General features: G+C 42.6%; 2 protein-coding genes and 1 pseudogene across 2 annotated transcripts; all 3 read right to left on the bottom strand.

The window, feature by feature from the left end:
- Nucleotides 1–28,511: 28,511 nt before the first annotated feature.
- HSD17B2 (hydroxysteroid 17-beta dehydrogenase 2) lies at nt 28,512–88,905 on the bottom strand. The gene is made up of 5 exons (XM_059667277.1): nt 88,563–88,905; nt 51,772–51,984; nt 44,868–45,053; nt 36,031–36,168; nt 28,512–28,955 (listed from the first exon to the last, which is right to left on the bottom strand). The coding sequence occupies exons 1-5, from the start codon at nt 88,825–88,827 to the stop codon at nt 28,594–28,596; spliced, it is 1,164 nt and encodes a 387-aa protein (XP_059523260.1). The 5' UTR covers nt 88,828–88,905; the 3' UTR covers nt 28,512–28,593.
- Nucleotides 88,906–95,349: 6,444 nt separating this feature from the next.
- Nucleotides 95,350–97,180, bottom strand: LOC132217203 (p53 apoptosis effector related to PMP-22-like; annotated as a pseudogene).
- Nucleotides 97,181–98,714: 1,534 nt separating this feature from the next.
- LOC132216383 (TCF3 fusion partner-like) lies at nt 98,715–99,750 on the bottom strand. Its single transcript, XM_059665538.1, has one exon. The coding sequence runs from the start codon at nt 99,501–99,503 to the stop codon at nt 98,805–98,807; it is 699 nt and encodes a 232-aa protein (XP_059521521.1). The 5' UTR covers nt 99,504–99,750; the 3' UTR covers nt 98,715–98,804.
- Between the last annotated feature and the right edge of the window lie 17,567 nt (nt 99,751–117,317).

Below are 117,317 nucleotides of genomic sequence, written 5' to 3' on the forward strand. Positions count from 1 at the left end.
TAGCTCTGTTTGGACAAAGAAATCATTTGCACAGAAAGGATACCACTTTCCAAACCAATTTTATATCCTAGAGTTTCCTCAACATATTTTGCTTGTTTTCTGTCTGAAGCTGTATTTTCACTTGCCCCAAGAAAAAAATACGTCCTGGGTTTCAGATATTCGTTTTACAGCAGGAGCTCTGGACTTGTTTGTACAGTCACGCTGTTCTCTGTACAGTATATTTATTCTGGACGGTATCGCTTGCTAAAATCTCTTCCATCAGCATTGGGTGTGAGAAAACCCTGCCTTCTCATGATTAGCAGGGGCAATCCTATGCTATTGCAAAATTGCAACAGGATCAAACAAGACCATCAGATAACGAAGATGACAATCTGACAAATATTGGCAGGCCATGATTTCCAGTGACTTCTCTCCCACTCACAGCAGGCTCTCACACCCACGTCCCTTTCTCTGACCTCTGCCCTGATCATTGTCCCAGAGTCTCCTCCCTCATACAACACCCGTGTCAAATGGATTCCATCCTTGACCCTGACACTTCTCTGTTCCCATCTTGGATTCTCATTTGACTTCAAGGGGATGTCACAGTCGAAAAGGAGGATAACATAGGATCAAGTCTGCAGTTCAAATCAGAGACCAGATTCTGGAGTCAAAGTAACTGAAAACCTAGATCAGGAGTGTGCAGCACAAACCTACACTTAACCCTCAGAGATTCCATCAGGTATTTATTCAAGAAGGGGGCTGATAAAGATGGGACTAAGATGTTAGCTGGAGGAAAATAAAGCAAGGTGGAAGCAGCTGCTCTGCTAGATAATTCCCCAAAAGAGTAACAACTGTGATATGTGAAGGACATCTGTCTTTTTGTTTTGTTTTTGTTTTCGTTTAGGAGAGAGAGAGAGAGAAACATTGATTTGTTGTTCCACTTATTTATGTATTCATTGGTCGATTCTTATATGTACACTGATGGGGGATTGAACCCACAACCTTGGTATATTGAGAGGATGCTCTAACCAACTGAGCTACCAGGCCAGGGCCAAGGAGATCTATCATTAAATGTCAGCCATGTACTGGGAAGATTGCTGACATTATTCATTTGACTCGGCCAGGCACTGAATTATGGGCTGGAGGTGTAAAGTATTCTATTTACCCACGAAGAAACTGAGACACAGAGTCATTCAATAACTTGCCTAATGTCACACAGCTGTTAAGTGATGGAGCTAGGATCTGAACCCAGATTCACTGACCTCAAGTCACATGCCCTTTCTCTTATATCACACTGTAGAGAGAAGCAAAAGAATAGAATTGGGAAACAGGAATAAAATAGCCTAGGTCCATAAGATCCTAATATGTTCCAAACAGAATCTTTCAAAATCATATTGTATTGCCTGACATTTTTTAATATGCCTTTTTTATAGATTGGCTTCTTACAGATGAAATGAATTAAATTCACATTAGCAATCACTTTTTGACAAATGGTTAACATTATAAATAGGATATTCTCAATATTAATGATCCCATATTAAGAAAGATTATACACGCAAATCTATGGTAACAAAAAACTTTGGGAAAACAATTATTTGATGAGTGCTCACTCATTACAAATTTTTAGGTCATATTCTATAAAATATCCAATATGAAAGCGAGGATTATGCCTCAGTCTTTTTTTTTTTTGTCTGGTTCCAACCCAAGTTCCTCATTTAGAGCACTATAAAAAGATGCTTAAAATAATAATGAATAGAATGAAAATTATTTTCCTATTTACCCAACCTCACATAAATGTTTTTTGTGACTCTCTTCTGTGAATTTGTTTAATAAATATTGGATTCCTTAAAGAGTTGGCATACTTCACTATTTCCCAAGATAATTCTATCTGTGAGCATGTATTCACAAACTCAAAATCTTCAGTTGTTCAAAGCTCAAGAGTAAGGAGTACAATATTAGTATTTTCTCCAGGAAGTCAGAAATATGAAATTCTTAGTCTGGGGTGTACTTCTTCCTTCTGATTTTATCCAGGCGCCCAATTCTACTCTCTTTTGTCAAGTGGAAGATGCAAAGCATTTAAGGCTAGTTCTTCCAGGAAATTACCTCAGGACCTGCTGTATCTGGTAAAACTGTCTGGAAACTATCCAAGCAGAACATTAAAAGAGACAAATGACTTCTTCTGGCTGTCTATGGTAAAATACAAACCAGATATAGAGACATACTACTGAAAGAACAACTTTGTTTTGTAGCAGAATTATGAGGGCCCAGCATGGTCTTTATGGCAAGCAAAGAGTTCTCAAAGTAAAAACAAAATGCAAAGATCGAGTCTGAAAAGTTACCAATAAAATTTGGTCTAAGATTTCGAGGTAAATCCTCCAAGTCTGGGATGCAGCTCTAAAATCATTTTCCTATTTTGAGATGTCAGAAAGACATCTTTGTTATAAGAGATCCTCTATACCCTCTTTGTAATATAAGAGTCCAAGAATCTTAAGGACACTGTCGTTGAGTTTGGGGATGTTTATTATGCAGCAAGCACCAACTTGAAACATTTGTCAATCCTACGCATACAAATTTGTGGCATCTCCATGTTTCTTTCATTTGCATTTTTCTGGCTAATAGTGAGTTTGAGAAGCTCTTTTTGAGCCCCTGTGAGTCCCCTGTAAATTGGATGACACAGTTTGGAAGGGGAAAAGGTTTCTCTGAATTAGCCAGAGAAATCAATCGGCTATATGAGATAAACTACAGTGCAGATATTGCTGGGGAGAAATTTCCAGGGTAGAAAATAATCCCAGAATGCTCGTTTGGTGGTTAGCCCATCCTTACACTGAACTAGTAATGGGGTACAATATTAGTACCCCATTCAGGAGATTTATTCAACAGATTATGGCCTCTATCCCCTTGAATTCAGGAATATTGGCATCTGGATTTTTAGAAATTACGATCCAAATGGCCAAATGTACAATTGGGGTTGCTTCTACCATCTGTAGCAAAAGTGGCGAAGCCGTTACAGCCTTCAGCAGGAATTGAGCAGGAAACCACTGGGTCAGAAGTCTCGCTGGTTAAAAGAAAGTGAAGCTGAAACTGCTCATGTTGCGGCAGAGACAGCTGGATGATGAGAGAGGGTTTCAAAACACCCTCCAGCTCCCATGGATTGGCAGTTAGCAATTTTCAAATCAGGAATTGGATGTTTCCAATGTTTACTAGTATACCTGGGAGAGAAGAACAAAACAAAGAAATACCTGAAGACTCTCTAAGTTTACTTCTCAAAAATGGAGAGAACAAAAAAAAACAAGGCCACTAAATACATGCCACTGAGTTCAAAAGTGTGAGGAAGCTAAGAAAAGCGCTCTCAGGAATGTGAATTATGCACATTGCAAGCTGACTGGCTTTAAATACATAAAGTGTTAGAATTAGTACCATCTTGTTCCAAAATTTATAATTCATATTAAATCAACTCAATATAAAAATTCTAATATAAGCTCACTCTTCACTTCCGTGATGAAGAATAAATACTTACATTTTTAAAAAGAGAAAGGCATAGGGGAGGAAAAATGGAAAACTCTTTTTTCATTTAACTTCCCTGAAAAGGGGCCAAGGAAGAGATTAGCTTCAAATTGAAGGTTTAAAAAGTAACCCCTTTAAAAGGTCAGGACCGCCCTGGCCAGTGTGGTTTGGTTAGTTGGAACATCACCCTCGTGCAATAAAGGGTCAGGGGTTCGATTCCTTCAGGGCACTTGCCCAGGTTGTGGGTTTGAGCCTTGACCAATTTCTATAATAATAAAAGCATAATATGCTAATTAGACTGGATGTCCTTCCAGACAACCTTCTGGACAAAGCCACAGAAGCAGCAGGGGGGGGGGGGGGGTGTTGTAATAGGAGAGGGGTGGGTACCAAGCCCCTTGCACGAATTTCATGCATCCAGCCTCTAGTAAATAAATAAGTAAATAAAAGGTTGGGACCAAATCTCCCCCACATAGGCTTCTTTTATTTTAACACTGTCAACTGAAAAATGAATTGTTGTTAGTCAGTATTGAGGTATAATTTACATGTGATAAAATGTACCCATTTGAAGTCTACAGTTTGAATTTTGACAAATGTATTCATCTGGGTAACCATTACTACAATCCAGACCTGGAATCCATCTATCCTAGAAATTCCCTCCTACCTCTCTACACTCAATTCCTACCCGTCTAAGGCAATCGCATTACACTAGTTTGGCCTGTTCTACAATTTAATATAAATGGCATCTTACAGTGTTATATTTTGTCCCCAGGTTCTTTTGCACAATATAATGTTTTGAATATACCAAATTTTGTTTTAATTCATTCATCTGTTGGTAGTCTGTGGCTATCTCCAAATTTATTCTATTATAAATAAAGGTGTTGTGAATATTTGTGTGTGTTTGTGAAAATACATTTTCACTTATCTTGGATTAATACCCAGAAGTGCAATTGCTGGATCCTATGGTGTGTGCTTCTTTTTATAAGAAACAAACTGTTTTTCCAAAGGGAGAGACCATTTTACACTCCCATCTTCAACATATGAGTAAATCAGTGAGTGAGATACATACAGGACGCCTTAATAAGCCAATTAATTAGGAGTCGTTTATTGCTCGAGGCCCAGAGGGAGGTGTCTCTTCCAAATCTCTGAGCCCCACATACAGGAAGTTTTTCGTATTTATACCTTTCAAGCTTCTTTGTCTGCAGATTTTACAAAGGACCCTGTGTGAGTTATTGTTACAGACAGTTTGTAATCTTTGATACATAAGGAACAAACATTTGGCATAAGAATATGGGAATTATTATCAGCATTAGTCCTTTATGTTAGATGGCTAGCTTGCAAGGTCAGACAGTTAAGTTTTTATCTTTTTCTATTATTCAAACTAAAATAGTTATTTCATAGAATAAGAGACTGTCTAAAAATGACAGCATTTACAGAACAAGGGACTATCTAACAATAGCAAAGAATTCAAACAGCAGTTTTATACAAGATGGAGGCTACTATGCTTCAAGAGTTCTGTTAGCTCCTCATCCTTATCAGCACCTGGTATTGTCCATCATTCTGATGTCAGCTATTTTTTTGTTGTTGTTGTGTTTTTTCCCATATGATGCAAATGGAAGATGTGTGTTTTTATGTAACTTGTTCTGTGGTGCTCTTTGATTTTTTTAAAAATTAAATCTTGAATCTAATTTTAAAATTAAGAGAGGCTGGACAGCCCACCAGGGAACAAGTACAAAGCATTATGCACAATGATAACCTTGGTCAGCAGAGGTGATGGCGAAGGATTTCAACGGGAGCTTCTCAGGGAGTCAAAATGCATGTTTGTGCTTGAATTTGAAGATCCATAACTAGATGAGAGGTAAGAGGGAAAGTCGCCTTGGAAGGGTGGCTAGGAAGGAGGAGCAGGTGGCTCTAGGGTGAAAGGCTTTGGCTTTTTCAGGGAAGCAGAAACCAAACTACATGAAGGCTGCCCTGAAACTGGGACAAGGGAGTGGTAGGGAGCGTGAAAGCAGAGAGAAGCAACCTGTATGTAGCTTCACCAGGGGGCAGAACAGACTCAGGTGAGTTTTTGAAAGAAACTGCAAATCTAAAAAAGTGCAATTTTCCGCTGTTTTAAATGTTGGCAAATAATTCTAGATGTCTCAAACACTAGATAGAGCCAAGCCTGCAGACCTCTGTTTGCAAATTTTGCCCTAAACAGACCTGGTTTGGCAAAACAGTCACAGGACATGTTCCCCTTTCCCTGAGGGCACCCAGAATCACCCTCCCCACCTTGTCAGGGCCAGACCTGCCCTGCTTTGCAACCCATGTCCCCTTCTGACAAACAAAAATCCCTTATAAGCTCCTGCACATCTACGCCCCTGAGTTAAGAATCATTGTATCTTATGAATGTTGCCAAAGCCAAGATTTGTTGAACTTTGCTTCCTGAAGTCTGTCTGATAAAAATGTTTGTTTTGTCAAACAGGAAATGGTCATTTTAAAATCTGCATGCATCTCAGATGGCTTTACTCTTGGCCTTGTGTTTGAGGTGTGCTCCGTCCCCGCCCACATGGGGATCAGGACTGAGATTCCAACCAAATCCAGGCATCCTGGCTGACAACGCCTGCACCCCCATCGCAGCCCCCTCCAGGGGTCCCTGCACTCATTCCCTGGGGAGGTCAAAACAAAGCACCCACATATCCATTTCCAATCAATCTGTCTTTCCTTCTCTTGCCATATTAACACTTGTTAGGACTTCCAGTTCACGGTTAAATGCGAGTGGTGAGTGAACATCCTTGCTTTATATTCAGTCTTACAGACATTTCTTCTGAAATAGCCAGGACACATCAGCAATGAGGAATAAACCAGAGAACAAGTCTTTTCAGAAAGAAATTTCAAGGGGGGAAAAAATCATCCCAGAATCTTGGGTTGGTTGCTACACCATTCCTGCCCAGGATTGTGTTTGCGTTGTGGAGGATCTCCAAAGAGGAGTTCACCAATAGAGTACGGCCTTTTCCCCTTGATTCTGGGGAAGTTGATTCTAGGGTTTTTAGAAATTATCAAAGTTGCCAGATTTACAAGTCAGGTTGCTTCTAGTGTGACCTGAGCACCAACAGTCTCCAGCACAGAAATCAGAAACCTATTTGGTTAAAAGTAAGACTGAAAACTTCTGTCCTGGTGGTAGAGGCAGAAACACCTGGGTGTTAACAGTGGCGATAACAGAGGGCTTGAAAAACACCCTCCAGCCATCCACTGACTGGCAGACAGCAATTTGGAAATCAGAAATTGAATAATTTCCAAGTTTTATACATCACAGCTGGAGAGCAAAATTGAGGAAAACATGAAGTCTTTTTTTTTTTTTCCCCGTAATCCTTACTGGAAGATATTTTTTCCATTGATTTTTAGCAAGGGAGGCAGGGAGGAAAAAGGGGATGGAGAGAGAGAGAAGAGAGAGAAGAGAGACACATTGATCATTTGCCTCTCACACATGACCTGACTGGAGCAAGGGATTGAACCTGCAACCCAGGTATGTGCCCTTGATCGGGATTTGAACCCTGACACTTCAGTGTGTGGGCCAACTTTCTAACCACTGAGTCACACTGGCCAAAGCTGAAATTTCTTTTTTCATTTTTATTTTTTGAATATATTTTTATTGATTTCAGAGAGGAAGAGAGAGGAGAGAGAGATAAAAACATCAATGATGAGAGAGAATCATTGATCGGCTGCCTCCTGCACACCCCATACTGGGGATTGAGCCCACAATCTGGGCATGTGCCCTGACCACGGATTAAACTGTGACCTCCTGGTTCATAGATTGACGCTCAACCACTGAGCTGCACCAGCTGAGCTGGTCTCGTTTTTTTTAGTCATAAGATCTTTACTAATTGAAATATTTTTATCAAAGCTGCATGATATTTTGGTATATAGTTTACCAAAATATTATAATTTCATTAGATATGATAAAAACAGACATAGATGAGGATAGATACATTTCAGACATAACCTAACATTGATTTATTTAGTGACCCAGGAACTCTTTTAGAATTAAAAGTATATCTTTGAAGCCAATAAGGTAAATACAATTCACTCAGTCACAGATATTTCAATATATAATATTTCTGGGTACAAGTATATAATATTTCAGGGTCAAGAAGTTTCCCAAACATTGCCTTTTAATAAGTTTGAAAATGAAAGAAAATAAAAGGAAAGGAAAAGAAAGATTTGTTGGATATTTCCCAGACCATTCAGGGCAGAAAACATTGCCACATAATTCTCTAGGAACTTCTAGACTGAGGATGGGATGATGGAGAGAATGTGGGTGGCTTGTAACACGAGTGCCTTCAAGTGTATCACACAAAGAGGCCTGCCGAATGTGACAGCTCAGCAGAAAGCTATGGCCCTAGAACATATATACGAAGTTTTTCAATAGCATCCTTGTACAAACATATCACGTTTGTCAGTGGAATTCCTAGAACAGGAATGTGCTTATTTTTATAAAGCTTTTGAATGATGTTACCAAATTGACATCCATAATGTTTTTATCAGTAGACTTCAAGTCTACTGTATGAATGTTTGATTTTGCTTACAAAAAAAGAATCACTATTGCCTTCTATTTTTTTTTTTTTAAGTTTCAAAGGGCATTGTTACTTTGTTTGCTGTAGGAATTGTGAATGGCCCTGCAATCACCCATGAAATGGTTACTTGTTGAGCCCATGTGTAAAACTTTCACATTAAACAAAGTATAGAAGTCTTTTTAACTTCTCATAAATAATCAGAGATCCAGAGGTCTGTTGTTTTAAAAAACATTAAATAGATTCCAGTGGTTTCAAATACAAAAGGAAGCAATAATCAGAAAGAAGAAAAAAAAAAACTTTCTTTGAATTATCTAGGTTGGAACATATTGATTTAAAATTTAAAGAGTGAGAATTTGTACTGTATTAAAAAATTCTAATTTATTCTAAATTATTCTCAGTTCAAAGAATCTAATGTAGTCTAGTTTACTCTATTTTATTGCTGAAAAATAAACAAAAAATGAAGAAACGAAAATGTAGGGAGGAAAGCAGGAAGAAAGGTAAAGGAAGACAGAGAGAGAATAAGGGAGGGAAAGAAGTGGAGGGGAGGGAAGGAGTAAATAAGGGGAGAAAAAGGAGGAAAGGGAAGAGGGAGCCATCAAGAGAAACAAAGAGGTCTCATTCCTTCTATTCTCTCTCTGACCCACAGAATCACAAGAACTACTATGAGGTTGTACGCTCTAAGGTTTGGGGCAGTTTGTTGTCTGGGAGAGTGGCAGAACTGAGAAATGAGCTCACAGGGTCTCTATGCTCCTAACTACTCCAACTAGGCTGCTTCAAGATCCTATGGATTTTGTCTTGAAAAGAACATCAGGTTGTTCGGGAAACTGGACCCAGGACCTGAAATAACATAGATAAGCTTGACTCACCACCTCAGTAAATCTCCTATAACAAAGTTGGGCCCTGATCAGGAGGGAGTGGAAAGGGGACACCTGGGTGTGCAACCGGACAGCTAAGGGATCTGGGCTGCCTGTCACGTCAGCCAATTAAGCAGAGACAGGGTTGAATCATATATGAGAGTTTATTCCAATAATGCCAGTATTATGAGGGAGCAGCAGGTCATCCACAAAAATCTGCTCTGCAGCTCACCATAAGCCAGCTGCTTGTACTGGGTACCAGGGGTGGGCAAACTTTTTGACTTGAGGGCCACAATGGGTTCTTAAACTGGACCGGAGGGCCAGAACAAAAGCATGGATGGAGTGTTTGTGTGAACTAATATAAATTCAAAGTAAACATCATTACATAAAAGGGTACAGTCTTTTTTTTTTTTTAGTTTTATTCATTACAAACGGGCCAGATCCGGCCAGTGGGCCGTAGTTTGCCCACGGCTGTAAGACGGACAAGATGACGTGGGAAAGTAGGAATTCCAGGTATGGGAAAGTGGGCATGGGATAATCATTACCGGTTACAAGTCATGCGGGCTGTGGGTGAGTGCCCTGGGCGCCAGAATACAGGTAAGATAGGGGCTGAGGGTGTAAAGAGCAGGTGCCTCCAGGACTAGATGCCACAAGGTTGTAAATCTTTCTGTAATGATAGGCAGTTCTCAGAAGGAGGATGGGGTGCATTCCAATGTTAGCTCCCATGTCCCAGGGCCTACAACTCTCAGGCAGGTTAGAATGTGCTTTTTCTAATCAGAACAGGACCATCATGGTTAACAGAACATAATTAATATGTCTTCAAATTGTAGCTGGTCCCCAATAGTATATTTCTGCCCCTAACAGATGTACTTGAGAACATGCTGATTTTCGACTTAAAATGTTAGAATTTATGCTGTCTTTATTTAGACTTGATTTATGCTAAATCACTCTTAGTTCAAAGAAACTAATGTAGCCTAGCTCACTCTTTATTTTCTTGGTAAAGAATAAACTGAGCCCTAACTGGTTTGGCTCTATGGATAGAGTGTCAGCCTGTGGACTAAAGGATCCTGGGTTTGATTCTGGTCAAGGGCATGTACCTTGGTTGCTGGCCCAATCCCCAATAGGGGTTGTGCAAGAGTCAGCTGATTGATGTTTCTCTCTCATTGATGTTTCGAACTCTCTATCCCTCTCCCTTCCTCTCTGTAAAAAACAATAAAAATATATATTTTTTAAAAAGAATAAACTGAATAATAAAGAAAGGAGGACATGCAGTGGTGCCCCTGGCCCCTTTGAACCTGAAGAATTTATTCATGTTTACGAAAAACCATCTTTGTCTAGACCAGCCGTGGGCAAACTACGGCCCGCCGGCCGAATCCGGCCCGTTTGAAATGAATAAAACTAAAAAAAAAAAAAAGACCGTACCCTTTTATGTAATGACTAGGGGCCCGGTGCACGAAATTCGTGCACTGGGTGTGTGTGCAGGGGGGAGTGTCCCTCAGCCCAGCCTGCCCCCTCTCACATACTGGGAGCCCTCAGGTGTTGACCACCATCACCCTCCAATTGCAGGATCGGCCCCTTGCCCAGGCCTGACGTCTCTGACAGAGGTGTCAGGCTTGGACAGGGGACCCCCATCTCCCCCCAATCACTGGCTCTGGCCCACACCCAGGCCTGAGGCCTCTGGCCCAGGAATCATGCCTGGGCAGGGGACCCCCATCTCCCTCTGATCGCTGGCTCCACCCCCCGCCCAAGCCTGACGCCTCTGACCCAGGCTTCAGGCCTGGGCAAGGGGACCATCATATCCCCCCAATCCCCGGCTCCGCCCCCCACCCAGGCCTGATGCCTCGGCCAGAGGAGTTGACCCTCATCACCCTCCGATCACCAATCACCGGATCGGCCCCTTGACCAGGCCTAACGCCTCTGGCCTAGGCGTCCGGCCCGGGCAGCGGGGACCCGCAGTGGCAGCGGCCCCGTGATCGTGGGCTCCGCTTTAGGCCCAGGCAAGGGACCCCTAGCTCCCGGGACTGCCAGCTTCGACCATGCCCAGCTCCCATCGCTGGCTCCACCCCTACTTCCTGCTATCACTGGCCAGGGCGGAAAAGGCGCCTGATTCTCCGATCATGGCCCCAGGGCCGCCTTTGCCCTGCCCCCCAGCTCTTAGCTCCCCCCTGGGTTTCCGATCACTGTCAGTGGCAGAGGGCTTCTTCCTGCTTTCCCTTTCACCTCCCTGCATTGTGCCTACATATGCAAATTAACCGCCATCTTGTTGGCAGTTAACTGCCAATCTTAGTTGGCAGTTAACTGCCAATCATAGTTGGCAGTTAACTGCCAATCATAGTTGGCAGTTAACTGCCAATCATAGTTGGCAGTTAATTTGCATATAGCCCTGATTAGCCAATGAAAAGGGTATCGTCGTACGCCAATTACCATTTTTCTCTTTTATTAGATAGGATGTTTACTTTGAATTTATATTAGTTCACACAAACACTCCATCCATGCTTTTGTTCCGGCCCTCCGGTCCAGTTTAAGAACCCATTGTGGCCCTCGAGTCAAAAAGTTTGCCCACCCCTCTAGACTCTTTCCCTGCCCTATCCTTATTTCTTCACTCTCCTACAGGCTTCTCTTGCGAGCATCCCTAAATAAATCACTTGCACAGGAATCCCATCTCAGACTTGCGCTTACAGAAATTAATGCTCACGGATTCAGGAATGAAGAGGTCAAAGAAGGAAAGGGGAGCACCCTCACTTCTAAAGACCCACTTGGAGAATGTGTGCTTCCTGTCCTTCAACTTTCGGCTTTCTTGGTCTAGAAGCTCTGGTTCCCAGGTAGAAGACTTCTACTAGGGATCACAGTAAGTTTCCACTAAACCTAGAGTTACAGCTGCTGATCTTTTCAAGCTCATCCTGCCTCTGGAGCAGAAGGCAAAGGGAAGAGTTACTGTACCAGCATGAGAAATCCACAGGGATAATGCCATGAGAAGATAAGGCTGCTGCTACATAACAAGAGCAGGGAGGAGTGTGTATGGTACTCTGGGAATTCGCTGGGGCTCCTCCTGATACCTCCATGTCCAGGGAAAATAATAAATGGTATCTTGCATGAACCACTGCCTAACAAGGGCTTGGTAACAAGAGTCTCACAATGTTCAGAGATGAAGCTCTGCGTTACTTCACTGGATAATCAACCTAGACAACCAGAAGTGCTGCCAAGTAAAGGGGAATCTAGAATTGGTGTGAGAAAAGAGAAATAATGTATATTCATTGAATAATCAGACCCCAGTGCAGCAGCAGGGTCTCTAACTTGTCTCACTAATCCTCCTATTATAAGTTTTCATTTTTGACATTGTGACTGGCCGCCACCTTGAAGAAGTACTGACAGGTAGTCTAAGTAGTGTAAAGGGCAGATTATAGTACATGCTATTGGTGCCCTGCCCATTTCCCTGAAGTCTTACCAGTCAGTAAGGCCAACTCCCAACTACATCTCTAGGCCAAAGCATCTTTCCAAATTTGTGGGTGAGCATTCTGACTGGGCACACCACACTAGAAGTGCCAGGGACTTAACTTCTTCTGGAAGCAGCAGCCCTCAACCAATCAGTGATCAGAATGGATATCAAAACACCCCATCACCACTCAGGAGTGACTATTTGGAGTTGTGTGACACTATTTTGCAGAATTTTGCAGAAATTTAGCTCCAGTTGCCCTCAGTGCTGACTTGCTGGATAAGGCAGCTTCTTGGTGGCTTTCCTTTCTCTTTATTATTCTCCAAGTTTTTCCTGCACCTCCAAAATAATCTGCTTGCACATGGATCCTCAAATCATTCTTCTGGGGAACTCAAATTAGATAGCAACTTGGATCCACGCATTTAAACAATGTTTATTGATAATGTAAGAATAGATAGGCAGACAGATAAAAGGTAGATGATAGATAGATAGATAGATAGATAGATAGATAGATAGATAGATAGATAGATAGATAGATAGAATCATGGATGGATGGATGGATAGATGGATAGTTAATACATAAAATCAAGAAAAGACTTATTGGAAAGAAGAAGAATGACAGACATTTTATCTGGAAAGTTTGTATTTATTAAATTTTCTTTCTGAATGTTTAAAACTTACAAATTGCTTTAATTTTTTTAAAAGATTTTTAATGTGAAAAATTTTAAACTTATGCAAAAGTAGATAGAATAGTATCAGAAATTCCTATGTAGCCATTTTCCATCCTCCATCAATTATTTATTTATAGCCATATTGTTACATTTGTACTTTCACCCATTTGCCTCACTTTATATTATTTTTAATCAAATCCCATATATCATATCACTTGATCTGGAATATTTTAGTGTATATGTCTAAAAGATAGGGTTTTTAAATAACTATTATCACATAAAATTTCTTAAATCATGAAATATTCAATCAGTGTTAAATTTTCCAATTATCTAACAAATTTCGTATTTATTTTACAGTTTGTGGATTTAATTGAGATCCACATAAGGTCTCTACATTGTGATTGGTTGATATTTAAATCCCTTTTAATCTATAGGTTTCCTACTCCATCTCCCTCTTTTTCTTGCAATGCATTTGTTTAATAATTACTTAATATATTTTAATTTAACAAAACATAGCTAAATCTAAAGAAAATTATATTTTTGTTTTCTATGAGTCATGCAATTTATAACCCATGGTTAAGCCAGTGCATTGACAAGATTTCTTCTTTTCTTCAGACTACTGTTGGAAACTTTTATTTATAACTAGAGGCCCGGTGCACGGATTCGTGCACAAGTGGGGTCCTTTGGCCTGGCCTGTGGGGATTGGGCCAAAACCGGCTTTTTGACATCCCCTGAGGGGTCCTGGATTACGAGAGGGCAGTTCTTGGGTGACGCATCCCGGAATCAGGCTTCCTCCTCTTTGGTTCTGGGTATGTCACCTGAAAACCGCAGCTGCCAAGTCACCAAAGCTTGGCAGCTTCTGCATTGAGCATCTGCCCCCTGGTGGTCAGTGCTCATCATAGCCACTGGCCAGTCAGCCAGTCAGCCAATCACTTAGGCTTTTATATATAGAGATGTGGGAAGCATTCTCAAAATGTAAATGCTTGAGGCTGTGGAAACAGACATATGTATATGAAAGTAAAATCAGGGGCTCTCAGAAGCCAGATAAGTACAGAGAATGAGAAAGCCAGCATTAAATGCCAAACTACTTTGCAAATCTGGAAATTGATCATGTCACTTCATTTAAAATGTTTGTATGGTTTTCCCTTTTACTGAGAATAAACTCCAAATTCTTATCCTGGTCCCATGTGATTTGGACTTGACTTTGCATCTTACCTTATGAGCTCACCCAATTCCTTAAGACACTACAATCACAGGGCCTTCTCTCCAAACCTTTCACCACAGTAGGTTTATACATGTGTTGTTTTTGCAACCTGGGTAATGCTGTTCCTGACTCTAAATGTGTCTGCTCAAGATGGAGGACTAACACAGATGCAGACTACTCCCCAAGTTTAAAAACATATAGCCAAAGCTAAAAACAAGAAACAAAATGTCCCAGCAGCCACCAGGGGAACTTAGTCACCGTAATACACAGAAATCAAAACTGTGGCCTGGAAACTTAAATGGTACAGCCACTTTGGCAGTTTCTTATGAAATTAAACATACTTTTATCATGTGATCCACCAACCACACTCCTTAATATTTACCCAAAGGAGTTGAAAACTTATGTTCACATAAAATCCTGCACATGGATGTTTATAGCAGCTTTATTCATAATTGCCAAAACTTGGAAGCAAGCAAGATGTTCTTCAGTAGGTGAATGGATAAACTGTGGTACATTCAGACAGTGGAATATTATTCAGCACTAAATCAAATGAGCTATCACGCTTTGAAAAGACATGGAAGAAACCTAAATGCATATTACTAAGTGAAAGAAGCCAATCTGAAAAGGCTACATATTATGTGAGTCCAATTATATGACATTCTGGAAAAGATAACACTATGGAGACAGTAAATAGATCAGTGGTTTCCAGGGGTTGTGGGGCAGAGGGTTGGGGAAGAAGGAAGACTAGATGGAACACAGGGGATTTTTAGGGCAGTGAAAATACTCTGTATGACCTGCAATGATGGCATTATACATTTGTCCAAACCCATAGAATATATAAAACCGAGAGTGAACACTAAAGTAACCTATGGCTTTGGGTGATGTGCCAATGTAAGTTCATCAACTGTACCAAACCTATTGCCATGGTGTGGGATGTTAATAGCTGGGTAGGTTGTGTACTTATGGGGACACAGGGTATATGGGAAATCTCTATACTTTCCTCTCAATTTTGCTGTGAACCTAAAGCTTCTATTAAAAAAAAAAAAGTCTTAAAAAAATCCAAAACCTGTGTGGTGCATGTGTGACTCTAGACAAGATAAATCTTTTGAAAACTAGATCTTGAACCATGTTTAGAAATGGAATCACACTTGATGATAAATAGTTCATTTGAGTATAGGATTTTAGATTGAAATTTGTTTGCACAAACCCAGAGATCAAGAGTTATTGCTCCTAGAAAGAAGTACTAATGAATGAACTTAGAAAAACAAAGACAATATTGTGTCATAAGATGAGAATTAGTGAGGTCAGAAATCAGCAAAAATTGGTTGGAAAATCTAAACATGAATTGATTATACATTGTGTAGTTATTTAGAAATTTTAAATATTCATTTATTATAAATAGTCTGTCAGGTTTTAAAATAATACAAGAAAAAAGAACATGGAAGATGGGAAGGGAGCATTTTGTGGGAAGTTAAATTATGCTAAGGTCCTCATCTTATTCAAGAGGAGACTAGAAATACAAATTTATGTAGATAATATTACTTAAAATATAACATTAAGTGCACATATTAAAAATTTGAGTAACCATCAAAGGAATTGAAATAGAATATGGTCAAGTTAAAACTAGGAAGTAAAACAAACAAATAAACTTAAGTAATCCAATAAGAGACAGAAAAAGAGAAATAAACAAGAAGCATATGGCATTGACATAGCATAGACAGACAGATACATGGAATACAAGACTGTCCAAAAATAGACCCATACCTATATAGTCAATAATTTTTTAAATACATTTTTATTGACTTCAGACAGGAAGGGAGAGGGAGAGAGAGATAAAAACATCAATGATGAGAGAGAATCATTGATCACTGCCTCCTGCATGCCCCACACTAGGGACTGAGCCCACAACCCAGGTATGTGCCCAGACCAGGAATCAAACTGTGACCTCCTGGTTCATAGATTGATGCTCAACCACTGAGCTACACCAGCCAGCAGGGGAAAAAACTTAGCCTGGGGAAGACAACTTAGCCTGGGGAAGACAGGAAGGGATAGTGGCTTTGGGTGGATTCACAATTCCTACAGCATTCAGGACTTTGAGATCCTGGAAAGCAAAGGCAAAGTGGCCTTGTTTTACAGGTTTCTCTGAGTAGGTCTGAAAAAAAGGCAGCTTAAAGACATGAGCCAATTTTCAATGAGGCCAATTATCAATGATCAGTGAGCTAAATGTTTTTTGAAAATCATCCATAGCCCTACCCGGCAAGTTGCATCCATTCATTCAGCTTGGACCAGAGATGCCCTCACTCCCTCTCAGGTCTATGCCACCTGGCCTGTGCCCAGGTGTTTCAAAACTAATGACCAGCTCTAGTCAGTTTGGCTCAGTGGATAGAGCAGCGGCCCGCAGACTGAAGGGTCCTGGGTTCGATTCTGGTTAAGGGCACATACCTCAGTTGCAGGCTCAATCTCTGGCCCTGGTTGGGACATGTCCAGGAGGCAAGCAATTGATGTTTCTCTCTATGTGTATCTCCTTTTCCCTTCTACTCTCTTTAAAAATCAATGGAAAGCCCTAGCTGGTTTTGCTCAGTGGATAGAGCATCACCCTGCAGGCTGAAGGAGCCTGGGTTCAATTCCGGTCAAGGGCACATGCCTGGGTTGCAGACTCGATCCCCAGTAGCATGAAGTAGCTGATCAATGATTCTCTCTCATCATTGATGTTTCTATCTCTCTCTCCCTCACCCTTCCTCTCTGAAATCAATAAAAATCTATTTTAAAAATAAAATAAAAATAAAAATCAATGAAAAAATATCCTCAGGTGAAGATTAACAAAAACAGATTTAAAAAGAAGAAAAAAAAAAACACCCAATGACCAGATCAAACAAATTCTGCAGTTTGTCAGCTCAGACCAAAACACAAGCTCCTCTTGTGATCCAGGGCCTGTGGACCTGCGTGCTGCGCCCCTACATTGGGGCTGACTTTCTGATCAGGCCAGGGAGAACCATGCATTCCTATACATATTAGATGGGGATTGAAGTTGCTTCTGAATAGTCTAGGAAGAGTTAGAGTCCGTTGAACACCCTGGAATGTCAAGCAGTTATTCACCTTCTTACACCGCCAGGTCATAAGGGTTTCTTCCCTGAACAGTGGTTCTCAACCTTCTGTCCCTTTAAATACAGTTCCTCATGTTGTGACCCAACCATAAAATTATTTTCGTTGCTACTTCATAACTTTAATGTTGCTACTATTATGAATCATAATGTAAATATCTGATATGCAGGATGGTCTTAGGCAACCTCTGTGAAAGGGTTGTTTGACCGCCAAAGGGGTCACGACCCACAGGTTGAGAACCGCTGTTTTAGAAGAACCAGTGCTGGTTGGCTTAGTAGTTGGAGCCCTAATGAAACAGCTAACATCAGGAACCCCTTGGATAGGTGTACTAATATAAAGAGCTCTCTGTACACTCAAACTTAATAGCACTGATCATGTTTATATCAAACAACTTTATTTAGTTAGTTGATGCATGTTAATCTTCCCCATTATGCTGTCAATTCCCAGGAGAGCAGTGATCCATTGGTTTTGTCCCCCTTATGTACCCCTAATATCTAGCACCATGTCTGGTGCAAAAACCTGTTGAGTGGGAGAGAGTTGGAGAAATGAAAGAGAAAACCTGAGGTTTAGTGTTGAAATATGGCTCCTTTGAACAGTGTGGCTGGGCGGGCAAAGTGGCCAGCCATGACCTGGCTTAGCATTTATACCTTCAGAGCAGATCAGAGAAGGCACAGTGGCCAGGAATCATAGGGCAGAAACATCCGGGCTCCAGTCCAGGTGTGCAGGATATGTAATATATGAATTGCTTCCTCTCTTAAACTCTAGTTTGTTGCTATACCAACTTATGTTTGGCTTGTACTTGCATGGTATATCTTTTTTGTCTTGTTTCCTTCAATCTTGGGGTGTTTCCCTTGTTGACACTCTCTCGTAATGTCTTCGTAGAGACTGAGCCTCAGAAGTCTGAGGTAAGGCTTGGAATATTCCCGCCACTACACAGTAACTCATTTCACTCTTATGTAGCAATGAAGCAGAAGTCACAGGACACCAAGACACAGAGATGTCACATATCCTACTTTCCTTCTGCTGCATACAAATTGCAATGCCAGGTGTTACCTGCTCAGTTGATAGCCTCTGCCTTCTTGTGCTTCCCTTATGCTTTTCCTCAATTGTCTATTCACAGCTGTCCTGACGGGGAAAATGTTCTGTCCCTTCTTATCATTTCACATAGGACAGAAATGAAGACCCGTGATGACAATGAATTAGCGTTCTTTTACCTTATATGAAATATTGGTGAGCTATCTTTTCCCCAATTTTGCATAGAAATATAAATGTCTAGTGTAATTTTCAAGGAGGAAATTCTGTTGACAATCTGAAAGCTGTGTAATTATGAGAAATAACATTCAACAAAGTGCCGGGGTCCAGCCCCAGCGGGTCCAGGGGTTCCCCAAAGGTGTGGACGGAGTCGGCGAAGAAGGAACGATACAGAGATAGAGTTCAGTTGATCAGCAGCCTAGCCAGGATCTCCAGCCAAGTTCTGGTCTGGATCTCCAGAGAGGTTCTGCTTCGGATCTCCAGCGAGGTTCTGTAGCCATGTTCCCTCGCTAGGTTCTCCAGCCAGGTTCTGTCCAGGCTCTCCAGTCAGGTTCAGTGTCCAGGTTCCAGTCAGGTTCTCCTGCCAATCTCTGTAGTCAGGTTCAGTCCAGGATCCCTTGCCATGTTTTCCCGCTAGGCTCTGTCTCTAGGCTCTGAGGCCAGTCCCTCTCCAGGATCCTCCAGCATGCTCTCGCCAGCGAAGTTCTTCTGTCTCTAGAGAACGTTCTGTGTAGGTTCTGTGCCTAGGCTCTGTCTCTCTTGGTCCTGTCTTCCAAGCCCTGTGTCCTTAGTTCTGTGTTCTGAGTTCTGTGTTCTGAATTCTGTCTCATGAGTTCTGTCTTGTTGATTCTGTTCTAAGTTCTGTGTTCTGAATTCTGTCTCATGAGTTCTGTGTTCTGAGTTCTGTGTCTTTCTGTCTTGTTACAACTGTATTTATACCAGTTGATTCAATCCTATCAATCTCTATTACAAAGGTTAGGGCGTTTCTTATCTCCATTCCAGGGAGTAAAGATTATGTAGCTTAAGCATGATTGTTCATAGTTAAAGTGATTAATTACCCGCCTGGCACTTAGTTAAGAGGTTTTATTCCCTCCCTAACTTCAGGGGAAAATCCCTACCTGGGGAAACCACCTTTCTCAGAGACCTTGGTTAAAACACATAGTGCCAAGAACAGTATGCCATATATGCCAGGTCCCTTGAAACAGCAAGCATGGACCGGCTCCCGGCAAATTCCCCCTTTTTTATTTTTTAAAAGCAGGCATCAAAAAGAAAAACCTCAAATGCTCTCTTATATCCATTTTAAGAGTAGGATTGGCGCTTTCCGCTATTACCTGAGTCCTGATCTATCATCCCAGGGAGAGCTTGCCAATCCTGCACTTTCCCAGGGTGGAAAGGCTGCAGTGGGGTTAAGGATAAGGCTCCTTGGGCCTACCTTCTCCCATGCCATTACATTTACCTTTCCTTCCTCAGAAAAGCATGGACATACTTCTTGTATAAAACGTTCTGTCTGACTGGGAGTAACCTTAATTCCTCTGCTAGCAAGCATATATGTTAAAAGATCAATACGGAGTCTTTTTTCTTTAGACTCAGTATGGCACATCTTCTTAATCTAAAGATCAATACAGAGTCTTCTTTCTTTGGACACAGTATGGCACATCTTCTCAATCTAAGAATCAATACGGAGTCTTCTTTTCTTTGGACTCAGTATGGCACATCTTCTCAATCTAAGTTCTGTACTATCCACCTTCTTACCCTACTTATCCTCTATAGGGGGGTCTGTAGCACCCTGGTGGAGTCCTATCCGTCCCGAGTGTGGGGGTTTTCAAGGGGGGGGGGCTTACCTAAGGGAATCCTGTTCCAGGGGTTCCCAAAGGTGTGGACGGATTCGGCAAAGACTATCCACCCTCTTCCTACGGTGGAGTCTGATCCGTCCCGAGTGTGGGGGTTCTCAATGGGGGAGGGGGGCTTACCTAGGGGAATCCTGTTCGGGCGCCAGATGCCGGGGTCCAACCCCAGCGGGTCCAGGGGTCCCCTAAGGTGTGGACGGAGTCGGCGAAGAAGGAACGATACAGAGATAGAGTTCAGTTGATCAGCAGCCTAGCCAGGATCTCCAGCCAAGTTCTGGTCTGGATCTCCAGAGAGGTTCTGCTTCGGATCTCCAGCGAGGTTCTGTAGCCATGTTCCCTCGCTAGGTTCTCCAGCCAGGTTCTGTCCAGGCTCTCCAGTCAGGTTCAGTGTCCAGGTTCCAGTCAGGTTCTCCTGCCAATCTCTGTAGTCAGGTTCAGTCCAGGATCCCTTGCCATGTTTTCCCGCTAGGCTCTGTCTCTAGGCTCTGAGGCCAGTCCCTCTCCAGGATCCTCCAGCATGCTCTCGCCAGCGAAGTTCTTCTGTCTCTAGAGAACGTTCTGTGTAGGTTCTGTGCCTAGGCTCTGTCTCTCTTGGTCCTGTCTTCCAAGCCCTGTGTCCTTAGTTCTGTGTTCTGAGTTCTGTGTTCTGAATTCTGTCTCATGAGTTCTGTCTTGTTGATTCTGTTCTAAGTTCTGTGTTCTGAATTCTGTCTCATGAGTTCTGTGTTCTGAGTTCTGTGTCTTTCTGTCTTGTTACAACTGTATTTATACCAGTTGATTCAATCCTATCAATCTCTATTACAAAGGTTAGGGCGTTTCTTATCTCCATTCCAGGGAGTAAAGATTATGTAGCTTAAGCATGATTGTTCATAGTTAAAGTGATTAATTACCCGCCTGGCACTTAGTTAAGAGGTTTTATTCCCTCCCTAACTTCAGGGGAAAATCCCTACCTGGGGAAACCACCTTTCTCAGAGACCTTGGTTAAAACACATAGTGCCAAGAACAGTATGCCATATATGCCAGGTCCCTTGAAACAGCAAGCATGGACCGGCTCCCGGCAGAGGAAATTCTGTTGACAATCTGAAAGCTGTGTAATTATGAGAAATAACATTCAACAAAGGACATTGGCACACTGCCTAAGTCTTCTCTCTCACTACAGATAGACATGCCTTTATGTGAAGAGGCACATAGGGCTTAGTATAGTTCACTTAAGAAACTTGTATGGAGTAGTATACCACAAGGCCAGGCCCCATGATCCTTCTAAGGGAGAGATCCTCTGATGGTTTCCAAAAGACTTTGATAAAGCTTGGCACATAATGGGTGCCTGGAAATGAATGGAAGATGATTGCTTCTACTCCTGGGTTCTAATCTTCCAGTTTCTCTTGATTACAACAGGTCCATGTACTGGATGGAGGGACCATACACTCTATAAGGTCACTAAAAGCACCCAACATAACTAAGAACAAATCTCTCATCCCCTTGCAAGCTCCTCACCCATTTAACATACAACTCTCTACATCCAATACCATCAAAACAACCCACTGGAGTAAGCTAAAGGGCTCTGTCCAATCCTGACTTGGGAAAAACAAGAGAACATCCACCTAGAATGAAAAATAGAGCTTTTCTTCCCACTTTCTTTGGCCTTTTACTTTCCTTCCATGAGAGATGTCTTTCCTCATGGCTAAGCCAAAGCTTTGGCTGAGTCATTGCAATAGCCTCAGCCAGTCATGGGAGAAGCTGTCTAGAACAGCAGTTCTCAACCTGTGGGTCATGACCCCTTTGGGGGTCGAACGACCCTTTCACAGGGGTCGCCTAAGACCATCGGAAAACACATATATAATTACATATTGTTTCTGTGATTAATCACTATGCTTTAATTATGTTCAATTTGTAACAATGAAAATATATCCTGCATATCAGATATTTACATTACGATTCATAACAGTAGCAAAATTACAGTTATGAAGTAGCAACGAAAATAATTTTATGGTTGGGGGTCACCACAACATGAGGAACTGTATTAAAGGGTCGCGGCATTAGAAAGGTTGAGAACCACTGGTCTAGAACTTCTAAACCAAGCCATGGTCATCATCGAGGGCTGGATGACTAATCACTTTTCACCCTTGCATCAGTTCTCATTAATTGGCATTGGCTATGTGGAGCACAGTGCAGAAAAATCATCTGAGGCCTTTTCTAGGTTTGATAGAAAAAGATTTCTGATTGCTTAGAAATTTGTACCTTGGTTTTTGTTATGAAAACATCATCTAAAACTTGGAAATAAGGCAAAAAATACCTGTAGTCTTTTTAGTATCAATCCAGAGCACTGTCTAAAAGACTACCTCAGGACTACTTAACTCTAAGGAAATGGGACTTTGTTCAACTTACAACTTATATATTAATTAGGGACCCAGTAGATATTAATTTGGAGAAAATGTATAGGGTTCAAATGATTTTTATCAATTCTGATCAGTAGAAAATATAGACCCAAAGAATATAGAGTATTGCTTTGTAGAACCTTGACCAGTTCTGTACCTAATCTTAGCATTCTTTTATTATAAGAGCATTGTATTTTCCATATCAGTTTCTATATCCTCTCTGAAGCCAGCTTTGCCATCTCAATGAGTTAAAGAAAACTTTGGTGCATGCTCACTGTGTATTTGCATGCGATTTCAATATCTTCTGAAAATTATTCCTTGACATGTGAAAGGAGAGGTAAGTGAAGTGAAAGTCATGTGTTTTAGGTTCCTGTCCTGGAGTCCAGAGGACGAGCGGGGTTTGAGGATGTTGTCTACACAGGCTTACATTCTGCACCTCATCCCAGGCTCTTCATCTACCAGGAGCCAGCTCTGTCAGTAGAGATGTTCATATGTGTTATTAGTAGCCTGCAGGGGCCACCCAGTTCTCTAGTGATGAGAGAGGTCATGTTGCCTTTCAACACCAGAGGAAATTGTAGTGATCTAATGAAATCCCACCAACATTATGTAAAGAAGAGATATATCGCTTCAAGTCCAACTCAAAGAAGTCAGCTTGAATAAAACGTTATGTAGTCCCAAACCCGCTCCACATCCCAATATCTTCCCTAATGCCCTGTTCTAGCTCCTGTCCCATTATTTCCACAGCACCCTATAATTACCAGTATGGAACAATAATAACCAATGCTTATTGTGTGCCTACTACTTACCAGGTGAGTTCTAAGTACTTAATATAGCGTAAGTTATTTAATATGATAACCACTCTAGGAAAGAGGCACCATTAATTACCATCTTCTCCATTTACAGACAAAGGTGCTGAGGCACTAGGATTAGTAACTTCCCCAGCTCTCATAGCTCATCAATGGCAGAACTGAGATTTGAACTCTGGAAGAATTCATGCTCTTAACCACTGCACAATTGCTCCTTTCATGAATTAGAAGTTAAACTCAGCCTAAAAAGCTCAATTCTTGGGATGATGGAAAAGTTCTGGAAATGGAGAGTGGTGATGGTTGTACAACTTTGTGAATGTACTTAATGCTACTGACTTGTACCCTTAAAAATGGGCAAAATAGTATTTGATGTTATGTATATTTGAACCCAATAAAAAAAATAACTTTGTTCTACTACCTACTAGCTATGCAACTTTGGGTAAGTCAACTGCTAAGCCTGATTTCTAATCTAAAAATGGAGATGATGAGCCCTGACCAGGCAGCTCAGTTGGTTAGAGCATTGTCCCCGATACGCCAAGATTGCAGGTTTGATCCCTTGGTCAGGGCACATAAAAGAATCAACCAATGAATGCACAAACAAGTAGAACAACAAATTGATGTTACTCTTTCTCTCTCTCCCTAAAATGAATTTTAAAAATATTTTTAATAAAACAAAAATTAAAATGAAGATGATGATAGTACTATGCAGGAGGTTGCTGTAAGGCTTGAATTGGTTAATCCAAGTAAATTGCTCAGCAGAGTTTCTGGCAGCACATAGGAAGCCATAAATTATTGTTAGATTAAATAAAAGGCAATAGAAATCATTATCAGGAAAAGTAAGAGGTACAAACTTTATTGTTTGCCCGTGAAAGACTCCCTGTGCTCTCATAGGAGGGAGGGCATTAGGCAATCAGCAGTGGTAGTCCTCATTTGGGTCAGAGTGTTCTGTAAGTCCTGGCTACAAAGATTTAGGGCCATGTTGGCCTTCCCACCATTGGACCTCAACCTAGAAAGGACATACCAAAGTGACCTCGTTTCCACAGAAAATGTGCTCAGATACAAAGAAAAAGAAAGCAATGATCATTCCTACATATATGGGCCCCTGGTTCAATGCCAGGCATTATTACTAAACTCTTTGTATTACTATCCCACCTAATCCCCACAACTTTATGAGATTAGCATGACCACTGCCCGTGTTTTTAGAGTAGGAAGGAAAAAAAACCCTTAAGATGCAGAGAAGTTAAAAATCTTGCTTATGGGTCACCCAATTGTTGAACAGCAGATTCAGGATTTGAACCCAAGGCTACACATCTTAGTCAGTTCTAGCTGGAATAACAAAATGCTTTAGACTGGGTGGTTTAAACAACAAACATTTATTTCTCACAGAGCTTGAGTTTTGGAAGTCCAAGGTCAAGGTCCTGGCAGATCTGGTGTCTGGTGAGGGGCTGTTTCCTGGTTTGCAGGTGGCCATCTTCTTGTATCCTCACATGGCAGAGAGAAAAGCATTCTCTCTCTCCTTTTGCTCCTTGTAGGGGCTCTAATCTCATCACAAGGGCTCCACTCTCATGACCTAATCACTTCCTGAAGGCGCCACCTCCTAATACCATCACACTGAGGTTAAAATTTCAACATGAATTTTGGGGGACACATTCAGTTCATAACACTGTGTAATTCCAAAATGCCCGTATTATACCACCTTGCTGCTCTGCCACCAGGAGTGTGACATTTTTGGAGCAGTATTAGCCAGAATTCCAAACACAAAACAAAACACTATGCAGGGGGAGGGGAGAGCAATCCTTTGGTCTTAAAGCAGGAAGAGACTAGTAGAGTCCACCCAGTTCTTTTTATAGGCCTCTCTGAAAAGTGTTTCCTTACATGACTTTTTCTCTTTCATTTCTCTTAATCTGTCCAGGTCAAATCTTAGTCTCATCCCTTGGAGGATAGCCCACAGCCTTCACTCTGGGGGAGGCCACTTCAGGATCTGGGATTATGAAGAAGTTTTTCAGTAGAAACCAAAAAGAAGAGATGGACATCCAGGGCCTGCCTGGGACCCCATTCTACTGTGTCCCTATAGGTGGGGCAGAGTCTTAGACAGAGCAAAGAGGAGGAGAGAGCTACTGGGATGGTGCACAGGGGAAATGTACACAGCATCCCTCTCTGTAGAGGGTGCATCCTTCTTAGAGCCATTTACACTAAGGACCCATGAATATGTGGGGATGTGTTTCGGGAGTGGGTTTGTGTGTTGTGGTAATGATGATGATATAAATTAGAATGTTGTGGTTGCAAGTAACAGAAACTGAGTTCTGGCTGTCTTTGAACAAAATGTGAGTTATTTTAATATATATATATATATATATATATAATATATATATTAGAGGCCCGATGCACGAAATTCATGCAAGGGGCTTGGCCTTCGCAGCCCCTGCTGCCTCATGGCCCAGGCCCTGCCCCGCCCCCCTCCACTGATTGTTCCAGAAAGTCGTTCCAGAAGGTCTGATCTGGTGTGATTAGCATATTAACTCTTTATTATATAGGATATATGATTCACATAATCAAGGCAAGGCTACAAGATCAGGCTTGAAAAATTGGGTTGTTGGGACCAAGTGTCTCCAAGAAAGAGGAAATACAACAACTACTATTCTATTCATGGGAGACTGCCACCAGTACTCTTCATATCCTTTAGTTGACATTCCATATCCTAGGAAGGTCATACATTTGTTTGTGATGCCCAAATTCTAGAGGCTAAGATACTGAAACAGGCAGGATTTAGACCTCTGGCTTCTGTAGTTAGAGGAAAAGCACTGCTTTCCAGCAAGATCTCTCACACTCTGGGGAATGACTTCCACATAGGAAGGTAAGTGGATACTGAACACAGCCCCCCAAACCTGCCTACCAAATCCAGCATTACCAATGCCAGTGCCAAGTATTGGCCTGCTCCTCTTCTGATTTTTCATTTCTGTTTTGCTATTCACCATGGGTACTTGAGATAAAAGTGTGAGTTTTGTGTTCCTCCATGACAATTTCTTGCACAAATATTTGTCTTGCCTAAAAATCATACCCAAATAAAAAAATGGCACGTTTTGAGTTAATACCTTCTCTATGTAGAGTCAGTTCAACTTGGATGGTCAGGAGAGAGAGCACAGGGCAATGCCAAAGACAGAGGTTCCATTAAATCCAGCAGTGAATAATTACCTATTGTCAAAATAGGAGGAAGAACAGAAAGTGAAGCTAAACAAAAATATCTCTGTGGTAAAATCCCCTGGGCAATTACCTGCTGACCAGAACACCCTCATACAGATAGAATAACCTGAGAAGAACAAATAGCTTAGGATAAAAGCCTTCAATTTGCTTGTTGATCTTCCTGTTTTTCATGGCTGGGATTTTTCTCTTTAGTCATTTCCATGTTTTGCAATACGGTAGAAGTTTTTTGATGATTCAAGACTAAGTATTCTATCATGCTAGATGCAGTGTACTATACACTGTTATTCTCGCCAAGCATGATTCCAAGAATCTAGAATTGCTAGAGATCAGCTGAAATATTTGGTTTCCACCCTGAGCTCATTAAGGATTTTGTTTCACCTTGTTTCAGAAGAGCCATGCTTACAGGCTTTGGAGATAAAGTCCCCAAAGAAATTGCAATTGAAAAAAAAATGCTTTTCTATAAAAGAGGGTTAATGAATAATAATATCACCCACCTTCCCACCTTAATATCCCTTTTTCCTTTGGTCTTTTACTTTCTCCCCTAGGACATTGCTATCTTGCCAATTTTTTTTTTCTGTCAAGCATTTATTATATTCTTTATTCTTCATTGAACCCTTCCCTAGAGTGTGTATTTGTCAGGAATTAATTCTATTGCAAAAGATTGAAGCCCAATTTAAAATAGTTTAAAGAAAAGGTATTGGCTCACACAGTAAAAGGGATTTTGCTGATGCAATTAAAGATTTTAAGATGGGGAAATTATTCTGGATTACCTGGATAATTTAAATAAACCCCAAATGCTCTCTTATATCCATTTTAAGAGTAGGATTGGCGCTTTCCGCTATTACCTGAGTCCTGATCTATCACCTCAGGGAGAGCTTGCCAGTCTTGCACTTTCCCGGGGTGGAAAGGCTGCAGTGAGGTTAAGGATAAGGCTCCTTGGGCCTACCTTCTCCCATGCCTCTACATTTACCTTTCCGGCACCTTTCCTTCCTCAGAAAAGCATGGACATACTTCTTGTATAAAACATTCCGTCTGACTGGGAGTAACCTTAACTCCTCTGCTAGCAAGCATATGTGTTAAAAGATCAATACAGAGTCTTTTTCCTTTAGACTCAGTATGGCACATCTTCTCAATCTAAGTTCTGTACTATCCACCTTCTTACCCTACTTATCCTCTATAGGGGGGTCTGCAGCACCCTGGTGGAGTCCTATCCGTCTTGAGTGTGGAGGTTCTCAATGTGGAGGGGGGCTTACCTAGGGGAATCGTGTTTGGCCTGTTTGGGCGTCAGATGCCTGGCTGAGGCCACAGAGCAAGATCCAGAGGCAAGCTGAGCCTTTATTTTATAGTCAGAGGTAAACAAGGTAGTGGTTACCATAGTTACACTGTTCTTGTGAGTTTCACTTGTTTTGACCATAGTTACACTGTTCTTGTGAGCTTCACTTGTTTGGGTCACTTCCTGCATCTCCCTCAGCCAATTAGCTTCCCAGATAAGATCTAGCGAGCATCATAAGGTCAAGCCTAATTATGCTAAGAGGACTGTGACCTCTAAGCTGGGACTTGTTTGTGACTTTGCCAACAGGTCAGTCTGAGGCTTAACCCTATAGCCGCGCCTCACACCGCCCCCTTTTTAAAAAAAATCATCATCTGTCTTCACTTCCTTCTCTCCTGGCAGACAGTGTAGTCCAATCTGGATTTCAATTCTAGCTCTGCCTTTTGATAGCTGTGTGACAATGAACTAGGAACTTAACCTTCCTGATCCTTAATTTTCTTACCCATTACATAGGGGTGAAGATACCTACCTCGGTTCTCTGATGAGAACTAGATGAGAGAATACCTGGAATGTATCTGGTGCAGAGTTGGCACTCAATCAGTACTCTTCATGGTGGTCATTTCTACCCTCCAGCCTTCTCACCAGTACATTGGTCCCATTCACCCAACAGAGTTCACAGGAAATGCAAGATAGGAAACCACAACTTTAATGGGAAACTCTGGCTTCTCATTCACTCCAAGATGACAACATTTTTCACGTATTTGCCTACATGGCCTTATTCTTCCAGGTAGGCACGCTTAGTATTCTAGGTGTACCATTATTAAAGTAATTCAATTTTTTGTTAAAATAATCAAATACGCCAGTGGGGCTAAAAGAAACAAAGCATAACCACAAGTAAGCCCCTGACCCCGGCGTGTAGAGGGTGAAGGGGCTCTTAGCAGAGATGGCGTGCTGGATGTCCCGGAGCACAGGGGACAGGTCAGAGCTGACGTAAGTAGAGACTGCGTTGAAAGCATTCTTTTGCGCAAGGATATAGTCCTGGCCGTACTCCTCCTGCACGTCAGGGGTGAGGTGGTCCAGGAGGTCTTTCTCCAGCTTGTCCCGCATTTCACTCGTGCCTGTGATATCTGAGATGCCAGAGGAAAGGGAGGCTCAGATGCTGTAGGGCCAGAACAGGTATGGCCGACCCCTAACGGGAAGCGGGCCCTTGTGAATTGGCTTCTGTTGAGAATGACCAGCATTTCCAAACACCTTTCAAATATGTACTTTATAATATTTATTATATATATTTTTTACAGAAAACTGCACAGATGACAGGTTTTTCACAAACTGAATAGCCTGTATAACCAGCAACCAGATCAAGTAAAGGACAAACCACCCAATCTTGTTTGGCTCAATGGATAGAGCGTCAGCGTGCAGACTGAAGAGTCCCATGTCCAATTCCAGTCAAGGGCACATGCCTGGGTTTCGGGCTCGATCCCCAGTAGGAGGCATGTAGGAGGCAGCCAATCAATGATTCTCTCTCATCATTGATGTTTCAATCTCTCTCTCCCTCTCTCTTTCTCTCTCTGAAATAAAAATATATTAAAATAAAAAAGAGAAAAGGACAAACCATCCTCAAGCCCCCACTCTCAGCCCTCTTCCCAGGAGCCACTGTCCCAATGAACAGAATAGAGTGCCTGGCTTTGGACATTATATAAGTGGAATCAATTACATAAGGAGAGGTTCATCCATGATACTATGTGGTCATTCTCATAGCTGCATAATTTTCCATTGTATATACATGCCAAAAATTGCTTATATCCATTATATTGTGATGGATATCTGAGCTGTTTTCAATTTGAAGCGCTTAGAAATTGTGCTGTCACAAATAGTTCAGTACATACCTTTTCATGACTATTATATACAACATATACTATAATGTACAGACCTGGCCAGTTAGCTAAGTGGTTAGAGCATCAGCCTGTACATCAAACGGTCTCAGGTTCGATTCTCAGGCAAGGGCAATTACCTCTATTGCAGGTTCCCCAGTCCTGGCAGGGACCCATTGGGGAGGCAACCAATCAATTTGTTTCTCTCTCCTCCCCCCCCTCCCTCTCTTTTATCCTCTCTTCCATTATCTCTAGAAATCAAAGGAAAAAATATCCTCAGGTGAGGATTTTTTAAAAAAAATAAAAAATATATAATGTACACACTATAATATGTATTACATATAAAATATGTATATAGCTCTGGCCAGTTTGACTCAGTGGTTGGAGCATTGGCCCGTGGACTTAAGGGTTGCAGGTTCAATTCCTGGCCAAGGGCAGGTACCTCAGTAGCAGGTTTGATCCCTGGCCCCTGTGGGGGGTCATGTGGGAGGCAACCAATTGATGTGTCTCTCTCATGGTGATGTTTCTCTTTCTCTCCCTAAGGATCAATGGAAAAAATAGCCTTGGGTAAGGAGGTTGATATATATGCTTGTAAAGTTAATCTCCTGAGGCAACCTATAGTTTTTGTGTATCTTTCTACATTTCCCCCTTGTTCATACAAACATCTTCTTCTATACTAATAAAAGGGTAGTATGCTAATTAGACCGGACGTATTCCGGGTGACCGTCCGGACGTCCTTCCTGACAACACCGGGCCCTAGTGCCTGCGGCTGTGGCCGGCCCAGGAGAAGCTGCCTTCGGTCCAGGCAAAGAAGCTGCCTGGCGGCCCTGGGCGAAGCCTCCACCATGGACCTGTCCCGGGACCTGCGGGAGCAGAGCGCTCGCTGGCTGCTGTGCGTGAGGGGCCGGCCTGCCAGCCAGGAGAAGGGGCAGGCGGGCGAGCTGGTGGCGGCCTGGAGGTCGCTGCACCTGAGGTTCGGCGGGAGGAGAGGGCAGGCAAGCGCGCTTGCCTCGCGCCCGGGCGGCCTGGGCACTGCAGCCCCGGAGCCCTGGAGCGCTCCGCCATGTTCGCTGCTTAGGAAGAAAGGGCTCTGCTCCAGGTGCTGCCCGGACCGCCGGCGAAGAAGCCACTCGGCTGACCAGCCTCCGCCATGGTCCTGTTCGGGGACCTGCAGGAGCCGCGCCCTCGCCGGCTGCCGGTAAGTGCGGGGCCGCCCTGCCAGCGAGGAGAAGGGGGCAGGCGGGCGGCCTGGAGGGAGGCCGCGGGCCTGCGGTGGTCGGCGGGAGGAGAGGGCGGCCAAGGGCGCTGGCCTCGGGCCGGCCCCGGCGTGCGCACTGCAGCCCCGGAGCCCTGGAGCGCTCCGCCATGTTCGCTGCGTAGGAAGAAAGGGCCCTGCTGGAGGCACGGCCCGGAGCAGCGCAGTCCCCGCGGCCGCCCAGCGCAGAACCTGAGCAGGTGGTGCGGCCTCGGGCCTCTACCCGCAGCCCTCGGGCCTGAGTCTGAGCCGCTTTTCCCTGGAGCGACGTTTCCCCCCCCCCCCCCCCTCCCGTGTGTGTACAATCAGGGTTTTGTTTTGGTTTGTTTTTACCCCAGAGATGGAAGGAATCGCCAGAGTTATCTTTCGTGTTTTTGAATCATCCTCTGTGCTTCTCTGACTTTTTGGTTGATAGTAGTTTCCCGAGTCCCCAGAAGTCTCCCTCTCCCCAGAGTCAGGAGCACCACCCCAGGTCCACCCATGAGCCGGGCGGGTGGGGGGGCGGGGGGGTGAGTTCCTGCAGGCTGGGGTTTGACCCCCACACATTACCCATTCGCCTAGGAGACCAGTGCCTTTGTTATTGCTGTGTGTCCGGGTTTTAATTGGACAGATACCCAGTGGTCCCGGGCGCCAGCTTAGCAAAATCTTGCAGGAGGAGAATTCTGTCTGGGTTTCCCCAGATTCCCTCAGCCCCTACTCACCCCTCTGTAAAGGCACAGAACGAGTGAGGGTCCTTAAATAAAAATCAGAGTCTCCAGCAACGGATCCAGTGGGCCTCTCTCATCACAGTCATTTGGACTGGATGGCGTTTGAGTATTTATCTAGGCACCATGACAGAGAAACACAAGCTCCCGTCATGATCTCTGCCCTTAAGTAATTCACAATCTTATTGGAGCCAGTGGATGATGAAAGCGCAGTAATGACATCAGAATGTAAGGCAACAATACAGAGAGGGACAGAGGCAATTGCTAGGGTGATTTTCCAACAATTAGTACAAAGAGTATGTGCTATGAATTAAATTAAAAAACATGTGTGGAAGTAGCTGCTTCATGAGTATGGCATCCTTTCCTATTTTAAAGGAAGCTGAGTTCCATGTGAACTGTGTACTATGCTATGATATTTGAGGCACAGAGCACGGGAGGCCCTAAGTGTACTATGCTTTGATATTTGAGGCATTCTTTATTGTTCAATGTGATTTATTTCTGTATGCCCAGTTTTGTAATAGTTAAATTATTAGAATAATACATCTTGCTATAAAATATTACTAGAAGATCAAATGATCAGGTGACATTTATTGTTATTTTCTATAAATGAACACCATCTCTGCTATGCTAAAGTGATAGGTATTATAGAAATATTCAGATATGGAGACCTACAGGCTTGATTACAAGTGAGGTTTACTATCACAACCCAAATTTATTGCTTTAAAAAAAAGTAGGGAGCCAACTAGAAACTGAACGAAATATAAGCCCTTGAAGGGCAAATGTAAATTGGATAAGCTTCGCTATTACAAGAGCGAATTCAGAGGCAAGAAAGAATTCAGAGGCAAGAATGAGAGGCAGATTGCATCCACTCTAAATTGCTGCTAAAGAAAATGAATGGTATACTATGAAAATACTTAATACAGATTGTAAAAAGATTTGTTCAAAGAGGATTTCCTAGAGTAGGTGGTATTTCAGTTAATTTTTTTAAATGTGAAGAGGTTAGCTAGATAACAAAAAGGTGTAGGGGTCCCGGATTGGAGAGGGTGCAGGCGGAGCTGAGGGACCGCCCCCCCTTGTGCATGAATTTCGTGCATCGGGCCTCTAGTATAAATGTAAAAGGCTTTGAGTGAATTCTGTTTTACCAGGAATAAACAAAAAACAAAAAGGAATTTGTTTTTATGTTTGTTTGCTTGCTTTTGCTTAGCAATAAATCACAAATCTGCCTTCTGATCAATGGCTATAGATTGAAACCAGAGCAGCAAAATTTTCCACATCTCTATCAAAGTCCTTCCTAGGTTTCACCATTTTAGGCTGCTCTGCCATAAATTGCCTTGCATATTATATCCTTTTGTATTTCAGCATTTACTTCTGTAGATTACAGTCCCCAAAGTGTGGTCCCCGGTCAGAAGGCACATGCATTTTGAATTTTAATTGCTACTGCTAGATATTTTTCCAGAAAGATTGCAGCAATTCATGCTCCCTCCTGCAAAGTATGTGATTGCCCGGGGATTGCTGTGGGGATGAGCCTTTGTTTTCAAGCTTGGTTGACTCCCCAGTATCAGGACTGTGTGGGGAGCCTCACTCTGAAATGTAAGCCAGTGAAATCCAATTACACTCATGGGAATGTAAATGGAGTTTCAATTGCTCATTTCTTTTTATGAAGGCACACACAGTATTTAAAGAAATGATTACCCTGACAATTATTCTGGAGGTTTCTGAGTCATGAAAAACATGTTTGTGTGAACTATTGTTCCTCCAACTACCTCCCCCCAGTCTCTGCTTTCACAGGCTAGGGCAGCGGTTCTCAACCTGTGGGTCGCGACCCCTTTGGGGGTCGAACGACCCTTTCACAGGGATCACCTAAGACCATCCTGCATATCAGATAGTTACATTACAATTCATAACAGTAGCAACATTACAGTTATGAAGTAGCCACGAAAATAATTTTATGGTTGGGTCACAACATGAGGAACCGTATTTAAAGGGCCAGAAGGTTGAGAACCACTGGTAGGGGATTCCTTTCCCTTTCTACTTTCTTTTTAAATACATCATGGGCTTTCTAACCACTCTTGTGGGTACTCTATTTTGATTCCCCAAAGCTCTCTTTATTGGTGTCAAAGCCACCAGCCCTTTATCAATCTTCATCTGCCACTTTTGACACCCACTCACCCATCCCCTGCCACTTGGGGCTACACACAATGAAATGGTTAAAACTATCTGGATCCAAAACCCATCTCTGCCTCATATCGCCTCATATCAGCTCTGTGGCTTGGGAAATTCCTTAAATTCTCTGAGTCTCAGTTTTCTCCCTATAAAATGTGATCATTACAATGCTTGCTTCATAGAATTAAGTGAAACTGTGCATGCCAACTGCTTAAAACCGGCTAAGCATGCAATATGTTTTAGCTGTTTTTATTGCAGGACACTAAAAAAAAAAATTGGTGTGTCTCCTTGAATGTCTTCAGAAGCTCCTTGTGTCCCTAAGATTTTTATTCTTGCCCTGTCCCCTCCTTCAAGCATTATTCTTCACCTTGAGTCCTCAGCCCTCCATTGTCTAGCCTCCTGCCTTCAGAGAACCCATCAAATATCAGCTTTAAACTGAGGGCAGTCCAGTAGGAAAGAAAGATTCCAGCACTACACCTACGGATCTGGTTTCAAGTTCCCCACCTTCATGGTGTGCCATACACCCATACTGGGTGTATATTACCCACCTCACTTCAGTGTCCTCACCTGGAGAATTAGGTCAATTAAACCTGTCCCTCAGAACTGTGATGCAGACCAAGACATACAAGACTTATATGGGAAGGGTGAGGCTATAAATTGAAACAATATTTTAGAAAACAGTTTGGTATTAGCCAGTAAAGATGGAGATAATTAAACTCTGTGATCTGGTCATTCCACTCCTGGGCATGTGTCGTAGGAAAAAATCATGTACACATACACCACAGTACATGTGACAGAAGGTTCATGGAAGAATTCTTCATAATTGTCCAAAGTGACCCAAATATCCCATCAACTATAGAAAAATTGTGGCATATTCACAGGATACTATATAGCAATGAAAATGAATGAACCACAGCTACACACAACTTAGATGAATTGTGGAAACAACATTGAGTGAAAGAAGCCAGACACAACAGAATATAAACATGCTGATTCCTTTCAAAGTTCCGGAATGAGTATAGCCACACGTTGTTGTTTGGGGATGCATGTATGGATATTTCATTGTAAAGAAAAACAACAAAAAAAATTACACAAAGTAAGAGAGTGGGCCTGTTTTGGGAATGGGAGAAGGCTATGACCGGAGAGGATCATATAGGGGCTTCTGGGGGCTGGGAATGTTTTATTTTTTTATCTGGATGTTTAAGGACATGAGTTTTTATAATAAATTGTTAAACTATGTGTGTATGATATATGTATCAATTAAAAAATGAGTAAGATCAACAACATCAGGAAAGAATATGTAGAACGTGCCTACTTTCTGAGAACAGCTCCCCCAAAATGTTAGCCATAACAATTTCGGGGAATCCTTGAAACTGTAGCTTAACTGGAGGCTTTCTCTCTGTGTTGGAAGTTTCCTTTGTCTGTGTCACCAAACCCTCATCCCTCCTGTCAGGTTCAAAGTCAAATTTCATCATTTACCCCTTACACTTGCTGTCAGTCAACTTTCTTCTCTTGGTGTCATGTCTTCTATACCAGTCTCTCAGTCTGTCACATTTGGCATTAGCTTTGACCCATTCATTTCTCCTCTCCACCCAGGGAGTCCCCAGCGTGGAAAATCCTTTCAATCCTTATCTTTCCTACATTCATACAGCCCTGATCTACTCTTTCACCGTGTGTGGCCCAGGCTTCTTTCTCTCCCATCTCCCTCCCAAAAGAGGCCTTTCACTCAGTCATGATCCTCCTGGTTAACATTAAAACCTCTGGGTTTGTTCTTTAGTAAGTTAGCAATCCTTCCCATTTTATGGTCTTTTGTTAGACGGGCTTTTTAAAGATTAAATGTTTGATGCCTCAGAACTAAGCACTGAGCCACGGGTGTGGTCTGCATCTGCCCAGAGTTCAGAAATTCTGGAAGGAGAGAGGGGAGGATGGCCATCTCCTCCCAGGGTAGAAAACAAGTGGGTCAGAGGGGAGGAGGTGGTGTTTATAAAATACATGACATCAAAACGTAATTCCTTCGTGGAAGAATGCAGGGGAGCAGCCATAGATTGGAAAAAAGAACCTAGCACTTGCCCCTCTATTCTTAAAAGAGGCCCATCCATCCCAGCCTCTCTTTAGGTGACTTCTGAGGCATTCAGTCTGAGCAGAACAGAGGACCTTTAGCATCCTTCCCAGGATGAACATTGTAGGTCTCTTAGGCTCAGATACCTACCTGTTTTAAAGCCTCCAGGCTGGATGTTGGAGACTTTCACTTCCCATTTGGAAAGCTCTTGTCTCATGACTGCCGAAAACATGGTCAGAGCTGCCTTGGATGAGCCATAGGCCGCCATATTGAACAGTGGAACCCCTCCTATGGAAATAATGGAAGAAAAAAATAATCAAGGCTGATGTTTTCATTTTATGATCCACTAAGTATTATCTGCCATGGGACCGGGGAGGGAGTAGAAAGGGGAAGAAGGAAGTTTTGGGGGATGATGGATGTGCTCACTATCTTGATTGTGTGGTGATGGTTTCCTGAGTACATACATATGTCTAAATTTATCAAATTGTGTACTTTAAATATGAGCAGTTTATTGTATATCAATTATATCTCAATTTTAATTTTTTTTTTAAAACAACCACCTTGCTTCAAGAGACCATAGACATTTTCAGCAAATGCCAGAGATGATTTCATGGGTATTTTGCTCTGCCTGTAATCCTTAGGACATTTACACAACTAGCTAGGGTTGGGAGGAGGATCTTACCTTTCCATGCTTCCCAGTTTCACCAGTTTTCCCAGCCTTGGTGATTCTCACCAAACCAAACAAGACTAGTTTTGCACATGTGCTTGTCTTTGTTCTCTTAGCTTTAGAATTTTGCAAGTGATTTCTTTCAGTTGGACATACTTTATCCATGGAAGAACATCTTCCTATCCCTGAGCTGTCTTGCCTGAATCCTACCTCTATCCAAAAGTTAGTTTTCAGCAGGAGCATTTGAGACTACAAAATATGTCGCATGCCCATATCTAACATTTATTAAGGATCATTTATTAAGGGATACTTAAGTCATTCCCTTAAGTCTGTAGTTGGTAGAACAAACTCTTGTTTCTAAATAGTCTTTCAGCTCCTTCCTGGGCCCCCACAAAACACTGAACTCATTTCTTCATATAGGGAAAGCATGACTGCAATGACTGTGACCTGGTTTCTTAAATGGCAGTCTTAGTAAAGACATTGGCCATTCCCAGTCACTTAATGAAACCATACTTCAAAATAAACTATCTAGCCTTAATCTGAAAAAAAATAATGTGAGATGGTAAAATGTATGAAACCAAATATACACATGAGTATAAGTAAAACTAGGAAAAAAATGAATAAAATTGGCGGATATGCTGGTTATAATATTATACTACTAGAGGCCCAGTGCATGAAATTCGTGCACTGGAGGTGGGGCGGGGGGGCGGTTCCTCAACCTGGCCTGCGCCCTCTCGCAGTCTGGGATGGGGAGCAGACCTAAGCCAGCAGTCAGACATCCCTCTCATAGTCCGGGACCCCTCACTCCTTACCGCCCACCTGCTCACTGCTCCTTCCCACTCAGCTCGCTGCTCCTTAGTGCTGCTGTGGAGGCGGGAGAGGCTCCTTCCACTACCGCTGTACTTGCCAGCTGTGAGCCCGGCTTCTGGCTGAGCGCACTGACCACCAGGGGGCAGCTCCTGCATTGAGCGTCTGCCCCTGGTGGTCAGTGTGCATCACAGTAACCAGTTGTCTGGTTGTTCCGCCATAGTGGTCACTTAGGCTTTTATTATATAGATAATTTTGCAAAATGTTACCATTAGAGCAGTGGTTCTCAACCTTCTGGCCCTTTAAATACAGTTCCTCATGTTGTGACCCAACCATAAAATTATTTTCGTTGCTACTTCATAACTGTAATGTTGCTACTGTTATGAATCGTAATGTAAATATCTGATATGCAGGATGGTCTTAGGCGACCCCTGTGAAAGGGTCATTCAACTGCCAAAGGGGTCGCGACCCACAAGTTGAGAACCACTGCATTAGAGGAACCTGGGTAAATGGTACGTGAGATCTCTTATACTCTTCCTTTCAACTTCAGTAAATGTACAATGATCTCAATAAAAAAAAAAAAAAAAGAGCATAGTGTCTGCATCCCCATCTTCATTGCAGCATTATTTACAATAGCCAAGACATGGAAACAACCAAAGTATTCATCAACAGATAAGTGGATAAAGAAAATGTGGCTTAATATATGCAAAGGAATATTATGTAGTCATTAAACAAAAAGGAAATCCTGTCATTTGCAACAACATGAATGAACCTTGAGGGTTTTGAGTACATTATACTAAGTTACGTAAGTCAGACAGAGAAAGACAAATACTATATGACCTCACTCATATGTGGAATCTAAAAAAAACAAACTCATAGATACAGAGAACAAATTGATGGTTTCCAGAGGTGGGTAGTGGGAGGTGGGCAAAACGGGTGAAGGTGGTCAAGTGGTATAAACTTCCAGTTATAACATACATAAAATTTGGGGATGTAATATACAGTATGTACTTACTAACATCATTGAAAGGTCTGCAACTTTAAGGAAAAGAGGTATAATAAAACAAATTTTACTATAGGCTAATTGACATGAACATGAGTTAAGTCCCTACAGCATCTTATCACCATTATAATGAAACTAGTTGAATGGAACAACATTATTCAAGGGCCTGCTGTACTGCATGGTAACCATAGTTAATACTGTATTGTATACTTAAAGGGTGCTGAAAATAAAGCTTTAAAATGTTCTCATCACAAGAAAAAAATTTATAATTGTGTGAGGTGATGGTTGCTAGCTAATCTAATTGTGGTAATCATTTTATAATATATACATATATCAAATAATTATGTTGTACACTTTAATACAATGTTACATGTGAATAATACCTCAATAAAATGTGGGGTTGGGGTGGGGAAGAGCATAGGCATTGAAGTAGAAAAACTTAGAATAATGAATGTTAGTTATCTTTATTTTTCTTACATTATTATTAAAACTTTGGTCTGGCTCATATAATTTCCTTTTGGGAAAAATACAGGCATATCTCAGCGATATTGTGGGTTTGATTCCAGAACCCCACAATAAAGCAAGTATTTCAGTAAAATGGGTCATATTTTTTGCTGGCAGAGAGTCTTGCTTTAAATTTGTAAAAAACACATCTGGCCCTGCTGGTGTGGCTCAGTTGGTTGGGCCTCATTCCACACACCAGAAGATTGCTAGTTCAATTCCTGGTTAGGGCACATACCTGGGTTTTGGGTTTAATCCCCAGCTGGCTCGCTCTCTCTCTCCCTCCCTCTCTCCCTTCCTCCATTCCTCTCTCTATGCATGTCCTCAGGTGAGGATTAAAAAATAAATTTGTTTGCAGCCTTGGCAGATGTTTCCAAAGCTCTAGCATTGTTACCAGACCCCATTACCAGATGGGCCTAGGCCAGGAGCAGGTCTGCCTAGGGCCTACAGTAGTGTGTGGGTTATTGACTATGCAGGAAAGAATACCATTCCAGGTGATTTTTGAAAGTATATTTATTAAAGCTGGAGACAGTGAAACAGAGGCAGGGCTTAATGTAGAAGAAGCAACACGAGAGAGAAAGTCAGAGAAGAGGTTCAGAGGTAAGCCTGGGTTGAGCTGCTACTGCCAACTGCTCCCCTGGTTGCAAGTCTTGTGGGGTTCCTTAGAGTTTAGGAGAAAATAAGCAAAGATACAAGGCATGGGCATGTTCTAGCAAGAGCACACTGTGGATCCTTTGTCTTGAGGCTTTGTTATCTTTCCTTGGTGACTGGAATCCTAGGGGAGGTCTCATGAGAGGGTCTTTTTTTCTTCTTAATTTTCTTTCCCATCACCATTTATCCCCTCTATTCCCTCTTCCGCTTCCACCCACCCCTCAGGAGAGGGTCTTAACCGAATATTCATTAGCTTTTCTGATGTGTCCTTCAATATGTTGATTCATCGAGACAAGTGTATAAAGGAACGAGGGTTATTTTCTGGTTACTTTTGTTTGTAAAGAACATTATTGAAGAGGACTGGGACCGTGGCCGGTCTGCCTTGGGTAGTCTGGAAAATGTAAACCATTTGCTCCTAAGTGTCCTTGGTTAGGGAAGATAAAACCTTGTGATTGATTAGCTGGCTGTAAATTGCTCAAATTGTTTGGCCTTGTCTAATTATTTTGGCTCAGTTTCCCTTATTCCACTTGTCAAGGAATTTCCCTAGCTTCTTACTCTCAGCTTGTCCAAGGAGGCTTATCTTATCTTTTAAAATTTCAAATAAGCCAGGTCTTCATTTTTTGGCCTCCCATGCCAAACTTCAATGCAAATTTTTAGTTTTATTTACCAAAATGTTAGGAGACCTCATGACCTTTGTACATCCAAAGATCTACCTGGGAGCTAGGTAATTCTCCCTCCTCAAGCATGTCTGAAAGGGAGTATTTTTTAAACTTTTTGTTTGGAAATAATTATAGATTCACAGGAAGTTGCAAAGAAAATGTACCTGATAGTCCTGTTTACCCCTAACCCAGCTTCCTCTAATGATAGTGTCTTGCATAACTATAGTATGATATCAAAACCATGTAACTGACATTGGTACAATGCACAGAGCTTACTCAGTTTTCACCATTTATCTCTGTGCTCATTTATGTTTATAGTTCTGTGCAATTTGTTGTTGTTAATCCTCACTCGAGGATATTTTTTTAAAATATATTTTTATTGATTTTTTACAGAGAGGAAGGGAGAGGGATAGAGAGCTAGAAACATCGATGAGAGAGAGACATTGATCAGCTGCCTCCTGCACACCTCCCACTGGGGATGTGCTCGCAAGCAAGGTACATGCCCTTGACTGGAATCGAACCTGGGACCCTTCAGTCCGCAGGCTGACGCTCTATCCACTGAGCCAAACCAGTTAGGGCAAGGATATTTTTTCCATTGATTTTTTTAGTTTTTAGAAAGGGAGGGAAGGGAAGAGAGAGAGAGACAGAAACATCGATCAGTTACCTCCCATATGGGCCCTGACCAGGAATTGAACCTCCAACCTTTTGATGCACTGGACAGTGCTCCAACCAACTGAGCCATCCCTCCAGGGCAATGTTCTGTTTTTTTAATTATAGCCATTCTAGTGGGTGTGAAATGTGACCTCATTGTAGTTTTGATTTCCTGTTTTTAAGTAACCCTCCTGATGATTCTAATGCAAAAGCTGCCTACGGACAGTAGCATTTACTTAGGAACTATTATACAGAGTGTCCCCAAAAATGTATACACACTTGAACAGCTGATAGCTCAATTTTGAAAATGAAATGTTATTTTAATAAACGCTGCCTTTATAATTATTCAAAAGTGTGCGTATACATTTTTGGGGGACGCTCCATAGAAATGTAGAATCTTAGCCCTACCCTCTTCAGACCTACCAGTCAAAATCTTCATTTTAACAAAGATCCCCAGGTGATCACTACACACATTCGTATTTGAGAAGCTTTGATGTAAGAGACAGGCAACCCTATATTGCTAACACCTCCTAATCATTCTTTTAGCACTAAAAGTTAGGGTCTGTGATTTTTTTGCCCCGTTTACCTGGTATGTCCTTGTTTGATAGTCTGGAAAAGTGAGAGGAACACAGAACTTACAGTAAAACAAATAGACCAGGTTCCAATCCTGACTCCAGCATTTACCCGCTGGATAATCCCAGACTAGAGTGTACTTGAAATAGAAAAGGAATTAATACCTGCATCCTGCAAACCTTGGGATTAAGTGACTTTGGGATCGCAAGTGTCTAGTACAATTTAGCGCAGAGGTAGTTTACTCAATTTTGTTCTCTCTTCCTCTTGCCCTACACTAGCCCTGGCTTTTGTATGAGAGTTTCAGCAAAGCAACTCTCAGCTTTGGCTTCCTCTCACATCACCGAGCAGCTGAGGGACTGGCTGAATGATTTGCCAGATCAGTGATTTCCTTAAAGCAGCCAGCTCAGCAAGAAAACATCCACGAATGACCCCACAATCAACTTCTCTGCACTAAGACCAGGCTCAAAGCTGGAACCATGAACTCTGCCAGATACCTATAATACACAGACGTGTAACAATCTCTAAGGCTATTTATTTTGGTGTAATTTTCATACATTTTAACCAGTAAATGTGCTAAGTAAGCACTCAGAATCCATAATGCATTTATATCTACAGCCAAGATCAGAGGTTCTCAACTGGGGGTGATTTTTCGTGATCCCTTCCTACCAGTGTGGCAATCTCTGAAGATTTGTCAGTGCTCAGGGTGGGTGCTACTTACATCTAGTGCAGTGGTTCTCAACCTTCTTAATGCCACAACCCTTTAATGCAGTTCCTCATGTTGTGGTGACCCCCAATTTCATTGTTACAAATTGAACATAATTAAAGCATAGTGATTAATCACAAAAACAATATGTAATTATATATGTTTTCCGATGGTCTTAAGCTACCCCTGTAAAAGTGTCGATTGACCCCCAAAGGGGTCGTGACTCACAAGTTGAGAACCGCTGATCTAGTGGGTTACCACATCCTACAATGCATCTTATGGCCTTTCCCCGGGGAAAATTAGCCTCTCCCAAAATCAATAATGCTGAGGTTGTGAAACACTGCCCTAGACTCCTAAACTCAGGCGCTGGGTCACACTCATTAATAGGTAATAAAATGGGTACATAAACAAATGAGGTGACCTACCCTAGATCATCCAGCTAATAATAGAGGAGCAGGATTCAAACCACAACTGGCTCAAAAGCCCTGAGGCCCGAATTGTTTTATAAGGCTTGTTTTCAAACATTCTTGTTCAAGTCCAGCTTACAACTGCATGTACATACACAAGTTTTACTCTGCAACTTCTTAAGAAGCAAACAGGCCAGAAAAAGCTTTTATTTTATTTATTTTATTTTATTTATTTATTTATTTATTTATTTATTTATTTATTTATTTATTATTTTTCTTTTTAAATCCTTACCCGATGATATTTTTCCATTGATTTCAGAGACAGTGTAAGAGAGAGGGAAAGACAGAGAGAAACATCCATGTGAGAGAAACTCATTGATTGGTTGCCTCCTGCATGTGCCCTGATTATGGCCCCGCCGGGGAGGAGTCTGCAATTGAGGTGCATGCCCTTGATCAGAATCAAACCCTGGACCCTTCAGTCCACAGGCTGACACTCTATCCACCAAGCCAAACTGGCTGGGGCCAGAAAAAGCTTTTAGACCTCTCAAACATAAAGATTTTTCAAGTGCCCTTTGTACAATCAGTCTAACAATTACCTCCCAATTCCTTTCTTCCTTGGTTAAATATTTAGCTAACTGCTTTGCCAGGATTTGGGTCAAAGAGCTATTTATTTATGTGGTAAGGATGGTAAACATGATTATAAGATATAAAATTCTACCAGAGAAGGCATGGTCAAATCTAAAAGTAGTAAGTTGTTAGGGCTAATGTGTGACAGGGAACAGCAGGACGAACAGCAACTCATTGTCACTGTTAGGGGTGGTGATGCAGCAGCTGGCAGGATAAAAAGCCACAGATGCACATATAGCCAGCCTCTTCCCCATTGTCATGGTGGATGGCTTTTGGATCTCTAACTCATTACATGCCAGGTATGGCTGGTGCTTAAACACCTGTCATTTCATCTCATCTCACCATAACCCTAAGAAGAAGCAATTATTAGCCCCATGGTAAAATGAGGAAGCTGCCGCTCAGGTGTTCAGGACTTTGTCCTAGGTCACTCAGGTGTCAGTGGTAAAGATAGGTTCACAACCTGGACAGTTTCTCTCCACTTTGCTCGGCTGGCTTCCTCTCCCTTTTGAAACTGATTCTAACTGTATAGTTACATGACCTCGCTCTTTCTGTTTCAAGGTCCTTCCTGTAGGAATGGGAAATGTGGGAGAGAAGGATATATTCATAATGTGGTTGACTTTTCAGAAAAGAATTTAAAGAAGCAACGTTTCTTCCCTGCCCCAATTCTTATGAGACTGAGGCGGGAGTGTCAGAGTCAAGGAGTAACTGGAAGATGGAGGAAGGGGCCATGAGCCAAGGAATGCAGGAGGCTTCTAGAAGCTAGACAAGTCAATGTAATTGATTCTCCCTTAGAGACTCCAGAAGGAATGCAGCCCTGCTGACACCTTGATTCTAGCCCAGTGAGACCTCTCACCTTCAGAACTGTAAGAGAAATTTGTATTAGTTAGCCATTAAATTTGTGGTTATCTGTCATAGCAACAGTAGTAAAGTAATACACTTTGGTTGATGGTGCATCTGTGCTTTCTCCATGCCTTCTAGCCCCACCCCATCCTCCAAAAATAAAAATAAAAGTAAAGTAAATAAAACAACTGTGGGAACTGACCTTAATATCCATCATGGGCTTCCATACAGGGACTCACTCTGCCCCAGGCATTCCAAGCACTCCTAGATAACATCTTTTATCACTACGTGATCTCACACAAAGGGCATTGTTTATGAACGTGAGATAATTAAAGTTGATTCAAGTTGTGGACTATCTGTTCTTGGACATGGAGAGAAATGAGTCATCAAATGTCTCACTCTGACCCAATTGTATGGGAGATTTCAAAATGAAGAGAATGATCTTATGGAAAACAATAGTAGGCAGCCAACTGAGAACGGTACTCTGAAGTACCAACAGAATGAAGACATTTGCCTACTCATCTTACAGGGAACAAAAGAGGATGCTGAGTTCACAGAGGACTGAAAGTAGGTTACCTGTAATGCTGACATTAACTGTATGCAGAATTTTCTGTTCAGATCTAGGGAGCTTGTGCATTGGCTATGCCAATGTGAAAATATGCAACAACCTTAAATTCCTATTAATGAATACATGAGTTAGAAGGTACGTTAGAGCTTGTACATAAAAAGGTTTTAAAGGAGATAAAGGTTTCATTGCTTTAAGGTCAACAGTAAACATACAGTTTGACTGATCATGACCCAGCCCTGCATGAGCATGTCCTGCTTTCTTGTTAGCCCACAAAGAATGCAGCGAGCCACGTCTTGCACTGCACAGCCTTGTGGGGAAAGGCCAACTCACCTGCCATGCTGCTGATGTTCACCAGCCTCCCCTTGGATTTCCTAAGAAGAGGCAAAAATGCCTTCGTGACTTCCACAGCCCCGAAGAAGTTCACGTCCATGCATCGTTTGTAGTGGATCATAGGAATGAGCTCCCCATCAGTGGGTAAGCCAAGGATCCCAGCATTGTTGACCACAGCCCACAGTCCTGAGAACAGAAAGGAACAGCGCTGAGGTTGGGCCAGACTAGAGAGCAGGACAATTTTTAACACTTTAAGTTCGAGAGTCAAAAGGGCCTCTTTGAGATTAAGGACAGATCACTGACACTCTCCAAACTCAGTCTCTTTTAATACCTACAACCACCTGCCCTGAGGGGTTATGTGGGGAGTAAATTTGTGAAATATCAAGCAGTATTTTTGGAGGCATTTTCTTTTGCTTCAGAGCACTTCCCTACACCATGCAGCTCGATAAGAGTCTACCTCATGCTTCTCCCTCCAAGGAATGTGTAGAGACAGTATGGTATCTTTAGTACAATGCAGGATGGCATAAGAGCCTGTCTGCCCTTTTCCTTAGACAAGAAGATCTCCTCGTCCCGGGAAACAGGGAAACTAGAGAACAAGTGCCAAGAGCTAAGAAGACTGCAAAGGCCCTGAGCCCTATTTTCCCCAACCAGCCTGATTCCCTTGATAAGAATCACCAGAAGGCCCTAGCTGGTTTGGCTTAGTGCCATGGTTGGCAAACCGCAGCTCTCGAGCCACATGCAGCTCTTTGGCCCCTTGAGTGTGGCTCTTCCACAAAACACCATGTACGGGTGCGCACATACAGTGTGATTGAAACTTCGTGGCCCATGCGCAGAAGTCAGTATTTTGTGAAGAGCCACACTGAAGGTGCCAAAGAGCCACATGTGGCTTGCAAGCCGTGGTTTGCCGAGCCGCAGTTTGCTGACCACTGGAGGATAGAGCATCAGCCCTCAGACTGAAGGGTCTCAGGTTCAATTCTGGTCAAGGGCATGTACCTCAGTTGCAGGCTCGATCCCTGGCCCCAACCCAAGGCTAGTATGGGAGGCAACCAATCAATGTGTCTCTCTTACATTGATTCTTTCTCTATCTCTCCCCCTCCCTTCCACTCTCTCTGAAAATCAATGGAGAAAATATCCTCCAGTGAGGATTAACAACACACACACACACACACACACACACACACACACACACACGCAAGGAAACAAGAAGAAAAGAAAAAGAATCACTAGAAGGGCTTATTCAAATATATTGCTGGTCCATCCCTCTAGAGAATCTGATTTGGGATGTCTGGAGACCTGAGAATCTGCATTTCCAACAAGTTCCCAGGCAACGCTGATGCTGTCCTGGACCACTTGGAGAATCACTGTCCACAACTAGTGGTTTTCAACCTTCGCTGCACATTTGGCTCACCTGGGAGGCTTTTTAAAGCCCCAGTGCCCAGGCCACATCCCAACCAACTAGAACAGAACTCTTGGATGAGGGAGAGAGGGGACCTTTTAAATAGTAGTTAACATTTTTCCCCAGGTGATTCCAGTACACAAGCTTGGGAACCATTGCCATAAATAGTAGGAGAGAGGTAACTGAAAAACTCCAGATGTTTTGGGGGATGAGGGATCTGAAGCAGAGGTGAGTGGTCTGGGTCCTCTTTATCTGAGAAAAAAAGAGGTGGCAGGACCTAACGTATGTTTAGCTTGATGGGCCTGAAACAGAATCTCTGAGTGCCCTAAGCCTCAGCATGCTTTAGAACAGTGGTTCTCAAGGTGTGGTCCAGCATCAGCAGCATCTTACCAACTGGGCATTTTTAGACATGCCATTCTGGAACCCCACCTCAGACCTGCTGGATCAGAAACTGCCAATCAGAAATTGTTGAATCTGATACAACCTGCCTTCCAGGCGATCCTGCAGCATGCTCAAGTGAGAGAACCTGCGTTATGTACAGGACACGAATGAGCCTCAACACTGGCAGAGTGCAGAAATGGCAGGAGGCACCAAGCCTAGCATCTAGGAAGTTGGTACATGAGGACTGGATGGAGCATTGGACATCTCCACGGGGGGCCAACATGAAGAATTGACAATCCAAGATGAACTGTCCCATCCCCAGGAATGTAGGTGCTACTACCCCAGGGAAATGAGATGAAGTTGAAAATGACAGAAATGCTTTTTGCCACATGTCAGAAAGATGGCTCAAAATAGAAATGAGTTGAGTTATAGAAAATAAAGTTCCATGTCTGCACACTTGAGTTGGTGACATTTCACACATCATCATGTTAGGAAAATCCAGAGAGAGGGTGCCTGGCATGTAGTAAGAGCTCAACAGCTATTAGGATGGTGAGGGGTGATGAGAATGCCTCCACTAGCATCCTGTCACTCAATGAGGGTTTTAATTCACTCAGCTTGTGGCACACCTTTAACCAGTCAACATGCAGACTCAGCTTGAGAATGCCCTTGAACAGGGCTCGGCAAACTTTTTATATAAAAAGCTAGATAGTAAATATTTTAGTGTTATAGGTCCTACTGTCTCAACTCTGCCATGATCAAGTCAGAAAAACCAGATTATATGTAAATGAGTGGGCATGGCTGGGTGCCAATAAAACGATGTATAGACATTGACATTTGAATTCCATATAATTTGTGTCGAAAAATTCTTCCGATTTCTTTTAACTATTTATAAATGTTAAAAAAAATCCTTAGCTCACAGACTATACAAAAATAGGTGGCAGAGCTACATGATAGACTTTAAATGACAAAGTTAAAGCGATAGAAAACAGATGAGTTATTGTCAGGGATTAAGGATGAGACTATGACTCTAAAAGGGTTTAGCATGAGAGAGCCTGGTATTGATGAAACAGTTCTGTATCTTGATTGTGGTGATTTTAGCACAAGCCTACACATTATGATATTGCAGAACTACACACACACACACACACACACACACACACACACACATTTGCATGTATGGAATCTGAATAAACTCTATGGATTATATTAATGCCAATTTCCTAATTTTGCTATTGTACTATAGTTATGCAAGATGTTGCTACTGAGAGAGGCTTGGCAGACGGTGCTTGGTATCTCCCTGTACATTTTTTTTGAAACTTCCTGTGAATCTACAATTATTTCTAAATAAAATGCTAAACAAAACAACAACAACAAAAAACAAACAAACAGGTAGAGCCATAGTTTGCCAACTCCTGTCATAGAATTCTAAGCTGGCCATTATGCCCTTTATACCTATAGGGCTTTAAAATAATATTCATTAATAATTAACCATATGCTAACACTAAGTTAATAATGTGTTGTGTAGGAACACAGCACAGCTGCTGGCCCTCGTCCAGGAGCAGCAGTTTCCTGGTTTATCTATAAGTTCCAAAGGGTTCTTTAGCAAACATCCTTCTTTCTGATTTTAAACTCTCCTGTTTCACTGCTCCTCGTTCTCTTTGATTTGAGAGGCTGAATTTGAGAGAGACCTCGAGGAGAACAGGCAACGGTGTATTGGTAGTTCTGTCTCAGAAGAGGATTGCCCTCTAGAATGCTGGCTCCCAAACACCAGCGGCTCATACCTGGTAAAACGCACTCACCACACGCCTTCATCCCTGGACACTGGCATGGTAGTTCTCCCTATTTTATTGTTCAATGTGGTCAGTACTGCTCCTCTGGCTTCATTAGAGGCCTCTGTATTGAATATCTCCTTGAATAAGACATCATGAAATCAAACTCATGAGAGGAACAAACTCAACCTGGTAAGATAGCAAAAGACTAGGGCAGGAAAAGGTACCTTTCTATAAAATGATAGCACATTGCTAAGCTTGCTGAAAATGGATTCCTGATAACCAACAATCTATTTTTCTCTCATCCTCTCATTTCTTAGATGTTTATTGAATATTTACTATATGACTGGGACTGCCCTTAATAGTGAATGAATGGAAACTAAGACCCCTAACTGAGTGCTTTCCTCATGTCAGGGACTCTTGTAAGTGCTGTCTTTGTAATAACTACCAGAGGCCTGATGCATGAAATTCGTGCAAGGGGCTCGGCCCTCACAGCCCTGGCTTAGTCCAGAAGGTCGTCCAGAAGGTTGTTCAGCGGTCCAGTCTAATTAGCATGTTACACTTTTATTATTATAGATTACTTCACATATCAAATGAGACAGATAACATTACTCTCTTTGTGCTGTGAAGAGAATATAAGCAGGAAGTGTTTGAGGCTTCCATAGATAGCCCTATATTAAAACCAACACAGAAGAAAGCAGAGCTAAGAGACTAGATCCTGATGACATTGCTTAAGTTCCTGGATCCAGACATGCCTGAAGCCAACTGGTCTTCTCAATCACATAAGCAAATACATTCCCTTTATGCTTCAGCAATTTTTAAAAATATTTTTATTGATTTCAGAGAGGAAGGAAGAGGGAGAGAGATAGAAACAGATGAGAATCATTGATTGGCTGCCTCCTGCACGTCCCCTACTGGGGATTGAGCCCACAACCCAGGCATGTGCCCTTGACTGGAATCAAACCTGGGACCCTTCAGTCTGCAGGCTGATGCTCTATCCACTGAGCCAAACCAGTCAGGGCTGCTTCAGCAACTTTGAATTGGGTCATGTCACTTGCATCTCAAAGAATCCTAATGAAAACATGGTTCTAGCTCTCAAGGAACCTAGTGGTGAGGATTGGTAGATGGATAGATACTTAAAATAATGCAGTGATATGAACGTCTGCAAAGTATAATGAGTGAGTGTCCAGAAGAGGAAGTGAATGATGTAGCCTGGATTACCAGAAAGGTCATGCAACAGATATTATATTTGAGCCAGGTCTTCTGTGGAAGTAGAGTCTGCACTTGGATAAAGGCAAGAGCCTTAGCAAAGGAAGTGGAGGCCAGCAGAGAATTTTGGCAAGAGGAAGCAGAATATGCAAAGATACAAACTAGCACATTCTAGTCTGGAAACCATTCAGAATTAAGAGTTTGGCAGGGGCCACTATCCTGAAAGGCCTTCAAATACATGTTAAGATATTTAGATTTTATTTGGAGAACCACTGAACTACGTAATGAGACATAGAAAACACCTACCACAGAGCTGGCTCATGGGAGGAACCCAAGACATGAAAACCCTGTATGTCAAGGGGTTTTTAGGGAATAGATGACATAAGATGTGCACATTATAAAGATTACCATTCATTTGGAAAATAATGGGAAAGGTAAAGGGGGTCATTGTGGGAGCCCAGGTGGGAGATGAGGACCTTTGCTAAGCCATAGCTGCCTAGAGATGGTAGGAAGGTCTGGGATGATAAAGATCTAGGAGGTATAACTGACAGGGCTCCAGACCAATAGGATGCAGGAATCACAGGTAGCCGCAGGTTTAAGAGACACCCCCCAGGTTGCTGGTTTGAATGCTAACACCTGAGCCAAGGGGTGCAGAGGGTAAACTGATTTGCAGACTGGCAGCAGAGGTCAGATTTTGACAAATCAGGTTGGGGTGTCTGATAGGTAATTTTATATACATGTAGTTTTGGACATTGAAAAGAGGGCTAGGTTGGCAATACAGATTTGGAAGTTACTTAAATCACAGTTGCTTAAATCTCAGTGTTTCTCAACTGAGGCAGAATAGTAGCATCACCTGGGGAGCTTTAAGATAGACTGATACCTAGGACCCCACCTAGATCTTCTTTACAGCTGACATTCCCAGTAAAAGGATAGCAACATTGCCAGCCTTGTGGCTGAAGGATTAGCTGAGTTTTTGTAGGTAGATACTGATGTGGTTGGTTGCGGGAGGGGTTCCCAGGCTGGGTGGGTATCCGGAGTGATAGACCGGTGCCTCAGAAGGCCTCATGCTTGGTTGAATTCCCTGCTGGGACCATCTTAAAGTCTTAATCGTTTTTTAAACTAAAAGGGCCTCATATAACTTTCATTTTGCACTGGGCCCCCAACATATGTAGCCCATCCTGGGACCAAACTTGAATATTTTCAAACACTCCCCGGTGCAAAGTCCTGGTGTAGGGAAACAACAGTCTAGCCCAGGGGTGGGCAAACTTTTTGACTCGAGGGCCACAATGGGTTCTTAAACTGGACCGGAGGGCCGGAACAAAAGCATGGATGGAGGGTTTGTGTGAACTAATATAAATTCAAAGTAAACATCATTACATAAAAGGGTACGGTCTTCTTTTTTTTTTTTTTTTTTTTTAGTTTTATTCATTTCAAACGGGCCGGATCCAGCCCGTGGGCCGTAGTTTGCCCACGGCTGGTCTAGCCCAAAAAATGTGGAGTGGGAAGTTTGGGATAGATCCTCAGTAACATTCACATTTATGGACAGGCTTAAGGGGTAGAAAAAAAGGCTCAGATAGAAGCAGAAAGAATGATCAGCAAACTACGAGGGCAGTAGGAGTCTGGTGACACCAAAGCCAAGGCAGGGGAGGGTAATCGCCACATTTAAACACTGCAGGGTAGTTAAGAACTTGGAGTTCAGGATAATGCTGACTAGCTTGGCCAGACCAGGGCAGCAGAGTTCCAAAGAGCTTGGCCATGAACGAAGGGATCAAGAAAGGGCAGTGGCTAAGGAAGGACCGTGATTACGAAGCTTTTAAAAAACCTAATACATGTTAATATTGGTGTAAGGAGAGAACTGAGGAAGGGGTGGGAGGCGGTGATTGATGGGAGAGTGACTGAGCAGATGTTGGAGGAACCAGGATAAAGAATTCTGTAAGTACTTGAAGACAGACCATGCCTGACTCATTCCTAACGTCCGCATGTCTACGAGAGGCCCCCGCACGTGGCAGGTGCTCTGTAGTGGTGTCTTCAGATGGGGTCAGCAGCCAGAATGGACTAGAGGGCAACAGTAATTAGAGGCTGGAACCCGTGTTGGGCATTTGCCAGGAGGTGGAGGGCAATGCAGGGCATGGGTGGCTGAAGGCAGTACCTCTGTTCTGCACCTTCTGCACCACTTTGCTGTAGGCGTCTTTTATCTGCTGCGAGTCGGTGACATCCAGCTGGAGCACAGAGAAGCGCGTGGAGCAGGTTCTTCGCAGCTCCTCTGCCCCTGATCCATTTTCATTCAGAACTCCAGCAAACACAGTGAAGCCCAGCTGGTCCAGATACTTGGACAAAGCATGACCAATCCCAGAATCACTACCTGCAAGGGGTCAAAGCAAGACAAAGTGGCTCCGGAGAAAATATTTAATAAGGAAACACACCACATGTTATTTGTGATGGTCCATATTCTCTGGACAGAGTGGGTCTTGAGGAATTTTCTTTATCTGAGCGGGAAATGGGTGGAGAAGCCGAAAGAGACAATTTTTTTTCTGTATATAAAAAAGGAAATGAGGGAGAATTTGGGGTAGGAGAAAAGCTGATGGGAGGATGACCAGGAGTAGCTGGTGGCAAAAGAACTTAGGAGGGAACAAAGCCTCTCTTTACTAAATCTGGTTTTGTTTTTTTTATTTGAAAGTGAATTAATAAAGCCAAAGTTGACAGGAGGCCATCTGCTCCATTTGCTTGGCCTTACCAATGAGGAAGGATAGCATAGAGGCCTGAGTGTGAGCTTGGCCCCTCCCATCCCTACCTGTACAACCTCGGTCAGGTTATTTTACCTTTCTATGACTAACTTCCTCATCTGTAAAATGGGCTTAATAATGGTACCTACATCAGTTAATATTTGTGATGTGCTTAACAGTGCCTGTTTCAAGTAATTACTGTATAGGTCTTTTTTTTTTTTTTTTTTTAACAAAACTATGCCATCCTTCCTGATTTTCAGGCCTTTACATGCACAATATTGGTTGATGGGGATTTTGCCTCAACCAACAGTTAGCTAAACATCTGGATTAAGATTCAGACTCCTTGATTCTGCCTCTTCCACGTCCGAGCCTTGGGAAATGTTATATATAGCCCTTTGGAACCTCCACATCCTCATCTGGGAAGTGGGGTTATAATAGTGTCTCCCTCATGGGCTGAGCTTGAAAGTCAACAAGACAAAGGGTATTTTTGCACAAGGTCCAACATGTCACGTGTGGCTGTTATCAGTATAGTGGCTATAACCCAGGCATGATTTCTGATTTACAGTGTTAGAGATAAGGCTGTGCTAGCCCTGGTGTCGCAAGGCTGTGAGTTTGTGCAGGGTCAGAGGGCCTTGGCAAAGTATGTGGCTGGGGAGCCACTCCCTGCCCGATAGGATAACCCTTGTGCATTTCAGAAATCCAAAAACAAGGCTGGCGCCTCTGTGAAAAGGCAAAGTGTTTCATCAGAGTTATTCAATATGTAGTAGCCTCTGAAAATAATCATGCCTAATCATACCAACTGAATGCTCCCCAGCTTCCAGCCAGCCTCACACGTATTAACTCATGGAATCTTCTGAACTGGGAGGAAACTGAGACACCGGAGAATTAAGTCATTCAGTTGGGACATGGCAGAGGTTGGCTCCCAGGCAGGGTTTGAGATATAAACATTTCAGGCATGAACTATTCACTTCTTCCTGGGCACAAGGCTTCGCATAGAAGGTGGTCAATAAAAGGTATGTGTTGACTACATAAGCATTTAAGAGGGCACTGAAATGTGAGTTCTGTAAGAACAGAGAGAGTCCTAGTTCACTGGTGTTGAAAGTACCTGACTCAAAGTAAATGTTCAGCAAACTGCTGAGTTGGATGCCTAATAGGGGAAATGCTGGGGTTGGTTTTAAGCTATGCCTTTTGAGATCATTCTCTCTCTGGTGGCCTGGAAATCCATCAACTTGGAGTAAGCAATTAGGACTAGAGTCTCATTCATGCAAGATTGGAGTGAATTTAAAGTAGTGATTCATTCAAAATTATGTGCAAAATGGAAACAACGTCGGTCACTTTAATTCAAAAGACTTAATAATTGTATAGTTTCAAAGCTGGTGGGTTAATCGTAAGTGGATTTATGCCGTTGCCACATCAGGGTGCCGTCTTAGCTGGTGAACAGAAATATGTCTCCTCATTTGCTGGGTCAAATACTTAATCAGGTGAGCTGTGAATAATTAGAGCTCAGGAGTGCTTCAGCGCTAGGTCCCTTGAATGAAACACATCCACCCTGCAAAAATAAGATTGTATGTGCAGTTTTGGACACAAGCTGGAAGGTACATTCAGAAAAAGAGATGGGGGCGGGGGGGAGGCGGGGAAATGCAAACCTATAAATGGTCTAGTCATTATTAAAACATCATGTAAGTAAAAAAAAATAAATAAAAATAAATAAGCCCTAGCCAGTTTGGCTCAGTGGATAGAGCGTCGGCCTGCAGACTCAAAAGGTCCCAGGTTCGATTCCGGTCAAGGGCATGTACCTTGGCTGCGGGCACAATCCCCAGTGGGGAGTGTGCAGGAGGCAGCTGATCGATGTTTCTCTCTCATCGATGTTTCTGGCTCTCTATCCCTCTCCCTTCTTCTCTGTGGAAAATCAATAAAATATATGTTTTTTAAAAAATAAAATAAACTGTATGATTGACAATGAGATAAATAGAAGAAGAAATTATCCACAAGCTCACCAATCTAGTATAACTTTTTATAATTTTCATGTTTTTCTTCTATTCTTTTTTTATACTCTGTTCTTTGACAACTAATTTTTAAGCTAATATTATATAAACCAATTTTGCAGATTCCACATAGTCCTCAAAACCATAAAATTCTCCTCATTAAAATGCAGTAGAAAGAAATGGTGAGAGCCTGGATTCTGGAGCCAAGACACCTGAGTTCAAATCCTGACTCTGCCATTCACCAATTGTGTGACTTTGAACCATCAGTAAGCCTCTCCGTATCTCAGTTTATTAATCTTTAAAGTAGAGTGATCCTAGGATCTGCCTCGTATGGTTGTCAGAGAATGCAATGATTTGATATATTAAAGTAACAGGGCCTTGTACATGGCAGTTACTACCCAGGTATTTATTAGGTTTTTATTTAACTTTCTAAACATTCTTTCATTGGTTACTTCTAGTTCCTGCAATCAGAAGGGTTTCAGTTCAGTTTGTATCTCAGAAGGTGATCACAGCTGTTCTAACTACAATGATGGACTAGCCCAGGACCACGGCTCTTTCTGCCAGTGATCCCCTCTTTCCCAGACCCTGTCCCTAAATTCCTCTAAGTCTTCACTTTGGGAACGCGGTCTTCAACCAATAGCAGCTTAAAGCAGATCTTCACAGCAGGTGGGCATCTTCTGAGGTACCAAGGCCCTTTCTCATAGTGGAATTTCACTTCAGATAGTGGAATGGACAAATACAAATTGAGGACCTACTATGTATTAATGAGGACATAGTCTGAATATGTGTTTTGCATGACCCACACTGTGTACATTGTAAAGTTTAAGTACTTCAAATGGGGTGATTTCACCTGAAAATCCAGGTCATTTCTTTTTCTTGATTAACCAGGAGATGGGCCAACTCTAGGCCTACATTCCTACAAAGAATCCATGAGCTGAAGCTGAGGATCCCAATGGCTGCCCCTTACATAGGCCATTCTCTCAGAATAAAACTCATGCTCCATTGTTTGCACCCACAATTTCATTGCCAGCACTCCTCACTAATATGATCTGCCCCACCCCTGTAGCCTTTGAGCCCAAGACCCTTGACATACTTTCCCATTTGCACATGTCCTCTGGCTCAAAAGTTGTTTACCTGGAAAGCTGTGGAAAACTAAGGAGAAAAGGACTTTCCTCTCCCTTATTTAAGACTGAAGCAATCCATCAGAATTGTCACTCTCCGGTTGATTCCGCCTGTTCTCTATAAAATAGATTAAGTTATGATAAAACTAGAGGCCCAATGCATGGATTTGTGCACTGGCAGCGTCCCTGTACATAGCCTGTGGGGATAGGGCCGAAACTGGCAGTCCAACGCTGCCTGCTGCTCCCGCTTGCCGCTCCTGCTCATCTTGACCCCGCTGCACCTGCTGCTGCTTCACTGCTATCTCAGGGCTGCAGTGGCCAGCCATGAGCCCTGCGTCTGGCACCCGTCAGTCAGCTGAGTGGCACTCTACTGTGGGAGCACACTGACCACCAGGGGGCAGCTCCAGCATTGAGCATTTGCCCCCTGGTGGTCAGTGCACATCATAGTGACCAGTCGACTGGTCGTTTGGTCACTTAGGCTTTTATATATATGGACTAGAGGCCCGATGCACAAAATTCATGCAACAGTAGGCCTTCACAGCCATGGCTGCCTCAGCCCTTGAGGCAGCCCCAGCTTCATCCAGAAGGTTGTCTGGACAGTCGTTCCGCTGTTCGGCCATTTGGTTGAGTTGCGTATTATGCATTTATTATTATAGATCAGCGGTTCTCAACCTGTGGGTCACGACCCCTTTGGGGGTCGAACGACCCTTTCACAGGGGTCGCCTAAGACCATTGGAAAACACATATATAATTACATATTGTTTTGTGATTAATCACTATGCTTTAATTATGTTCAATTTGTAACAATTAAATTGGGGGTCACCACAACATGAGGAACTGTATTAAAGGGTCGCGGCATTAGGAAGGTTGAGAACCACTGTTATAGATGGTAGATAGATAATATAAAACTCTAGCACACTTAAGACTTCTCCGACGGTTGTACAAGGCTTAAGTGTACAACCTTAAGCTCCTAATTCAGGAAGAGCAAGTCCTTGACAAGTGTACCACCAACACCCCATGGCAATCTAAAAAGACAGTAACTATTGTAGTGAGATCCTGGAAAATAGCTAGCTAGATCTTTCTTGTCAATTTTTAAATAGAAATCAATACTTTTTTCCTGGAATATAACCTTTATGAATCTTTCTCCAATACTACTGTTATTACTAAATTAAGATAGGCAACTGAGATACTGAGATATTAAATACTTGTTCAAAGATTCATAGATGGGATGTTCTAGGATCAGCTCTCAAAACCAGACTTGCTCTTTCTAAAGCATGTTTGTTACTGCTATGATTCACTGTCTCTTTGAGCACCTGAGCAGATGGAAAGGTGATGGACAAACCGGGGACACCAAGGAAGGGAGCTCTCTGCTGGAGAAGGGTCCCCATCACTGGAGCCAGTTCCCTTCATAGAGGATGGACTCCCATCATCTATGAAACAGCACAAACTAATTGCAACTGCTCTTCCAGAAGGGGGAATGAAATGAATGGATTTGTTCTTAGTAGTGCACAACGAAAGAACTCCTAGCCTTGCTGCAAAGTAAGCAACCAATCAAAGCAGCCCCGCTGGGTTTGAACAATGGCTGGATTCCCAGACCACAGTCCATTCCTGATGACTCTCCTGAATTCCACCTGCTACCACCCAGCTCAAGCACAATTCATCACGAATTGCCCTCAATTGCTTCCTCCTGTAATTCCTTATTCTCTTAAATGGCACATCTCCTTCCAACACCTTCTCTCCCAGTCCTCACCTCCATTCAGTACCCACACTCTCCATCTCAAGATTTGACATCTAGCTCTATATCTCCTTTTCTGGACCTCATGACTTTGAAAGTCAGCTCACCTCAACTCAGCCTGCCATCAGATTGCCAACAAATTGGGGATATGCATTCTCAGAGGTAGCAGAAAATGACATCATAATTATCCAAAATTTCATATTACATCTGTTGATAGTATTCCTGGTAAGAAACATTGGAAATGACTCTCAATACTAACATCCCAAAATCAATGCTGATGGGGAGGATGTGCAGTCAGCTGAGAAAGCCAGAATTTCACAAATCCTCAGCCAAGAGGTCATTAGAAAGAGGTGAGTTAAGTATTCAGAAACCTCCCTTTGGGCAGAACTTAAGAGACTTGGCCCCATATCCTCTATGGGTGTCTTTGCAGATACTTGGAATACTTTTTAAAAATCTATTAAATGCCCATCCCCTCAAAAAGAAACAAAATGGTAAGAGTCTATCCAATAGTTGGTATCCAAGACCATAAAAAAAGGTGGTGCTCTGGCTTTCCCTAATGCCACTTTTAACTACTGACACTTCTTCCTGTCTCTCTTCACATTCACTTATTCATTCATTTATTCATCCATTCATGTATTCGTTCATTCATTCAAGGATCACTGTGTTAGGTCCCAGAAATATCACCAGTGCCAAAACCTGCCCTCAGAGTCTTGTTTGGTTTGTCTGGATGGAGCCAAGTATTGGCAACAGTTTTCAAAGCTCTCCAGGTGATTTCATTGTGTGGCCAGGGTTGAGAGACACTGATCTAAGACAAGGATCTCAACCAGGGGTGACTTTGCCCCACAGGATATTTGGCAATGTTTGGAGATATTTTTGGTTGTCACAACTCTGAGAGTGTTATTGGCATCTAAAGTGTAGATACCAGGGACGTTGCCAAACACCCTACAGCAGGGGTCCTCAAACTTTTTAAACAGGGGGCCAGTTCACTGTCCCTCAGACCATTGGAGGGCCGGACTATAGTTTAAAAAAAAACTATGAACAAATTCCTATGCACATCGCACATATCTTATTTTGAAGTAAAAAAACAAAACGGGAACAAATACAATATTTGTATTTGCATGTGGCCCGCGGGCTGTAGTTTGAGGACCCCTGCCCTACAGTGTACAGGGGAGCCCCCACCACAAAAAATCATCCCATCCCAAATGGCAATAGTGCTGAGGTTGAGGAACCCTGGTCTATGGGAAAAACAGATATTTTAAAAACATCATAATAGTGAAGAATGTTATAAATAGAAAAATTCTAAGAACTAAGGGCCATCATTTCTTTACAGAGCACTCAAATTCCATCCTTTAGTGAACACTCCATGGAGAAGAATATGAGCAGGAAAGAGTAGGAACTAGGTCATTTCCAACAGGGCATGGACTTTATTGGGTTGTCTCGCTTAATGTCTATCCCCTGTGCCTAAAACAGTTCTGGGTAGTTGCTCAGTAAATTCTTGTCCAATGACAAATTGTTCAGCTGATTAAATGAAAGTCTCATAGTCCAGGCACCACCATGTTTCTCATCACCTTGTACTACACTGATCTCCTGGACTCACTGTTCCCCTTCCCTGAGCTGCTGGCCCTACCCTGCCATCTACCTGGTCCACGGTGCCTCATTCTGCATCTCAAGGGTCTTTCAAAGTCTACTTTTTCTCTGTTCCACAGCCTCAGAGCTTTTCATTGACCATAGATGAAACTTCAAGTTCTTAAGTCTGGTATCAAAGGCTGCATGATCAGATTCTAATCTCCATTGCCAGATGTATCTCCCACTGTCCTACTACTTGTCTCCTGAAGGCCACTCATCACAATACCTGAAGTTTCTTTCATGCTTCCTTACCCACATCTTTGGTCACTCAGATTTTCTACCTAAAATGCTCTCTCATATTCCTTTTGCCATTCCTCACCATTGTAACTTTTTGTTGTTGTTGTTAGTCCTCATCCAAGCATATTTTGTCCATTGATTTTTTTTAGAGAGAGTGGAAGGGAAGGGGGAGAAGGAGAGAAAGAGAGAAACATTGATGCATGAGAAACACGTCGATAAGGTTGCCTCTTGAATGCACCTTGGTGCTGAGGTTCAAACCGCCAACCCAGATACGTGTCTTTGACTGGGAATCCATGCCTTTGATCTGTCAATATGCAGGCTGATACTCTAACCCAGTGGTTCTCAACCTGTGGGTCAAGACCCCTTTGGGGGTCGAATGACCCTTTCACAAGGGTCGCCTCAGACCATAGGAAAACACATATATAATTACATATTGTTTTTGTGATTAATCACTAAGCTTTAATTATGTTCAGTTTGTAACAATGAAAATATATCCTGCATATCAGATATTTACATTATAATTCATAACAGTACCAAAGTTACAGTTATGAAGTAGCAACGAAAATAATTTTATGGTTGGGGGCCACCACAACATGAGGAACTGTATTAAAGGGTCGTTAGGAAGGTTGAGAACCACTGCTCTAACCACTCCTCACCAGCCAGGGCCATTTTAATATTTTAAAAACAATTTTCCACAAAAGAACAGAGGACTTTATATGTACCCATCTTCCATCTACAAGAATTATCAACATTTTTTTCTTCTATTTCCTCCACACACACTTTTTCTTTTTCTTTTTCTTTTAAAGCAAATCCCACAGTTAATTGTATGTTATTTATAAATCTGTAAATATGCCAGTATACACCAATAAGAAATAAGGACTTTTTAAGCCAACTATATTGTCATTATAAACCTGACAAGATGAATAATTCTTCTTTAATGTCATCTAATACCGAGGAGGCATTCAAATTTCCCAATTTATTTCAGAAATGTCTTCTTACAGTTAGTTTGACTCAAGGTATAAACAAGTTTTATACCTCACATTTGGTTTCCATGTCTCTTAAGACTCATTTATTACATAAAAGTCTATTCTCTCCCTTTTTATGCCACTTATTTGTTGAAGATACTAAGGCATTTGTCCTTCAGATTATCCCATATCCTGAATTTGGCAAATGGCTTCCTTGTGCTGCCAACTTGCTCCTCTGTCCTCTTTATTTCCAGTAAAGTTGGATCTAGAGGCTTAGTTAGATTTTGGTTCTCTCTTTATCTCAAGGAAACCTGGTAGGCAGCGCTGGGTGCCTCCTGTTGCACGATGCCAGGAGATATAAGGCTGAGTCATGTTCCACTTTAGTGATGTCAGTCAACAATTCACTCTGTAGAGCCTGTACAACACAACTCCAGCACACCACTGGAAACATACAGCAGTTTGAGGAAACATGCAGTTATCAGGAACCTAGAAAAGACAGACCTCAGGAAGGAAAAAGAAAACTAATTTGGCGCCTAGAATGTGCCATGTGGTTCATATCCGAGGTATCGGTACTAAATTCGTTCCTCCCTCAGGACCTTTGCACATATAAATACTTCATCTTTTCTTTGCCTTCCCAGCTCATTCTCATGTCACCACCTCAGAGAGACCTTCCTGACTATTGTATTTAAAGTAGAAGTCCCAGTTTCCCGTGGTGGCCATTGCTGTGATGTACCACCCAGACACTTTCCAAGGAAGGATTTGCCCCGTATGCTAGGAGTGCTGTCAGCAGACATCTTTCAGAAGTCAGCTCCTTCAGGGATTGTCTCAGCTTTAGAGAGCCACCGCCCCCAGATGTGGCCCACATCCAATAATTGATCAATGCAGGAGCACAAAGGTCTGACTGTTCCAGCCCAGCTTGGGAAGAAATCAGAAGGGTCATTCCAGTCCTAGAGCTCCCCACGGGATTGACCATCCTGTTCCCTTTCCTCCCTTCCACAGGTGCATACCCCAAGGCACTCCTTAATAAGCACCTTGAATGCTCAACTCTGACTCAGAATCTGTTTCCCGCCGGACACAACCTGCAACATTCCCCATCCCAAATCTCATACCTAATTATTCTTTATCTCAGCCTTTTGGTTGTTTCTTCAACCCAAAAAGTATTGTATTTGTTGATCAAATTGCTTTTTACTTATTTTTCTAGTAGAATATAATGGTTTATGCATAACACTGTTTGTTCTTATATTTTCTATGCTATCATAATGCTTGACTTATAACAGGTATTCAATAAAATTTTTAAATAAATTAAAATTCTCAAAATATAGGCAGTGTTGCACTGATGAGCCACAAACAGATAAAATTCAGATCCTTTTTTAATGACCACATTTGTCCATTCATTTTTTACATGCACCTAACTTATTAAAGGTTTCTCAAACTTTATGAAACTAGAGTACACAGAAGACTATTTCATTCAGCATTCTATTGAGATCTGGTTACCATGAAAATGTGCATTTCCCTTAGGGCACATGACAGTCAACACAGAGCTGATGTGGAAATGGGTGGAGTAGGTATGTGCTAACAAACTTTGCCGTATATAAGGGAAGTAGGTCCCAAAAGTTTTCATTTCCCTTAGGGCACATGACAGTCAACACAGAGCTGATGTGGAAATGGGTGGAGTAGGTATGTGCTAACAAACTTTGCCGTATATAAGGGAAGTAGGTCCCAAAAGTTTAAGAGCGTGGTGCTTATTATATGTGATACTTCAGTTCATGCTAGTGGTCTCAAGGTAAAGTGAGTCTTTTTTTAAAAAAAAAAATAGATTTTGCTGAAACCGGTTTGGCTCAGTGGATAGAGCGTCGGCCTGAGGACTGAAGGGTCCCAGGTTCGATTCCAGTCAAGGGCATGTACCTGGGCTGCGGGCACATCCCAAGTGGGAGATGTGCAGGAGGCAGCTGATCGATGTTTCTCTCTCATCGATGTTTCTAACTCTCTATCTCTCTCCCTTCCTCTCTGTAAAAAAATCAATAAAATATATTTAAAAAAATAGATTTTTAATTTTCTAGAATAGTTTTAGATTCTCAGAAAAAGTATAGTTTCCATATGCCCACATACAGTTTTCCATTATTAACATTTTACATTAGTATGCTACATTTCTTACAAGCAATGAACCAAGATTGCTACATAGTTATTAACCAAATTCCATATTTGATTCAGTCTTCCTTATTTTCTACTTAACATGCTTTTTCTGTTAAGCACATTACTATACCACATTACATTTAGTAATCATGTCTCCTTGGGCTTCTCTTAGCTGTGACAGTTTCTCGGAATTTTCCTTGTTTTTGATATCTTTGATGGTAAAAGAGTACTATTCAGGTATACTGTAGGATGCCCCTTTGTTGGGATTTGTTGGATGTTTTTCTTCCTATTAGACAGGTAGACTGGGGTTATGTGTTTGGGGGAGGAAATCACAGAGGTGAGGTAAATGTCATTTCCATCACATTATATTAAGAGTACATATTAGGAGTACTACATCCTGTCAACATGATTAATGACTGTTGACATTGCCCTTCACCTGGATGAAGTGATGCTGTCAGGTTTCTCCACGGTAAAGGTCTTCTCCTCCCCTCCCCCTGCCATACCATACTCCTTGGAAGGAAATCTCTGCATAGCTCACACTTGAGGAGTGAGGAGTTATCTTCTCCTCCTTTAGAATGGAGTATCTACGTAAATTATTTGGAATTCCTCTGCATGGGAACTCAGTCTCTTCTCCCTTGTTTATTCATTTATTCAATCATTGGCTTATATCATTATGGACTCATGAATATTAATTTTATATTTTGGGTTATAATCCAATACTACTTTATTTTATTGCTCAAATTGTTTCAGCTTTGGCCATTTGGAGCTCTTTCAGTTGGCTCCTATAAAAGCAAGTACACCTTTTTATTTTCATTTTGCAAGTGAAAGAATATAAAGTTTCAAAGAATATAAAGTTTCCACTGTCACTCAATGAACAAGAGAAGTGTAATTAGAATTATAAGATTCTAAAGGACACATTTGGGTGTGTGTATTTTTTCCTATTCACCAAGTTCTATCTAAATATAGTCAATCTTTGTAAATCAACAACTAATGTATATTTTGTCTGATGGTTATTTAAGGCAATAATAGTTTTGAGACTATCAGTCTGCTATGTACATTCTAGAAAACATCCTCCATTATTTTTTATTTATTATAGTATACACCACAGAGTAAATCCACTCATGCAGCCAGCACTCAGACCAGGAAACATCAGCTCAGCAGAAATCTCCCTTGTGCCTCCTTCCAATCACCCCCACCCACAGGTCATCACCAGCCTGACTTCTAACAGATGGGTCAGTTGTGCCTGATTTTTACTTTAAATAAATAAAATCATACAGTTGTGCTTTTTTGAGGCTGGATTCTTTTGATCACTCATGTTTTCATGTGTTTCGTTAGTGGACATTTTTTTTTTAAGTTTAAACCATATATTTTACAGGAAGGTTTACAAGCAAAGTAACACTTGTAAAAACATGTTCAGCAACTACAAAAAAACAACAACAAAAAAAACAACCAGCACTGCTATATAAAAAGTAAATTTACTTAAGATTAACATAACACAAAGACAGGGAAACCTCCCAGAAATGTAAATTTACTCTTTATCCTAAAGTGGCTTAGTTCTTCCTCCCTATTATTATCTGTAGTTTCATCTACAAAAAGGGTGCCTTAATAATGCCTCCGTGAGTCTTTTCCACAGGAAAGGTGGTTCCTGACTGACAGGATGTCATTCTTGCCAACACATAGCCAAACACTTGGTTGTTTCTAACATACAATGGTGCAAGATGCTACCTGTCAAATTTGACTAAAGTACTGCCCAGAAATCCAAGAGAGCGCTGACTTACAGAAGTGCTCTATTTTCTGTTTCATGAATAATCACTGCCTAGTGATGGTTAATCTGATCTAGCTCCTTTGAACAGTGATGGCAAACACTGGACACTCCTGTCACCACACACTTTTGATGTCATCGTGAACATTGTTCAATCACAGCATTCTCTCCCTTAGAACCTACCTGCCCCAACACTTCTAACGAAAAAGAGATGGCACAAGGGAGGAAACCATCCCACTCAACCACAAAACATTGTTATTTTCTGATTGGATCCAGGTTTCCACTGCATTGTTTTCTAGTTAGACTCAGGCTTCTCATTTCTACTCCTCCCCTACACTATCATTCCCCCACTCATGAGCCTACTCTGGCTCTCACCTGTCTGATAGGTAATGGATGAAGTGCCCAATCTGGGTTTCAACAGCCTCTATAATTTGTCCACACCCAGCCACGCCCAACTTCAGGATGTGCTTTTCATTCCAGTCAGGCTGGTTTCTTCCTTATCTCACACATGTCCTGCCTCCTGTGTCTTCCTGCCCGTTCTTCTAGTAATCATATATTTATCCATTCTTTCAACAGCTATCTATTTTTTTTATTTTTTAATTAAATCTTTATTGTTCAGATTATTCCATTTGTTTCTCTTTTTCCCCCCCCATAACTCCCCTCCTCCCAGTTCCCGCCCCACCCTCCGCCCTCACTCCCCACCCACTGTCCTCATCCATAGGTGCACGATTTTTGTCCAGTCTCTTCCCGCATCTCCCACACCCCTTTCCCCCCCAAGAATAGTCAGTCCATTCCCTTTCTATGTCCCTGATTCTATTATAATCAACAGTTCATTCTGTTCATCAGATTATTTATTCACTTGATTCTTAGATTCACTTGTTGATAGATGCATATTTGTTGTTCATAATTTGTATCTTTACCTTTTTCTTCTTCCTCTTCTTAGAGGATACCTTTCAGCATTTCATATAATCCTGGTTTGGTGGTGATGAACTCCTTTAGCTTTTCCTTATCTGTGAAGCTCTTTATCTGACCTTTAATTCTGAATGATAGCTTTGCTGGATAAAGTAATCTTGGTTGTAGGTTCTTGGTATTCATCACTTTGAATATTTCTTGCCACTCCCTTCTGGCCTGCAAAGTTTCTGTTGAGAAATCAGCTGACAGTCGTATGGGTATTCCCTTGTAGGTAACTGAGTTTCTTTCTCTTGCTGTTTTTAAGATTCTCTCTTTATCTTTTGCTCTTGGCATTTTAATGATGATGTGTCTTGGTGTGGTCCTCTTTGGATTCCTTTTGTTTGGGGTTCTCTGTGCTTCCTGGAGTTGTAAGTCTATTTCTTTCACCAGGTGGGGGAAGTTTTCTGTCATTATTTCTTCAAATAGGTTTTCAATATCTTGCTCTCTCTCATCTTCTGGCACCCCTATAATTCCGATGTTGGTACACTTGAAGCTGTCCCAGAGGCTCCTTACACTATCCTCGCATTTTTGGATTCTTTTTTCATTTTGCTTTTCTGGTTGGGTGTTTTTTGCTTCCTCGCATTTCAAATCATTGACTTGATTCTTGCACTCCTCTGGTCTGCTGTCGGGAGTCTGTATAATATTCGTTTTTTCAGTCCGTGTATGCTTAATTTCTAGTTGGTTCCCCAATATAACATTGAGGGTCTCATTAGTTTTCTTGTAGATCTCATTAAGTTTATCGGCGGCTTCTAAACAGTTCTTGAGAGACCTTAAAAGTGTGGTTCTGAACTCTATATCTTCCATTGACAATTTTGTCCTGTTTCTTTGTCTCCGCATTTTGTTATGCTTCCTTGGTGCACCCCCTAGTGGTCTTTGTTCGCAGTCTTATAGTTAAACCTTGATTGTTGTAGCTAATACCAGGGAGGGTTTGACCTCCAGGCCAAGTGGCTATGAGAATCAGCTGTGTCAGCAGTGAGAGAACTTCTGTCCTCTAGGGAGGTGCTAATCTAGCCTTTGCCTGAGGCTATCCGGCAAATGCCTCTGTGCAGGGCTTGGGCAGGGCGGGTCGCACAGGATCAACAGGGTGGGCCGGAGAGAGCAGTTATGGCGGCTCTCAGTCCTGTCCCCAGGGGCTCTGCCTCTCTGAGTCCCAGCACCCGCCGCAAAGCTGGCAGAGAAAGCCGCACCCGCCCTGACCGAAGCCAGACAGTCCCGCCTCTCCCGCTTGAGTCTGGGTCCCCAAAGACTCGCCTGTATCTGGAGCTCAGAGTCTGCAACTCCCTCCCGACCGAAAACGCCAACCGCGCCCTCCGCCACCAGCCCGCTCCGCGCACTCCGCACCCCAGAATTTGACTTCAGCACTGCGCCTCCTCTGAGTGTCCGCATGCGCCTCTCCCTCCTCCTAGCAGCAGGACCTCCACTCAGCCAGCGCTCCTGTGGTTCTGGGTGATGTCCGTTCCGTCTCCCAGTTTCACCCCCGACGTAGTTGTTCAAAGCAGCAAACTCCGGCGCCAACCCATGCCGCCATCTTGGTTCTCCTCTCAACAGCTATCTATTAACCAACTACTACAGTGATGGCAAACCTATGACACGTGAACTCATTTTTTTGGTTGATTTTTCTTTGTTAAATGGCATTTAAATACATAAAATAAATATCAAAAATATAAGTCTTTGTTTTACTATGGTTGCAAATATCAAAAAATTTCTATATGTGACACGGCACCAGAGTTAAGTTAGGGTTTTTCAAAATGCTGACACGCCGAGCTCAAAAGGTTCGCCATCACTGAACTACTATATACTATGCACTCCTCTAGATCATGGTGATATAGCAGTACATAGAACCATCCAAGTCTCTGTCCATGGAATTTACATTATAGAGGGAGATTAGATACATTCAAAGAACAAACAAATGTATATAGTGTCAAGTGGTGATGAGATGGAATAATGATGGGGAGGAGGATTCCATATCCTTTATGGAGGTCAGGGATGGCAACCCTGAGCCGGGAGCAGCTGAATAGATATCCCAGGGAAGTTTGCACCAGGCAAAGAGAAGAGCAGGTGCAAAGGCTCTCAGACAGATAATTGTTAGAGGAAGAACCAGGAGGCCATTTTTGACCAGAGCAGAGTAAGTGAGGAAGAGAATAATAGGAGGCAAATCAGAGCAGTAATTCAAGGTTAGTTCATGCGAGGCCTTTAAGCCAGTGATTTTCAACTGGGGAAATTTTGTCCCCCAGGAGACCTCTAACAAGATACAGAGATACTTTTGGTTGTCACAAGTTGCATGGTGCTACTGGCATCTAGTGTGTAGCGTCTAAAATTGCTCCTTAACATCCTACAATGCACAGAACAGCCCCACAACAAGGAACTATTCGGTCCCAATGTCAACAGTGCCAAAGTTGAGAAACCCTGCTTGAAACCATAGCGAAGACTGTGCCTTTTATTCTAAGCATAATGAGATATCATTAGAAAGTCTAAGGGGGTCCATGGGGGCAAAGGGGGGACATATGTAATACTTTCAACAATAAAGATTTCTTTTTTGAAAAAAGAAAGAAAGTTTGAACACAGCCCAGCTGGTGTGGCTCAGTGATTGAGCATTGATCTATGAACCAGGAGGTCATGGTTTGATTCCGGTCAGGGCACATGCCCACGATGCAGGCTTGATCCCCAGTAGTGGGTGGGCAGGAGGCATCTGATCAATGATTCTCATCATTGATGTTTCCATCTCTCTCTCTCCCTTCCTCTCAAAATCAATATATACTACTAGTATATATAGAGAGAAAGAAAGAGGGAGAGAAATTTTTAACACAGTGATATGAACTGACTTAGATTATTTTTAAATATTTTTTTTATTGATTTCAGAGAGGAAAGGAGAGGGAGAGAGAGATAGAACATCCATGATGAGAGAGAATCATGGATTGGCTGGCTCCTGCACACCCCCTACTGGAGATTGAGCCTGCAACCCGGGCATGTGCTCTGGCCGAGAATCGAACCTGGGACCCTTCAGTCCGCAGGCTGACGCTCTATCCACTAAGACATACCGGCTAGGGCCTGACTTGGGTTTTAAAAGAATCACTTTATATACTGTGTGGTAACTCATAAGTTGGATAATGAGAGTGATATAAAAGGCTACCATTTATTGAGCACATATTATAGTAGAGACATTGTACCATACACCTTACCTAAGATATCTTGGTATTTTTCTTCGTTGTTCCTACCACCACTTAACATTGTATTACATGTTGGTCTATTAATTTCTAAATATTTGTCTCCCTCACTAGGATGGAAACTCAATGAGAGCAAAAACATTGCTTTGTTTCCTGTTGAATCTCTAGCATCTAGGACAGTGTCTGGTGTACACTAGGTACTCTGTATTTGTTGAATAAATAAATGGGTCCTAGGGTCAATATGGTTATCCCCATTTCACAGACCAGAGGACTGAGTTTCATTTGTTCCCTGACATAGTTATGAGCAAATCTGTATTTTGTGGCCATTCCAGGAGGACAATGTCCAAGTTTGATGACAGTCCTCAGAAAGGACAGTTCCCAGTGTATAATATTCTAGGTGAGTTGTATAAGTAGCTATTGCTACTCTTTGCTAATTTTTGACATCTGTATTTACGTATTCATTCACTCATTCATTCACTCATCGGGGTTTTACTGAGCTCATATTATGTGTTAGGCACTGTGTTAGGTACTTGAGATACACTGGTAAGGAAGATAGATGTGATCTCCATCTGACTCAGTTCAGGCTGCTATAACAAAATTCCACAAACTGAGTGGCTTAAATTACAGAAATCCATTCTCCCACAGTTGTGGAGGCCAGAAATCAGAGACCAGGGTGCCAGCATTATTGGGTTCTGGTGAGAGCTATCTTTTTGTTGCTGTTAATGCTCACCAGAGGATATTTTTTCCATTGCTTTTCAGAGAGAGTAGAAGGGAGGGAAGGGAAGGAGCAGAGAGAGAGAGAAACATTGATGTGAGAGAGACACATCGACTGATTGCCTCCCGCATGCACCATGGCCAGGGGGTGGGAGTGAACCCAAAACCCAGGTACATGCTCTTGACCAGGAATTGAACCCACAACCCTTCGGTACATGGGCAGACACTCTCGCCATTGAGAATCACTGGCCAGGGCTGGAGAGCTCACTGCAGGCCTTTACATGGTGTCCTCACATGGCAGAGAGAGGGAGGGAGACAGCTCTCTGGTATCTCTTCATATAAGGACATTGATCCCATCCTGAGGCCCCACCTGTGACCTTATCTAAACCTAATCATCTCACAAAAGCCCTGTCTCAAATGCCATCACATTTGGGGTTAGGGCTTCAACCTATTAACCTAGAGCAGTGATGGTGAACCTTTTGAGCTCGGCGTGTCAGCATTTTGAAAAACCCTAACTTAACTCTGGTGCCGTGTCACATATAGAAATTTTTTGATATTTGCAACCATAGTAAAACAAAGATTTATATTTTTGATATTTATTTTATATATTTAAATGCCGTTTAACAAAGAAAAATCAACCAAAAAAATGAGTTCGCATGTCACCTCTGACATGCGTGTCATAGGTTCGCCATCACTGATCTAGAGGGAGCACAATTTAGTCCATAGCACTGTCCTCACAAAGTTTATAGGCTAGTATGTGACACAGATAGTACATACGTGATATAAATAGAAAATTATGGATTATGGTAAGGAACTAAAATGAGTGCTCTGATAAAAAATTGAGGTGGAAGGGAGGGACTGCCTTGAGAAATCAAATCATGGACAAATCATCAAAAAGGTAATACAGCCCAGCTGGTGTGGCTCAATGGCTGAGCGTCGAGCCATGCACCAAGACGCTGGGTTCGATTCCCAGTCCCGGCACATGCTGGGTTGCTGGCTCAATCCCCAGTGGGGAACCTGTAGGAGGCAGCTGATCAATGTTGATGTTTCTCTCTCATCGACATTTCTATCTCTCCCTCTCCCTTTCTTTCTTCCTAAAATCGATAAAAACATATTTTTTAAAAAAATTAGTACAATGAAAAATGCCTCACTAATAACTTTTATACTGATTATATGTCAAAATAATGACATTTTGGACATATTGCATTAAATTAATTAGTCAAATTAATTTTACCTGTTTTGTTTTTACTTTTTAAAGTGTGACTACCAGCAAAATTTAAATTATTTACTAGTATGTGGCTCGCATTAGATGTTGGACAACACTGCTGTTTACTATTCCCTCCTGCTAAAAACACTAATGGGGAAGGAGAAGGGGTAACACCCCAAAGAGATGAAGTGGCATGGGGTTGGGGGGGATGAAAAGCAACATGTCTGGACTTGGGAAGTCAAGTTGGCAGAAATGACGGATATTTTCAGAATAGGGCAGTCTACTAATGGTTACAGGTTTCTTTTTGGGGTGATCAAAATTTGGAATTAGATAAAAGTGACAGTTGCATAACCTTATGAATTTACTAAAAACCACCACTGAATTGTAAGCTTTAAAGGGTAAATTTCACAGTACGAGAAGTATATTTCATTGAAAAGTAACACACAAAGGTGAATAGGGCAGTCTAAAATCTACAGCATCTGCTATAATAGACCCCTGAATATTTTCCGGAAAACTTACTGCTTTCAGCTGATCTATATGCATAGCTTGTAGGGGCGAGGGGAAGGTTGAGGGTGAGTAACTAAGAAGAAGGGGGTGGGGGCTCTTATCTGTTTTGACTAAAAGTAGGTGGACAAGAGTTCACCTTCACTAGAAATCAGACCTGCAGAAAGAGGAGCTTGGGAACTGACAAACATGGGTAGGGCATAGATAGACCTCTTACAGGGCATATAACAGGCACTCAAGCATATGGTATCTTGACCTAATGGGGCAGGGTGACTCTTCTCTGATATCTGAATCATTTTGATTATCAGGAACAACTCATTAATTAAAATCAAAATGTGAACTTCTATCTGATTATAAGGTGTGGGTTAGAACCTCCCTTGCATAGTCCAAAGGGGACACCCTGCCCATCCGGCATTCTCCATGTCTAGCCTGGTGTTGGTTCCCCAGCAGCAACCTGAGGTGAGGCTTCCTCTCCGGAGGCAACAGCACATCAGGTCCTTTTCTCTGTGCCCAGTGTCAGAGTTGAATTAGAACAGCTTTAGAAACCAGCTCCCACCAAAGTACCTCACTCATTCACTCACTCAGCTTCTCTCTGCCCCATCCTGGGCTGGGTGCTGGCAGTAGAGTACTCTTCGTTAGAACGATTTTGAAGTCATGGAGATTCCCTTTTCTGGTGAAGGAGGAAGCAGGGAGCATTTTTGCTCACACTCGCTTCCCTGGGGCTAAGGGACATTGGGACAATATCATCATCAAATTTATTATTTGCCAAGTCCAGAGAAGGAGGAGGAAACAGAGGTAAGAGGACTGTGGCACACTTCCTGTTTTCTGCAAGAAGCCAGAATTCCCACCTGAATGTAGGCTCACCACAAGCGAAGGGGAGGGGTGAGCACAGCTTCCCCAGTCCCATAATGCACCAAGGAGGGACCTGGATTGGTCATTTATCTCCCAGGGACTGCCCCACAAGAATCATCTCAACTGACCAGCCAAGGTCAGCCGACCAGACCGGGGCAATTTGGCCCCTGGTCACATTGCACAGAGGTCACTGGCTGAGCATCTGATTGGCACCAAGTAAGGCACTGTGGGTACAGTTTTGATTCCTGTCCTTGGTGAGGGTGAGCTCTGATGGAGACCTGCACCAGGTGTCAAGGGTACGGCTACAGAAGAGAGCAGGGAGGATTACACAGCTAATCACACACTCAAGAATAGTACCCCCATGTTGCAGGTGACTAAATTAGGCTCTGAGAATTTAATTAAGCTGCCCCAGGCCACAAAAAGCTAGAAAGCCAGAACTCACTGACTTCAAAGGCCATACCCTTTCTGCTGTGCTAGATCACTTCTCACCCTGGAGGACAGTACTGCACGCCCCACAGTCCCTAGTTCCATGCATGCATGTATTTGTTCAATGCGTGTTCATTGAGTATCTCCTGCATGCCAGCAGCTATGTCAGAACTGAGTGAAATAGTCCAGGTAGTCTAGGGTGGAAGGGGCCGCAGATACTTATCAGATAAATAAATGTATATTTAATTTCAAGGTGAGAAACATGCTATGAAAGTAACAAATGAGATAAGGAGATTGACAATAATAGCTGAAGATATAAAACCTGGAAACCAGGGAACATCTGCTCAAGAAGGTAGTATTTCAACTAGTAGTATTTCAACTGTCCCGTAATGTTGCCACTACAGCACATTTGACAATGTTGGACATTTCGGGGTTATCACACCTGGGGGGTGGGGGGGTCCTGTCAGCATTTAGTGAGTAGAGGCCCTGTTTGCTCCTAAACACCTGACAATGCACAGAACAGCCCCAACAACAAAGAATATTTTGGTCTGAAATGTTAATGGTGTCAAGACTGAGAAACGCTGGTTTAGACTAAGATATGAAGGTGAAGGCGAAACCAGTCCTGTTAAGAGGCTCCACCCCTCTTCAAGCATTCCAGGTAAAAGGAACAGCATGTGCTAAGGCAGTGGTTCTCAACCTTGGCTGCACGTCAGAATCACCTGGGAATCTTTTTAAAATCCTGATTTCTGGGCCTCATCCTCCGGAAATTCTGTTTCTTTGTTATGGGGTGGGGCCACAACATTAGTAACAAAGAAACAGAATTTCTGGAGGATGAGGCCCAGAAATCAGGATTTTAAAAAGATTCCCAGGTGATTCTGACGTGCAGCCAAGGTTGAGAACCACTGCGAAACACCAACACCCAAGTCACATGTCTTAGATCAGGTGAACTTGAGATCTGGGAGTGGACGCCTAAGCATCAATATGTTTTGAAAGGCTCTCAGGTGATTCTAATGCGCAGTGATGATGGACATCCACCAGACTCCAGGTGCTGCCCCAAGGTAGGGACCTCTGTGTGCATGGCGGCCCATGGTGGGCTGAGAAGCCTCACCTTTGTGCATTACCAAAGGCACTCTCTTCCTCTTCATTTAACATTCTGTCTCTGCTTTTTCAGGGGTTGGCTGAATTCTGTCTGTCAAAACAATGAGCTGCTCCTAGTCTTGGGTGTTCTTGTGTTACCTGCAGTTCCAGACCTTTTGTTCTGACACTCACTTGTTTATCACAATATCAGTCTCCTGGGGAAGCCCCAGGGCTCCTGTCTCTTCCATCCCTTTAGGGATAGAATATTTGCAATCTCCTTTGTGAACTTTGTTTCCAAACAACTCCCAGCATCTTCTGCCTCTGTGTACTCAAAGTGGAAGAAAAATACATTCAGACCTGTGTATTCTTTAAGATCCAGCTCAATTCCTACTTCCTTTTATTATTATTGGGCTCCCATCATGTAACTGGCACTTGGGCATATTATGATCAATGAGAATGATATGGCCCCTGAGGTAGGGAGCTCAAACTCTAGGGCAGGGTGTCTCAACCTCAGCACTATGACATTTGAGATGAGGTAATTAATTGAGGGGCTATCCTGTGCACTGTAGGGTGCTTAGCAGCATCCATGGCTTCTGTGCACGAGATGCTAGCAGCCTGTTTCTATGGCCCCAATTAGGACAACCAAAAATATCTGGCTGTTGTGGCTCGGTTGGAGCATCGTCCTGTGCACTGAGGGGTGGCTGGTTCAATTCCTAGTCAGGACACATACCCAGGTGGTGGGTTCGATTCCCAGCCTAGGGTACCTTCAGGAGACAACGGATTGATGTTTCTCACATGGATATTTCTCTCTCTTTCTCTCTCCCTCTGTGTGTGTGTATATACACGTATCTTTAGGCATTGCTAAAATGTCCCCTGGGAGGCAAAATTGCTCCCAGTCATGAACCACTGCTTTAAGAGGAAGGAGACATTAAACAAATACTCATAAAGGATGATAAAGGTGATGAAAGAGGCGTAAAAAAGAGAGATCTAATTTAACTTGGCAGGAACAAAGAAATAAGAGCTCATAATGGGGACTGCCTGTTCCAGCCCAGAAAATAGCTGGTATTATTTCCATCATGATACTCTCTCTGATTACTGTAATGTCTTTTGTCTTCTCTAATATCTTACAGCGGCATTCACCAATTGTGTACTATTCAGCCAGGCATAGTGTTAAGCATTTGGCATGCCTTATTTCATTTTATCCTCATAACTACCCCTATAACCATAACTGGCACCCCAAACCATTGAAGATTCGCTGTATAAGTAAATTGCCTTTTTAATCAATAGCTTTGCATATTAGGCTTGTAAAATAACTAGAACGAAAGCTGAGCCACGCATGGCTTCTACTTTTTCTTCATCCCTTGGACAATAGCCTCTTACTTCATCAATTACCACATACTTTTGGTACTGACAATGCCTTCAGATTTAATTTCACCTCATTCATTGCAGTCTGGTTTGTACTGCTCAGACCAAGATGGCACACAATGTTAAATCTGAATCAACATCTCAAAGGAATGTCACATAACTAAAAATGATCCAGAGGACACTGAGCAGAATGATAAAAATTCTGAAAACCAGGTCACGGGAGGGATGAGAATATTTAGTTCAAAGCAAATTTATATGATGCAGTCTTTTCATTTTTCAAGGGCCATCTTACAAAAGAGTGCTTTCTTTATGTTAGGTGACTTCCAAGGGCAGAATTAATGCATCGATAATTGTCAGGGAGGCCTATTTGGGCCCAATATAAGGAAGATATTTACAACTGTTAACATGGTATAAAAGTGGAATGATTTCCCTGAAGAGGTAGTGGGCTTTGCATCATTGGTGTTATTTTTAAAAACCCACTAGGTAAAATGGATAATCCTGGACAGTGTATTCAGGCATTGGGTTGAAATAAAGTTCGTCAATGACTATGTAGACCCCAAAGTGGCCGAAGGAGATGTTCTTTTCCCCTCACCACTTTTCCCCCCAATATCACAACTGACCTGTAACAAGTCGAGTGGGCCAGGGGAGATCCGTTGTATGAGGCCAGGCCCTGCCTGGGGAACAGGATGAAGTGAAACCCCAACCCCTGCACCATTGTCCCAGCGATGTTCCCCTAAGATGACTTTCTGGTTATTTCTGTGTGAACACAAACTTCTTAAGGCTCATTATCAAAGCTCCTCGCAAACTTTAAGTGGAAAAAGGTGTGGGTGTTGGGTGGGAGAATTCTGAGGAAGTAATCCCCTCCATATTCCAGGGCTTATTATAATTATGCTCAGTATCCTCTTTCCAGAGTTGAGGGCTTTTTTTGACCTCATTTTTTGACTCTCTGGCTGCCACCCCCATGCTGCTCTGTTTGGCTAGGAATGGAAGGTACCATCTAAGATGGCCCTTTATGTGTGTTATTTCATTCCATCCTGGCAACAATCCCAGTGAGATCTATATGATGATTATGTCCACTTTACAGAGAAGGAACCTGAGGTTCCGACAGGTTAATTAACTTGCCCTAGGTTAGCAAGCTAGTAAGTGGCAAGGCAGGAGCTGGTAGCCTGATTAGTCATTGTCCTTACTGTGTGGTCTTAACCCCTGCACCTTCCATCCCACCCTGAATGACAGAAGCCAGACCTGCACTTAGATGCACATATGTTATAACTTTGTTTCCAGAGAGGAACACAGTTTTGGTTTTGTTTCTAATCCCCTTCTTGATGCTCAGGTTTGGTTTGACTCTGAAGGCCACGAGACCTCAGTAGACATGAATCTTTAGAAATAGGTTTAATTGAAACCCAGATCCCTTTTCAGTGTTTCAGTTGACCCATAAAAGTGGAATTTGGGTTCTGTTTGATCTAAGACAGTGTTGGGTTAAAGAGGAGATGCCACGTTGCGGTGATGGTGGGTGGGATGGAAGCCCCAAGGGTCCCTGGGTCATCCAAGCCAGAGATGTTCCCCATTCCACTCTATCGCTGCACTAGACTTCCTCGTGCTTCCTGCTTAGCTTGCCCCCATCTTGTCCTCTTTGGCACCTGGGTTTACTCCCCTTCCCAGGCGTCAGCTTATCTCCGTTTGGTTCAGTACAACTGAACCATCTATCTATTAACCTGATGTCTGTGGCCTTGCTCAAAACCACTGCCTATGCCATGTCCTACCACATATACATATATTGACACCCTATGATCTAATCTGATCCCAAACTCTGAGGGCCCAGCATTGAACCCCAAAATTGGGAAGGCAGGGAATGGGGTGAAGGGGCAGCATCTAGGAAGGGTTCATCCTTAGGAGCATGAACAGGGGATTAAAAACTCCATGGGGCCGAAACCGGTTTGGCTCAGTGGATAGAGCATCGGCCTGCGGACTGAGGGGTCCCAGGTTCGATTCCGGTCAAGGACATGTACCTGGGCTGCGGGCACATCCCCAGTGAGAGATGTGCAGGAGGCGGCTGATCGATGTTTCTCTCCCATCAATGTTTCTAACTCTCTATCTCTCTCCCTTCCTCTCTGTAAAAAATCAGTAAAATATATTTTTAAAAAAAATAAAAAAATAATAATAAAAATAAAAACTCCATGGGGTTTAGATACTGATATGAACAAATGGACATGGAAGCTTTGGCCATGAGGGTGTAGACAGGATAATCTTTGATCAGTTTTTGAGATTAGAACTTGTTTATACCAGGGACCCTTCTGAAAACCTCAAGTTTTACCTTCTCAGCAGGTCTTTTTTAAAAAAATATATTTTATTGATTTTTTACAGAGAGGAAGGGAGAGGGATAGAGAGTTAGAAGCATCGATGAGAGAAAAACATTGATCAGCTGCCTCCTGCACACCCCCCACTGGGGAGGTGCCTGCAACCAAGGTACATGCCCTTGACCGGAATCGAACCTGGGACTCTTCATTCCCCAGGCCGACACTCTATCCAGTGAGCCAAACCGGCTAGGGCTTCTCAGCAGGTCTTCATCTGTCTTAAAGGTAGTAATATATCTTAGTACAGTGCCTGGATAGCATACAACTTTGAATAGTTAATAGGTGTCCAGAACTTTCCTGGAAACTTGGGGGATATAAGGGAAGTATATAACACAACCTCTTGTGTGTCAAGAACCTTTGTACACAAGAAATTTGGACTTTATATGGGTGAGTGACTATAGTAGGGATTTATATATAGGGGAATGGGAGTGGTTAGCTTTATATTTTAGAAAAGCACTTGTCTGGCTACCAAATGAGGATAAAGAAATGAGAGTCAAGGGTAACAACCAAGACCCTATTACAGTAGTCCAAATGAGAAACAAGGAAGCTTTGAACAAAGGGAGTAGCTTTGGTAATAAAAAGGAGGAGAGAATCCTGGCTGGTGTTGCTCTGTGGTTAGAGTGTCAGCCCACACACAGAAGGGTCTGCGGTTCAATTTGCAGTCAAGGACATGTACCTGGGTTGCAGGTTCTATCACTGCCCTGGTTGGGACAGGTGCAGGAGGCAACCAATGGATGTTTCTCTCTCACATTGATGTTTCTCTCTCTCTCCCTCTCTCTCCCTCCCTCCCTCCCTCCCTCCCTCCCTCCCTCCCTCCCTCCTTCCCCTCTTTCTAAAAATCAGTGGGGAAAGATATTCGCAGGTGAGGATTAACAAAAAAAAAAAGAGAGAGAAGGAGGGGAGAGATTCAAAGGTAGGGAAAGGTCACTGAGTTATGAATAAATGACTGGTTGGATGAGGCAATGAAAGAAGAGAGTCAAGAACTCTCAAGCTTGCAATCTGGGCTAACTGAGCGGAGGATTCAAAGATGGCTGTGGCATCTCTGACTTGGGCAGATGGGGTGGACGGTGTTAGTGTCATCAACAAGGTAGAGAGCGCTGGACCGATGGCAGAATTTAAGGGAAAGTTAGAGAGTGCAGTCTGGGACATGTGGACCCTGGGACATCCAGGAAGCAGTGGGTAGGTGGTCCAGCGTGCAGGCAACAAGTCTGGGTGAGGCATGAGAAATTGATCATCACCAGAACACAGGAGGCAGGAGATGCCATACCTGGAAACAAGAGTGCTGCACAAGAGTGTGAGAAATGTAAACATATCCTAAAGGAAAACACAGAGAATTGGGGCAGAGTGGGGGGAGAGATAGGGAATACTGGCATCAGGAGGGTAGACAGCAGAAGATCAACCAATGAAGAAATCATTAGTAAGGGATAAAAAGAACCTGTAGCAAGTGGCTGGCGTAAAGAAGTGGAAGGAGGGATGAGAAAGAAATAGAATAGACAGAATTGGGGGGAAAGGTGAGAACCAGGAAAGTTAAGAAAAGAAAAAGGATTAGGAGGAAGGATAACCTTGTCTTAGAAATTCCAAGTTTAAAGTTTCATCCTGAAATCCCAGAAATACGAGTCAGAGGTCAAAAGAGCATCAGATATACAAAACTTCAGATCTGCTGGTCCTCATGCAGGTACCTCAGGAGTAGGAGGGATTTAAATGGTAGAGAATGTGGCAAGATAAGGGGGCTAAGGACAGAGCCACCTTGGGGATGGGATGAGTAGGAAGAAGAACCTGGATAATCAAGAGACAAAGAAGTGGGAGAAACACGTGGAAATGTAATCTCCTGAAAGGTAAAGGAGGCCATGTCAGGAAGGAAAATATGGTCAGCAGTGCCGAGGTGGCAGTCACACTCTGGTGGCTAGGAGGGTGCAGTGAGTCCTGGGAGAGCAGTTGCAGCAGCCTCCTGGGAGCAGAGCATGTTCTGTTTGTGCCACATCCTGGGTAAGCAGAAGCACACTTAGAACCAAGTCATCACAAAGCCCTGTGCAGAGCAAGCCAACAATTTAGTCACGGCAGAACAATGGGCCTGGACAACTCAGCCAAGTCACTCTGCCCTTTCTACATAGGTGGCCTTAGCAAAAAGAACCTGCAGAAATAAGTACCTAAGGAAGTGGGCAGATTGGGACAATGACCGAGTTTTGTCCAGCCAGTGACCAAAAATGGGGGAGAACACGTCACTGGCTTGGTTCATTTACTCAGGGCTCACGCATTCGTTAACACTGTTTTGGGACTACTGTGCTCAGAGCCTGTGAAGGGGGTCATGGTCATAAAAAAGACCTGGTCCCTGCCTTCAAATAGTTTACAATATATAGGGGGCGTCCTTCATTCCATGAAAATTTTCCCAACCAAAAAACTGAAACTCACAGACATAGACAACAGTATGGCAGTTACAAGAAGGAAGGTGGGAAGAGGGGTAGTAAAAGGTAAACGGGACCACATATATGGTGACGGAAGATGATTTGACTTTGGGTGGTAGGCACACAATGCAATATACAGATCATGTATCATAGAAATGTATACTTGAAACCTATATAACCAATATTTAATTTTAAAAAATACCCCATCTAAAATGCCTGATAAAATCACCATTCAAACTTTTACAAAATTACCCGGGTTAACAACACCTTTTTATGATTCTCTGCGAAGAGCTAAGGTAAAGCTTAAACTGAATGAAAAAAAAAGAGGATATGTACTCATTTAAAAAAATTCTGATAGACTGACTGGATTATAGGCTTATTATGGACTGTATTGATTATTTATTATATACTTCAAGAACCTCTTCCCTTGTAACATTAACCATCACTTTGCTGCTTGTGTTTCTCCAGTCTTTTTCTCCAAATTAACCAATGTCTCCTTCTTTATTTCCACCTGCCCATGACTTTCCACCAGCACTGCCCCCTTACTGCCCTCAAAATCAAACCTGAAGTGAAACTCACCATATGGCATATCTCAGATTGTTATCCCTACCTGCCCCTGTCCACAGCACTTCCATTTTATCTCCTCTCACCAGCATCTCATTCAATTGCCAAGTTCTGTATCAGCAAAGTCTATGCACATAATACAGGGTAGGGCAAAAGTAGGTCTACAGTTGTTTACATGGAAAATAATGTAATAATAAATAATAATACAAGAATAAATTGTAGGAGAAACCAAGATGGCAGCATAGGTAAACACCGGAAATTGCTGCCTCGCACAACCACTTCAAAAATACAACTAAAAGACAAAATGGACATCATCCAGAACCACAGGAAGGCTGGCTGAGTGGAAAATCTACAACTAGAAGGAAAGAGGAAAGCATATTGAGACTCAGAGGAGGTGCGGAAGTAAAGTGCAGAGGTACGGAGGCACATGTGGGAAGGGCTGACAACTGAGGACTCGGTTGTCTTTTTCAATCGGGAGGGAGTCTCAAGCTCCCAACTGCTCTGAACTCCAGTTCCGGGCGAGTCTCTGGGGACCCAGACTCATACAGGGAGAAACTGGACTGTCTGGCATCGGTCGGAACTCGAGGGCAGCTTTCTCTCAGAGATGCTTGCAGCAATTACTGGGACACTGAGACACGGGGCCTCTTAGGGTAGGACTGAGGAGCAGCCATAGATGCTTGCTCCGCCCTGTTGATCCCCTGAGACCCCGCTCCACCCAAGCTGAGTGCAGAGGCTTTTGCATATGAAAGGCCTGGCCCTTTGCAATCTGAAAATTACCTAACAAATTGCAGCTGGGTCAGAGAGACCCAGAACTTCCAAAAGAAGGCCCAAGGCCCCACAGCAGCTTGCATCGCTTCACAGCTGGGCCTCATCTGGGCACCTCCAAACCCCAAACAAAGAAGAGGAATCTGAAGATCTCTCCATAGCTCCTGCTGGGTAGCTTCAGGCAGAGGCTAAATTAACACCTCCTTAGAGATCCAAGAGCCAGTGTACCCAGTGGTCAGAGTGGGACCATCCGGATTACAACTCCTCAGATCCATGAGGGACACACTCAGGGGGCAGACTCAGTGAGCACCAAAGCCCCACTGAAGCAAGTCTTGCCCCAGAAGGGTGTCTCCAGCACAGAAATTCTCCCACTGCAGACACAGCTGATTCTCACAGCCAGTTGGCCTGGAGGTCAATTCCTCCCAGTGATACCTACAACAATCAAGGCTTAACTACAACAAGACTGTGCACAAAGCCCACAAAGGGGTGCACCAAGAGTGTCCACCTCAGGTAATTGGGGAGGCTGAGCCACTGGGCCCTATAGGACACCTAGCCCAGAAAGCCACTCTATCAACACAGGGAAGCATAAAAAATGTGGAGACAAAGAAACAGGTCACAAATGACAGAAATGGAGGAGAGCAAACTACTGGATATAGAGTTCAAAACCACAGTTATAAGGTTTTTCAAGAATTTTCTAAAAACTGCTGATAAATTTAGTGAGACCCTCAAGAAATCTAGTGAGACCCTCGAGGTTATGAAAAAGGACCAACTAGAAATTAAGCATACACTGACTGAAATAAAGAATATTATACAGAGATCCAACAGCAGAGTAGAGGATCGCAAGAATCAAATCAAAGATTTGAAATACGAAGAAGCAAAAAACACCCAACCGAAAAAACAAAAAGAAAAAAGAATCCAAAAATATGAAGATAGTGTAAGGAGCCCCTGGGACAGCTTTAAGCGTACCAACATCCGAATTATGGGGGTGCCAGAAGAAGAGAGAGAGCAAGATATTGAAAACCTATTTGAAGAAATAATGACAAAACTTCCCCTACCTGGTGAAAGAAATAGACTTAAAAGTCCAGGAAGTGCAGAGAACCCCAAACAAAAGGAATCCGAAGAGGACCACACCAAGACACATCATAATTAAAATGCCAAGAGCAAAAGACAAAGAGAGAATCTTAAAAGCAGCAAGAGAAAAACAGTTACCTACAAGGGAGTACCCATATGACTGCCAGCTGATTTCTCAACAGAAACTATGCAGGCCAGAAGGGAGTGGCAAGAAATATTCAAAGTGATAAATAGCAAGAACCTACAACCAAGATTACTTTACCCAGCAAAGCTATCATTCAGAATTGAAGGTCAGATAAAGACCTTCACTGATAAGAAAAAGCTAAAGGAGTTCATCACCGCCAAACCAGTATTATATGAAATGCTGAAAGGTATCCTTTAAGAAGAGGAAGAAGAAGAAAAAGGTAAAGATACAAATTATGAACAACAAATACACATCTATCAACAAGTGAATCTAAAAATCAAGTCAATAAATTGATGAACAGAATAAACTGGTGAATGTAATAGAATCAGGGGCATAGAAAGGGAATGGACTGACTATTCTCAGGGGGGAAAGGGGTGTGAGAGATTCGGAAAGAGACTGGACAAAAATCGTGCACCTATGGATGAGGACAGTGGGGGGGGGTGGTAAGGGCAGAGGGTGGAGTGGGAAGCGGGTGGAGGGGAGCTATGCGGGGGGGGGGGGGGGAGGGAAGAAGAGGAACAATTGTAATAATCCGAACAGTAAAGATTTATTTATTTTTTTAAAAAAAGAATAAATTGTATTTTGCATACTCACAACTGTAAACCTACTTTTGCTTCACTCTGTCTATGCTCAACATGTACTTGCCCATTGCACGGACACATTTTATATCCTGGACACCTATATAGGCTACTAGTAACCATGGCTATGACACTAATAATTACAGGGGTTAAGAGCATGCCTTTGGGTGGCAGAGGGGTCTGATCTGGGTTTAGTTCCATCTCTACTACTTACTAGTTCAGTGACTTTAGACACAGTTTCTTTTTTTAAAAAAGTATATATGTATTGATTTAAGAGAGGAAGGAAAGGGGAGAAAGAGAAACATCAATGATCAGAGAGAATCATTGATTGGCCCTCCTGCAGGCCCCCTACTGGGGATGGAGCCCGCAACCTGGGTGTGTGCCCTGACCAGGAATTGAACCATGACCTCCTGGTTTATAGGTCGATGCTCAACCACTGAGCCATGTTGATTGGGCAGACACATAGTTTCTTCATTCACAAGTATGCAACTTCTTAGGGTTGTGAGAGTCAAATATAAAATGTATGTAACAGAGATGTTATTTCTCTTAACCCGTAGTCCACTGTAAATGTTCATCCATTTCAATAATCTAACGTAAAATTCAAAGTACACCAGCCCTAGCCAGTTTGGCTCCGTGGATAGAGTGTCAGCCCCTCGGAATGAAAGGTGCCAGGTTTGATTCCGGTCAAGGGCACATACTGCAGTTGCAGGCTTGGGGTGCATGCCGGAAGCAACTAATCCATGTGTCTCTCTCACATCGATGTTTCTCTCTGTGTTTCTCCCCCTCCCTCCCTCTCTCTCTGTCACTCAAAATAAATAAATAAATAAATAAATCCAAAGGACACCAAATCCCAAGCTGATGGCAACAGTATTAATGCTGGGGCGAGGGGCGGTGGTGGGCTAGAAGGGGTCGATGGGGACAAAGGGGGACATGCAATGCTTTTAACAATAAAGACTTAATTTTTTAAAAAAGAACCTCCATCATTGAACCCAGTTTTGAAAATTTCAATTAAAAATTATCCAACTCAACAAGTTTTAATGAGTGCTAGCTGTGTGCGTAGGAGTTGCTTGACCAATTATCCTGAAAGACCATTTTTCCCTTGTTAATTCCTAAGGCGGTTCCTCTTTTGTCAAGCTTTCCCCAGCCCCCACACAGGAGCAGTGCCCACCCTTGTGCTTCACCACACTTTGGGAATGCTCCTGGACGTACCCTCTGTACCCCATGGCTCGGCTATGGCCGAATCTCTCCCCTTGGACTGTGATGCCCTCCAAGTGTGTGCCCTGTTCACAGTGGATGCCAAATCAGAAGTTAATACTCGTGGATGAGAAAGAATGAAGGGACCAGGACGAAAGGGCTGAGGATGGCAAATCAAAATCATCTTTGCATCTCCTACCAAGTGACCCCACTGCCTCCAGATCTGCCCCAATGATAAAGCCACGTGACCCTCGGGGGACTTCCCTTGATGCTGCACCTCACGTGGCCTCCTCCTCTTCCTGTTCATCTTCCCTACTCCAGGACCAATAATCCTTGGAAACTTTCCCAATAAACCCCTTTCATGCTATAGGGGGTCAGGACAGGCTTCCCCACTTTAGCACGTGAATTATTTTGAGCTGAAGGCAATCAAGATTCCGCAGGCTCACAAGAAACGGTTACCTCGCCCTTAAAGAATTTTCATTAGGGGCCTTGCCCATAATAAGAATTGTCACCAAAAATAATGTTTTATGACTTATCCACAGAACAGGGAAATTACTAATTACTGAACATCCACTGTACTTATCGTCCTGGAATGACCCTCCTCCCCGCGGAAGCCTCCAAGGCACCCTACCTGATCCTTAGCTCAAAATGTCATATACACTTTATTTTAGGCTTCTGTCCCTGAGCCTCCCATGTATGTGGGGTTCCCATATGTACAATGTAAATTTGTTTACTTTCTCTTGTAAATCTCTCTCCTGTAGAGTTGATCATTAGGCCAGCCAAAAGAACGTGAGCGGTAGAGGGGGGTTTCTTCCCCACAACACAAACCCTCATCTTGAACGCTGCCCCCGAAGAACCCAGCCTAAGGCAAGCCTGTCAGACTTCAAAGTTTTTTTCCACTGTATTGTGCCTGAGATGCTATTGCAATCATGTGGGCCTGCTCATCATTAATTTTAGAGCCATTTTATTTCACTTTAAAATATATTTTTATTGATTTCAGAGTGGAGGGGAGAGGGAGAGAGAGAGAAACATCAATGATGAGAGAGAATCCCTGATCGGCTGCCTCCTGCAGTCCCCACACTGGGGATTGAGCTCACATCCTGGGCTTATGGCCTGACCAGGAATCAAACCGTGACCTCCTGGTTCATAGGTTAATGCTCAACCACTGGTCCACACTGGTCGGCCAATTTTAGAGTCATTTTAAAAATTAAATGGCCCCTATAGCTTCAGGTATCTTGAAGACAAATATGTGTTCAAACACGCTGTGCTTGCTTATTTCTTCTTTATACTATAATTACATGTTTCTGAGACAAAAGACCTTTGAATATCTTAGAAAAATGAAATAAGGAACTCAAAGAAAAGAAAGTATTTTTTTGTCGTAATCGTCCTACAACTGGGTCCATAGATAAATGGACTTTATCTTTTTAATGTGATTCCTTTTAAAATAATTAGCTAGTCAGAGAGAGACAAATACCATATGATTTTACTTATATATGGAATCTAATGAGCAAAATAAACAAACAAAAAATACAAACAGACTCAGAGAGTAGACTGACAGCCGTCAGAGGGGAGGTAGGTTGGGGGGCTGGGTGAAAAAGATGAAGGGACTAAGCAAAAAAAACCCCAAAACACCTTATACGCAGTGGTTCTCAACCTTCCTAATGCCGCGACCCTTTAATATAGTTCCTCATGTTGTGGTGACCCCCAATTTCATTGTTACAAATTGAACATAATTAAAGCATAGTGATTAATCACAAAAACAATATGCATCTCCTACCAAGTGACCCCACTGCCTCCAGATCTGCCCCAATGATAAAGCCACGTGACCCTCGGGGGACTTCCCTTGATGCTGCACCTCACGTGGCCTCCTCCTCTTCCTGTTCATCTTCCCTACTCCAGGACCAATAATCCTTGGAAACTTTCCCAATAAACCCCTTTCATGCTATAGGGGGTCAGGACAGGCTTCCCCAAAATGCTTCCCCACTTTAGCACGTGAAGTGTTTTCTGATGGTCTTAGGCGACCCCTGTGAAAGGGTCATTCGACCCCCAAAGGGGTTGCGACCCACAGGTTGAGAACCGCTGCCTTATAGACTCAAACAATAGTATGGTGATTACCAGAGGGAAAGGGAGGTGGGGGGAGGTAGAAGAAGTAAAGGGGGGATAAATGGTGAGGAAGAATTCTTTTTTTTTTTTTTTTTTTTTTTTTTTAAGGAAGAATTCTTGACTTGGGGTGATGAAAACACCAAATAATATACAGTGGTGCATTAGAGAATTGTACACCTGAAACCTATATAATTTTATTAACCAATGTCACCCCAATACATTCAATAAAATTGTTTAAAAGAAAAAAATATATATTATTATTTAAGTACTAAACTACGTTAGAGAAATTTTAGGGAAAATATCTAGGGGAAAAAGCATCCAAGTACCTTAACCCAACCATTACAAATTATTTCCTTCCAGTGTTTGGTTGTTGTGTGTGTGTGTTTTAATTCATATGACATGGTTGCAATCTTGCTCAAACACCTGGATCTCCTGCATGTTTTTCTTTAGCCCAGTTTTCCATGGTATAACACAGTCCTGTGGTTGTCATTTTTAAATAGTACCCATTTTTCTATCTAGAGGATATACTATAATTTGTCACCATTTGTATTGCTTTTGCTATTTCTCTGTTGCAAATAAGACTGTGCTGGACAACTTTGTGAATCTGACAGTTTGGCATTTACCCTTTTTATGTATTTCAGATTATCCCTGTAAAAGAAATTTCCAAATCTTAAATTATCAAATAAAGAAACAATATTTATGTGCATTGACACATTTCTCCCAGTCACCAAAATGTTTACCAATTTGTAAGCCATCCTGAAATAAAGTGTACTCCAAGTTATGATGGCTTATTTTTTAATAAGTTCGGAGCTAGCTAAAAGAATTCATTTTAAATTTCTCCATTTAGTATAAAGATCTTGAAACTTTGAGAATTATATTAAACCTATGGTACTCCTCATGACAAAAACACTTCAAAGGGACGTTTCAATCCCCCTAAAACAGGGGTGGGGAATGTGGTGGCTCACGGGCAGTATAAAGCCCAAGAAATCATTTGGTCTGGCCCTGCCAAGGCATTAGAGATGATTAATTAAATGTTTGATGAAATACAGCAGGCTGATTTTTAAGTTGAGAATTTTGTATGGCCCACAAACGATGTTATAAATATCCAAACGGCCCTTGGCAGAGAAAATGTTCCCCACCCCTGCCCTAAAATGTATGTACTTTATTAATTCTCCGTTTTCTAATTGTTAAGCATTTCATTGAGGGATTAGTCATTGGGCTTGAGCTGCCTAATTGAATCAGTCATTTTCCAAACCACTAAACACAAGTCAGGACATTTCATTGTGCATTTTGTGAGCATTTGTGCTTGCCTACATCTGCAAAAGCAGAGGGTAAAGAACACTGACAAGATAATGAAGCGGAGAGAATTCCTGTTTTCTCTGTTACCTTGAAGTTTGCCTGAGGGTATCCTAAGGTTTAGAGTTCTTATTTATTCGACTCGGAAGTGCTGTTCCCTGAAACTGATCTCCCCAGAATATCTGGACCTCCAGGAGGTCATGTCCCATTAGTGTCAGCCACAGCATTGCTATTACTTTTTTAACATGCTTAATTGCTGTCTTCGTTCACACAAGTGGAAAAGTACAACAAACAAATTCAACCTGGAATTATTCTGAAGACCCTGGGTACTTGCTACTGTGCACAGAATGGAAGGACAGCTCATCCAGGGATTGCTAGTGAAAATGTAGAAAACGCAGTCAGCCTTCTAGATACATGATTCCAGGTGATACCGGACATTTGTGTAGGTAAACATCCCGTTGATCCACTGAGTTTTCTACCTTTGAATCGTCTGGGGTTTTTGTTTTGTTTTGTTTTTGAAGAAACTTGTTTTCTGCCACACTTCAAAACTCCAACAAGTGCCAACTTGCGTTTCATGTTAAGGGAGAATTTCCTCATTGGATTAAAGTAAAAGACAATATGGACAAGCCACTTTAGAGTCTATTTCTCTGTGAATTGGGAAAAACCTCTATTTCAGTGGTTCTCAACCTTCTGGCCCTTTAAATACAGTTCCTCATGTTGTGACCCAACCATAAAATTATTTTCGTTGCTACTTCATAACTGTAATTTTGCTACTGTTATGAATCGTAATGTAAATATCTGATATGCAGGATGGTCTTAGGCGACCCCTGTGAAAGGGTCGTTCGACCGCCAAAGGGGTCGCAACCCACAGATTGAGATCCGCTCCTCTATTTGCTTCCATCCAAATCCCTGTGTTTGCCTTCACCCCCAGCTGGTGTAGCCGGAGGGTGTGGGGCGATGACATCCCAGCAAATGATTCTGTAGCTAATGTTCATTCTTGGCAGGGTTTTTTCTGGGTTAGGATAATGCTGCGTAATCTCACTTAAAGCCCTATCCAAACTCAAACTTCACAACCAAACAAACCAGTTTTACAAACCACAGGGATTTAATTCGGAGTCACACTTGCAGCCGTAAAAGAAAAGACAAAAGAAGAAAAAAGCTGGCAGCCCAGCTAACAAGCAACTGCCTTCTGGACACACTGCCAGCTTAATCCAATTGAGAAACGTTAGCAGTCTAATGACAAGTATGAAGACAAACGCTTAGATGAGACAAGGTTCTTGACAGCAGCCCATCTAACTGCAAAGTTGCAAGCCTTGGTAAGTCCATTCTATACAGGGGTGGGCAAAAGTAGGTTTACCGTTGTTTGTATGGAAAAAAAAAGCAGGCAGATTATGATTATTACAATATCATTATTAACTCAAAGGAATGTCACAATGCAACTGGAAACTTACTTTTGCCCACCCCTGTATTCAAAAGAAAATAAACAAAGAACAAAACGACACAGCAAAGCTAAGGAATAAAAGCCAAAGTCTAGAGCACAGCCAAACATGAATCTCAGAGCAAAATTCTGTTTAAGCCTAAAGAAACCTAGGGGACTTTCCTGGATACAATGAAACATGAAATACCATAGGTTTGCTGATTAATATTTATCCTGGGAAATTAACAAAATCATGGCTTAGATGCACTTCACCTTCCCCGACCCTCTATGAAGTATAACTCCTGAAGAAAGCAAACCAAAAACAGTGTAGCGAAAACCACTTGGAGATGTATTTTATTTACTCCACACCAAGCATTTTGTCTTTAAACCGAATCTGAAAATGTCTCTCTAAGGCAAAGCAAGTACCAGATTCTGCCCTGAGTGAGAATCGCAGTGTCACCCACTTACCTGTGATTAGCACAGCCTTTTGGTCCACAGGTAACAATTCTTGGCCAGAGAAATGAATATACAGGAGGAAGCATGACAGGGAGAACAGGATCAAACTCCAGAAGAGGGACAGGCTTAACAGGCAAGCCCCTCCCCAGAGGCCCGCCAGGCAGACCCCCTTTCCCCCCACCTGTCCTGGACTCTTGAGTTTGCAAAGAACTAGTCCCCCCAGGGCTGCCGTGACAGCCAGGCAGAGCCACGCGGTCTCAGAGCAGAAAGTGCTCATTCTCAGAGACTCCGCTGCACCTTTTTGCGCTCAGGACAAGTGGAGAAAGGCTGGCTGGAGGCAGCCTGGGTTATATGAACGGAGAGCCAAGAAGGGAGGGGGGAGGGAAAGCCCTGACACATTTTGAATGAGCCTGGATTAATCATACTCATACAGACACATATTTCCTCGTGAGTAATTTAAACCAGCATACAGTTGGATAAAAATGCCAGAGCACTTGCTATTTGATTGCTCCCCCTACACCCACTGCGTGCATGACATCTACACGTTCACACCCACAACAAACACGCAGTCGTTTTTTTAATGATCTCTGGAGAGAGAGCTAGTTGGATAATTATTGACAAAATTCAGTCTGAATGGTGAATTACAAAACCTCCAGCTCCTAGACAAATATGCTTCTTTAGGAGCCTGCGATGTGTCTGTTTGTCCAGCTCTTTTCCTGACTCGTGTGTGTGTGTGTGTGTGTGTGTGTGTGTGTGTGTATGTGTGTGTGTGTGAGAGAGAGAGAGAGAGAGAGAGAGAGAGAGAGAGAGAGAGAGAGAGAGAGAGAATCCAGACAACCAGTGAAGTTTGGAAAATGGACCCTGGAAGGGAAAGGTATCACTGATTTTGTCCATGTCCCTGCCATCTCCCACCTGAGTCAGGCTGAAGGGTGGACAGAGAGGGAATAAAAACTAGAAGAGATTCATGGCAGAAGAAGATGCTTTGGTCATGCCAGCGGGGAGATATGCCTGGGCGAGATAATAACAATGATAACACAACTGATAATGGCCCATACATAGCTATCAGTACGTATTTATGCCAGGGATCATATTTAACTACTTATCCATTCATTCTTTTTTTAAAAAAATATTTTTTTATTGATTTCAGGGAGGAAGGGAGAGGGAGAGAGAGATAGAAACATGAACGATGAGACAGAATCATTGATCAGCTGCCTCCTGCATTCCTCCTACTGGGGATTGAGCCTGCAACCCGGGCATGTGCCCTTGACAGGAATTGAACCTGGGACCCGTCAGTCCACAGGCTGATGCTCTATCTACTGAGCCAAACTGGCTATGGCTTATCCATTCATTCTGTTGAGACCCTATTCTCTGCAATGCTCTGTTTCAGGCATTGGCACTCAGTCAATATGCTCAGTGTCTTTCAATGTAATATCCTCATGATGGTAGGTTCTATTATTGTAGTGACTTTACAGGTGAGAACACCGAGGCACAGAGAGGTGAAGAGACTTGCCCAAGATCACACAACATTGGAGTCCAGCAGCCTCGTTTCAGAAGTGTGTGCTCTTCCCTGCTCTCCTGTACTGCCGTCTTAGGTAAAAAATAAAAGACAGTCAGTCTGTAATGTAGTAGTGCTTCCTTACCTTAGCCTCATTCGAACCGTAGGAAACACTTCCAGGCGGATATTATTACCCCCATTTTACAAAGAGGAAACCATGGCTGGGAGAGGATAAATAGTGGATCTGGGCTCATGACTTACTGGGTGGAAAGCCAGCACTAGCAGCTGGGACACCTTACTCACCACCAGCAACAGTGCTGACTGCCCCAAGAGGGCGCTGAACACCTGAGCTTATGGCGTGCCTTGTGTGTTCCTGGCATTGATATATCTGGAGAGACAAGAAAAATTCTCACTCTGAGGTCAGATTACATGTATTCAAATCCAATTTTAGCTCTGCTGAAATAGCGTATGTGGCAGAATAACCGCAATCAATAAAAAGCCACAGGAGCTGTCAAGAAGATAGTAAGACACATGCCCAACCCACCCCCTACACACACACATACACACTCTGAATTTATGGCTTAAAACCTTGCAGAGACCAGCTCAATTCAATATGGCAACTAATTTCACCTAATGGTAACCCCTAGCCTTATTGTGTGCTTATTATAATGCATTAGCATGCTAAACAATGCACCCGGAGCTGCCATGATCAGAAACGGAAAGCCCATAGGAGAGCACAAAATGACCCTTGAGCGTGTGGCTAAGTTGGCTGGGCGTCCTCCTGTGCACCAAAAAGTTGCTGGTTTGATTCTGGGTCAGGGCACATGCCCGGGTTGTGAGCTCAATCCCCAGTTGGGGGCATGCAGGAGGCAACCAATGGATTGTCAGATGTTTTTCTTTCTCCCTCTCCTTTCCTCTCTCTCTAAAAATCAATTTAAAATTTTTTTTAATTGGTCGATGAAACTCCTCTGAGATTTCTCAGAGGAGAAATCTCCTTTCCCTGGAAGACCCTAAATATTCCTCCCCCCATTGAATCCCCCCCCATTAAATGAACCTCAAAAAGGAAGCAAATTCCACTAAAGGGGGTCTGTGGAGTAGCCCATTCTCTGTCTCACTGTTTCACTAATAAGCTCACTTTCACTTTAACCTCTATGTTGGCTCAAATTTGAATTATTTCCAATGTGAAGCCAAGAACCCACAGTGGGTCACGGACACTCAGATGCCTGGACCCCCAGGACACCTGCATCACTGCCACTTACTTTCTAGGTCATTTTGGGTGGGTAACATCATCTCCTTATACCCCTGCCCCTCAGCTGTAAAGTAATAAAAATATCAAGATAAAGCACTTAGCATAGCCTACCTGGAACACCAGAAGGACTTTCATAAATGCTGATAATTTGTGTTTTTTAAACAGGACAGTGTAGGGGAGGAAAAATAAAATTTGCTCCCACCTTTCTAAGTTCTTCTGGCTAGACTGTTAACCAAATTAACATGAGACAGATTAACAGAAGAAAATAACCAAATGTATTACATATACACACTTTGGGGTTCTTTAGGAATATGAGACCCCAGGACAAATCAGGCAGTTGAGGTTTATATGCCATCTTAGCTAAGGAAAGCTCTGTGTGTTTGTGGCGGGGCGGGTAATTGGTTTGGGACTTCAAAGGGGAGAAAGGCAATTCACATGGAGATGGAAAAGCAAATGTTTGGGAAATAAATGTTTAATGGACCATCTTTAAGAATGGGACACAGAGAGGACTTTGATCAAATAGGCTAAATAGGTCCTCCCATTTCTAGTTCACATTAAACTATTGTTATCTGTGATAATAGCTCCCTTCTTGGAGTAGGTCTTCTAAATTCTTTTAGGTAGTCAGGGTGGTCAGGGAGTCTTATGTTTCTTGAGAATTACAAGCTTCAAAGAATCAATGTCCCAAAAAGCAGGGCTATAGAGAAAAGGTACCCAGCTGCCTATGATGTGAGAAGGTAGGGAGGGCTTTGGACAGGGAGTTGGGGAAGCTGGCTCTGGTCTCAGATGAGCTTTTGGTGTGTCACTGTCCTTGGCCAGCTCAGCTGTAAAGGGAGCCCACCTGGGCTCAGAGCTATCCCAAGACCTGAGGGAGACCGGGTGTGACCCATACTATATACTGGGACTGCAAGGTATGCTGACAAAGTCATTTTGGGGGTCTCATGTGGGCCATGACACCTCTTGTTTGTCCGCCCCGCCACTTGGATGCCTGAGGTGGGGAGATGTTGCCAGTTCCAGGTCAGGAAGCTTAGGGGAAAGGATCTGGAATTCCCTTTGGGTAACCCTCATATTGCCCCCCCCCCCCTCCACACACCCTGTTTACTCCTGTGAGTCCAGGGCACACCCTCTCTCAGGCTTCTTGGCCCCACCAGCCAGGAGGATTCAGACAAGCTAGCTCTCCAGTCAGATGGTTTTCCAGGGGAAGATATAGGATAGTTCCTGTTCCTTATGGGGGTGGGGGTGGAGGGGGTGGGAGGTGGGGGCGAGACTCAGCACTTTGTCAGTGGCTCCAACACTAGATCTGGGCCAAATGCCCAGGTGGGTTCCCTAATGGGTGCATGCCACTGGAGATGAAGTGAATCGTCTCCTGGTGGCAGCCCACGTGGCTTCCCAGCTGCTCAGTTCTGGGACTCCCAAGGAGAGGGCAAGCACTACTGTGACAGGGAAGTCCAGGTAAGGATGATCCTGGCCCTCTGATGGGGAAGGAGATGCACAGTATTATTAATATGGGCTTTAAAACCTCACAGAACTGAATTTGAATCCTGGCCCTGCCAATTACTAGCAGTGAAGCACTGGGCAAGTTACCTGCCTTTCCTGGGACTCAGTTTCTTTCTCTTCATAAAGGAAGCCCAGCTCCCTAGGGTTGTTTTTAAAAGTGAACAACATAATTCTTGCATGGTTCCTGGCAATGACGGGATGATGGCCACTTTGCTCACTGTTAGGAGCAGTCACTGCTTTAGGAGGGCTCCTGGGCAGATGGAGGGTTCTTGCCAGCTTCCTCCTCATTCATTTATTTCTTCATTCAATTCATCACACACTTCTCCCCCCTGTCATCCTTCAGATATCTACTCACCACCCTACCTGAATATCTTCTGTCACCACACCCTATTTATTCATTCCTTTCACTGCACTTAGCTCAATTTGTAATTCTGTACTTTGTTCAGTTTTAGGACTTTTTTTTTAATCTCCACTACTAGACCACAAACGACTTGGGCAAGAACTATATCTGTTTTGTTGTCGTTTATTCAATCTGCACAAAATGGCTAGCCTAGTGCCTGGCACATTGCATGGACTTAATATTTGTTGAGTGAATATCCAGTTCCTGACCTTGGGGAGCTGAAGGAGGGGCTTCCTCCGGAGCAGTGACTAGTGGGAATGGATGGCGGTAGAAAGAAAGGCTTTTTACCAATTGAGAACACAAATGGAGTTGCAGAATTTCAACGTAAGAATTAGCCCCTTCTGAGCCGCATATCTCTGTGTTCCTTTGATAGAGGATTTCAGGGCCCTAGTCCACTTAAGAGCTGCTCTGCCTCTGAATGAAGACTTCCTCCACATGACTGAGCTGAGTCGTGTCTCTTCTTTGTCCCCATCATTTTGTCCTAGAGCAGGGATGGGCAACCTTTTTGTGAGTGCGTGCCAAAACCAGCAAAATCTCTGACTCAAAATTCTTCTGCGTGCCAACCCTAATTTTTTGAGAACATGTTACGCCTACTTGATATCTCTTAAGGTGTACGTATGTGAAGAACCTTGAGGAAATAATAAAATTCATTCGAGCAACAAAAACACAGTATATGATAATGAAAAATACATTTATTTTTTAATGTATACATGTACACTGATAGTCCGACAGAAAACTTTATGACTCCGTTTGATATTATCAGTGGGACTTTTGCTGCTGCATCACTGATGACAGAGATTTTACATCAGGTTTATATTTCGTGACCTTCAGAGATATGCACGAGCTACTACTTTCATCCGTCAGGCTACTCCTATTACGAGATTAACAAAATTCATCACTGAGAACAAAGATTCACAAGCGTACGTGGATGAAAACATGGAGAGTAATGCTGTTGCAAAGTTTTTTAAACAGAAAAACTTTTCTGGAATGGCATTCCAAGTCCTCAATAGTTCGTTTTCGACACTTCTCTCTGGTACTCCTGTCTCTAATCACTTTTTTTCAATGTTTTCCAAGTCAACTCTAAGGTCGATAAATTTCTGCTTCCAAATTGAGCTACTCTGAATTTCAATCAACTGCATTTCAAAGTCAACCATGTCTATGGTCTTTAAGATAACTTGTTATGTAAAATTATTTCTTTATCTAAGATGCACCTACACTGAATTTATCTGAAAAATAAAAACGTCGATATTAAGAAAAAAATTGTAAATGGAAGATTATAAGAGAGGGTTTCGCGTGCCAGCAAAAGTTACTGGTGTGTCATGTTTGGCACGTGTGCCAGGGGTTGCCCACCCCTGTCCTAGAGCTATCCTTGAAGTCATCTTTGCTGGCCAGTGTCCCATTTCTGGCAAGCCTTTTCTTAGCTTTCCAAGGAGGAGCCAATTGGAAAGTGGAAGAGAGAGGGAAAGAGGGAAATATCGATTTGAGAGAAACACATCAATTGGTTGCCTCCTGCATGCGCCCCCGACCAGGGCCCAGGCTGAGGAGGAGCCTGCAACTGAGGCAAGTCCAGAATCAAACCCGGGACTCTTCAGTCCACAGGCTAATGCTCTATCCACTGAGCCAATCAGGCTAGGGCGATAAACTCATTCTTGCTCATGATGCCAATGTGAGGCTTCCTTCCTTTTTGAAGGCAACTTCTGAAGACAAGATATTTTACCCAAAAGAGAGAATTTCCCAACCTGGGCAAAAATAAAAAAATAAATGCTGAGAATCCTAGAATGTAGATTTCTCTTAGAATCAGTGGCTGGTGGAAGGGAATTTGAAGAAGTAACTTCCTATCTGAAGTGGAGTTTCTCTCTGTAACATCCCCACCAAGTGGTCATCTTGTCTACTGCCAGTTCATATGATTTTCCAGGTCATGATAGCTTGGCAAACTAGAAAGCTCTGCTCTAGAAAAAGCTTGCTTGTGGCATTTGTTCTTCCTGTCCCGTTTGGAGTCACTCAGACCACATCTAGTCCTTATTTCTTTCAGATATCTAAAGATTATTGTTACGTTTTACCTTCTGCAGACTAATGGTCCTAGACCAGGGGTGGGCAAACTTTTTGACTCAAGGGCCACAATGGGTTCTTTTTTTTTTTTAAAAGAATATCTGGTTTATTGGGAAAAAATTCATAATAAAAACTGTAATTGCTTATCCTGCAATTTACAAAATAATAATTCGATATATCAAATGAATTGGTTTTTGTTATGTAAATACAAATGGTAAAAAAAATAATAACCCATGTGATATATCATATATTTCCCATTCAGAGATCTCATATCCCTGAATTCTCCTGTTGCATGCTTTATACCAGATATTTTAAATCAGCTTATCAAAGAAGACCAGGTTTTTTACTATATTTAAGTTTTTACTTACAGTTACAATCTATCAGAAGCTGTGTCTATATGAGTAGAGCCTGCTCAACTGACATGAGAAATTCAAGTCATTTCTTCTCCCAAGGTTGTTTTAATGTTTCTTTTGTGCTAGGAATGGCCTTCCTAATGCTTTGTTGCACAACCTGATCATGCCTGTCAGTCACAATGACTTAGACCCAGCCCATCTTTCAACGCAATCTAATCTGATCTTTAACTTATAGACACAAAACAGTACAGATTAACATATCATTTTCCCACACCCCACCCCTACAAACCATTTTTAAAGAGAAAATTTCATCTTAGCATTTCCTTGCATAGAAGACCTTACTACTGCAACAGGTTTTGGTCATGAAAGAATACTTTCGTAAATGACATATCAAGTTAATGTGAAGCTTAGCAAAAGATCCATTACTCAGGATGTGAATTAGAAATTTTCACAAATGATATGCATTTAGGAAACTCTTTTGCCTTCCTTAACTAGCTGAAGGCTGGAAAAATATTTATTTTTTTACATTTCTTTTAGAATATTTGGTCCCTGACAATTTTTTACCAATATTTCCCTCTTCTTTTCCCTTAATAGATCTAGTTTAATCCGGGACAGACAGACACTTGATCAGATTACTTAAATCTTTTAAGTCTTCTTATTTTTACCTTATAAAATGGTAAATTTCATATTCATATTCTTTTACAAATGCGGTATAAATTATATGGACAGATATTAAGAAAATATTGGCATATTACAGGTAATTCGTTAAAAGAAGTAAGTTTTGTTTCACTCTATAAAATATATATAAAAGACGAATATGAAGCTATTAACACCATTTAAGAAATAGTTTCTTGAAAATTGTTTTAGCACTTTGACTAGTCTAATGATATGAACAGTGCCCTGCTCCCCTCCCTGCCAAATAGGTTCAAAGTATTCTGGGAAAAACAGTTTCTTTTTCTGGAATCCATCCTGGCAGCAGGAATCCGTCCCCACCTTAGGCGGAGGAGTAGAAGTACCGGGGCTTGGCATTGCCCAGGAGGTCGTCTTCGTAGTTGGGGAGGCAGCAGAAGAAGAAGGAACAGCCTATCAGGATAATCGTGGCCGCCCACCCGAAGCCGTAGGCCCAGTTATAGATGTAATTGACAGCGGGGTTGAGATGAAGGGTGAAGGTCTGGGTGTACTTCACGGGGTAAATTACCAGGGAGATGATCTGGAACACAGCCGCCAGGGCCAGGAGGCCTCCGATCACTCTCAGGAAGACGAGCATTTGGGGTCCGCAGAGGGCAAAGAAGGAGAGGATGAAGCAGATGACCAGGATGATGAAGCCACAGAAGAGCGTGGCAGCGGCTGCCCTTCCCCATGCGTATTCCATGAGGCTCTGGCAGCCATCCGCCTCGGGCCCGCTGCCGCCGCCCTCGTGGAAGCATCGCCACCACAGCGAGGACGTCTGGATGTGGTCGCTGGACTGCAGCCAGCCGCGGCCAGCCAGCGCGATGTTGTCAAAGGCGATGGCGCTGAGCAGGAGCAGGGGCAGGATCCACCTGCAGCGCTCGCAGGCAGGCCGCAGCGCAGCATCTCCACGGCGGGGCGCGAAGGAGAGGGGCGCGCGGGGCTCGGGAGCTGCGGAGAGTGGCCCGGGAGCCGGCCGAGGGACAAAAGGGACGAGGCGGCGCCCGGCCCCCCACAATGGGTTCTTAAACTGGACCGGAGGGCCGGAACAAAAGCATGGATGGAGTGTTTGTGTGAACTAATATAAATTCAAAGTAAACATCATTACGTAAAAGGGTACGGTCTTTTTTTTTTTTAATTTTATTCATTTCAAACGGGCCAGATCCGGCCCGCGGGCCGTAGTTTGCCCATGGCTGTCCTAGACTCTCTGAGTTGCCCCATATGTACAGTAAAATGTGGTCCCTCTGGTGCCAAGTGCCTGAAACAGTCACATTTTTAAGAGTTCAAACATTTTAAAAATCATGTTGTTGCAGTAACTAAAGAATATGTTGTTGTGATGAGTGTAGCATGGTGATGGCATAATCCACCAAGTAGAGAATGACCATGTCTTGATGTCACGGTGACCTAAACTTTAAGATACGAACAGGGCGGTACAGGTCATAACAGATAATCTCAGGGATATCAGGGTGGTTTTTCTGGTAACACAAGTTTTATTATGTTTTTCAAGATTTGAGGTGATAACTAATATTTTAAATGTTAAATAGTAATTGTGTAAATATGACATATGTCATTCTCTATTTCATAGAAGGGGGGTTGGCAGGGAGGGAACCAGGAGAAAATAACCAGAAGTTAGGGTTGGATCAAGTTGTTTTACTGTCATTGAAATGTTGGAAGGAAAATATGTCTAAACTCCATCATTATCAGGTGGAGTCAGATTCCAAATAGATCAGATCTCATTTATTGCACAAAGCGTTTAAAAAAATCCTTCATGTGGCTGAAAAAGAGGTTCTATATAAGGTAACCTCACAGAGTGATGTGATCACAGATCCCTAACTGGGCAGGTCTTGGTGGATAGTCACTCCTGAGGCATATACTGTTTTGGAGAAAGGAGCCCTGTCCATTGATTTTGTGCATCTAGATTAACACATCTTTGAACTAAGAGGGCACATAATCTTGTTAACTATCCTGTAACCCAATCTCCACCTCACTGTCTTCCAACTTCATGTAATCTTTCTTACGTTCCCTCCTTGTTTCCAAATGGATAAAAGAAACTGCAAACTTATTCTTGAGAGCATTTGAGATCTTGCTTAACAGCAACTGCCATCAATTTGGGCTCAGATAAACTCAAAAAAATTCTCTACAGATTTGGACATTTTTACATCACAGCAGCCTGGCCTTCTTAAAATGAGATCCAATTACTTATATCTCCCCTAGAGAGGTAGGGTCCAGAGGGAGCATGGTATTTTCAGTACAATATTATCCTATACTAGAGGCCCGGTGCACAAATATTTGTGCACTCAGATGGGTCCCTCAGCCCGGCCTGTGCCCTCTCGCAGTCTGGCTGCTGGCACCAGTTTTCCTCTGGTGCCCGGAACCCAGGCCTTCACTCTTCGCCGGGAGGAGCCAGCGTGGCGGGCGAGGGGCTTAGCTTTTTTTTTTTTTTTTTTTTCCGAGGAGAACATGGGGTCCGTTTATTGGGGGCTCAGTCAAAGGGGGGGCTGGCTAGGGTGGAGTAGGGCAGCAGCTTGTCTGGCCCCCGAGAAACCTAACTTGAGTCCAGGGCTTCGTCTGCTTCGAAGCCAAAGTCTTCCTCCACCTTTATCTGCACGGGGGCCAGCTCCGGAGTCAGTGGGACTCCCGCCCGGCGTCCTTCCCGTGGCGCTCGCTGCCTCTTCTGCCCGCTGGGCCCCTTGCCAGGGGACGGGCTGCTGGCTTCTGCAGGCGCTGGCGTCCTCCTGGGCGGGGACAGCCCCTCTTTCTTCGGAGGCTCATTCTCGGCATTGCCTGGGGTGGGGCTGTCTGTGCCCTGGCTGCCCTCGTCCTCCAGTAAGATGGTGAACTGGCTGGCCTGGTAGTCGTCGCCATAGGAGTCCAGCACCCTCATGAGGAACTTCCACTCCTGCTGGAGTCTCCGTGTTATCCTCTGTACCTGATGGAGCCTGTTCAGGACCTGCTCGTTCACCTGCTCAATCTCCCTGCAGCGCCGACCCAGCGCCTGGTACTTCCTGCGATTGAGTTCCCGTTGGTGCCACCGCTGGCCTCGGGCTGCCTCCTCCTCTTTGTCTCGCTCCTGGAGGCTGGAGCTGCCCAGACCCCCAGACATGAACTCCACTTCGGTCTCAAGCTCGTTTTTCAGGATGTGACCATCAAACAGCGGAGGCAGCACCAGCTCTGAGCCAGGAGGTGCTGAGAACTCCTCAAAGCCCACGGCTGCCATGGTCCCCTCTCTCTGCTCCAGCTCCATTTCTCCCCGGCTCCCGGTGCAGAACTTCCAACCTTGCAAACCTCTAGGTTAAAGTGGCTCGCAAAACAACACGCCCCATCTGATTCCACAGCCAGGCACCTGGGCCCTGGCCACTAAGCCTCCTGGGAGTTGTAGTTCTCTATTTCCGGCTCGCCTCCCTCGCCCCACCCCCACCCCGAGTCCCTGCTGAAAGGCCCTACTCGCTGGTCTAACACCACTGCCAGGCGTCTGAGTTGCTTCCGTCTTTATTCCGTCCTGACCCGACACCGAGCTGTCTGACCACGGAGACTCTCCGCTTGGGAGCCAGGTCCTCTCCGCGGGCCCCGGGGGTGTGGCAGAGGCCGGCGCGGCTGTCTTCCCTCTTTGCTCTTAGCTCACCACACCCGCCTTCACTCACTGCTCCTGGGACTACATATGCAAATTAACCGCCATCTTTCTTGGCTGTTAATTTGCATATCACCATGATTAGCCAATGGGAAGTGTAGTGAAGGTACAGTCAATTACCCTTTTGTCTTTTATTAGATAGGATAATAAAAGCCCAATATGCTAAGTGTCCAGTCGTCCAGTTGGCCGTTCAATCAAAGCATAATATGCTAATGATATGCTAAGGCTGCCCAACTGCTTGGTATGATGTCCACTGACCACCAGGAGGCAGATGCTCCAACTGGTAGGTTAGCTTGCTCCTGGGGTCCAGCCGATTGGGACTGAGCGAGACGGGCTGGACAAGCCCTGGAGCCCTCCTGTGATCCCTCCCTGCCTGGCCAACCTCCCATATCCTTCCCCGGCCCCGATCATGTACTGGTGGGGTTCCTTGGCCTGGCCTGCACCCTCTCGCAATCTGGGACCCATCGGGGGATGTTGGAAAGCTGGTTTCAGCCCAATGGTGGAATGACTGGTCACTATGATGCGCACTGACCACCAGGGGGCAGACACTCAATGTGGGACCTGCCCCCTGTTGGTTAGTGCTGTGGGAGCGACGCTCAGTCAGAAACTGGGCTCATGGCTGGCAAGCAGAGCGGTGGTGGCCTAAGTCATCAGTCAGACATCCCCCAAGGGCTCCTGGACTGTGAAAGGGTACAGGCCAGGCTGAGGGACCCCCACCCCCTCTGCACGAATTTCGTGCACTGTGTCTCTAGTATTATACATTTGTTTCTATCCCTTTCTCTTCTCAGCACTGACCACAGCAAGGGACAATAACCACAACAAGAATGAAAAGGTTAAATCCACACACACATCTTTCTTTAAATTCAATAAGTATGTTTAAATCCAGATATAAGGTAATTCTCTAAGGAGGTTTATAATTTCAATAAAAAAAATTTAAATATTGTTCTAGCTGGTTTGGCTCAGTGGACTGGCCTGTGGACTGAAGGGTCCCAGGTTCGACTCCAGTCAAGGGCACTTGCCTGGGTTGCAGGCTAGATCCCCAACAGGGGGCATGCAGGAGGCAGCCAACCAATGATTCTCTCTCATCAGAGATGTTTCTAACTCTCTCTCCCTCTCCCTACCTCTCTCTGAAATGAATAAAAATATATTTGTAAAAAACATTTAAATGTTCATCTACAACCCTGATGGCTTTATGTAGACATAAATAAATGACCTGAATACTCACAAGTCTTTGGTTTTCTGGGGCTTTTCTTCTCTCTCATAATGTTACCAGAGAGGGGACCCAGCCAGGTACAGGTCTGCCTAGGGCCAGCCAGTAGAGAGTGGGTGCTTGACTTGGTGCAGGAAAGATTTCACAACACAAGTCCAGGTGATTGTGAGAGTATGTTTATTAAAGTTGGAAACAGTGAGACAAGGAAGGGCTTAGGACAGAAGAAGCAACAAGAGAGAGAGAGATGGGGTTAGGGGGTTCTGCTTTGGCTCTCCAGAAACATTATAGGAAAGAAGTGAGCCAAGGTGGGGCTGCTGTCAGCTCACTGGAGAGTCAGAGAAAAGGGTGCCTTAGAGACAGGTTCAGGGGGTTAGCCTGGGACGAGCTGCTGTTGCCCATTGCTCCCTTGGTTGCAAGTCTTGTGAGGTCCCTTAGAGTTTAGGAGATGCTTGCTTATGGGGGCAGAAGAAGGAGGAGGAAAAGGTGTGGATGTGCTCCTGGAAGGGAGAGTGAGCACTGGATCCTTGTCTTGAGGCTTTTAATGGCTAGAGTTTAGGCGAGGGCTTAGGGGTGGATCTCAATAGCATATTCATCAGCTTTATGCTGATGCATCAAAATGAGATTTATTCCCCTGACTTCATAGTCCTTGGGTGTGGTTGGCACAAATGGTACTACAGTGGAACCTCGATTCTCAAACTTAATTCTTCTGGAAGGCTGTTTGAGAAGTGATTTGTTCAAAAACTGAGTCATTTTTTCCCATTAGAAATAATTTAAGTTGAATTAATTCATTCCAGACACCCAAATGATTCCGTTTTAACCTTTCTTATACACTGAGTGGCCAAATTATTATGAACACCTGACGTTTGTAGGCAAATTAGCTATAATTTCATACTGAAGTTGCTTGAGGGCCAGACCATTATAAATAGGGAAGCAGGTTGTTTACCACGACAGTAGAAGTGATTTTTTTCTGAAGATATGGGTAAACAACATAATTTAACAGCCTTTGAGTGTGGGAGATATATATATACATACACACACACACATACTCAGTGCAAATATATATATTTGCACTGAGTGGCCAGATTATTATGACCACCCCATTAGTACTTCATTGGGCCACCTTTTGTTTTGCCTTCAATACTGCGGCGATTCTTCTTGGCATTGACTCCATGAGATGTTGAAAGGTGATGCGAGGAATCTGACGCTGTACCTGATGAATAGCACTGTCCAGTTCTGTGAGATCTGATGGTTGTGGAACCAGCTGCCTAATGGCTCTTTTAACTTTGTCCCACAAATGCTCAATTGGATTGAGATCTGGTGATTGTGGGGGCCACCTAAGCAAGGTAAAGTCTCCCTCATGTTCTTGAAACCACTCCTGCACAATCCGAGCATCGTGGCATGGCGCATTGTCTTGTTGGAAGAAGCCATCTCCATTGGGATACGCCATCAACATGATAGGATGAAGTTGATCAGCAACGATACTTAGGAATGTTGTGCTATTCAGACGTTGTTCCACACGAATTAAAGGGCCCAAATCATGCCAGGAAAACATGCCCCAAACCATAACATTGCCCCCACCAGCTTGAAGGGTTGTACTCATGCATGTGGGATGCATGCTTTCATGCTGTTTCTGCCCAATTCTCACTCTGCCATCTGCATGATGCAACTGGTAATGTGATTCATCGGACCACATGAGTTTTTTCTAATGTTCGACTGTCCAATCCTTGTGTTCCTGTGAGAATTGGAGACTGAAGCATCCATCTTATATAAAAACTGCTGTTTGAAATTTTAAACCTGCATTTTGGCTTCTGTAAATGCTTGCTGGCTTAAATAATAAGAAAAACAAGACTACTCCCATTTCAGAGAGGCCATTAAACCTTCTCCAGACAGAAGTTATCAGTGCTGGCGTCAGGCCAAGCCTTTGGTTGAGGTCTCAAAGCCCCAGCACATAGGGCCCTTTAAGAACTTGCAAAGGAAACCAGAAAACCCCATATATGGGAGACAAAGAGGGTAAAAAGGTATAAATACAGGAAACTTCCTATGTGACGGAGCCCAGAATTTGAGAGACATTTTCCTCTGGGCCCACGAGTAATAATAATAATAATAATAATAATAAATGTAACTCCATCTCTCTAAGTGTTGCTTGGTTCTTCTCTGGTTTTATGTAACAAAACAATGGCAAAACAGTTTACAACCCTTTAGTACAGCGGTTCTCAACCTGTGGGTCGCAACCCCTTTGGGGGTCGATCGACCCTTTCACAGGGGTCGCCTAAGACCATCGGAAAACACATATATAATTACATATTGTTTTTGTGATTAATCACTATGCTTTAATTATGTTCAATTTGTAACAATGAAATTGGGGGTCACCACAACATGAGGAACTGCATTAGGAAGGTTGAGAACCATCTTCCCTAACCAAGGATACTTAAAAATAAGCGATTTACACTTATCCCCCCTCCTTCATCAGGGGATAAATAGCTTCAATCACTACTCAGGGAGATAAATCACAAAAATCCCACTAGTGCCATTTGTGCCAACCACACCCAAGGACTATTAAGTCAGCAGAATGAATCTCATCTTGGTGCATCAGCATAAAGCTGATGAAGTTCTATTGAGACTCTCCCCTAAGTCCTCCCCTAAAATTCCTGCCTTTAGGAAACAGATAACCCTCCAGGCAAAGACCCAGCACAGGCTCTCTCTGGAGCACCCAGGCCTTTCTTCCCTCTTAGGCTTGCATCTCTACTTTTCTCTCCTAAAGTCTAAGGGTCCCTAAGAGACTTGCAACCAGGGGAGCAATGGACAGTGGCAGGTCATCAGGCTAATCCCTTGCACCTGTCTCCAAGGCTCCTTTTTTCTGACTTTTTGGTGAGCCAGCCCCACCATGGCTCACTTCTTTCCTATAACATTTCAAGAGAGCCAAAGCAGAGCACAGCCTAGCTCTCTCCCGTTGCTGCTTCTATCTGAGGCCCTTCCTTTAACAAAACTATCCTTTACTATCCCCAACTTTAACAAACATACTCTCAATCACCTGGACCTGTGTCGTGAAATATTTCTTGCACAAAATCAGTAACACACACACACTACCAGATGGCCTGAGGCAGACCTACTTCCAGTCCACTCTCTTGCCAGTGACATTCTCACCAATAGTGGGGTAATAATGGATACCTTGTATTGATTATAAAGATAACCTATTTAAATGGTGGCATATCAGAGTTTTCAATGACAGTCATTATCACAAGAATTATTTTGGTCTCAATGAAAAATCCTGCAATGTAATTCTTTCAGCTTCTATCCCTTCTTCTGGGGACTACAAATTGAGAAGTAGGAACTGAAGGCAACCCATGCACGATTTGACATGGCTTCTCTCTGATAGCCATGACTCCCAGGCCGAAGGTTCACAGAAGGAGACACACTTGCATCTGTATTTCTAGAAGGGAGATTAAATCTAGGGTTAGTCTATTAGAAGACATTTCAAAATTTGGGTGTACAGCTGAATACCAAAAGTAAACTGCACTATAAGCCAGATGTTCCAGGAACTTCCTTTCTATTTTTTTTTTCCTGAAGGAAAATTCTAGTTCATAAAGACAACAATGAGCAGAAATTGCTGTCACAAAATTGTTCATCATTATTTAAAATGAGCCCATTTGAAAATAATCAAAGATGTGCACAGTGATTTATAGAGAAAGTTGTTCATTTCAGTGTTATTTATCATATGTAAAACATAGAAACATTCCAAATGGCTTAGCATAAAGGATTTGTTATATAAATTACAGTACTTTCATTTGATGGACTGCCATATGAACATTAAAAATCATGTTGTTGAAGAATATTTAATGACTTGAAAACGTGTTTGCAATATTTTCTAAGCAAGGAGAGCAGGTTGAAAAATAGATTTTGTAGTATGATCATATTTTATGTCATTATAACTCAGATATCAGCTGGAACTTTCTAAAACTTTGGGATTCAGATAAGATTAACTCAAATTTCCAAACCCATGGCCTGAGGACATCAAAGCTTTGCAAAGATTTCTTCAAGATCCTCGGGACACAGTTTCTTCTGCCTCTTGTCAGTCACCACTTCTGTCTCCCATTTTGAACTCAGTGTGAAACTCAACCTCTCTTTTCTGTTTGCAAAGCAAACTTAATAGCATCAAAATCAACTTTATCAAAGTTCCTCCTACCTTTCATGGTTTGGGGCAGGGGTAAAGAGATGGAGGAATGGAAGAAGCATAGTAAGGTAAATAGTGACCCCCAAAAGATATGTCCATGTCCTGACTCCATGAACCTATAAAGGTGACATTTTGGGGGAATAAAAGGGAGTCTTTGCAGATGTAATTAAGTTAAGAATCTCTAAATGAGGTCATCCTGGATTAGCATGGACCCTAAACCCAAGGATAGGTATCCTTATAAGAGATAAGAAAGAAGATAGAGGGAAGCATAAGGGAAAGGTCATGTGAAAATGGAAGCAGAAATTGGAGTTATGATGACACAACCAATGATGAACACCTGGAGCCACCAGAAGCTGGAAGAGGCAAGCAGAAGTCCTCTCCTAGAAACTTCAGAAGGAACATGGCCTTGACACACCCTAACGTCAGACTTCTGGCCTCCACAACTGTGAGAAAATAAATTTCTGTTGTTTAAACAACCAAGTTTGTGGTAATTTTGTTATGGCAGCCCCAGGAAACTAACGCAATCAATGAAGTGCATATAACAGTAAACAAACAAACAAACAAACACCTTGACTTACTAACAGGGCCCTTTATTTCCTCCCACTGCTGCCACTCTGGAGTTTGTCAACCTTACTGATGCTTCTTTGAGCTTTTTTTTTTTTTAATCCTCACCTGAGGATATGCTTTTATTGACTTTAGAGCAGTGGTTCTCAACCTTGGCTGCACATTAGAATCACCTGGGAATCTTTTTAAAATACTGATTTCTGGGCCTCATCCTCCAGAAATTCTGTTTCGTTGTTATGGGGTGGAGCCACAACATCAGTAACAAAGAAACAATTTCTGGAGGATGAGGCCCAGAAATCCGGCTTTTAAAAAGATTCCCAGGTGATTCTAATGTGCAGCCAAGGTTGAGAACCACTGCTTTAGAGAGAAAGGAAGGGAAAGGAGAAAGAGAGAGAGGGGGAGAGAAACATTGATGTCTGAGAGAAACATTGATTTGTTGCTTCCCACACATAACCCTGACTAGGGACCTGCAACTTGGGCATGAGCCCTGACCAGGAATCACACCTGTGACCCTTCAGTGCATGAGACGATGCTCCCAGCAACTGACCAGGGCTCTCACTCTCTCTCACACCGCTCCTCTTCTTCCTATTGTCCCATGAGCTGTAACCTTTCTTCCACCTATCCTGCAGAGCTATCAGCTCACAGCTCACTCCACTCCTATTCCCCAACTTACATGTTCCTAACTTACTTTACCCACAGCTTTCCCCATCTCAGCGAGGGCAACTTCATCCTTCTGAGAGCACAGCCTACAGGCACTGAACTCCCCTTGTCTCTGCTATTTGACTCAATCCACATCCAGTCCATCAAGAAATCTTGCGGACTCTACATTCAGAATATATTCACTACTTGACTACCCCACTGCTACTAACCTGGTCCAAGCTACCATCACCTCCTACCTAGATGGCAGTAAAAGTCCCCTAATAGGTCCTTCTGATTTCATCCTTGTCTCCCTACTGTCCATTCTCAACCTAGCACCAGAGAAATCCTTTTATAAACGTGTTATCACATCACCCATTTGCTAAAAACCTGGCAAAGGCTCCTCATATCGCCCAGAATAAAAGCCAAAAATCTTTAAATGGCTCCAAGTCTAGATGATCTGGCCCCTGTAGCTCTTAGACCACGTCTCAGACTTCTATCACCTCATTCACTTCTACCTGCTCTTCAGTCACATGGGGCACACACCTGCTCTAGCTTTTCCTTCTGCCTGGAATCCTCTTGTCTGCTTGACCAATTCCCTGGCCTCCTTTAATTCCCTACTCAAATGTCTTCTGCTCAATGCACCCCACCCCCTTTCTTTCCCCTTTAACATGCTCTACATTTTCCAATAAAAACGATCTAAGTAAAAAAACTCAAGGCAACAACAAGAAATTCCACAATCAATCAATCTACCTACCAAAAATGAACTAGTTGTCATAAAGGTGCTATTATATTTATGTGAACTGAAATATGAAGTCATATTTTTTTCTAACAGCTAATCATTAAATACAATTTGAAGCATAGAACTAAAAAAGAAAATTCAAATCCTTTGATCTGGCTGATTGATTTGACAATGTGGATTAGCTTGGTCAAGTATATGATAAATATTTTCCATAAGTTGCATGAGGTATAAACCTTTAGTTATGAAGTTGTTTGAAAATATATTTAAGATGCATGATAGCCCCGCCGGTTTGGCTCAGTGATTAGAGTGTCGGCCTGTGCATTAAAGGGTCTCAGGTTCGATTCCTAGTCAAGGGAAATACCTCAGTTGCAGATTCTATCCCTGGTCCCAGTCAGGGCATGTGTGGGAGGCAACCAATCTATGTGTCTTACTCATGTCAATGTTTCTCTCTCTCTCACCCTCCTCCCTTCTACTCTCTCTAAAAATTAAGGGGAAATAATATCTTCAGGTGAGGATTTTTTTTTTCAAGATACATGAGAATATTAAAGAATCTTAGCAAAAAATACTGCATTCACAATACTGTATTTGTATTGAAATTAACAATTTGATTGACTAAACTCTGAGTACATGTAGTTAAGCAAGATGCCTCTAAGTGAAAGAATAACAGCCATTCCACAGGGCCACCCCCCTGATAGAAAGGAAATCTTCCTACTGGTATTTCTTCTCTCTCTTCTTCCACATTCCCAAGGCTCTGTGGCCCACATTGTGTGTTTGGACCCCCAAACCCTCCCCTGCATCGCCCCAGTTCATGTCCTCTTACCTAAGGCTCTCTCTCAGTTTCATCTCATTCCACAGGACTTAAGGGAGTGGTGCAGGGATGAAGCTTTTTTGGAGCCTGGAGAGTTGAACAAAGAAGTGGTCTCAGATTGGATTGTCTAAGAGATGATCAAACCTTACAGAATGCCAAGATTAACTTGCTGACCCTCTGGGGTGTTACTCTAGTTAGAAGGCTATCAGAAAAACAGAGTGAAAGCCAAGGAATAGAAAAAGAGTGAATGAGTCCAAGAGGCTTTGCCAGGCAAAATTAAACTAATATGGGAGTAAAGGAAAAGAAGGGAGGCCAAAACCAGGTATTCCTGGAGATAAGGAATCCACTTCTGCGAATTAGGTTACGATAAATGGACCATCCCCATAAATAAATCCCAGTGGCGGATTCATATATATTTGGGAATCATCAACTCAGGGTTCAGAGTTGACACCAAGAGAACTGAAGAGTTCTTTTAGATGAAGGATATAGACAGTGGAAGGAAAGAAGGCTGAAGGTGGAATTTTGGGTTTTGCCCAATTAGGAGCTGGAAAGAAAATTAAAAAGGAAGCGGGGAAAAGGGGAGGCAACGAAAGGAAATGGAGAGGAGGGATGAAGTAAAAGGGAAAAGAGGAAGAGGGGGAGACGGTAGAGAAGAGGTAAGTGCTCGGTAAAAGAGAAGGGATTCTACAGGGTCCTGTCAGTGACAGAGAAATTCAAACACACAGCTAAAGAGAAGAGGTTCTTTGCAAAAAGGAAAATCTAAACAAATGCTACGTTTTAATTTGTCTTACATAACTGAATCCCTAATGAAACATCTGTGCAGGAATTGCATTCAATACATATCATGAACTCATAGCATTCACAGCACTACCTTTGGTTTCTTGGATGCATCTGAATGGCATACGTGTTGCTTTTCAAGAAACACCACCTGAATATTCCTTACAAATAAAGATGGAGAAATTAAAGCAGCTTCATCTCTGTACGGTGAGCCACCTATGCATTTTATACTGCACTGCCAATAGTCTCTGAGGGGGGGAAACACTTGGGTGCGCTGTGGGTTAGGTAAACACCAATAAATATTGATGCATGCATAATTAGAATGACTAGAATAATCCCGGCATAAAATTACCCTTGCAGTTAGAGGAGAAACAAAATAAATACAAGTCGACTCTCGACTATTTTCAATGCAGCGAATTGAAAACCATTTATTATTCAAAGCTCGCTTTCTCTCCTGGTGTGTACCCTTTTCTTCTTTCCCTGAGAAAGAGGAAGGAGAGTCCCAGGGGCACAGCTGTCAGATTGAGATGGTGGAGCAAGAGAATTATGCTTTTTTTTTTAAGATAGTGACTCCTAAACTTTTACCCATATTGATTTTACCAACTATGACACACTTCCTTAGGCCATCCTATCCCCTTCCCACTCAAAATACATTGAAATTACAATGACATGTTGTTCTTGTTAACCCTCACCTGAGAATATATTTTTCTTTTTCTTTTTTTTTCTCTTTTGAGAGAGAGTGGAAAGGATGGAGGGAAAGGGGGATAAGAAGAGAGAGAGAGAGAGAGAGAGAGAGACATCGATTTGAGAGTGACACATCGATTGGTTGCCTCTGCATGTGCTCTGATCGGGGCCAGGAATAGAACCTGTAACCCAAGTACATGCCCTTAACTGGGAATCAAACCCATGATCCTTGGATGTGTAGGCCACCACTCTAACCACTGAGCACACCAGCCAGGGCAAAATGACATTTTTAATAACAATTTTATTGAGATATAATTAACATATCAATTTACCCATTTAAACTATACAAATCAATAGTCTTTAGTATTCACAGAGTTGTGCAATCATCACTACATTTCATCACCCCATTAGCTGTCACCCCATTTCACCTCAAATCCCCAGGCCACTGGTAACCACCAATCTGCTTTCCATGTCTATGGATTTGCCAATTCAGGACATTTTATAGAAATGAAATCATGTAATATGTTGCTTCCAGTAACTGGCTTGTGAAACCGCCTGATAAAAATATGAGCTTATTGTTTTCCAGGCCCATCCATTGTTGTTACATGTATTAGTACCTCATTGATTGTTATGGCTGATTAATACCAACTTGTATGGATATATCACATTTTATTTATCCATTCATTCATTGATGGACATTTGGGTTGTTTCTTCTTTAGAGCTATTATGAAGAATGCTGCTGTGAACATTCCTGTACAAGTTTTGCATATGTAATCTTTTAAAAAATATTTCTTTTATTGATTTCAGAAAGGAAGGGAGGATAGAGAGATGGAAACATCAATAAGTTGCCTCCTGCACACCCCTCACTGGAGATCAAGCTCGCAACCCTGGGCATGTGCCTTCCAACCTGGAATCAGACCATGACCTCCTGGTTCATAGGTCAACACTCAGCCCCTGAGCCATACCGGCAGGTGTGCACATGGAATCTTAATCTTGACCTCTAACAGATGCAGCTAACACTGCCCAGGGAGTGTCTGTGAGGGACAAAGGCATCATCTTATTTCATCATTTTAGAAATCTTTTGTGCAGAACCGGGGTTCAAGTCTTTATTGCTCTTACTCCAAAATCCATGCTTCTAGTCTCCTTGCCATTCTTCCTCTAAGTTTAAAGATTAGAAAGGTAAGCCATTCATTAATTCAAGTTAATTACTATACCATAGGTAAGACATAATTAAGACACCTCCTAGATAATCACAGCACATCCTATTTTAAAACCACCACCCCTAAAAGTGTGGCTTCCTGGAGAAATTATCTTCAGGGGCAGAAGGAAGCTCCTCAAAGTGTATGAGGACAGTACCTTCAGATGCTGCAGTTCCCCATTACCACAGCAGAGCTCTAAAGAAGTTTCCAGAAGCCGTCAAGTGAGTTATTCTGAGAAAAAGGGTATGTCAGGAAAAGGGTGGGAAAATGGGGATCCATCCAGATCATGCCTTCTCCTTCCTGTACACTTCATCCATCTTGCTGCGGTGTATTGCACAGTCCCAACTCATAGACAAGGTCTTCTCCTGCAGGTTAATGAATCTGAGCGGTACACAGAATGATATCTCCTTTTTTCTCCCAGCACAGATATAGCCAGCCCCTCTTCACCCCTCAGACACATGGCACTCAATTCTGACTCTATGCTTTTGCCCATGATTTCTTCCATCAAAAGGTCTGTTTCTTCTCTTGTCTCTGGAAAACTTCTATGCATTCCATAGGACTCATGCCACAAGCCCAAGCCACTTCCTCACTAGAAATTTCAGGAGTTGTGCCCAAGGAAATGACTGGGATAAGAGAGACACTGGATAGTAACCTCAATATGATGGATCCTTAAAGGCAAAGCTTTATAGGACTTTGTATGTATCAGATGCTACTGGTGCCTCCCTGCCATCCCCTTCCTCCTGCCACATTGGTGCCTGCCTGCCCAGCTTCCAAATGCCAGCATCTGTATTGTTTTTGCATTGTCTGTTATGGGAAGACTGGAAGTGATAGGGAATAAATACACCCACATACCCGGCCCACAACATATCCTCAACAAATAATCGAAGGGTGTTAGTGAGTAAATAGTGAGCTGCCTTGCCCCCTCCCCCACTTCCCACCCCAAATGAGATGACTCTGAGAAAGTTGTTTACACTGGGTTTCAGAGTTTTCCCAGAAGGAGTAACAGTTATCCTAGTAAGAGCTGGATTCCTTTTCCTTCCCTGCCTCACACCCTCACTCCCCTACTGGTATTTCCTGAGGTCACTTCCCAAATAAACTATTTCCACTTGACTCCTTGCCTCAAAGTCTACTTCTGAGGAAACTAAAAATAGAATGTAGTGGTTTTCTCTTACAATTCAATCAACAGAATTCCTTGCAAAGCCTTTTCTCACTTAAGAGGAGGCCCCCACACAAGGAGGAAGTTCATGGGGTTTGTTCTTCATTTTCTGAAGGGGGTTCAAAAGAAGCAGCTCTGGAGCAGATGTCTGCTGGAGGATCCAGTCACTGTGGAGATGAGTGTCTTTTATATCCAGATTGCTGCACAGCAATAGGGAGCAGGCAATAGAACAAACTCCTGTTGCATGATAAACATAACCACCAGGGCTGTCATTCCTGGAACTGTCTTACCTCACATTGCATTGCCCCAAACTTGACATGATGCTTGGTACACAGCCAGTGCCTAATACATGCTGACTATTGCTTAATAAGATATTATTTGCAGACCAGATAAGGAATGCAAAGAATATGGCTCAATCAACAGAATATGCGGATATACACAAGACAAGAAAACAAATTATTCTCTAGAATCTCAAAGATAACAGACCTGCCAACCCCTTGACTTTCGCCCAGTGAAATCTATTTTAGATACATTTCAGTGTCCCCTACCTTTGAATACATCATTCTTTCTTGGCAAATGTTTTTCAACTGTCTTGTATTAGTATAAAGGCTAAGCTGCTGGGGAAAAAAAGCAAACCCTCAAATCATAGTGGCTTGATAAAATTGTAAAGAACTAAATACACAAAACACACATAAACACAAATGAGTACATGTAAAATTGAGGAAATCTGAATATGATTTGTGGATTCTATACTGTCAATATCTTGATTGTGATATTATACTATAGTTTTGCAAAATGTTACATGTAAATATAATTCTCTTAAGAAAATTTTAATTAAAATGTATAGTGACATAAATAAGTTATAGTGAAGCTAATCTAGATTGGTGAGACAGCTCTATTCCATAAGGACATTCAAGGATCCAGGTTCCTTCTATCTTATAGCTCCAACATCCCTTAGTGCACCATCCTCACCCACTGGTTGGAGCTGAGTTACTGACCAAACTGAGTTACAGTCTATGGGAAGGGAGAAAAGAGGGCAAACAATTTCTTTTAAGCATGTGATGCAGAAACTGGACATACCATTTCCATTCACACTGAAATGGAAAAAACTTAGCCACATGGGCACATCTAACTTCAGGGGTTAAATTTAGTCTTTATTCTGGTTGGTCATGTGCTAATAAAACACTGTTATTAAGGAAGAAGGGAAAGATGTATTTTTAATAACAACTAGCAGTGTTCCACAAAGCATACATTGGTTTTGTTGGTTGCTTGGTGGTTGGTTGGTTGGTATGCTCTTTGGTTATGTACCAAGAATCCTTTCTTTTGAGGAAATGCACAAGACACCTGATATGTTCTCTAATAATTTTTCTTTAGCCAATGGTTTTGTGGGACTGGATCCCATCTTTGGTAGGCTGAATATTGACCCCCAAATATGTCCTTGTTCTAATCCCTGGAACCTATTAATGTTAACTTCCACATCTAAAAGGACTTTGTAGGTGTGATTAAGTTAAGGATCTTGAGATAAGAAAAACATCCTGTATTATGTGGGTGGGCCCTAAATGTAACTACAAGTTTCCTTACAAGAGGGAGGCAAAGAAAGATTAAATTATAGAACACAGAACAGGCCATGTGACAACAATGTAAAAAAGAGAGACAAAGCTGCTATGTTACTGATTTTGAAGATGGAGGAACAGGCTATTAGATAAGAAATTCAAAGAATATAGATCATTAACTGCAAAAGACAAGGAAACAAATTCTCTTCTAGAGCCTCCATAAGGAACCAGACTCATCTACACCTTGATTTTACCCCAATAAAATTGATTTCAGATCTGTAGCTCCTAGAACTGTAAGAGAAAAAGCGTGAGATTTTTAAGCAACCATGTTTGTGGCAATTTGTTACAGCAGCCATAGGAAACTAATATGCCATGTCAGGTAAATAATAATCCAGTCTCAGTCAATCAGAATATATCATCTTCCAGCTACAGTGTTTGGTTAAGAGATGGTCACATGACTCCTGACTGTCCAATCAGAGTCTTCCCTGGAACTTCTGCTGGAAGTAACAGAAAAAAAACTCAGTTTTTCTCAAGGATCCCACGTATTAGGGAGTTGTTGACTTTGACTGCCAATGATCCTATCTTGCCACAGGAAGATTACTAGCCAAACGGTAGCATGAGGAGATGAGAGATGAAGAGAGAGCTCTGATGATGTTTGAGGCCCTGAAGCTAGAGCCACCTTCTGGGCTTGCAGTTACAGGAGCCATCATTCCTACCTGTAACTTATCTATATTGGATGTATTTCTATGATTAGTAACCCAAGGAGACCTGACTGACATACTTGGTATCCACACTCTTCAACCACAGAAAACAGTAAAGAACAAAAGGGGCAGAGGTAAGCTTTACTGTCTCAGCAGATTCTTTGTGTCCTTCTAAGAAATCTCCCATACTTGAGCTCTGAACAGAAAGTCTTAGCCCAAGATACTCAAAATAACATTTAGTTTTAACCAGCACTGTTTAAACACTTAAATTTAATCAGTACTGAGAAAGGCATGGGTCATAATAATGAGATATCTCAAAATTTTTTAAAGGAAAAAGAAAAACCATTGACCCAAATATGATGCTTGATAATTCTGAATCAGTGCTGTAAATGATTATAAAAGAATATTAAGATGCTTAATTGCTGAATAAATGAAATATAAACATCCATTTTGTTACTTAAAGAGTTTTTTAATATGTAATGGGGAAAACATTTTATCAAATGCACTATAAGTGATAAATACTAGTTTCCCTTTCTAAAACAAATCAATTCTTGAAAACATTAACCACCAATTAAATATAACTTTAATTTTTTTCTACTTATTTCTCCCTTTTATTTTTTTTCAGTAATGGAAGAAAACATATTTATCCAGAAGATAGAGCAACATAATGGAAGGATTGTGGAGGAGAGAGGGATTTGGAGTTAGAAGCCTTGGCTTTTAATCCCAAGTCACTTAAAGTCACTTGGCTTTTCAGTGTAGCATATGACAACTATAAGGAATCTCTTACCCACCTCATCAGTTGTAGTATTAAATACCTTTTAGGGCAATATCACTCAGCCTTTACTATACTGGTACATAGGAATTCCCTGGATAATTTCACATTTCACTAGAATTTTACAGATTCTTGTTAGGTTTGGAGTGGGACCCGAGATCTGCATTTCTAATAAGCTCCCAGGTGATGTTGATGTTGCTTCTTCACACTTTTGAGTAGCAAGGTTTTAGGTGTCTTCTAGGCTCACAATGATTTCGCTTCTCCAGAAACAGCCTCGGTTTATAGTGGTGACCTATTAATAGCTCTTCTTGTACTCTCTTGACATAGCTAACTATAATGGAGGTGATGTTTGACCTGGCCTGGACCAAAAGAAGGTCCAGGTTAGGTCCTGAAAATCTCATTTTGAACAGAGATGTGATATTTAATCACTCATTCATTCAGTAATTCTTTTAAATTCTCTGTCAGACACTATAACAGGAGTGGATGTACTAGCCAGTCAAGCAGGTCCCTGCCCTCATAGAGCTTTCACTCTAGTACTATACAAGATAATTCCAGATGGGCTGAGTGTTGTGAAGGGAGTGGAGCATTTCAAGGGTTTCTGGAGACCTGGTTTAAATGGGGATGTTGGGGAAAGCCAAGCTCTTGCTTCCCTTTCTGCAGGAACCTTGGAGGCCACATGTTGAAGATGATGGCATAACAAATGAAAGAAGGCTGGGTCCCTGTGTGAGGAGAACCACTCTCCCCCTCTTCCCTTCCCTGCAGACAGAATGGACTATGATTAGAGTGATAAATAAACTTTATTACACTAAACCACTGAGATTTCAGGGTTTATCCATTATAGAAGCTTGCACTGCTTACTGTAAATTCATAAATTGTTCAACTCTTTCCGAGTTTCTAAAAAATGCTTTTTAAAAAAGACTTAAACTAGCTAGAGCTATTCTCTACTACTTAGAACCCAAAGAACCATAATGAATTTCAAGAGTTGCTGTAAGATTGTGAACTTGCTGACAAGTAGTATCATATTCACATCATGGTTTCCATTGTGCCGTCATTCTCAATTTCTTGCTCTGGTCATTTCTAGCTTTGATTTCTTTTTCAGACTTTTACAAAATCAGCTATACTACATTTCACTAAATTGCAGCAGAAACAAAGGAAGCAATTATAAAGTTTGTAATTTTCCTTGAAAACATAAGTGTTTAGATTTTAAAAGAATCCTTGGTGGTACAAGAATATTAACATTTACATTTGCCACACTTATTCTCATGTGCTACTTCAATAGCACATACATACAATAAACCTGGGCATCCCTCAAGGGCTCTGAAATCGCCAAGGGAAGCTTGTCTCCTATACTTCATTGTCAGAGGAGTCTTTTCTTCTTTGACTACTGGTCTCAAGAACATGTAACTGGTGTCCCAAGCCCCTCACTAACCTTCCTCTTCCCCTCTTCTAATTTTTGTGCATCGTGGGAAGCCACAGCTAAGCTGTTCGTTAAAGACTATTTGGGAGTGTTTCATCTTGAAGGATGTTTGCTGGTTTCTATTCTGAACGAGCTGCATTTAATACCAATCTGTGCAGGTAACACTCATCATGATCTCTGCCACTCAAATTGATCATCTGGGCCTGGTTGGGAAGAATAATGCAGAAAGGATATTCAAGTAGAATCCGCAGACATTTCGTGATTATTTCTGGCATTACGTTTCTCGTCGTTCATAACCTGATGGCCTTTTATGACAGATACTGGGCGTCACAGGAAATCTCCATGATCCAACGAGAATTATTGGGTGTTTCATTAACAAGGATCAAATTGATGCCTCACAAAAGGAGAAAGTGACAGACACTACCTCAGGATGATCTTAAATTAAACCTTTTCACCTTTGGACCTTTGAGTCTTTTTAAGTCTCTTGAGCATTTTTAAATAGAAATAAATTCGGGCTTCACAAACTTAAAAAAAAGAAGACTATTTGGTACAACCATAAGATTTATGGCTGGATCACAGATGAGGACAAGACAGATGAACAAGATGAGAGAGGCCAATGCTAGAGACTTATCTTTCTTCACCTGGCCTTCATTAATTTTTATATTGCGATTGTCCTTGTAACTTTGTGTTCTTAATGGAAACAGCAGTAAATGGCATACCTAATATGAGCTTCTTTAAGTCTGAATGCAGCAAGAGCAGCATATGAAGTCAAAATCTCCATCCTTTGAGCCATCATAATGAAGTCCTCCGAGCCATGGGTCAATTCATGTGTGTGTGTGCCCGCACACGCGCTTGCTCACACGCGTGGGAGGGGTTGGGGGAGAGTGCACACACGGGCGCCCGAAATATTTAAGCAAATTGCCACACAGAGCCTAAAACTTTCCATAGAACCAGACTCCTGATGAGGAGACAAAAGATGGGCCTCTCAGAAAGACCCCTAAATGAGGATGCCAACCTTCCTTTTTACATGGCTTTTTAAA

The sequence above is a fragment of the Myotis daubentonii genome, chromosome 15 (genome assembly GCF_963259705.1).
Source record: "Myotis daubentonii chromosome 15, mMyoDau2.1, whole genome shotgun sequence".
Lineage (NCBI taxonomy): Eukaryota > Metazoa > Chordata > Mammalia > Chiroptera > Vespertilionidae > Myotis > Myotis daubentonii.

What these genes read in the sequence shown, in the direction of transcription:
- HSD17B2 (XM_059667277.1), bottom strand. Translation starts at nt 88,827, where the DNA reads ATGAGCACTTTCTGCTCTGAGACCGCGTGGCTCTGCCTGGCTGTCACG. An exon ending in AAAGGCTGTGCTAATCACAG is followed by an intron (nt 51,985 to 88,562) that starts GTAAGTGGGTGA and finishes GACCCCTTGCAG; the next exon opens with GTAGTGATTCTGGGATTGGT. An exon ending in GCAGAAGGTGCAGAACAGAG is followed by an intron (nt 45,054 to 51,771) that starts GTACTGCCTTCA and finishes TTCTGTTCTCAG; the next exon opens with GACTGTGGGCTGTGGTCAAC.
- LOC132216383 (XM_059665538.1), bottom strand. Translation starts at nt 99,503, where the DNA reads ATGGAGCTGGAGCAGAGAGAGGGGACCATGGCAGCCGTGGGCTTTGAG.